The sequence below is a fragment of the Ostrinia furnacalis genome, unplaced genomic scaffold (genome assembly GCF_004193835.3).
Source record: "Ostrinia furnacalis isolate ACB-3 unplaced genomic scaffold, ASM419383v2 OfSCF4915, whole genome shotgun sequence".
Lineage (NCBI taxonomy): Eukaryota > Metazoa > Arthropoda > Insecta > Lepidoptera > Crambidae > Ostrinia > Ostrinia furnacalis.
Window position 1 is genome coordinate 2943167 of NW_021135154.1, and position 144179 is coordinate 3087345.

At 36.0% G+C, this 144179-nt stretch overlaps 1 protein-coding gene across 3 annotated transcripts; it reads left to right on the forward strand.

Annotated features, from left to right (window-relative positions):
• Positions 1 to 13153: 13153 nt before the first annotated feature.
• Positions 13154 to 119580, forward strand: LOC114360195 (lachesin). 3 transcript variants are annotated; one of them, XM_028314794.1, is made up of 10 exons: positions 47503 to 47579; positions 47671 to 47792; positions 56169 to 56251; positions 57345 to 57466; positions 65402 to 65587; positions 67018 to 67207; positions 101671 to 101802; positions 104640 to 104765; positions 105347 to 105526; positions 117951 to 119580. In XM_028314794.1, exons 3-10 carry the CDS (start codon positions 56188 to 56190, stop codon positions 118148 to 118150), a joined length of 1200 nt encoding a protein of 399 aa, XP_028170595.1. In that variant the 5' UTR covers positions 47503 to 47579; positions 47671 to 47792; positions 56169 to 56187; the 3' UTR covers positions 118151 to 119580. The 3 variants fall into 3 exon arrangements, with proteins under 3 accessions (XP_028170594.1, XP_028170595.1, XP_028170598.1); XM_028314793.1 differs by lacking the exons at positions 47503 to 47579; positions 47671 to 47792 and adding an exon at positions 13154 to 13198; XM_028314797.1 differs by lacking the exons at positions 47503 to 47579; positions 47671 to 47792; positions 56169 to 56251; positions 57345 to 57466 and adding an exon at positions 59429 to 59547.
• The last annotated feature ends 24599 nt before the right edge of the window (positions 119581 to 144179 follow it).

Genomic DNA, 144179 nt, shown 5'->3' on the forward strand with positions numbered 1-144179 from the left:
TACTTTATGGTAATACTAAACTTTGAATCAAGTTCTTGAATTTTATTTAAAGTAAAGTTTCAGTTTCTTTTCCATAATTTATAATGAATGTAAATAGAAATTACTTAATTTAAATGCAACTAAAATACTAAAGTAACAAAGTGCTACTACTGGAAAAGTCTAACGGACTGTATTTCTAAAATACTAACTTTATCTTTTTACTTCTCCAAGGCGATGTTGGTCGGAAAGTTGGTCTCGCTGATATTCTATGTTAAGTGTTTACGGGAAAAGTTTGGAGTCTGTAAAGAAAAGATAATACGGCTGTAGTAAGTTTAGGTGCATTTATTTCTTTTAAATTATAAAGTAGGCTGCAAGGAAAGCCATGAATATTTTGCAGTATTTCTGATCACAGGTCCACTTATATTTGCTATATCTTGTGGACGCCTAAAATTTTGACTTTAGTTAATCTAGGTGGTATGGTGGGTGTTTTCTGGTATTTTGTCGTTGAATATTCAATTAAAAATCATTGAAATTTATTGTTTTTAATATTTGTTTTAATTAAAAAGCTTCAAGTGCTTGCTTAAGCTCCTTCGACCTGGGCATGTATAAGCAATATGAAGACCATTGACCGTCTTCAAGTTCGATGTGGAGAAATCTATTGAATTGATATCTATAGAATCAATATGCAGAAATGGTCCTGGTGGTCAAAGGGGATCTCGGAAAATCGACGAACAAAGCCATGTCGTTTTCTAATTTCTCACTAGGCTTATGTCTTTATACGTGTATGTATAGTGAAGGAATCAATGAATATTCTATTAATTAAAATATTGATTGCTATAAGTAGAGAGAAAATTAAGACATAAAAAGTAAATTGTTTCTATTTCAGGATGTAAGTAAGTAAAGTTTGTATTGTGTTTATCAAGTTTAGTAGCTTTAGCTAGGGGCACTCCACGCAAAATCCGCCAAATTATTTAAGATGTAACGCCCTACGTGAATATCAGAAGCGCCCTGATACATATGCAGTAAAGTCATGCACTGCAGTACATTTATGTTGTTAAAGTGAGTAATGTATATTGCCTGTCAAGCTTATTTATAGAGCTAGAGGCCCAAAGCACCAGATTTTGCTTGACTATACTCGTATATAAATGTTTCTGATTTACAGCGACAAAAGTTTGATTTAAATTCTGTCAACGAGCAATAATATTTATTTTATTAAAAAAAAACGTATGCATCGCACGATTGCATTTTAACTACGCAGTATAATTTATGTAAATGTATGACACCGGTGAAAGAACAATAAATCAATTATGATGTACAGAGGTTTAATTAAAAATCAAAATTTGTTTTCCAGGAACAAAAGTGAGCTTATGCTTACATTTACCATGTTATGTTTTCTGGCAAATGTACCAACAATGAAGTAATGGATAGATATATTTTGAGAATTTATGTAACGTAAACAATCGACTTAAAACGTTTTATGTTTTACTTTAATCACCATAATATTAGTGAAATTAACTCTATTAGTTTTTGTTTGATCAAATGTTTGGTAGCTATCCAGAATTAATAAGGTCATGTTTTGTTACACTTGCCAAGTTAAACCAAATCGAAAATAGGTTATTGTGTGTGACATTTTCCTTTTAGATGTACTTCCAATACCTATTACATTTTATAGGCCTGTTAAAGGGGCTTTTGGCACCAATTAGACGTGGTTTGGGTTCTAACTCCACGAGTATACACACTTTATTAAACTGATTTTACATGTTATGTTCAACTCTTAGGTCAACAGTTGAGTTTGAGTTACACTACCTAACTTTGACCGTAACTATAACGATAACCGCTACTTTTTGTGTGGAGTTTGACAGATTTTGACGTTTAAGTTAAAGTAAGTAAGATAGTGCAACCCAGCCTTTAAATATTGTCTGTCCATCCAATTTACCAACATGTCATAAAAACTACAAACCTGTTTAAATAGTCAAGTCATGTTCAAATAAATTCTAAAATCAGTATTAAAATGGGATATAAATAATAGTGGCAACATTTTCAAAGTTGTGAATTTCTTATAACTCAACGCCTAAGCGCAAAGCTCCTTAGCACCCCAAGTTAGTTAATGAGTTATGCAAAATGCTGTTAATATTCGTTAAGCTCGACACACACAATTATTTTGATAACATGATTTAAAGTCCCCTTGCCAAAAAATCTTAAAACAAAAGTATAGGATAGGCACTTTAGGCATGTAATTATGATTTTCTGAGGGTAGATAACTTTGAACTGAATTTCTGAAAATTCGAGTAAGTAATTTTAAAATATAGATACATGCACTGCATGTAATGTGATCTCAGATCATAGAAGGGAATAGATGTGAAACGGGGGCGTGGCGCGTGTCTCCGCGATATGCCCAGAAACGAACATCGCCCGCGACGCCAGGTTAGTCGCGATTCAGTCGTACTGAGGAAATGTTCTCCGATATTGTTGGATAATGTGTCGTAACGTGCAATAACATAAGTGAAACGAAGAACTACAGGAACAATGAAGTCATTTACCACATGTAGGTATTGCAAATCCATTGGTATTTTGCTTATAAATAAAAAAAACTAAACATTTTTACGAACGAATTCAGTGCCGTGACATTTACTGCGATATCGAAATTAGTGGTGATAAAAATTCAAACACGTTGTACATTGACGATTTAGTTAGCAACCACTTTATGTCATGCGTAACTACTGCGCAATGTATTTTATTTCTTCCGATATCCACTGACGCGTGAAAATACACAGTACGGCCGCATGTGCCGGTCGTAACATNAATATCTCCGCCGATTATGAACCAATTTTTTTTGGTCTCAGTGTACTGCCTACATTCAGTGGTAACATCAAGGTAATAATTAGTTAACTAAAAAGCAAGAAATAAGTAAAATTTTATAAAAAAAAATAAAACCGACTCCAAAAAACCTACACTAAAACGTAGAAAAATAATTACTAATTACCTACTTATTTATTAGGACGAATTATTAATATTTATGTAGGTATACCATGATTGATACTTTTGGAGTCGGTGCAGGCAAACTTTACATCTAAACTAATATTATAAAGAGGAAAACTTTGTTTGTTTGTTTGGTTGTAATGAATAGGCTCAAAAACTACTGGACTGTTTTTAAAAATTCTTTCACCATTCGAAAGCTACATTATCCACGAGTAACATAGGCTAAATTTTATTTTGGAAAATAATAGGGTTCCGTAAATTATGTAGATAATGTAGTCCACGCGCGCGAAGCCGCGGGCGGAAAGCTAGTGTTTCATAATCTTGGCACCGACTCCAGAAGTATCAATCATGGTATACCTACATAAATATTAATAATTCGTCCTAATAAATAAGTAGGTAATTAGTAATTATTTTTCTACGTTTTAGTGTAGGTTTTTTGGAGTCGGTTTTATTTTTTTTTTAAATATAGATACATGCACTGCATGTAATGCGATGCATTAATTTTTTAATATTCAACGTTTCACTGACATTCAAAGTTATCTAACGCAATCCTTAGAATCATAAAATATGTAGTCTTACTTATAAAGGATTCAAACGATTCCGAGAGAATACTCTGGAACAAAACAACCAGTTAAAAAACCCTTAGACACTTATTTAAGTCGTACCGGAATTTAAACACAGCTGGAAGCCATACGATTATAAACCCGGATTTTCCGTAAAAAAATACTATCGGAAAGCAATTAATTCCGGAATTGGCCGGCTGGGCTGCGGCGTGGTAGGGCCCGTGAAACCGTCGACAAACGGTGCACGTCATTTAATTCTGCGAGCTCATGTTTGTGCCGAGCCATCATATTTAAATTGAATTTCGGAGTACGTACGTACGCAAACAAAAGCGGATTATTACGCCGCTCTCAATCCAACTGAACGAGTTTAATGCTCATCCTTAAAATTTAATTTGGACTGTCAACAGTTATTTTAATAACGTGACGTCACGGTCATTGTGGCCGCGTAATCGATTATGGTTTCATCGATTGGCAGCTTAAAAGTTGAATTAAATGGTTATTTGGGGAGACAAAGGCATGTATAAATTTTTATCATGGAAATTGTATGAAATTGAATACTTCACTGGTGCATTTCTGATTCATCCTAAGAGGGCATTAAGCTACTCATTGCAATTATCACCTTATTTCCAACTAAATAACGTCCGTATTCACAAACGATGCTTGCTTAAGTGAAGCAGCAAATGGAACGCACAGCGTTGTATAGAGCTCTGTGATTGGATCGCGTGTCACTCTGTGCGTCCACGCGCACTGAGACCTCATAGTAATGTTTGTGAATAAGGGCGCGTACCTATAGCTTGACGTGCTATCGTCTGTGCTTGGTATAAATCCCGACATTAAAACCATCCAGTGAACATTTTGATATACTCAGTTCGCCGCGGTTTCTGACTTGCGCTCTGCTCCCGCTGCGCTGCGGTACTGGCAGTCTACATAAAGTACTTAGCGTAAATGCTTAAATTTTCATGCCGATTGCCGTACATTTGATTTTGTCTACCTACTTATAGGTACTACGTCCTCCTAAGTAACTTAAACGTATTGATAAAGTTAGGATTTGCAATTTAAATAACTTATTCAATATTCAATGCTTTTAAGACTTTTGAATAGACAGTAATGATCGTCTATTAAAATCTTGAGGAATTTTTCTCTAAATTCTTTGATTGAAACCCGTCTTTGAAGTTCTTTAGCTTCTAAGGCTGAGTTGCACCATCTTACTGTAACTTTAACAAACATCAAAAATCTGACAAACTCCATAGAAATAAACATCAGTTTTTTTTTATACATAACAAGGCAGGTATTTGACCACAATCGCACCTGATGTTAAGTGGGATGCAGTCTAGGATGGTACATATCTGCCCTGTAAGTGCTTATTCACTCTCGCCTTGAAGAGGCCCGGATTATAGTTTTCGGGAAAGACAGCAGCAGGCAACAAATTCCAGTTGTTATAGTTACGGTTAAAGTTAGTTGGTGCAACTCTGTCAAAGAACCGCATCAACTAAAAAACACAAAAAATCTCTAGTTTTTCTCTCATTGTTTCAGTCAGAGAATCAAAAGAGTTATAATGGTGTTATAAGCGTGTTATAACGGTCGTATTAGCGGGTAAGTTGGCGTATCATCGCGTACAGGCCGCCGTAACGAGCTGCGAGCAAATACGAGTGTCTCTGCGGCCATACAACGCAGCGTTGGCATCCGTTTCTGTAATTAGCTATTCAAAGGCAGCTGTAATGCTTTTGTTTTTATCTGAAAAATACATTAATGCATTTGATATGAACCTCTATAATAACCTCTAGTGTTGTTCAGTTCGAAATTATCAGATTTTTAAGCTGCGTCCATCTGAGTGTGAAATGCCTGAGTATTCTGATGTGTAGGTATAGACGACATCACGTTATATTACTATGGGCTCACCAGTGGTGCTACTTTGCAGAAAAAAATCTGATATTTATTGTTTTTATTTTATTTTGTTCGGAAAACATACAGTCAAATAATAACAGACAAATAATAATATGCTGACGAACTTAATCGATATTTCAAGGAACGCAATGGAAGGCTGAGTTGCACCAACTTACTTTGATCGTAACTATAACATTAACCGGTGTAATTGTAAGGAGTTTCTGACGTTTCCTAAAGTTATAGTAAGATGGTGCAACCCAGCCTAAGTATTTAACTTGTACTGTATGATTATGTAAAAGACAATACTCACACATCCGGATTTCCTAATTCTAAATCAACAATACCTTATTAGAAGCGGTTAATTAGAAATCATAATATTAACCTTCGGCAGGCAACACTTTTTTTGTATACGTAAAAGGCAACAGGGGTGACCAGTCACCCCACAAATATAATTTTAAATAAAATAGCTTTGTAATGAAAAATCAAACTTATTAATGATTAGATCTATTACTTTGTTTCATTATAAAACTAAAAATGCTTTCATTTAACAGTTTATATATTTTTAATAAATTAAGTTTTAACATAAAGCACAGTTAAAGCAAATATCTTTTCGATTTTCAGGGCATGAGGGTAGTTGACATTTTATACCAGATGTCATAACTTTTTTGTCCAGTTTTCTTTGACACAGCACTCACCTTGCCTGCTTCTATAACTTTGCTGAAGGTGCACCCTCAGGAGGTCCCTAGTTCATNATTTTATTACTTCCGTGCGGTACCAGGTCTAAAAACCTGGTATTAAGGTAGGTACTTCATTGGATTCTATTTTAAGAATACATCATAGATATATATTCATCACTTTCCTACACCGGACCCAATTGAAGTTATGCCTTTCGCACGACAAGGAAGACTATAATTTTCTTAGCCGCACGGTAAGCGAGACGTACACAAGGTCTATAGACCTGGTTTCGCACTCAACGTGTGTGAAGCAGCAAATCGAATGCACAGCATTGAAATAGAGCTCTGTGATTCGTTCGTGTGTGACGCGTGTCCATGCGTACCTACTGTGAGACCTTATAGTAATGTTTGTGAATAAAGGCGCGTATAGCTTGACGTGCTATCGTCTGTGCTTGGTATAAATCCCGATATTAAAACCATCCAGTGTGTAACATTTTGATATACTCAGTTCGCCGCGGTTTCTGACTTGCGCTCTGATCCCGCTGCGCTGCGGTACTGGCAGTCTACATAAAGTACTTAGCGTAAATGCTTAAATTTTCATGCCCATTGCCGTACATTTGATTTTGTCTACCTACTATAGGTACGTCCTAAGTAACTTAAGCGTATTGATAAAGTTAGGATTTGCAATTTAAATAACTAATATTCAATGCTTTTCAGACGTTTGAATAGACAGTAATGATCGTCTATTAAAATCTTGAGGAATTTTTCTATAAATTGTTTGATTGAAACCCGTCTTTGAAGTTCTTTAGCTTCTAAGGCTGAGTTGCACCATCTTACTGTAACTTTAACAAACGTCAAAATCTGACAAACTTCATACAAATTAACACCGGTTATTGTTATAGTTACGGTTAAAGTAAGTTGATGCAACTCAGCCTAAGAACCGCATCAAATAAAAAAACACAAGAAATCTCTAGTTTTTCTCTCATTGTTTCAGTCCGAGAATCAAAAGAGTTATAATGGTGTTATAAGCGCGTTATAACGGTCGTATTAGCGGGTAAGTTGGCGTATCATCGCGTACAGGCCGCCGTAACGAGCTGCGAGCAAATACGAGTGTCTCTGCGGCCATACAATGCAGCGTTGGCATCCGTTCCTGTAATTAGCTATTCAAAGACAGCAGTAATGTCGCTTTGTTTTTTCCCTAGTAAATATTAATGCATTTGATATGAGCCTCTATAATAACCTCTAGTGTTGTTCAGTTCGAAAATATCAGATTTTTTTAAGCTGCGTTTATTTGGTTGTGAAATGCCTGAGTATTTTCATGTAGGTATAGATGACATCACGTTTTTACTGTGGGCTCTCCAATGGTGGTTCGTTCGTTCGTTTCAGCCGAAAGACGTCCAATGGTGGTACTTTGCAGAAAAAAAATCTGATATGCTGACGAACTTTATCGATATATCAAGGAAACGTAAAAAGCGAAAAGCAGAGTTGCACCAACTTACTTTGACCGTAACTATAACATTAACCGGTGTAATTGTATGGAGTTTCTCACGTTTCCTAAAGTTATAGTAAGATGGTGCAACCCATCCTAAGTATTTAACTTGTATTGTATGATTATGTAAAAGACAATACTCACACTTCCAGTTTTCTTAATTCTAAATCAACCAAAGCAGCAGCAGTTACTGGCAGTTAATTAGAAATCATCATATTATCCATTATCGTGATACCCTTCCCCACGCGGCTGTATGAATAATAAATATACAAGTAAGTACTAGTTATTATTAAGCTATTCGCAGAGATTGTGCGGAATTAACTCCAAAATAAACCGGAAATAAGTAGTTTTAGTTATTTGTAGGCTTATCTATACTTATGTATAATAATGTAGGAAGACGAATACAATACGTTGCGTCTCTATTCATGTCGTTAAACCTAATTAGCTTTTCAAAAGCTTTCATGATGTCGTCATACTCATAAATGTTTCTAAAGACATAAAAAAGCTCGTGATCTTTAAAAATATTTATGCATCTGTAAGTACGAGGCTTAAATGTAGTTACAGTATCTTTGAAAAGCTATTTCACTTGCACGTCGCGAAAGCTCGGGAGCGTAGAGCCGTAGACTGCGGTTGCGAGCTTATTCACTGGCAACTCGGTTTCCCTGTTTTTAATAAAGCTATCTTAAGACTGTATAAATAAATGGGATCTCTATAATAGTAGGTAATATTTATTTTGTAAACGAGAATATGATATTTATTTATTTGATTATGAAAATAGATAGGTACTTACTTCCAAGAATAAGTTTTTAGAAAAATCTATGTACTTAGTTTACTTACTTCCATAGATATTATTTCGTACTATTTATGTTTATGTACCTAAACAATTACGTCTCTGCCCTTGAGACACAATGAGTCCATCATCACTGAACCCTTCTAATTGGAAGGACTTAATTATTATGCATAACTTCACTAGAGCCATCGTTCTAGCCAATAGTGTTTTGTAAAATATTGTATAATTGATTTCAAGCGTCTCCTTACTGGATATAAATAAATTATTAACGTCAGATATTTTTATTAAATTCCAGAATCTCTTGTGTAATCCAAAATAATACTACCTACACAAACCTACAACTTTCTTGAAATAAATATACCCCCGCATCCTGTTGTCGTTTTATTATTTGACTGCAATTATGTTTCTGGAAAAATCCACAGAAATAATGGTAATCTAGACCAATTAGTACGTTGTTATTCTTGTTCCATGATACGGAACGGACCCTACAATTATAGACTATCACTGGCTCGAAATAAAAACAGAGATGCAATTATTACAAACAAAGAACCTCACAGCTAAATTGTTTGATCAATTATTTTTAATGCCATTCACAAACGAACCTTAAAACAATATAGTTAAACTAATAATTTGTTTGGTTCACAAACAACAAATATCTAGATAGTGTTTTGTTTGCTCCTCGGACCCACTGAAGAAGCAATATTTGCTATCACATAATAACTTAGTCAACACAGCGAGTCCTTTCACGAAATAATTTCCACTGAAATACAGTCAATATCAGTACCTATCGTGGTAGATTTATTTGTGTTTGCCTTGGGTACGTATCTACTTGGTTACCTAATGGAATATGCTTGTACCGAACACGAGAGAGGCATGATTACATGACTCCCAACAGAACCAAAGGAGTGAAGAAATCTTGCGATTTCCTAAATTCAATTTGTTACGCTTACAACCACTTATAAGGACCATTTATTTCAATTACGCCGCGTGTCAGAGACCGCGAACATGATATATTTCTACTTTTATCTTCGCAAAACCATAAAGTGAGGGGAAACAATTTTAAAAAGCTATGAATACGCAAACAAAGGCGAAAGAATTAGTTTCCGCTTTGTAAGTGTCCCCGCTTAGATTTTAATATTTATAAAATCCTGTTGAAGACCGAAGTTGAGGGAAGTGTCTTTTTTTGTGTGCCCCCGAAGTTGGCGTTTTCATAACTCTTTCTTTGCCGGGAAGTTTAACAAGTTTTTCGCTGACACAACAACCCCTTTACTTTCGGCCACGTCAGATAGAATGTTAACGATTTAGTACTTCCATTTAGAAATATAATTACATCAGGGTTNTTATTAGGGTTCGGGAGGCATTTCAACTCCATCATTTCAATTCCGTTTGGGAGTTAGGTTAGCGATTTAGACAAAAAGAGTTGGGAATTTTAAGTAGCTGGACTTATCCAGCATTAGCAATTTGTCTTAACAAATTGCTTTTAGAGACGGAAAGAGGAAACAAAAGAAGTGTTTATGATTTTTATTGCAATTCTTTTTGCCTTTGTTTTCATGGACCTTACACTCAACTCTCCGTTGTAATCTACCGTAAAAAATTTCAAGTTTGAGACTAGGTAATATTAAAGGTAGCTTTCTATCAATAAAAACATAGATTAGGTAGGTTTCAAATTCAGGGGTGTTGTGAAAAGGTTCGTGTTATTCACAACTATTCACTATAATTTTATAATGATTGAGCTATAAGTAGATTCCGGGCCAAAATATCTAAGACATTCTGCAAATAGGATAATAGAACACAGATCGGTGGCAGCGATCTTATCATTTAATTATTTTGTAGAGCTTATGTAGGTACATCACGTAGAGAGAAAACTGGTGTCAATGATAGCGATTCTCTTAAGGTTCTAGACAGAACCTTTTACATAACAAAAACAAATCCTCATAATCGACTGTCCTCATTTATTCTATCAATTAAGATACACCGCATCCCATAGTAACTTTGAATATGTTCTCAAGGCTACGAACTTTTGGCGTCGGTATTGTAAACTCGGCAATCTCAAGCAAAATAATATTTGGGCCTGTGCATGAAGTCGTTATCACGCTGAACTCGGAGTGTGACAAAGTGACATCTTTAAAGACGTTCCATGCAAAATACTTGAATGTGGTGGCAAGGAGCTAGGAATACACTCATGTGCTTCTTCCGTGGATCAAGAAACGATGGTATCATGATTAAATACCTATCTATATTCAATAAAAGCTACTATTTATCGTTTTTTTTGGACCTAACAAGTTTGCAAGTGATGTATTATTTCAAACGCGGAAGTGTGTAAGGATGCATGGATGTTTATTATTACATACTTGTTAAAAAATAGAATGGGTATAGGTAAGTATGCAATTTTGAAATGATATGGATTACTGAGGATTACACAATACACATTTAGAAAAGCGCTAAAACTGTATTTTGGTAAGGGTATTTTTAACCAGTCTATGTGAAAGAAATCGGGGAAAAAAGCTTATAAGAATTGAAACTGGGGTAGGTACACATAACTGAGATTCATCTTAGTAGTCAAATTATTAAATACTTATTAGTAATTTTATACATCTGAAAGAAATAACAAAAATAATTGGGTTTCAGATTGCTTCATAAAAAGAAAAACATAAAGATTTCCTTGGCTGTAACGCCAATCTATCAGCTGTATTGTGACAATGTAATTCCATAATAAATCACGTTGCAAATTCATAAGTCTGCAATAGGTAAATATTTAATTATTATACGACAGAAGTATATAAATCATCATAACGAGTAAAGCCCCGTATTGACTAGGGGAGAAATGTCCCGCAGAACGCATTACTTAAGTAGGTACTTACTTTATTTTAAGAAACGAAATACGTTTGTTTTATACTTTATTTTAAGAGACAATGTAGGTTTGTGTGCATAAAAAAATCGCTCGTTCGTTTCAGCCAAATGACGTCCACTGGTGGACAAAGGCCTCCCACAAGGATTTCTATAACGAACGCTGTTCGCATCCAGGTACTTCCAATAATCAAAAAATCACTACGCACAAAATCTGTGACAGTCCTAAGTCCTAAGTTTATAGTCTGAATAATTATGACATAGGTGTACCTACTCATAACAATTTTAGCTGAACCAACATCTGAAGCTGCTAAACATTTGGCAGATATATTTTTCTACTTATACCTAATTGATTCCCTTGTCCCGCTGGCGTGATATCCATTAAACTGTAAATTTAGTTTAATGTTCGATGGGGCTGTCGTGTCCTAATAGACAAAAGCCCCCAAATAAATAAAGGTTATAAAAACAAGTCCTAAGTTGACACTGATTTCACGATTACCTAATTGATTTTGTTTTTTCTTTTTTTTCTTTACATTTCATTCGATTTTATTGCAATTTATGGGCCTCGGCCTGAAAGAAATGATTTTTTTTATATTTTATTTAAGTCCACGCGGACAAAGCCGCGGTCAGAAGCTAGCTATAAAACTGCACAACATAGTTGTCGTAGTCCGATTTCGTCTCATCCGGCCGAGATCTTCCTAGCTCTTTGCCGCTGTATTGTTCGCGAGTTTCGGCACTTGGAAACAAACTTCCCCACTCGAGTGTTTGGCCCCGCTCGGCAAATTGTTATTCATAGCTGTACCAACCCCCTCGAAAGAGTGCTCATCTTATCTCCCGGTTAATATCGTTCCTAGTTGTAAGGACATTATTTTTCCCCTTACCCGCTTTGTTTATAAGTAGTTGAAGTTTGCCACTGGCTTTGCTTTGTTCCGCTTGTAACTCACCGTTTTTGAATCGAAGGAATTTACCGCTAAACCTTTATTTATTATTCTAATACTCCTACGGGGTCTAAGTATTAATAACCTTTTACTAACTTCCGACTTCATCAACTAAAAGGCTTTTCACTAAAAACGACTAGCAGTAATGTACGGGAATGGATCACCTTTAGGGCCCTTAGACAACAACAACAATTTTGATATAAACATTCTGCCACAATTTCCTCAAACTGAAGCAAAGTTTCAATTTGATAAAATTGAGGCAAATCGAATTCTACCACCACCGATGGTTTATTAAAGCGTTAAGCTCAGTTATTGAACAATTAGATTAATTATATTAAACCACTTCACGGCTAAAGGATAGGATATTATTTCAGTCTTCGCACAGACATGAAACATTTACATCAAAACTCAAGAAAAATAAGGACGACAATAGTTTTCGTAGTTCCACGATCGTAAGATTGATAACGGACATGCGCAATTCCGCTGTAGCGCTATCTGAATGAGGCAAGAGCGTTTCTGTTACTGTAAAATAGATCTTGGGACATTCTGTTACAGTTTATAATTATCATTATGTAGTTTTATTGTGTGCAACGCATTGGCATGCTACCATGAAGATGCGCCTTCGACGAATGACTCTCACATATGCGTTTTGTTGGCGCACACTGGCAAAAATACGAACTCGGACCAACTTGTCTTGTATGTGTGTACGTACACTTGTGTGTATATAAATTTTCGTTAAAGCAAGATAGGGCAAAAGAGGAAAAGCCCGTAGTAAAAGCGGGTAAACGCCGGCTCGGGGCAGACTTGCCAGTACATTGTGGATCGCAGGGAGGGATGGTAGTGTCCCGCCGTCCGATTTTGGCGGTAAATTTTACGATCCGCGCTACAGTGCCGACGTGTTTGATGAACAATAACTTATGCTAAACTACTATGAAAAGTTATATTATGAACTTTAGAAGCACTTGTGACAATATGCGGCCGTTCGGTTTGATGGAAAACATTTTTTCGAACTCATGATCGTGCTGTGCCACTTATGTATTCGATGGTATGAGAAAGTAAGTGAAACTTTTTATTTTATAGATATTTTATAGTTAAGGTAATTATTCTACAAAATACATTAATTAAACAAATGTTAAATAAGTTTAGAAGGTTAAAAGTTGGTAAATTTCTGAACTTTTTCGTGTAAGTTTTTGTTACTGCTTTTTATAATTATAAACTTATGCAATTTTATCTTGCACGCTATAAAAATCTGGTTCGGTATTGAGTTTTAGTGGCCCGTTGACCATAAAAAGTCATAATGAATTTAAAGTGACTTTGAAAACTATTTTGACATTACGCGGTTTTGTATTAAATTTTAATTAATCACTGACATCAAAAAGTAGTTATTGTAATATGAGGCTATGTTTATACTCTAAAAATTATTATATTTATTGAACTTCGGTCTTTCAAAATGTAACTAATAATAAGTAACAGGTATTTTGTGTTTCGAAAGATCTTTTTAACAGTATCTAATAGACTGAGGTTTGATTTTTTGACTGCAATTTACATTTTATGTGATTTAATTTTGTGTGATTTAGTTTTGAGCTATAGCTCAGCTTCACTTTGAGAAATTAGATAATTATAGGAAATACATAATTTGTTACATGGTTATTGCGCTTGCAATTAGTTCAAGATGCATACTAAAGCATTTACCGTAAAGGAAACCTTATGCAGCGACTTTGTTCGCAGACTTGCAAATATTTTTAAAAAACTTTCATTAGAATCAAGTATATTTATTATTTAAAAAAATACAAAATCATTATTTATGTATTTTGTTCGTTTATAAATTAACAAAACAGACTTACAAACCGTGTCATAACTTTCTTACTGTTTTCTGGAAACAGTTCCGTCACGCTGAATTTTATAACGCACAGCGCAGAACGGCAGGACTGAGGGCTGAGTGTAAGTTTAGTACATCAAACGTCCTTACTAGTGAGGGCGTTAAAAATATATGAAAAATTTAGTTCTTGAAAGTTTCCGCTAGGGGCGCTGTACAATCCGTCATACATTTTAATGTAATTTTTTACGCAGTCACTAGTGAAGACGTTTAATGTTAACTCACACTAAGCCCTCTGATCGTAACGCGTTACTACGGCGTAGCATTTGCTACGATAACCGTAGCAAGCATTCTACTTATGAATGTTACTGTTACTTACGGATATAAGTTTATAACATTGTCAGATGATTAATTCATTCATTGGGTTCTTCAATTTTTACTTTTTAAATGACTTCATAAAAAGAAGGAGGTTCTGAATGTATTTTTTTTGTATGTAGGTATGTTACCGCAGAACTCCGTCAATTATATGAACCGATTTTCAAAAAGTTTTTTTGTTCGATAGGTACACTCTCGAGGTGGTCCCATTATCACCAAGTCAGGGTCTGATGATGGGATCCTAGAGAAATCAAGGGCAACCCTAAAATTTATAAGCACGTATTTCGTTTTCGATACTACGGCGTAGCATTTGCTACGATAACCGTAGCAAGCATTCTACTTACGAGTATTACTGTTAATAGCAAAACTATTGTGCTGTACGCGACAACGCGGGTGCGGGCGAAATGCACAGAACGCCATACGTTCCACCCGCAACCTTACATTGTTGGGTATTTTACATTTACTTTTATGTGGATATTACATAAAATAAATCCTAAAACACTCACGGGTGTTCTTAAATTTTTTTAAGTTTATATATTGTCACATGATTATGGCTGGGTTGTACCATCTTACTATAACTATAGCAAACGTGAAAAATCTGCCAAACTCAACAGAAAAAACAGTTATCGTTAAAGTTACGGTCAAAGTTAGGTGGTGCAACTCAGCCTAATTATTATTATTCATTAACTAGCTTTTGCCCGCGGTGAATTTTAGTTTGTCACAGATCGTCATAAATTATACCCTATATGTTATTCTGGGTTATAAAAAAAATAATACTAAAGTTTCATCAAAATCCGTTCAGTAGTTTTTGCGTGAAAGAGTGACAAACATCCAGACATTCACACAAACTTTCGCATTTATAATATTAGTAAGATTGTTCAGACTATAGCACCCCAAACTAAAAATTTCTGTCTTAACTTCGCCCCTATTACAATTTTATTAGATACTAGCGGCCGCCCGCGACTTCGTACGCCGTTTTACCCCCTTCATCTATCTTACGCGGTTTAGATTTTTTCATACAAATGTTTTTTCCCGCTAAGTCCCGTTCCCGTGGGAATTTTGCAATATCCTGTTGTAACTAAGCTTTAAGTTTACTAAGGTACCTGCATGCCAAATTTCAAGCGTCTAACTTAAGTGGTTTAGATTTTTCATACAAAAGGATTTTCCCGCTAATTCCCGTTCCCGTGGGATACTCCTAAGTATACTATAACCTGCCCAGGAGTATGAAGAATGATTGTACCAAGTTTCGTTAAAATCCGTCGAGCAGTTTTTGTTTCTATAAGGAACATACAGACAGACAGACAGACAGATAGACAGACAAATATTTTACTGATTGCATTTTTGGCATCAGTATCGATCACTTATCACTGATAGTTATTTTGAAAATATATTTCATGTACAGAATTGACCTCTCTACAGATTTATTATAAGTATAGATATAGATTTGGTTCTTTAAATTGTTACTTTTTCAAACTGTAGATCACCAATCATCCATACTAACTAATTGTTATTGTAAATCTCACAATTTATAGTAAAAGCCACATCACTTGGATAAAATCACGGCAATTGAATAGGGAATAAAATGAAATGATGAAAATTGTTTGGGCAATAAAACTGGCGCATTTGATTTCGTTTTATGGCCTTTATGTGAAGCCCCATGGAGGTGGCCACTGTGTCTTTATGTACTTGTGATAGAAGCTATTTTGGAACGAATATGTGTAGTCTGATATGCTGGACTGTACCATCAACGCGGGTTGTGAGTCGTTTAATTAAATTATCACTTCGCGTTTTGAATGGATATGTGGCAATGTTTAAATTGTCCATGGTCATAGGTAGATCAATATTACCAACTAACTATTCGTGTAATTGTACCAAAGAAGACCTCTGGAATTTCTCTAAAGGTGCGTTCGGATTGCGCATCCATGTATGTACGGACCAGTCCATGTATGTATGGACTAGGCGTTCCGGATACGCGTAAACTGAGTACGCGTACCAGGGTACGCGCAAAGAGGGCACCTACATAATTATAACTTTCTTCTTGTTTCATCTTCCCACGTTCCACAAAGAACGTCAAAATCACAGTTTTCGTAAGTCAATTAATTACACTACGAAGTGTCTAAAATTATAATACAACAACACATCTGGCAAGATACATCATCAGGTGAGATACAGGCCAAGAGCTTCCTCGTTGTGGATAAAAAAAAAAAAAAAAAAGAACATAATAAATTCATAAAGTTCCTTAGATTCTATTATTAGGTTAATATCACTAAGGGATGATTTTTCAATCGTCAGATATCTATACAGAAGAAACTTGTCATTTTGACATTATTTCCCATACTAAAACTGTCAATGTGCCAAACTTATTGTTCAGTTAAAAGTGTGGTTATAAGTGCCACTTGTGGTTTAAACTGAATAAATAATTTTGATTTTTGATTTTGAAAAGTTATGCGACGATTGAAAAATCAGAGCCATATGAAACATAGAGTAACTACGCTTGATATAGAACCGTATGTAGGCATAATAATGTAATGTTTTGTATTTATTCAGTAAGATTATGAAATCTGTAACTACAATTGACTGTCTCAACGGTGATATACGAGGAGCCGGGATATTATTATGATATTTATTTGACATCTGCCGGCTGCGGTATCACGTCTTAGACAGCGAAATATGAGATTTTGCGGTGTCTATTTATTACTCCGTGCACGTAGGAGGCTTCCGGCGACTGNACTATTTATAACGCACAGCGCAGAACGGCAGGACTGAGGGCTGAGTGTAAGTTTAGTACATCAAACGTCCTTACTAGTGAGGGCGTTAAAAATATATGAAAAATTTAGTTCTTGAAAGTTTCCGCTAGGGGCGCTGTATAATCCGTCGTACATTTTAATGTCATTTTTTTACGCAGTCACTAGTGAAGACGTTTAATGTTAACTCACACTAAGCCCTCTGATCGTAACGCGTTACTGCGGCGTAGCATTTGCTACGATAACCGTAGCAAGCATTCTATTTACGAGTATAACTATTATCGTACTTAAGGGAGTTACATAAAATAAATTCCAAAACACTCACGGGTGTTTAAAAATTTATAAGTTTATAACATTGTCACATGAGGAATTTATTCATTGGGTTCTTTAATTATTACTTTTTAACCGACTTCAAAAAAATAGGAAGTTCTTAATTCGAGTGTATTTTTTTGTATGTAATGTTATGAACCGATTTTCAAAAAAATTTTTTGTTCGATAGGGTTATAGTCCTGAGGTGGTCCAATTGTCACCAGGTTAGGGTCTGATGATGGGATCCTAGGGAAATCGAGGGCAATATACGTGCCTATAAAAGGACAATGCCCATTTTACTATGGGAGTCTGTACCATGTTGCATCAACCTGAATTTACTCTCAAAAGTCTAGTTTTTATTTACCTTTTCGCTACCAACATGTTTTTTTCAATGTTTAGCCGGATTTTCAAAATATTTGAAAAAGTTAAAAAACGCCTGAATATTTTTTTTTAGCAATGTTTAATCGTCGTGTCATTGCTATTAATCTATTTATTACAGATATTTATGCGTTTTGGGTCGCATTGCTGTAAGTAAAATGCTTTGCATGTTATAGATATACTTAGTACACTTGCGCAATAAGATGAGATCCGTCCTCCTTCGTCTGCTCCCCCGCACGTGCCGTTTTCGACCTATATCTATTGATATTACGCCCTCTTTGTACTAATGTTATTTAACGCTTTATCCATGCCTATCCAGAACACGAACTTAACTGTTAAAAGACAATGATAAATAAATATTAAATTATGAATACCTAAACTTACTGCGTGTTACTTTATATTAAACTAATTGTGCCCGCGGATTTCGTACGCGTGAAAACAGTTCAGATAACATTTCCCATTTTTGCAACATTTTAAACGTAGTATAATTATCTAATGCATTGCCTCATTATCACAAAAATATTAAGTTTTAAGAAGCCAGTTATGGGCAGTGTAGTTCAATTACTATTAGTAGATCATTTAAACATTTATCAAGGTAACACAAATAAAATAACTATGTATAATCATTGATCAGATAACATTTATTTTTTAAAGTATGTTATGTGATGATTGTAATCTTTTTAACTTGTATATAGAGAGCCAGTACAGTTTATGTGCAAATAGTGATTGGCTGTGCTCGCTACTCGGATATAGAAGAGGTAATTCTTGACGGTGACTTGTCTGTTCTTTGAAGTTCTTCTTCTCTTATTGGCCTTTGAGGATCATGCTGCTGCTGTCTGTCGACTGTTCTAGTAGCTGTTCTCCAGCACACCTCTCAAGTCTGGATACCTAAAATAATTTTTAAATTGCATGAATTTCTAGATACTTAACTTACTCAATACATAGATAACTTTAAAGAAAATATTATTCAATCCAAAATCGGTACAGTACTAAAATCCATGAGTGGTCCCAGTCGCCGGAAGAAAATTATTTAATTTTTACGCATCCGGCGACTGGGACCGCGGTCCCAGTTAATTGCGGTCCCAGTTGACGGAATCCTCCACGTAGAACTTAGTTATTGCGAACTACAAAAAGGTTATAACATAATACTGCTCTAATGTGACTCTGTTTGTTTACAACTGCTGAAACTGAAAGTAAAGATTTTTCTGTGAAATTGTTTCCGTTTTAAAGCTGATATTGAAAGTAAAAGCGATACCTACTTATCTATTATTTTGAACAACAAAATAACAATTCGTAATGTTACATGTTTCGATAACACTTTCCTTTAAAAGAAAATTAATTGGTTTCTTGACAAACCTATCACTAATGTAACAACTACATACAATGAAGACAATATGGCAAAAAACTTAAAGCTAAGTTAGTTAAGTTATAGACAATAAGTATACACCATTAATTTAAAATTGAATAAAAAGTAGAATATACAAGTCGATTCAATATTTAAGTACTATTACTGGCAAACTGCTGACTAACCTCTACCGCAAACAAAGCTTATTTTACAGAGCAAATAATTAACAGTACGAAACCAAAATAAAATTTCCATTTCAAGTGGATTTGTTCTAAAAACTGTCGTATAATCCCATGCAGTTCGCTTTATAGAAGTGACACCTAACACCTGTTCTGTATCAAACGAATTTTATTTTGTACGCTACGGTTTGCGCGGTTACGATACTACTTACCTGAATATTATTACTGCGCATGTCTGAATGCAGTCGTGAAATGTGACTTTATGGCGCAGTGTCATCTTTAAATGACGAGTCTCTTCTGTCACTTATTTATTTGAGTGTGGTTATGGTTTCACATTGAAGTGATCGCGGTTTACTTACCATGATTGATCATAAAAATTAACTTTATGGCTTGGTTTAATAAATTTGACTTTAACTTTAACAAACTTCAAAAATCTGTCAAACTTCATACAAAAATACCGGTTATCGTTAAAGTTACGATTAAAATTAAGCGGTGAAACTCAGCACATGAAAGTAGCACAACATAACTCCACCAAATACACAGCCCATCCGGTTTCGATAATTATTTTTAGTTAACCTGCTTTTTTACTACTAGGGCACTATTTAAGTTGTGAGCCTCGACAACATAACGTGTTGTTAGACGACATCTGATACTTTTAATGAAAAGTTTGACTTTTTGACTACAACCTTATTCAAAACTTTTTATCATTTGAGCACGTTTTGTATTATTAACATTGAATTGAAAATTATCTTGACTACAAAAACATGGAATTGACTTGCGGAAATTTTCGCGCGAAGATTTATTATGACTTTCGACGTGGTTAATCAATACAAAACTGAAGCGGTCAGCGAAATTTCTCTTTTGGTGATAAAGATCTGTCCTTTACCATTGTAAAACGCTAGTTTAAAAAGTATAATATTGTATGTCATTAGCTCACCAGTGAACTTTGCGAAAGTCGTCCAAAATGACTAATAGTGGCGGAAAACATTGATGTTGTCAGAAAAATGGAAGAGAAACCTCGTCATGTGGTATATCGTAGGATTGAGATAATCCTAAGCATTAATTCCACTAGCAGTAATAAAATATTGTATGACCATATTATGGTTAATACGTTTTTTTCTCGCTGGATGTCCCAAAATTTTTCAAACGCTCAATAGGACGCTTGTGTCGTTTAGTCCTTGAAAATGTTTGATAAATACGTTTAAAAAACTTTAAAAGCCGTTTTTAAAATTGTGACAGTTGACGAATTAAGGATCTATGCATAATGATCCTGAAAATAAACAGCTATCGACTATGGAGGTGTTTTAAGATGAACCAATTCCAACAAAAGTCCCATGCGCTCGGAACACTTTGAAACTTACGGTCGCCTATTTTTCCGAAATATACGATTATATGACACAAACGTCACTAGAGAAATTTAGAATGGTTAATTCTTAATAGTAAACAGCCACTTTTTTCCAAAAGTCTTCAGTTTAATAAGGGAAACTGACCAGTATAGTCGAATCGCCATTCGTGACGAAAATGTGAGCTTTTACACGTCTCGTCAAACAACTGACTAATTTGAACACTCAAAATATGAAATAAACAGGTCCAACGCTACAAAATTCTTGCTTGGAATCTAAGCACTTATTTTGGTACCCATATATTAAAATTAAATGCGTGAACAGCGATTTATGTAGCCAGAAGCAACTGTCGGAGCGGTCAAAAACCATGCTTTGGAGGTGCCTCAAGCTGAGTGGAAAAAATGCTATGAAAAGTGTTTCGGACACATTAAAAAGTACATAAATCATGAAAGACAATACCAATAAAGGCAATCAATACCATTTTAATAATAAACTACTTTGTTTTCATAGTTAGGCTCACAACTTAAATAGTGTCCCACGTATCTCTAAATGTAATAATTGGTGAGGATACAAACTTACCTTACAATGCATGCTTGAATGTACCCACTGACTAATATACGACCAGAATGCGGTGTCATCCTGCCTTGTATTATGTCACCTGCATTTTCGTGCATTTGAAATGCGTTTGCACAATGAAGCCTTTGTTTTCGAACCGAACAAAGGCACAAAGAAAGGTCCTGATTACTTAAGTTTAGATTTAGTTTGCTTATTTCGAGATTTAATTAAAGCTGCGACTTTTGTTAGTTGCATTGACGCTATCTTTGTTGCTTAAATATACCTACTTAGTATGAAATATCTTTGCATGATACAAGTATAAAATATACTCGTTTTAAGGCCCGATTCGACCAAAATTTTATCAGAGAATAACTCCTGGTATAACTGAACAAAACTGACGATTTATTCTGAGCTTAATATTTACTCTTGTTTGGTCGAATCCACCCTAAATTAAATAGCCTGAAAATAAATAAAGTAAAACGTAAGCGAGGTGTCGTTCTTTCCCGGTAGCAACTATGAATTATATTCTAAACAGGAAACACTAATGGAAGAACTTATTTATTTCTACAATGAGGCGTTGAAATACTAAAAGGAAGCACATCAAAATCAAAAATGTAAGAATTTAATTTGAAAAAAATCAAGCAAGTCAAAGAATTAAAAACAAGTGAACTCGTAAAATTAAAAATGTTTGGATAAATTCAATAGATGAAAAGTACTACATAACAAACGTAAATCTTATCCATTAATTGAAACAGAATAGATTGGCGCGTACATAAAAAAAAACTAACTATATACCAACAATGAATTCAAAATTAAAATGGTAAGGTATACTAAATAGCCTAATACATTTTGCAATATGACCTAGGTTTATAAAAACCACGTTCATTGAAAGTAATTATTTTTTGCAATCAAAAACCCACTCATTATTTTGAATTAAAATTGTAATACGATAAAATTTTCAGCTTGGTTTGAGTTATATTTTCTAAGAAATAACTTTAAGCAGTCAAGAGTAGTAGAGAAAAGGTCTCGGCGATACTTTCTTAGAAAGACTCGCAATCAGCTGTTAGACGAAGTTAGAGTTGGCGGAGCGGAGAATCTAGAATTGCTTGGAACAGTTTTAAAACTGTAGCCACCTGTTTTACGGAGAAGTGGAACTTTAAAAATATTCACGTATCTCCCTCTATTAAGAGGACTGACATTCGAACTAAATCCAATTCGAATTCTCATTTCTTGAGGCAAACTTTTCGAAGGTGACGATTTGTAGGTTTACTTGGTCCCATTACTTTGAAATACCATAGTCAAAGACACAAAAATATTAACTTTATGTACCTCATATTAGAACTAAAGTACACATATTTTATAAAAAAAAGGCCCAATTAAGTTATTAATTGGCTAAAGATTTAAAAAGCATTATGTCACCTCAATTTGCACTATCTCGTAGGTATACGCTAAGTTTAAAATCCTCTAATAGCATTTATAAAGATTTGATTTGATTCTATTTTGATAACTAAGTTTGAGTTATGGCCTCAAAGTGGCTAACTTCTTAACTGGCAGGCTAATTTGAAACATCTTTTGAATTTCAAATCGGGACACAAAAGTCCTGTAATCCTCAGGGATATATCAACATGTTTACAGCTTGATCTTCGCGGTATTCATGAATTTGATCCACTTTAGTTGGTAAGAAAAAGTGATTACATAAAACTTATTTCTCTACCTTGAAAAATTCTTGTGAAGTCATATTTTGCATTTTAAAAATTTTAAATGCTAATTGTATTGATTTTATCACATTTAAAGGAATGACTCCATAAAGCTGATCCTAAATCACACTCAATACTCTCAAAGTAAGTACCACATCAGTCATATCATGAAACCAATTTCAATTCGGAGAGGACACCGATTTGAATTTAAAATGAGGCGAGTTCTATTCGCGACAATCAACAGTTGCAGTGTCGCAGACAGTATTTCGACTCGTTTTATTTGACTTCAAAATTATACGACGGAAACATACTTCTCCAATATTTGGTAGCCGCGCTATGCATAAATTAGAGTTAGAATCAGTAGATTTAGCCAAACTTAATCAGATTCACGGTCTATTTTGGTAACTAGCCTTTGTAGCGAAGAAAGGTAAATATAAACTCTAATCAAAGTCAAATAAGGTAACTTCTATCCAGTAAACAACCAGCAGACCAAAACGATGCTTCTTTTACACGATAATGATAAATCAATATCAGTAATGGTGTTCCGTTCCTGGATTAAAGATAAAATGTTTGTGTGTGCATTTATTTACGTGGCTTTTGAAACGTAATCTTTGCATGTGTGTGAACGTGGCGTGCGATTCGTTACTAAAACAGACGAGAAGTGACCGCTGCGCAAAATTATTCACCACACACAATAGCTTTTCGAACGATTTTCGATCTAAACGGTCCATTGGAAGACCGTCCGTAATCACTCCTGAATGTGAAACGTCGCGTATTCTAAAAATAAATTTGGTATTTCATGAATCTATAAAATAGTTCAATGAGTAATTTAGAATTTTCCGTAACTTTAACAATTTATTCGCGTGGAAAATAAGTTCAAAGATGGATAAAAAAGATAAGACAGAATTACTCTCCTATTATTTCAACATGAAAAAACTCATATACCTTAATGAGTTTTTCCTCAAAACTGATAATATTATTTTTGCCAATTACGTTGGAATGTATTTCTAATTTTATCATGCCTTGAAGTATTGGAATTCCAAGAAAACACTTTATATTTTCCCGCGACATTGTGCATGTGGAATTCAATTACAAAAAAAAAAACATACAACTTTTGAAGTGGTGTGGGGGAAATATTATTCAACAACAAATTAGAGTGCAATGAAGAAGTACTGAATATGACAACAAAACTTATAATGATCAGTGTAATTGCTGCCGAAGTTGGAAACTACCATATCTATAAAGGCCGCAATTTAAATCACATATAGGACATTATGTCCAATTTAATCCCTCTGCGAATTCGGTCCAGTAGTGGTTGAGACCGACAATGCTAACTCTGAAGTTTGTAACTTACCCCCTTCTCTCGGGACACAAACGTCCAGCCAGCGTGTGGTAGAATTTGGGGATTGCAATTTAGCCCTATTTATGCAACACCTTTGCTCTTAAACTCACAAGTCTGGAAGCTTATCTTTGGAGCGTCCTATGTTTAGCGCAGAGTCGCTTTATCCGCACTGTAAATATAGAGGCGTCACTATTTACGAGATTGAACTAATTGAATAACGTTCATTTAAGGCTATTGTTGAATTGAAACGTAGATTACGCCAACGCCTTCGACTGAAGTTAATTGAATATTTTAAAAAACTTTGAACTGCTTCTTTAGTGTCGATTGTCGATTGTAACAGCTATCTGATTTTATGAGCCGCTATAGGTCTCCGACTTGCTTCAATTGGAACAAGGGCTCGTTTAAGATGTTCTCGTAAAAGTAATCATATTTCTCTTATAACAATCCAGTTACTAACCTTTCTTGGATTCAGCCCGCTCTCAGGTGACCGATTTTATTTCTTTAAAACCCTACTGCAAATTGTCTGGATCTAAAACTGAAGCTGAATAAAAACCGTAGTTCCAACTATTTCACAACTTCGTTATTGGCTTCAGACGAGTGTCAGTAAAATCTTTTATTTCTTAAAATTCGTAGAATATTGTTTTTGAGTCGTTTAATATGATAAATTAACCTTTGAAGTGGCAATATTTCAGTCAAGTAGCTTTAAAAGAACACTTCAATTATATTTTACCGTTGAAAAAACATTGTGATTAATGGAGCTGTTCAGAATTTTGAACCCTCTGATATGTCTTTATTTTCGTCGCCTGACGTGTCATTCTCAAAAAAATAATGCAGTTGTACCTAATTAATTTAATTTGATTAAAAAACAAAAGACGGCGCTTTAAATAGAACTACAAATTTTCGAACTTTACCATGAAAGCCCTTCAAATAATGACAAAAGACAATCGTCGAAATGTGAATAATGTTAATAAATATGAAAAACAAAAGACGGTGCTTAGAAAGAAACTCTAAAATATCTTCAATCGTCCTAGTGACGGGCTGCGGCATGCGCATTGCATCTGTTTTTTTTATTTTTTTTATTAAATGCCCATGATGGTCATCTGCGGCATAAAATAATGCCTTAACGAATTTAATTTGAAAAACAAAAGACGGTGCTTAAAATAGAACTCCAAATCTTCAATCGTCCTACTGACGGGCTGCGACAATCGCGGCGCATTGTACCGCCGCGCTGCATTGTCCGTCGCACCTGCGACGCTCCTCTTGTTCGCAACTAGAACACACGCCCGCTCCGCGCGTCTTTTCACTGCAATTGTATTGCACCCTATTGTCTAGTTTCATTTATTTTCCACTACACAGCGCGACAGCTTTCCCTTTCTAGCGCATTCTTAACCGAATATTAGTCTCCTTTTGTTGAACCTACTCTGTGATGTATTCGAGTTTTGTCTGCGGTTATTATTAGGCATAATGCTAGCATTCAAGCAGGGNAGGCAGGAATAATACTAATGTGCCCATTAGCATCATTCTGCTTAAATTGTACCTTCATTCACGTAATACATGAAACATTATTGTTTTGTCTTTATGTTGTATAATGCTGGTTCGTCTAATTTAAAGTAAAACGCCTGTGCTTAGATGTCGTAAGTAGAATGTTTTATTTTAATACGTGAAGAGTAAGTTATTTTATCTTTGATCTTAGTCCCTTAGCAACAGAAGAGATTGTCGTCAAACGCTGACTCAGTCTCGTCTTGTAACACGTCTATCAAACGTAGTTTCTTGGAAAAGCCTTAGACAGATTAGCTGAAAATTGAAGTTCACGAATCATTGGTTTAACACATTGAACACCCTGGGGTAAAAAAATAACCCCAAGCGGAAATTGAAAAATTATAAGTAAATATTTAAAATCAATTCAATTTGTGATTTAAATGTATTAGCGGGCTCACTAAATTATACGATTGCTTTAAAAAATCGTTTATCGAGCATAAAGAAACATCTTAAATTAATCATAACAAAAAACAAAGAATTTTTCATTTGCAACTAATAGTCTCCACAATGGTCTTCTAGAAAAATCTTGGAAAGTTATTATGGGGATCAAAAACTAACACTAATCGGACATTGAATAGATGTTTTATACACATTTTAAACTCAAAGTTAAATAAAATGAAAATTTCTGGACTTATAACAAAGCAAAATAAAAAAAACTTGTTTTTTATAAAATTATCAGAAAATATTTTTTATTTTATTTTATTCCTAATTATTATTTTCAAAACAATAAAAACACACTGAATTATTACGTAATTATCACTTTCGAGCTCTATTTCTGTGTCGAATTTATGAACGCTCTGTTCTGAGGGGATGTCTTCAAAGTTCGAAAAGTTTCATGTAAATCAGGCTCTATTTATCTCTCTGCATTCTCGAGACAACTGGCTACTTGATATTCATATAAATATTTACTCATTTCGTTTAAATATTATAAAAACTTATTAATAACATGTTAGGTGATGATAAATTAAAGCATGCGTAACTAACACCCTGGGGTAAATTTCTACCCCACCTACCTGTAAAAGCCAAAACGGATGATTTTTATCACATTCCGCGTCTACGAGCTTAAAGCGCACGCTCTGCATTGAGAATACATAAAACGACATTACACTAGATTCGCTAGAAAAAAAGATATGTACATTTTTATGCGCCTGGGGTAAAAAATTACCCCACGGTGTTACTTAAGGGTTAAAAGCTTAGATGTAATTTTATATTTGAATGTCGTTAGAAAAACGGGCCTAAGTCTCAGGCATTGAATAATCAATTTGCATTGGGATAGGTCATGTTTTATTATCAAGAGAACGCTTTGCCATTGTATTTTTTTAGTCTAGAATTGTAACCACAATTTTCAAAAATTTGCTTCTGTCTACTTATAAAATAAAGCACAGACTACACAGCACTGTGTCGGCTATAAATTCCAAACTTAGCCAGTGTAGTCCCTGCTTTAGAGAAAAAAATCGAGCTCTCTGTGTCATCGAAACACTATTGATAAATTCAGGCGTGTCCGCCGCCCATCTATCATGCCGATACTGGATGACAGATCAAACCATCGGTTTTTACAATGTAGCACTGTATGCTGTTGCTCTTTGCTTTGAACTCTGGCTTTTTTGTACAAATATTGAATGAGCGGTATTTTAATGGAGCCACTATCGGTATTCGGTATTTCGATTCCGCGAAAAGTTGATTAAATTAGAAGACTAGTCGATACGTTTCGATTGCTTTCAATGAAATCCATCTAATGGGTATTCTTGAAATTGAATAGAACAATAGCTCAATGTTCATGTGCTCCTTTATTTTTTTACTCTAGCAAAAATTGTCAAATCACTGTTTCAGAGTAATTTCATGTAAACACAGATATTAATTACCTTCATTTAGTATGCAAAATACACTGTTACGTTAACATTTGAATCGCAAGCTTTGCGATGCAATTAATTGATGCTGCATTCTATAAATTCTGAGCTCCATTTACTTTTAAGTTTCTCATTCCGGGCTCGAACAATTACTTTGCTCTACTTTAAATGAAGCATCTGAAATACTCATTTGAACATGAACCTAATACTTTTTTCGATCAAATTAATTTTTAAAAACATAATAGATGATGAAAACTGTGAATCTCGATCTACAGCTGATTTTTTTCTTATTGTACCTTAGTTATTTTGCAAGTAACTACAAACTGGTCAGTGGTCACAAAGTAGCGTAGCAGATGACATCATCAAATCTTATACAGTTGTAATTTGCAATAAACTTAAACATGTTGAGTTCTTATAGATAATTTTGATTCTGAAACTTTTGCTGGCACACATGTCAAACATAAATTTGCAACTGCCATACAATAATTATTTGAATTANGCGTGTTAACTGAAAAATAAATAGACGTTTCGCTCCACTGCTCTTCTAAACCCGACCCGGGCAAAGTAGAGACCCATTACGGACTTTGCCCATTGCGTATCGTGCGACGTCCGTTCCGACTGCTCGCACAAAGCCGCGGCCACCCGGGACTGGTCGCTCGTCATCAATCACTGTGATATTGCACGATGACGCATCAACTTGTGACCGGACTTTGACCGGAACTCTTGTATCCACGTTTGTGCTAAGACTCGACGGCTCATTTAAATTACTAATGGGCGATTTGTTGATCTTTCATAGCGCTGACATAATTACTTACTATGGCGAAGGATGACATGTTTCTTTATGCGCGGGTTGTGTACAATTTTAAAGGGTTAGAGCATGAAAGACTCGGACTACAAACATAGACTATGTTAATAATACATTTATTGGTTAGAGAGAAGATACAGCATATCATACTGTTTTTGTTGTTTATTTAAAATTAATTTTAACAAAAAAATAAAACCACCTCCAAAAATAAGATAATAAAATAACTAGATGACTAAGGCTGAAGAATAAGTTTGGCATATTGACAGTTTCAGTATGGAAAATATGTCAAGATGACAAGTTTATTCTTCAATGAAAAGATATCTGACGATTGAAAAATCAGCCCTAAGATCAAAAGTATGTCTATGTTTTATCTAAGCTTTATCTTAGAGGCGTAAGTTCATAGATTAGCGAATAAAACGTCTTGGCATTATAAATTATGTAAAACTGAGCGCTTAGGTAGATTATTTTGTAGATATATTTTAAAATTATACGAAAACATCAAGGGTCACTAAGATAAAAGTGTTAACATTTTATGAATAGGGGATTTTTATTTTATTTTCCATAGCATATGATAACAAATCACCGCGCAATATCAGTGATTGATGAAGGCTAGCAGCCTTCCCCTGTGGCCGCGGTTGTGTGAATGTGATCCGTGGGAAGTCCACTTTGCCCGCCCTTTGTGCAGAGTTGTGAAACTAAACAGTTTACGTTCGAAAGCGTAGTTGGCATGTTTTGTTATCAGGGGAGAAAGTTAGAGTTATTGTGTTAAAAATAATGCAAAACTGTTTGAATTTTAGGATAATAACTTGTGATGAAAGTTTGGGCTCAAAATTGGCAAACAGTTTTTGTGTAGAAAACGTTATAAATTTGCGAGAGGGTCAAATTGAAGGGCTTCTTGAAGCATGTCGTTATGTTAACATAGTATTTAAAATCTAGTGGTCCTAAAGTCCAAAAATATTGAAATTGGGTTTCTTTTTAAATGAGTTACCTACTTATCCTAATCCTTTAGCCGTCGTAAAATGTTTTCTTTTACTTAACTGGTAATAAAAAAAGTCCTAGGTATATAAACTTCACGCAAACAAGTCCCGGGCTAGTAAATAATAAAAATTTTCACGGGAAAATATATAGAATAAAATAGAAAAGCACTAAGAATTCGGCATAACCGTAACATGAAAGGCTGGAAGTGAAGAGTGGGTCAATATTTGATTCTCGTCAGAGCCTCGAAAGAACGAGTACCGTCGGTGCCACTGGTCCGAATAGATCGTGTATTCTGTCAGAACGGATTACTATTTTTTACATAAAAATCACACAAAAGTTGTTCATTTTTAGTTTCTTGAGTAATACCCAGCATAGACGGATTATTTTTTGAGTTACTTAATTATTTTTAATTCTTGTATGGACAATACCTAAAAGAAAAAAATCATCGATTCTCCAGATGTTCCAATGGGAATATGATTCTCACATTATTATGAACCTAAATGACTATTTTGTACTACGTTAGGCGCACTGGGTGTCTAAAGAGTGCAAAAAAGCATCATAGTTTTTCAACTGCCATGTCATACAGCTTTCAGTTTCAGTAACCGACTTTAAGTTGTGAACACAGACACAAACAACTTCAATAAATAAGTAGGTACTCATTGATTCTTTTGTGTTTATAATGTGAATGTTCGATTTCGAAAATAAACCAAAAAAATAATCCTATAAAAAATCTTATTAACGTCTACAAATAAAAGGCGAAGTATAAACATCGACTCCTATAACAACGTAGGTATAGCAAATATGGGCAACTGTCCTCTATCGGACACATAATATTGACACAATTACCAAAAGATTGCCTTTATGCGGGCACAGTCCTGCCCTAGCTTATATAAAAACGTCAGCTCACATAGAGTAGGCGCACACCGTTGATTTTTTGTCGGCCGATAGTTTAGTCGGGCAGTTGATCAGTATGGGCTGTATGGGAGTGCGCACACTACGCCGATTCTTCATACAATTTAAAATCGGGCACAACTATCGGCCAACTAAAAATCAACGGTGTGCGCCTACTCTTATAATTATTAGTTTCAAACTGAGGCCATACTTTTTTAGAAATAAAATATCTAAATAAATCGATTTCCTCGAATTTTTGCTGCATTAAAATAAATCTTCATGTTTGTTTGTCATAATTATACACATGAAAAATTTTACACGTTTATTAAAAAAGCACAAGTAAAACAGTTTTTATGGATGGTTGGAATCTGGTAGTGTTCCTACATTAAGAAAACCACTGAGCAGATTTTTATTTAAGTTGTGTTAGGTAAGGTATAATCTTATTACTTACATCAGAATATACATTATAGACTTTATCGAAATGTATATGGATTATTTATTTCATATTTTTTTACTCATACATTTCGTGTAAGTATGGAATGGCGTTTTTCCATGAACTGTGCCCACCATGATACAATGGACGCTCAGAACACGAGAGCACAATTGCAAATATGGCATTACGATTCATTATTCACGTCGCCTATACCGATGTGTTAATGTATTGGGAGCAATTTCAGCTAACATTAGTATCAGTTCAGGGTGATCAATTAATTGGGGGGTTTCGGCAACACTTAGCGAAGGATAATTATTATAAGATTTTTAGACTATCTAGACACGCGGTAGCGTATCCAGCCAAGTTCGAGTAACGGAACTAGCGAGTAGCAACTATATTACTTGAGGGAATGGGTAAGAGTAGCACCAACAATGCGCTCATATTATCGACACATCTAATATAATTTAATCGGTTTTTTTTCGACTGTTGACCGCTAGACTCATGTAAACACCAGATCATAGAAAAACTTCACCTCTGTCTGGTCAAACAATCTATAAAAATAAATATCAGTTGCTATATGTTTGACGGAGCATCGTTCAGAGTGAAAGTTTGTATTAGAAAAAAATCTGGACGCGCTACAGAAAAGACTCTTTTACCCGTATTCAGAAACGATGCTTGCTTAAGTGAAGCAGCAAATCGAACGGACAGCGTTGAATACAGTTCTATGATTGGTTCGTGTGTGACCCTGTGCGTCCATAATGTTTGTGAATACGGGCGTTTGTTCTGCAAAATCCATACGAGTGAGGCCACGGCCTTAAGGTAATATTAAAAACAATGTCTTAAAAAACAAATTAATCGCAAACGTATACTTATTATTTAACAATTTTATTGAAGCGTGAAATATTTCAGTTATTGCTTCACTCAGTAATTCCTGAACGTATTTTTCCTTATTTAACGACGGTAAAGTTTAAAAGTGTTAAAAATTATTGAATCTGTCCTACCCTTGTAATTTGGGTTCCAGGGAGGGTCCCGAACGACCCCCGTATAACTGTTTAGGGAATTATACCGCAGTAAAATGTTTACGTAATTATTGCCTTTGTTAACATATGTTTGGACATAAAGTAAATCATCTCGTAACGAGTTAGATTATTATCAAGGTAACCTGTAAATGGTCAGAGTTATCCATAGGTGAGTGTATTATGTGTAGTTCATATTTAGGGAGTCTATATTATTATAGGTATATGATAAGTTTCTTAAGTTTAAAGATTTACTAAAATGGATAAATGAACAATTTATTCTAAAAGTTTTCTTTCTATATTTTGTTGCAAAATTACAACTACATAGGTATGAGATGAAAATAACTGTATGTGCCATCGAATAAAAACATAACGTTATACTTACTTATTTTTGCCGTCAATAAGCTATGGAAATACCGAGATAGAATAGCAAACAAAGCCAGTTTAGTTTTCATAACATAAAATAACGTTGCGGAAAATCAACTTTACCTCCGCGAATATTTTTTGCCTTAAAATACATTTTTGTCAGCCTTAATGGTCTGATTTTGGCGGGATTTATAAAAAGAAGTTCCCAATTAGAGAAACTGCGGTCCGGCGTAGAGCATTATTATTGTCACGTTTATTTCAGTTCTAAAAATAAGTACATTTCATATTGTAATCTCCTTATTTCGGTTTGGGGCTTAATAATTTTCCATCAACTAAGTCTGAGGTGACGTCACGTATGCGTATTGCTAAATCCCCCGCGATCCAAGATGTGTCGACCTGGGAAATTCAAATAAACGTCAACGAGCGAATAGAACGGATTCGAATTTCGAATTTTGTTTTGTGGCATGGGAACAAAAGTTGTTTTTTCTTGTTTAATGGCTTCGTGCGGCTAGCACATTCAGCCAGTGTCAAGTTTATGAATAGTTTAGTTAGTTTCCGAAAATGTTTAAATAAAGCAAAACTGCGGCGGAGTTCCTAAAAAAATTATTAAAAAAAAAACAACATTATTTTGCTTTTGTAATGAAATGTAGTTACTGCTAGATTTATTAATCGAAAGCATTGCGTTATTTATTGCTAAAGCCGACGAACTGATTACGCCATTTGTAACTTTAAAGCATTACCTATGCAAATAGTTGATGTTAAAAATTACAACCGTCCGTTTATGTCGGCGGGCGTTTAGGACGAATAATTAAGATTTTATCAAACGATTTACCTTTGGTAATAACATTCACTTAATTATGCTAAGGAGAATAAATTCGACTAATTTAAATTGCTGGTTTATATGATTAATGTTTGAATGTTTAAATTGTTGTCGTCGGGGCGAGTGTACCTATTTTTAAATTCTTTATCATTGTAATAAATAAAGGTATGTACATACATTGTAATAAAAAACTCTAGATTTTTTATGGACTTATTATTATCCAGTTATTGACAAAAATATGACAAATACGAAACTGACTTGGATACTAAAATACGGTGTAAAACTAAACTTCGGAACTAATTCGTGAAATAGTTTAGCATAGCTTTTATATTTATGTCTTTCTAATCAACAACAAACTTATATCCATCATACTAAAACTACGTTAGGACACTGTTTTCAACATGCAACTTCTAGCAAAAACTTTTTCATTCCATGCACACGGGAATGAAAGTGTCTGCATACTTTTCATAACAGTGAAAACATTTTCATAAGTTTTAATAAGGCACAATATTCCTATTCTTCTGCTTCTGAAGTCGGTGTGCGACACAACATAAAATAATTCGGTAGGCCCGTTTTCGAAAAAAGTGCATATTGCTTACATTTGTGCAACGTTTCCTCCTACAAGAGATTCCCCAGCTTACAGATCCCATTAGTTGAAGTATAAGGTTTGAAATGAGCAAATTCTAACCAAAAACCGCGGAGATGAGACCAATGATCTTTCTAAACAAGCGATTTTTTAGTTAAATTATAATTTCATATTATATCCGTTTTTGTTACAAAGATGAAACTGCATTTAATATTGCCTACTGCTTCTACTTAAATTACATTGAGGGAATTGTATAAAGATATGTGGAGCCAAGTAGGCTTACTACCTACTTAACTAACTACAAATGAGAGGCAATATCAGCCCGTTATTTTTAAAGTTCATAAGCTCTTCTTTCAGGTTTGAGTTTGGAAAACACACAAAAATACAGATAACAATAAAAACTTAGATAAAACCTAAAAATTATTTTTGATAGAGTAGACAACATATTATTATGTTTGATAGTTTTTAGACAGAAAGTATCAAAATGTTGCTGGCAAATGTTGGCATATTCGCTCGCGGCTACGGCCATTGCAACATAATCCATTCACCACATTACATTGTTAACGATCTTTCCCAAACAATGCGTAGGCATTGCTGGCATTGCTAAATAAAAATAAATGTGATATGTTTTCAGTCAGCGTTAAAATATACAATTTATTTAATTCATACAAGTAACTAGTTAAAAAAAAATCTATTAAAATTAATTATTTTTGGTATGTTAAGCATTCGTTGCATTGATTTATTACGAATTTAACCCTTCAAGTGCCAACGAATTGAGACAATAGAAATCAATTGTTACCGCGGTCTCATGCGACTACTTTTTTATGCGAGATGCAGTCTAGGATGGTACATGTACGTAGGTACATTATTGTACATAATATCTGCCCTGTGAGTGTATAAATATTCACTCTCGCCTTGAAAAGGATTCCACGAGCAAAACAGTTGGTGAATTCATTAAAAACTTGCACTTAGCCTGCTGCTGTGTTTGTAAAATACTGACCATTTATTTACTTTGTTTTAGTTTTTTTTATTTCAGCCAAAAACTTAAAAAAAAGACCAATATTTTTTATTAGATATCACTGGCTAGTTACGGCAAAAGTGAACACCGACCTACAACAATGTATCGTTAGTAGATAGGTAGTTATTACGGCGATGTAAAATCGCTTTACCTTGCGGCGATATTTGACCGCAGTCGACACATTGCATGATATCATGGACTTATCGATGTGTCAGTTTAATACGTGTTTTATTGCACAATACGATTAATAACACTGCACAACAAAATTGCAACTTTTGGCTGATGATTGACTTTCATTACATGATGTTTACTAATTTGACGTCGCTGATTCTGAATCTGCCGTCCATTTTTTCGTAACAGCTCTTGTTTACGTGTTATAGCTTTCACTCAAAAATTGCTAAATTTCAGTCTTAATTCGCCGACAGTTCAAAAAATACTATGTTTTCTTTGTATAATTTAATATGGTAGCATTAAGAAGTGTTTGTGTGAATGATCTAAATCAATTTTGTTTCATTTGCGGAGAGGATATGTTTAAATAATCCGTTTAAATGTGACAAAGTTCGTAAAATTGGCTTAAAAAAATTAGTTTGGGGACCCAGTGGAAATTAAAGATAAGCCTTGAATTCCGCAAAAGGCGTGAAAAAGATGCGTTGGGTTTTTACGTTTATAAACAAATAAGAAGATGTGTAGATTTAGGTACGAAACCGCTATGATCTGAAAGGAACCCTTGAACCATCGCGACGACTGTTATTTTTATTTTTGAACAAAAATGGTATTAACCAAAAAATATTGAACTAAATGGTAATTCCTTGCATACGTTTGGCATGTAGACGTCTTTTCAACCCTAAGAAGTCACCTGAACCTCATGTTGATACTTCACATGAGGATTTTGAGGTGAAAACTGTCAGTGTGGTAGAGACTTTGAATGTGACCCGAAATTTTCAAAACCATGTAGCTAAGATGGTTTAAACGATCGTTTTAGAGATTTAGAATCTTCAAGTCTTCCGAAAAGACATGGAATAAGTTATTTTGCCATTTTAATTTTTTTTTTTGGAAAGTCCGAAAAAATCTTACCATTCTTACACATCGAACAACGTATGAGTCACTTACAAACATGTTTTTTTGGTTGGATGTAATATAAACATCGAATTACACTCTCTTCGCAATCACCTGAACAATTTTATCACAACTCTTAAGGATCTAAGTGAAGAACATGGCGAGCAAATCCACCAGAGCCTTCGTACGATAGAGAGACGCTATCAGGGCCACTGGAATGCACACATGATGGCTGACTGCTGTTGAATCATTCAGAAGAGCTGTCTGCCTTCAGCATCAGCAAGGAAGTCAAATAAAAGAAAGTTTTTTCAACTTAACTACTTCATAATATAGGATCATCTCTAAAAAAAGAGTGTTTTTTTACAAAAAGACCCAAGTGTCATATTTTTTCAACCAGAGCTGATACAGATATTTCAATCACAGATTTGAAATCGTCATTAAAAATTGGACTAATATCATGTAACATAACCCAATCATCAGAAATGCTGTTGTGCAGTGTAATTGTTGTTGTTTGTTTTCTCTATTTTATTTCATAGCGTCGTTTAAGTTCTATCACCACGTAAGTCATTTTCAACAACTTTTGATTTCCTAAGATTGGACGAAACGACGCGTCTTTCGATTCTCTAGCGAATGGCATGTCAAAACCGCCAAAAATGAGTTACGTGGTGATAGAACTTAGCCGAAGATAGGATACGTTTAGCTACCTAGGCAATTTTCTGTGCACAGTTTTTTTAGTTTTTAATCCCAACTAATATTATAAATGCGAAAGTAACTCTGTCTGTCTGTCTGTCTGTCTGTTACGCTTTCCCGCTTAAACCTCGCAACCGATTTTGATGAAATTTGGCATAGAGATAGTTTGAGTCCCGGGAAAGAACATAGGATAGTTTTTATCCCGGTTTTTGAAACAGGGACGCGCGCGATAAAGTTTTTCTGTGACAGACAAAATTCCACGCGGGCGAAGCCGTGGGCGGAAAGCTAGTGTTTATTAAAACAGTTTTGTACGTTTTTTACGTGTACCTACAGATTTATTGAAAACTAGCTTTCCGCCCGCGGCTTGCCCGCGTGGAATTCTGTCTGTCACAAAAAAACAATATCGCGCGCGTATTTGCTCACCGTTTAGACCTACCCTGGACTACGACAAACATTTTAAAACCAAAATCAACTCAATCGGCCCAGCCGTTCTCGAGTTTTAATCACACTAACGAACATCAATTCATTTTTATTTATATAGATAAATGTAGGTAATATAAGACTTGTATCTCCGATTTAACGTATTGAGTATAGGTAAATATAGGTCGAGATTTCATTTAGCCCAATCATCATCATCATCATTTCAGCCATAGGACGCCCACTGCTGAATATAGCCCAATACCTATGTTTTGTATTTTCGAATTTGTCCCCTTTATTGAAATATCTGCTTTGAATAAATTATGTTCTTAAACACAAAGAAAAAAACTTGTTTGGTAGTATTCAAAGTTGAAAAGACAGGGATTCGTACTGAAACGTATCGTTTGCAGTTGAAACAGCAAATGCGATAGCATAAAGCAGAGTGACTTACATCACAATTTGCCTAAGTCCTGCCTAGGCCAATAACGCTTCTTTATGGATGCGGACTGTACTGAACAAACTAGTTTGCAGTAAGTGTATTCCAGTTATTTGTTTCGATACGAATTTAATTAGTGGCTATTGATCGTGAAACCAATTACTTTAAACTAGTGGAAAAGTTTTTAGAGAGTCAGAGGAAAGTACGAGTATTCAATCACTAAATACTTATCTATGTAGTAATAATGGAGTGTATCTAATTTATAATACTTGACATTAATTTGCTTTTTCAGTGATTTTTTTTTGCTGTGAGTAGGTATCTGCGCCACAACAAATAACAAAATATACACAATAAGTATTAATTTTATTTCATAATTATTATTATTAATCAAAATCTTTGCATCTGGATTTTAAAAATCTTAATTGTCCTATTAGGTATTATTACGACATTGAATCGAATGTATTTCATAAATCTAAATAATTTTCAACATCCAAAATGCGATATCTTTTAAATTTTGATGCACACCTAGCTATTATTCCAGGCGGTTAATACAAAAAGAGCGTCAATAGTGACGAAGAAGCGATGGCGACGTGCGAACAAGCGGGAAAGTGGAAAACGCAGCGCCATTCGCGTCACCTGCCACATTCGGAATCGCAACGTATTCGGAAAGATTCCCCGCAGCAAGCAAAACGGTCGCCAAGCTATCTTGAACCTTAAATCAGCCAAAACTGAAGAATACATTCAGGGATTTAAATCACACAGGTAGCAGTGTGCGTTGTGTTTGCCATACTTTTTTTTACAATGGCTTCGTGCATATTTAGCCAGTGTCAAGTGAAATGATAATTATTTAATTGGATAAAATTCAAAATTTAATAATGATACAATCATCATCATCATCATTTCAGCCACAGGACGTCCACTGCTGAACATAGGCCTCCCCCAATGCTTTCCATGTTGATCGATTGGTAGCGGCCTGCGTCCAGCGCTTCCCTGCTACCTTTACGATGTCGTCGGTCCACCTTGTAGGTGGACGTCCCACGCTGCGTTTTCCGGTACGCGGCCTCCATTTTATGATACAATCAATATTATGAAAATTAATAGTTTCAGTAAATACTTGGCACTTTACTGAAGACTCTCCACTGTTTTCTTTAATTCGCTTACACTCATGCACGTTCACAGACACTTATTTAAATAATAATGAAAAAAAAAAACTAATGTGCCTGAAAATGGTAGGTAGCTTCAATTTCCCGCCAAGAAGAAAAACATAGTTTTGTTTACCCCTAAATAGGAAAAGTGAGTTAACATTCCATATTTTTTGGTAAATACGTTGAAATTATGTTATAGGATGGGCGATAATGTCAGCTTTGGCAACTCTCCAGAACGTGATCAAATGCAAACGTAATGGTTCCTGAATTCTGTTCACTGGTTAAAAGATGTTGAAAATTATTTTAGACGGTCCACATTTCGACTGAACGTTTTCTGTGATTTTATATGTACATAGTTTAAATTTTTATCGAGACTTCTATTGAATTTGGCTACAGTAAGAATGCATTATAGTGCAACGTTTAGATTCTAAGGTAAAATGAGTTCGAAATTTTATCAAAATTAAATTCTTATAAATTAAACTTAGTTTCAAGATACTACTGTTATTATTGATCTCATGATTTGATTTATCGACAGAAAGAAACAAAATGTAGAAAGTCCCTAAAAGTTATTGTCAGCCAAATTGTACTTAGTTCAACATTCGTCATCATCAAGTCACGTGACTAACACTAGGCGGAGGATACACGGCCGAGGCGAAAAGGAATCTTTTACTACGTTATTGGTTCAGTGAATGGATTGAGTATTTCCTCATTCCGTCCATGAGACGCGTTTATCTCCTGTGAAATCACTGAGGATTTAGCCAAATCTCGGCTTTTTCTATTTTATTGTTGGGCTGAGCACTAGAGCCGTGTACGTTAAAGAAATCATAGGGAGATGTAACTTCTAGATACATTTGATATTACACCTGGGGTTGATTGGAACTTGCTGTACATTACTTATCTTCTATTTTTGTATCAATTGCCTACAGCCAGTGATTACGAGCCCTGGACAATTGGATATAAGCGTTGTTGTCACAGTTGCCATCCAAAATGAAATATTAAGTTTTGATGACCAAACTTATAAGTGCAGCGGGCGGGCGGGATATATAGCTCTTAGATAGAATTGATTGCCATTGGAAAAAGAGAAAAGTTCTCGAATGGTGAACACAGACTAGGCGTAGTGTAGGCACAAGCCTACTCAGTGGACCGATGATCTGGTGAATTTCCTGGAGGCGGACAGCGTGGGTCCGGTCGCGTTAGAAGTCCTTGGGGGCCTTTGTCCAACAGTAGACGTCTTTTAGTTCAAGCGAATGAACGAACATTCGAATGCATTATTCACATTTTCTTTTATTTATTTTTAAAGTTACATACTTTAGTCATTTAATTAAGCCGTCTAAGTAAGTTGTTTTAGTTCACTATTTGCTGTGGACTATTGTATCCAGAAGTCAAACTAGCGTTCCCGATTCTGGAATCGGGAGTCTAATGCCGTCACCACAATTAGCAAATTGCTAACTTTATGTAAATGCTGAATGGTTACATAAGCAGCACAAATCAGCCACGCCGCCCATCCGTGTCTGTCCGGCCGGACGCATTAGCGACTCTGACAGTTCATTTATCTTATTTGCTGCTCGGTTAATTAAGTCCCCCCACTGAGGTGTCGTAATTTCGTTGTTGATTTGTTCATTTTCGACAAATTAACAAATCTTGTTTTAACAAATTTGTTTTCGTTGTTGTAAATGAATTATGCAAACGACTTAATTGCGTTAACAGCTCACAAATTTGCGGTTAACAGTTGGTTTTAATTAGGAGAACTAAATTCAGCGAGAAAAGCATTTGCTTCTTTTTAAGAAATAATTGTTCTTGCCCAGACACTTAATCCTAATAAACAGTTATTGCAAAACGAAGCATTTATGTTGAATGCACGGGTATAGCGACTTTTGTATAATTTAGTTGCTACCACTAAATATTAATAGGTATGCTACGAGTAATTTCATAGTATTTTTTTTTCGACAGTAAATACGTCTAATTCATGACAAATCTTACTTTAAACTTTCAAGAAGTTATAAGATTTGTCATGAATAAAAAAGTAAGTACTACCGGCAACAGTGTTAACTGCCCATTGTCAGTCATGTCATCTCGTTCTATCACAAAGAATCACCATTTGATTAGAGCGAGAGCAAAAACGGAAATGGATAGTTAACAGTGTGGCCGTTTGTACCTAAGAAAAAAACATAACAATATTTAGCTTGTTATTTTGATACTTATGACAATTGGCCTTAAGCACGATATACGAGGCAATAATATCCTACATCAACTTCAAGCTTTCGCCTCCACTCAAGCGCGTCAACGGACGAGGTACAAAGCGGAATAATAAATATATTTCTTTCACGCAAATTCGAAAAATTGGACAAAACGCAAAGTAAGTCACATCGTGCTCAGAAAGAATGAAGTTTAAATTCGTTTCAGGGCTTCCTTACAGAGTATTAAAAGTTGTTAAGTAATCTCGATCCATGTCGAAACTTCGTAATAAAGTAACAAAGCTTTCAATGAACGAATTCTTGTTCTTGAAATGATACAAACAATTTTAGTTGTCGCCAACTAACTTTGCAAGAGCGACGGGGGATCAACTCGAATAGGGGTAATTTTATCAAAATTTAAGACAAGTGTCAAGAGATTTAAGTGTCACTTAGTTCCTTTTGTCCGAAAGCTTTGGCTTTCAGTTATTTTGTTTCATTGCTTTGAGTTCGGTTAAATGAATTAAATTTTCAAAGCACCACCAAAATTAAACACACATATCAAAAAGTTCATGCAACATCCATAAATTGAAACTTTGTAAGCTGCTTTTGTTCCATAGTATTTTATTTGTCTGTCTACCTACCATAATATTAAAGGTAGGTACGGTACACATTGTACACGAATGTGATTTTTCTTTGTTCCATAGTCTTAACATTATAAATAAGTATTTATTTAAATAGAGTCATCTCACCTCCAACTACCTATAAGCAAAGTTCCTCTACAGTGTCTACAGGTTTCAGGATGACAACTAAAAATAGCCAATCAATACAAACAGATATGCCCAGGCACACAAGTGTTTTGATCCAACACGTGCCTTCTGTCTGGTATACAATCTATGCCTTCATCCTTTTTTCCCATCCAGTTTTAACCACAGTTATTTCAGTTATCCTTTCAAAAAAGTGAAAATATAGTTGCAACTATCACAACTATCTCTGTACTCATGTTCTACGCTTTGAGGCCTTCCGCAATCCGACGCGTAATAGCACCATGCTCTGGCTTTTAATACACAAGTTTGAGCCACCTGATGCAAACTGGGTTGTTGTTCAGCCGCAACATAATAGTTGCTGAAAATATTGATCCAACAGGCTGTATAGTAAATAATGGACTATAGTCGTGTCATGCGATTATTAGCCTGTCGAGTAGTCTCAGTACAAGCTTTTTCTAAGCTGAGATTTATTCGTAGTAATTGTGATAATCTATATATAAAAATGAAACCCGTTTCGCGTTGTCACGGCATCACGTGTGAACGGCTGAACCGATTTCGATAATTCTTTTTTTTAAATGTTTGTGGAAGTCCAAGGATGGTTCTTACGGAAAAAAATATTAAGAAAATCTCTACGCTAAGGCGGTACGAAGTTCGCCGGGTCAGCTAGTTCTAAATAAAATTTATTAATGAACTAGATTATATCTCCTTCTTACCTAAAATCCCAATATACGCTCCTCAGTTCAACTCACTCTCGTCAACTCCGTTCCTCTAATACGCTTCTTCTTTCCACTCCTTCTCACCGTACTGGTTTTCTTTCCAACTCTTTTCTTCTACATTCCATTCGTCTTTGGAACGGTCTCCCTGAAAACGTCAGACAGGCTCCCAGCAAGTCCACCTTTAAATTTCATGTGCGCAAACATTTTCTCGATAGTGTTTCATCTTCATGATTTCTGTTCAACCTCCTTTTTTTCCCCATTTTTTTCCTTCTCTTTTTTTTTCTCTCCCTTTGTCATCCATCCTATTATTATATATGTATGTGTCTATGAATGTATTCATATGTTATTTAATTATTTTTTTTTCTAAATTCGTATTAATTCTATACCGCCTACTTTATTCTCAGTTTGGCCCTAAGGTTGACTGGCAGAAAATGCCCAAAGGCATTAAGTCCGCCTTATGTACACCGTTCTATGTGCATATAAGTTTTAAATAAATAAATAAATTATACATAGATACTGGTTTGAAATATGTACATCATTGTCGAAACTTCAATGAAAGTATAAAAAGTTTTTATTTGAAGCTCAATTTTAAACACATTTAAGTATTATGAATCAAATCTAAAACATTTTCCGCCACCTTTTCCAAAGATTTTAATCTCCACAATTAACATTATTTACGATTATTATGTAAATCCCAAATCTCCAGGCGATCCCGAGATAATGTGAGACAAAAATTTAAATTCCGATTTGGTTCGTAGGAGTCATATGTCATACCCTCTTCATACAGCCTCGCAGATCTTACTAACGCGATAAAATTGTTAGAGGGTCGAGTGGAGACCTCAGTAAGGATATTTTTCGTGTAAATTCTTCTTATGTCAGCTCTTAGTGTGTCAATGTAATTTCCTTTTTCTGAAAGTCTGCATTATTTATGGGACTTCCTATTTTTAAAACCCAACTAAATCTGTAGCTTTATTTTTTCGGAGGAAATATAAAGGTGTGGATGCCTTTTCAGAGATTTGGTATTTAAAGTCACGTTAAGAATCGAGAGTTACAATGCTCAATAAATAAAGGTTAGTGATCATACTAAATTTTAGTTCTTTGAATATTATACTTAACGTTGTTTTAGGTGATCGTGTGATGTGACTAGCTACCTATTTATGGCAAGTTAGACCGAGGTTTGTGATATTACCGAACTTTTTTCCCCATCTTAATGCGTTAACAACTACGTAGCATGTTCGCCGCATAAATTCCACCATTAACTGGCCACCAGTTAGCCATTGTCATTACTCACTGTGATAATTTACCATATGTCACTCACAGCCAGCCGTAAATGACAAATACCTGTTTTACGGTAAAATCTAAAGCCATATTTTCACAATATAACACGCATTAACACTACAATAAACGCGTCGTATTGTGTGCGTATGGCTTAATGATTGCTCATTCACACTCAGTCTAGAGCATTTTTGTTTCTTTCAATGGGTCATAAGTTCAAATGAGTCGAAAGATGTTGTGTTGAGTGTGCTTTATACATTTTGATATAGCGAATTGCTTTTAATTTTATCGAGAATATAGATTTAAACTTCGTTTTGGGTTATTATTTACCTACAAGTTCCTCAAGACAATCTATTCAAATTGTTTCAGACTAAAAAAGTTATTTTCCAACCATGAAATCTCTACACCGTCCTCAACTTTTTACGTAACCGGTTTAAATCATACTTCCGATCGTTTTTTGTCGATTGTTAAAACTTCGAATAATCGTTTCGTCGATAATCATTTCGGTGAGCATTCGTTTGTCAATTAATTATACGATTGATTTATAAGTGCTAGTTGAATTAACGAATTCATGTTATGGAAGCAATAAAGGTTTAGCGCTGAACTCGTCAGTGCTTGAGGTATGGGAGTGGCGTTGGACAGACGCAGTGACAGAGTATACAAAAGTTTGAAATACATCTGTGTACCTACCATGAGTTTACGTTAGGTGTGCTCGCTAGCGAGTACGTCAAAAATCTCTATGAAGATTTTGTTTCTTGAAAGTAGCCACTAGGGGCGCTGCACAATATGTCATACAATTAATGTCATTTTTTTACGCAGTCGCTAGCGAGCACACCTAACGTAAACTCATGGTAAGCGCACTGAAGTCTCGCTGACGTATGACGTCACAAAAACACCCTCCGTAGTGCTGACACAGAATAAGTAATAGTAGCGAACATCAGCGACTGAAGATTCGGGGATTAGGTTGTGCTTAGGGCGAGTTTACATCTTACCTTAGATTAATAAAACCTAGATAGATAGTCAGTGCACGAAAGGTGAGGCAGTTTTTAGGGAGCCGGCACGGCTCACCCGTAAACGTCACATGAACTGTCAAAGTGAAAAATTGGTAAACACGTCCGACGAATTTTAATTAATTAAAACGGTTTGTGCTGTGAAAGGGTGTCTAAAATACATCAGAAAAACGAAAGAAAGTGACCAGTGATACATTTCATAAGTGAGTACTACAATTCGACGCGTATTTTGCTTGAATTTGGCTTTCAAAAATTAAATACGGGAATGATACCAGTAACAAGAAAATTTATTTCCCAATTGTTCGCCGTACAAATACACTTCCTTTTTTTATGAAATCGAGACTTTTAAGTCGATTTATCTTATTGTTACTATGTAGGTACTTTGAATTCAATAAATAAGTAAGTACATGATGCGTTTTGTTTTTGTTAATTATAAAATAATTAAAAACGTATTAAAAATTTCCCTACTTTCGGGAAAATCGCCTTCACTGTCTACACTCCCCAACAAAATTGACACTAATGACATAAAATTTTTGCCTCACTCTTGACGAAGCGTTTGTATGAAGACTATCCATCTAGGTTTTATTAATCTAAGGACAGAGTATACAAAAGTTTGAAATACATCTGAAGTCTCGCTGACGTATGACGTCACAAAAACACCCTCCGTAGTGCTGACGCGAACATCAGCGACTGAAGATTCGGGGATTAGGTTGTGCTTAGGGCGAGTTTACATCTTACGTATTCGATATCGAGTGCGTAAAAAATTACATTTAAATGTATGACGGATTACATAATTGTCATAATTGACTCTACACTCGAAGTTGTTGACAATTATGTATACCTGGGACAAACAGTCCAGTTAGGTAGGTCCAACTTCGAGAAAGAGGTCAATCGTCGAATCCAACTCGGATGGGCAGCGTTCGGGAAGCTTCGCCATATACTCACGTCCGAAATACCGCAGTGTCTTAAGTCGAAAGTATTTGACCAATGCGTGTTGCCAGTGATGGTATACGGATCTGAGACGTGGTCGCTTACATAGCTCGCAGAATTGCTAAAATCAAGTGGCAGTGGGCGGGGCACATAGCTCGTAGAGACGATGGCCGTTGGGGCAGGAAAGTTCTCGAGTGGCGACCACGGGCTGGAAGACGTAGCGTGGGCAGGCCTCCTACTAGGTGGACCGACGATCTGGTAAAGGTCGCGGGAAGAGCCTGGATGCGGGCAGCGCAGGACCGTTCATTGTGGAAAACCTTGGGGGAGGCCTTTGTCCAGCAGTGGACGTCATTTGGCTGAAAAGAAAGAAGAGAAGAAGAAGTATGACGGATTGTACAGCGTATAGCGGATACTTCCAAGAACTAAAATCTTCGTAGATTTTTTTAACGCACTCCATATCGAATACTTTGGATGTAAACTCGTATTGTATTGCAAGGTCGCACCTTTTACAATGAAGATGCCACAATGGTTACACAGCATATCAAATGTATTTGAGATGTGTATGATGTTTACACCCGTATTCACAAACAATACTTGCTTAAGTCAAGCAGCAAATCGAACGCACAGCATTAAATAGAGCTCTGTGATTGGTTCGTGTGTAACCCTGTGCGTCCACGCGTACTGTGAGACCTCATAGTAATGTTTGTGAATACGGGCGTCTGTAAAGGCAGCAGCACATCATACTATATCTACATTTGTATTGCAAGGTCGCACCTTTTATAATGACTTAAGATGTGACTAATGGTTTCACAGCATATCACACTGTCGTCTTTATTTATTAACACTTACGAAAATATATTTGATACCTATGTGTATGATATTAAACAGGCAAACCCATACCAAACCATAATATATTATGTTAAATACATGTAAGTATATACGAAACACTCGATACATTTTCTTCGGTACAATGAAGTAACGTTTATGGATATTTAATCACCGTATTGCGTTTCATGCCTCATGATTGCTTAAAGGCTGTAACTAATTAATGCTTTTCAGAAATTAATAATGAACCATCAATTGAACATCAAAAATTCATAGGTAAAAGATGCTCAATTATAAAATGAAACGATATTTTCGGATAATGTAAAGATTTCAATAAATCGAACTCATTCGTTTTAATATGTGATGCTTAATATTCGTTCCCGTTAACCATAATCTTGCAAATAATTTTATTTAATTAATGTTAATTTACAGCTAATGCAAAATTTAAATGAGCCAGATGAATTAGAGAAGACGTTTATTCAGCTTAGGTAGTAAAAGATTGAACAGATTTACTAAAATAGAGCTTTTGATAAAACTATTTTTTACTTTCACACTTTGATAGACAGTAACGCTGATCGTAGTCGGGCAAAAAGTGTCAATTTTGTTAGATCACCGAATTGCGTCCTATTTTTCAAGCTTAGTGCTGTAACTTAAGCACACCATTTTTTGGGGATTTGCATTAATACGATAATTTTTTGCTGTCCTTTCCTAGATAACGGATGATACTATGAAATCGTCAGTATGTACTGTGTTATTTCTATGGGAAATTGTTCTCACAATGATATGATACTTGTTTCAATTATACAGTGTTATCAATGCTCATGAAAAATAAAAAACAACCTTACTGTACATATGTGATGCAATAAATAAATGAATATGAATATGAAACAACTGTAGGTCAATAATGAGGTTAAAGTGCTAGAATTAAAAATCTCTATACTCTACTATCTTTATTATTTTGTCTGCAAGAGACCGGTACTTACCGATAAGAACACAAATTGTGTCATTCTAGTCTGTTCGCCGAGAGTTGATAAATATTATGAAATGTCTTGCAATAGCGACTGTCGCTTAATTATCGCATTCTGTATGGCGGGCGTCGTTTGTCACAACGCGCACTGAGTACCATGGTACGAGCCACGCAGCGCCCCGTCAAGCGCCCCGGCCGGCGGGCCGAAATGTGTGAAACGAAATGTGTGAAACGGAATAGATTTATTTTACATAAGACCGAAATGAATGGTATGACAGTGGGTAGGGCTTTGCCCAACATTGGGATACACTATAAGCCACTTGATAATAATGAAATACTTTTTATCCAACACATGGACGCCACGTCTTTGATCCGTATCCCCACGTATGCCCTAACCGGAATAATTCCTGTAAATTTAAAAGAGATAATAATGATAACCTACCAACTTTTTCATTATATCGACAAAAATAATTAGCGGGCCGCAATTTATAATGAGTTTAGAACCTCTGATATTTAATTTTTTTTATCAACTCTCGGCGAACAGACTTTAAACATTGTAGTGTTGACTTAAATAGGAAATCGACTCGTATATTGTAGTGTTGCACAGAAAGAGTTAAATTTCGTATAAGTGATATAAACGAACGTGCAGGTGTGTACCTACTGGTTTCAATGTTTGTGTGGGAGTAATTCTGGATTTAAGCAACAAATTGAGTTGCCATTAAAATTTTCTATGAATTTAGACGCAGCTTCCTTCAAATTATAACTGGACGGCATCCACAAGAGATACGCCCGATGTTGTTCGAACGATTTATTTAACAATTTATGGAGGCTCGAGAATCTGACTCGAACTGGATTTATTAAGGTAAGCTTCACAAGAATTTATTATACCGTTATACTCTAAACATCGAGTGAAAGAAAGCGAACAATAAATTTAATGGACTTGTTAGCACGCTTCGATGCTCGCTGAAAATTGTTTCATAACAATTTTCCAAAAGATATTTGACAATCTCGGGAAATTTAAAATACACAGAGTTTCGGTGCGGAATTGCGTATTTGAATGTAAAAGGAAATCTCCCAATGTTTGTATTCGATAGAAGGATTTGCAACGAGCACTAACTGTGAAACCGAGAATATATTAATGTATGCAGATCTTACAATCCCTCAGTATGTTCTTCAAATACTTTGTACGTCATACTTTATTTTAATTCTAAGAAGAATAGGTTCATGTTTGAAATATTTTATTTATTAAACAAACGAATTTCCTACTTTTAATCCGAACTAAAACTTCGACAAGTGCAGCATTGTCCAAAACTGACTGTATGCATTTTCAAACTATTAAAAATACTTCTTAAATCGAAAACTATTTTATTTTTTCAATTCACTGCCAAAAGGGAATGAAAATAAAACAAAAATATGAATACCCTTGCAAGCAAGAGATATAGCAATATTGATTCACAGAGGGTCAACGCTTGCGAAGTGAAAGTTTAAAAAATTCATAAGTTGTATGACAGTTCCCTCTGTCCGAGTTTTTAATCGTAGTTTATGGAAGAAAGTTTTAATTACAGCCTGGCTGGCTGTGATCATTTCCAAGGTTTTATACTTTGGAATTGAGAAGATCTAGCAATTTTTTTCTCAATATTTGCTCAGCTAGATAACTTTATGGGTGGGCGTAGACAGAGTTTGACGCACACAAGTTATGAAATGTCTGTTTATTTTTGTAATTATAATTTTATGAAATAAAATGCTACCTATCTACTTAAGAATTATTTGAAGTTAGGTATATCTTAGCCATCCAATTCCAGTAAAATCGTTTTATGTTCTTAGTATTCGTAGGTATGGACCGGTAGTTGTGGAATTTAGACAGTATTTTTTTATTTTTTTAAATTACTTATTTGAAACCTAACTTAAATGACTCGTAACAAATAAAACTTGCGTGATTTACGATAATCGTGCCGTGCGGACGGTGGGCAGATAATTTACATTGATCCCAGCGCTGGCCATCAATACGGATAGGTCAGCAATTAGTTCAGGAGCCACCGGGATATTTATTCCTTGGCCCCTGTTTACTGATTGCTGTTCACATCGAATGAAACTATCGGATGCGACGGAATTAATCTGCGGCTGTCTTGTAGGTAGTTGGAGGTNTAGGTACTTGAGGTGTTAACGGTTCGCAATCTCATAGAGGGATAGCGATGGAAATGGTTTATAAAAACATCTGGGTTCATTCATACATAATGGTGCTGAAGCCGTTTGGTAGGGTAGTCTATCTTATCATGATAAGAAATCTATCAGTGTTCATGATGTTGAAAGAGGCTTTAGCAGTTGGAAGAAAGAAAAAAATAGTAGAATTCCTTGGCCCATGTTTACTGATTGCTGTTCACATCGAATGAAACTATCGGCTGCGACGGAATTAATCTGCGGCTGTCTTGTAGGTACTTGAAGTGTTAACGGCTCGCAATCTCATCGAGTGTGCTGAAGCCGTTTGGCAGAGTAGTCTATCTTATCATGATAAGAAATCTATCACTGTTCATGATGTTGAAAGAGGCTTTATCAGTTGGAAGAAAGAAAAAAATTGTAGAATTCCTTGGCCCATGTTTACTGATTGCTGTTCACAATGGGTCAGAGTTGCAATGGGTCATTGCACTAAATAGACGAAGAAAAAATTATGACGCACCCACCCTAGTTTTCCGTAATGACTGAAAATCAGGTCAAAATCCTGTCCTGAAGTTATTGAAAGTATTCATTCCTTAAAAACATGGCATTTACAAACGCTTTGTTGGAAGGATTGTTTATTACACTATATTTGTTCACAAGAGCTTTCTATACGAACTCTTATTGTTCTCTATTATAAGGAAATCTTAGAATAAACAACAAAAATCTCGCAGAATAAAATATTATTGCGTGGGTATAGAAATAATAATTTTCACTAATGAGTTTATGTAAGTACTTCAGGCGCTATCAGTTTCTCTCTTTTGTCTACTCAAGATACAATAACCTATAAATGTATTATCAAGATACGAGTATACATAATTATACAGGGCTTCGTACGCGTGTTTGTAAGTGAAAATTGATATTTACTTAAAGAGACATTAGTGTGCCTACCATGAGTTTACGTTAGGTGTGCTCGCTAGCGACTGCGTAAAAAAATGACATTTAAATGTATGACATATTGTGCAGCGCCCCTAGCGGCTACTTTCAAGAAATAAAATCTTTATATAATTTTTTGACGTATTCGCTAGCGAGCTCACCTAACGTAAACTCATGGTAGGCACATAGGTAATTTGCTTAATTCGATACCTACTCCATATGGTTAATTATCAGAAAACTGGGTAAATTTTATCATAATTATGAATTAAGCATAGACGTGCCTATAGATTGCTATGATATTAATACTACGAAATAAAATATACATAGAGATACAATTATGCATGCATTTCCCTCTGAAGGTATTTGCTACACTACTACTTCGTACACGTGGACCCCGTTTAACCCCATAAGGGTGGAGTTTCGTAAAATCTGTTCTTAACGGGTGTGTACACCCTAGGCACCTACCTGCTTTTCAAGTTAGTAGAAGTTATAGTGTTTTTATTATAAGTCGAAAATCCTCTGGCGCAATCTACGAACAAAAGCTAGTAGCGACATAAAATCGTTAATAACAAATTAAATAAAGCTTCCATTCCCGTAATGACTTCTAAGGACTCATTAATCATCTATTTTTAGCGGAAACATGTGAAACTTCGGATATAGACACATTTACATTAATGGATGTAACTCGTATTAATGGTGTAAATGCATCATTAACGCTAGGTTCTTGGTAATCCTCTGTATTATAAATGTAAGTATACGAACAGATAATTCCACGTATTTGTCTTTTGTAGCACAATTATGATAACTTTAGAACAAGTCTTGGATTACATGTACGGTACATGAAATCGGATTTAAAATTTTCGTCGTTATCTAAGGTGTTACTTTGCATTCTTGCCACATTTATAGAGGTAGGTAACTATACATACAGACACTGAACAGAAATCAGTACAAAAAACAATATCCTAAAATTATTATATATTAATCTTGCGTATTTTATTTTATAGACAACAACCTGTATAGCACACACACTATATCAACTACATAAGGTCTCACAGTATAAAGTTTGATGTGCCATCGTCTATTTCTACTCAGATCTATACGGAAAAGGAAAAACTTACACGAAAAAAATCTGTCCTTTATTAGGTGTCCTTAAAGTCAGAGTCAAAGTCAAAATTTCTTTATTTGTTTAGACTAATAAATAGTTCTTACAAATCGTCATTTTGCTCTTAAGGAGCCTCTACATGTCTCATAATCTTTTTACCCTACCAGCGCTACGAGACCAACATTTGGCAAGTGCTGAGAAGAAGCGCCGCAACAAACTCAGTCACCACTGTCTGCCGGTTAATATAAATAAATAGAAATAGCAGTAGTAGGTAGGTACATTCTGACTTACTTGCGTAGGTATTCCTTTGCCTTAAAAATATTGCAAATAATAAAACCTAAAAGCTGATTCTGTTTGGCCCACTGGTTTGGTTAACTGGTAGATAATGCCATAACAAAATTAAGTTCACCTTTTGTATAGCAATTTTTGTAAGCAATAAAGCTTTAAATAAATAAATAAAAGCAATAGATTTGTAAAAGTAATAGCATCGTTGTTTCTAACGACATTACTTTCACACCGTGAGTCTAACAAGACTTAAATTAATTTCCAGGGAAGGTCTGTGGTTTCGGAACACTCGGCCCTACATCAATTTAATTAAATAGGTATTTTCTAAAGAAATAATTGGAAAGACGCAAAAAGTTTTTTACCTGTAAAACTTAAATTACAGTCTTCATTTTCATTATAATAACATAATTAACTTATACTTACTTCTAAGAAGCCATAGGATCTTAATTATATTAGTAACATCAACCAATATTAATTGTATACTTCTCTGAAATGGTTTTATTTCGGCCTGATTGACTTACAAATACAATAAAATTCTCAACGCAAAGATCTACTTATTATACCAAATCTAGACTATTTTGATAAAAGTACTATTTTGAGCAAATAAGTTTTTATTGTCCATTCAGAAATGATTTTTTTTATTTAAGTTACTTAAATGTAATTATATTAACAAATGTATACCAAAAAAATTAATTTATATTTTTAGATTACTACATAGATTTAGTATTTATTACTCCTTTACGCAAGCAATTTGCGTGATTGATTGCCATTTTATTTAAAACTCTATTCAAAATCAAAATCAAAATCAAAAATATTTATTCAGTTTGGACCACAAGTGGCACTTATGAACGTCAATAGAAAATAATAAAAAAAGAAAAAGGTAGCCCTTATGGGGCACTTTACATGTCTCCTTATCTTTTGGGCCCTACCAGCGCTTCGAGACAAACATATGGCAAGTGCTGAGAAGAAACGCCGGAACAAACTCAGTCACCACTTATTGCCAGGAATTATCTTCTATCTTATTATCGGCGCTAGAGTCGATATTCAACAAAAACCTCCGTACACAGTCATACTGTTAATATAATAGCAGAAAATATGCAATATTGAGGAGACCGAGGAGAGTTGTGACATAAGTAGTCGATTTTTGGAATCCTATTACCTACCAGCTCGCAACCGCGCGTAATTTGTTAGCTCGAGTCTTGAACTGAAAACGTAGACTGTTACGAGCTCGCTAGTGGTTAATAAGTCCAAAAAAAATTACAATGTCACAACTCTTCTCGGTCTCCCCTAACGTTCCTTATAAGATTACAGTTGACTGTTGGTATTTGCACTGTTACAAAAATAACATAGTAATCACGAAACACCTTATCCAGGTGGCAGGCAGTGGCCACGCTTAATATTTTGTGAAAGATCTGTCGGCCATTGGTTAAACTTGTGACGCCATGTCAGCCACAGTAATTGAATCTTGTGGGTCCAGCTTAGGGTTCTCACATACAAGTAACAACTAGTGTTTATTTGCTTTTCCAATTTTTCACGTAAGAGGAAGATTGGTAAATTATTTGTCCAAAAACATGGACGGAAACACATTAAACATGGATCAAAACGTTCCATAGCATTTTTAAGCAATTATGAAAATATTTGATTCTACAAATATCACCTAACCATAATATATCTTAAGGCTNGGTAATAACATTTTTTCACGAAATATTCCTTTAGTGCTTCCGTTCTCTATATTTGAAAGATTATTGTAGAAAGATTAAGATTATCAGATAACGCCCTAAAATCCGATTAGTTTTCATTAATCAAAGGATAAATATTAAATTGATTTGGTAAACAATTGACGGAAGGGTTTCTATTGCTATCCTATCCTACTAATATTATAAATGCGAAAGTTTGTATGGATGTCTGGATTTTTGTTACTCTTTCACTCAGAAACTGCTGAAAGGATTTTGATGAAACTTTACAGTATTATTGTTTATAACCAAGAATAACATATAAGCTATAATTTATGACGATCTGTGACAAACTGAATTTCACACGGGTGAAGCCGCGGGCAAAAGTTAGTCTTCTATAAATATAAGAGGAATCGCATTTCGACAGCTCTTAAACTCTGTGTAGGTACTCCAATAAATCGGTAGTGACTATTACCCAATAATGATATTTTTCTTTTTAGGAATCTTTCCAAAGAATCGTCAAATAAAATAACGTTCAAAAAGCCTAAATGAGGGCATTAATTACGGGCAAATTGAAGAGATACACAATCATATTAGCGAAACAAAGGCCACATTATGAGTGCGGAACCCTTTTGCGTGTGGCACGCACTTGACGGGTATTCCTTCATTAATTGCGCTTGCTTATTTATTACTGTATCCTTATCGCTATTTATTTATCCAGTCCATATTAATTACGATTTTATCAGCCCCTTCTATGGGTCTTCAAATATCAACATATCTAAGTAGTCGTGAATTTATTTTCTGTTCGTATTTGATACTTTTGCTCGTGAAAGTTTTATCGTAAAAAAATTTAAAACTTTTAGTGATTTTGTCGTACGAACTGTCTATTTTAAGAATCTTAATATTAATAATTTTCTGGGAAGAATTTATAAACGCAAAACTGAAACTTTGAATCATTTTGCATGTTTATTTAACCCTTTAACTGGTATAGAGAAAAATATTTTTCATTAATTTTGTACCTTATGTTTTCTCCATAAGGTTCAAAATATGGTGGCAACAATTCTGCCACTACCAGGTGAAGGTTTAAAGGAATTGAATCGGATGTAAACTTGTAATGTGACTTGCATCGAAAATGCCCATGACAATGATATCTTTGGGAACTAATTTTAAGCATTTGACCAGGCAAAAAACGCATGTTTGTGACCATTTAGCTCCACAAGCTGGCCACTTTGACAGTGACAGCGGACAGCGAGCGGGAGCCGCAAACTTAAAGCAGCGACCCAGTTAAGTAGGGGCCACCCGCTATTAAATTCGCTCGTAGCTCTTCCCAAAACGAGGAGTTGTGGGTTCCTATTTAGCCCCGTCGCTGCTCTGGAAACTTAAATATTTTAGGCAATAATAGCTTTGTGCTAATGCCTAATCCTTAAAAACTTTAATGCCCGACAGGGTCCATAATTGTACCTATCTTTCCTTACCAATAGCACCTTTTCTAAACATTATGGAAGCAATAAACTATTGAGTATTGAGTATCCACTTTCACGACAACGTACGTACAGACGAAGGCAAATACTGTGCCTTTTCAGTGACCATAATCGTCCGTGATTTTTCGTGTATTTATTACTACGAATTCTCAACACCATAAAAATTGCCCTAGCGGGATTCGAACCGCAAAAGCAAGCAAAAGAAGCTCCAAGTTCCAGCTTTACCATCATCTTACCAGAAATCCACTGCTGGACATAATATGCAATGGTCCAATTGACTTTCAATAAATTGGTCTTTGCTTTGCGCTTGCTCGTGCGCCGTTTCCTAAATTATCAGCTGTTTGTTCTTGTTCTCCCTCAGAAAACATATGTTCAGTTCCTAAAACACCCGACTGATAACAAGTCTCGACATGAACAGCTATTTACTTCAAACAAAATAACATAAATTACAAATGTACAAGTTGATTGTATCAGCGTTTAGTTGCTGAACATCCTTATTGGTTTGCGCAACAAAGTTTGCGGAAACGTGATCAGTATGTTGATCTATTCTCTAATTTCTTGTAACTAAGTGGAACTACAAGTTGGACAAGATTGTTCCCGTAAACTTTTGCCCGAGATAGTTTGGTCCGGTTGAGATTTTTACTGATATTTTCTGATGGAAATAATGTATCTGTCGGTACTCCCTTGATTACAAAGCATTTATAAAGATTGATTTTTACATAAGGATACATTTGAAGATTTGTGGTGAGGTAATTCAGTGAGAATAATGCTTCTTCTCATTCAAGTGAAATGCACTCTTATAGTCAATCTGAGCTACTTCAGTTTCACAGTGTCACAAGGACACTGCTCAATAGGTTAATGAAATTAAAATCGACAAAGAGTAAAATCACTTTAACTAAAAGGTATTGAAAAATCAATGGTAAAACTCTTGGGATTTTTGCTCGTCATATTCATCTCGTATGAAAACTTTCGTGTCAAAAGTATCCCAACGATTTGATTCGAGTTTGTGTATGGCAACAATTGACTCCGCCATCCAGACGTGGTCAACGTTCAATGCAAAAAGGATATCGCTAAGTGAATACGCCCATATTGTTATAGAAGTTTGAGTTTTATTCCTCCAGCGTTTTCTATAAAATTCGAATTATCCACGTCGCGATCAGTCCTCATTTCCTTTGAGGAAACCTCTTTTGTTGATCTGTTTCTTGTTATCCCCAAGCAGATATTATTGTGGCTGACGGTTTAGAAGCTTTGCCAAGTTATTTATAATGAGCCTCCATTTCTTTAACTTTATGATATCTTTCCTTTGCTTACCTACATTTACCGTTCTAATGAATAAAAATGTTGGAAAAACCTTTACGCTGATTCATTTAGACGTAACCTTACGTTCCGGCTCAAAGGACCATTTTTTGGTTTGGTGATCATTTTTCGTTTGAAATACGAATAAAGCTTGTTAGATCAAAAAGAATATAATGATATTCCTAGGATTATCAGTGGCTCTTATACAGTGTGTCCGGGCTTNGTGACGATAAAATTATTTAGAAGTTATTTTACTATTTTTGATTCTAGATTATTCGTTAAAAGTAAATAACCATTGGTACTCTTTGTTTCAGAGAACTCATCCAAAAACACATGTTTTCGTCACCTACGAAAGCAGCCTGGTGGCTGGCTACGTTTTTCAGTGTTTTTGTCACAGGTGAGTTTTTATAAAATTAACAATCATCATACCGAAAACATATTATGGAAATACATTTCACAAACAACACTTCGTCTCCTCTTTTATTAATGGATGTTTGTTAATTGAGTGCGGTTGATTCGAATGTATTAATGATTTTCTTCACTAACGTACTATTGTCACACCATATTGATTACCAATGAATTATAATACATTTTGATATACAAAACTTGTCTAACGTGTCTATAGCACCAAGCTTTTAACAAAATATTTAAAAAAAGAATTAAGTAACTAGGTAGTTAAATATCCATTTAATGTATTTGACACAGATTATAAAGCTTCACTTTATATAGGTACTTTTAGCCAAATACTTACCTAATCGCACTTCGCTTAACGACACCGACAAGTTAATACCCGTCCGCGGTGGAAAATGGAATATTAATTTATTAGAAAATTCTGGAGAGTGGAGTTAAGAGCCTGTTCTTGGGCAAGCCTATAAAACCGACCAATAATAATACGGGCCCAGACGGTTATTAACTGGAAATTCGTTTAATAACACGCAATTGTTAAAGGTAATTTTACAAGGAATAAAGATCTAAAAAAATTGATAATACCAAAATTTTAAGATTTCTCGTTACATTTTACGAAAAAATTATACATTAGCGTCTATTGTTCTTTATTTGTGAAAGAAGTAGTGAATAGGGATTTTAACTTTTACATAAAGCTAAAGGTCGTTTAATTACAGACTAAACACCTGTCAGGTTTTATTCGACCTTAGAAGTTCAAAATTAATTAAGTAGGTAGTTTATACATACTTAGGTAGAAAAGTTTTGCTAAGATATTTTGACAAGGCCAAATAAAAGCAAGTTTTTAATCACAAAGACTCTTAAATATCTGTATTTTGCTTACTTATAAATAAATAACAAGACGCATATTTCTGTATATTTCAAAACCCCCTCTCAATAGTCAATTTCCATACTAAATTAAACTTTTAAATCCAGAATCATCGCCCCAATACCCCTAGTTCTATCTATGTAATACGCATTCCAATTTATTTTATGCTCTATAAAGATCCGGCTATAAATTCGGCGGTAAAGTTAATTTACTCCGGCAGGTGAGATGCCGATCCAGGCCGAGACGGAGCCGGAGTTCCTGCAGGCTCTAGAAAACCACACTGTGACGCAGGGCCGGGACGTGCACTTCACTTGTGTTGTCAACCACCTATCTAACTATAGGGTGAGAACAAAAGGACAACCTTTTGTTTATTTATTGTAATTTATTGCACACGTACCTAGTAAGTAAGTAGGTAGGTACTAGGTAAGTGTGCCGATTCAGGCCGAGACGGAGCCGGAGTTCCTGCAGGCTCTTGAAAACCACACCGTGACGCAGGGCCGGGACGTGCACTTCACTTGTGTTGTCAACCACTTGTCTAATTATAGGGTGAGTTTTGTTCTTTTGTTTATTAGTTGTAAGTTGTAATTTATTGCACACATACCTAGTAAGCAAGTAGGTACTGGGTTAGTGTGCCGTGCCGATCCAGGCCGAGACGGAGCCGGAGTTCCTGCAGGCTCTTGAAAACCACACCGTGACGCAGGGCCGGGACGTGCACTTCACTTGTGTTGTCAACCACTTGTCTAATTATAGGGTGAGTTTTGTTCTTTTGTTTATTAGTTGTAAGTTGTAATTTATTGCACACATACCTAGTAAGCAAGTAGGTACTGGGTTAGTGTGCCGTGCCGATCCAGGCCGAGACGAAGCCGGAGTTCCTGCAGGCTCTAGAAAACCACACTGTGACGCAGGGCCGGGACGTGCACTTCACTTGTGTTGTCAACCACTTGTCCAATTATAGGGTGAGTGTTCTTTTGTTTATTAGTTGTAAGTTGTAATTTATTGGCTGAGTAGGTGTTAAGAGTGCCGATCCATGTGGAGAAGAACCACACCGTAACGCAGTGCCGGGACGTGCACTTCACTTGTGTTGTCAACCACCTATCTAACTATTGGGTGAGCATTGTTTTTTATTTCTAAGTTGATACAACTATTGCCAGCTTTATTGATCGGCGTGAGAGTTAGTGTTAGGCAAAAGGTATTAGATTTAAGAACGATACCATGTCTCTCATAGTTTGTGACATACGTAAATGAGATCGCTACGAGGCAATCCCCGTCATCTCCACGTAGGTGCCTAGTAATGTGAACACATCGTAATGTGTCTCGAGTTGGATTTCCGGACTATTTGTAACATTTTTATACCTACAGATTGGCAATATAGTCCAGTCATTTAAGCTTAAATTAGGTAAGAATCTCGGAATTCGAGATACCCAGCTGTAAGTCTGTAAATACTTGATATTGATACCCTAAAAGTTGTCTCAAAACCTACATATGGTAGGGTGTAAGCACCTATTAAATTTTAAGGTCAAAGGTCACAAAAATCGGTTTTTTGCGCTTTTTTTTGGAAATATCTCATTTCCTATGGGTTTTTTGCTATTTGTATTTATTATCAATATTGTAGAATACTAAATTCTCTACAAAATTTGTTTAAAAAAAATTTTTATACGGTGAACCGTTTTCGAGATAGAGGGCGGAGAGCGCGCGGTCACTGCATCACTTCAGGTCAACTTAAGTGGTAACATACAGACGGACAGAAAAATTTTACTGATTGCATTTTTGGCATCAGTATCGATCACTAATCACCCCCTGATAGTTATTTTGAAAATATATTTCATGTATAGAATTCTGTCCGTCTGTATGTTCCTTATAGAAACAAAAACTACTCGACGGATTTTAACGAAACTTGGTACAATTATTCTTCATACACCTGGGCAGGTTATAGTATACTTAGGAATTCCCACGGGAACAGGAATTAGCGGGAAAATCCTTTTGTATGAAAAATCTAAACGCTTAACGGAAGTTAGACGCTTGAAATTTGGCATGTAGGTACCTTAGTAAACTNGTTTTTAATCACAAAGACTCTTAAATATCTGTATTTTGCTTACTTATAAATAAATAACAAGACGCATATTTCTGTATATTTCAAAAACCCCTCTCAATAGTCAATTTCCATACTAAATTAAACTTTTAAATCCAGAATCATCGCCCCAATACCCCTAGTTCTATCTATGAAATACGCATTCCAATTTATTTTATGCTCTATAAAGATTCGGCTATAAATTCGGCGGTAAAGTTAATTTACTCCGGCAGGTGAGATGCCGATCCAGGCCGAGACGGAGCCGGAGTTCCTGCAGGCTCTAGAAAACCACACTGTGACGCAGGGCCGGGACGTGCACTTCACTTGTGTTGTCAACCACCTATCTAACTATAGGGTGAGAACAAAAGGACAACCTTTTGTTTATTTATTGTAATTTATTGCACACGTACCTAGTAAGTAAGTAGGTAGGTACTAGGTAAGTGTGCCGATTCAGGCCGAGACGGAGCCGGAGTTTCTGCAGGCTCTTGAAAACCACACCGTGTCGCAGGGCCGGGACGTGCACTTCACTTGTGTTGTCAACCACTATCTAATTATAGGGTGAGTTTTGTTCTTTTGTTTATTAGTTGTAAGTTGTAATTTATTGCACACATACCTAGTAAGCAAGTAGGTACTAGGTTAGTGTGCCGTGCCGATCCAGGCCGAGACGGAGCCGGAGTTCCTGCAGGCTCTAGTAAACCACACTGTGACGCAGGGCCGGGACGTGCACTTCACTTGTGTTGTCAACCATTGTCCAATTATAGGGTGAGTTTTGTTTTTTAAATATATTTTGTAAATTACTGGGTGAGCACTATGGGTCGAGAACTCGAGAACTACACCGTGAGGCAGGTCTGGGACGTGCACTTCACTTGTGTGGCCAACCACCTATCTAACTATAGGGTGAGCATTGTTTTTTATTTGTAAGTTCTAAGTTGATACAACTATTGCCAGCTTTATTGATCGGCGTGAGAGTTAGTGTTAGGCAAAAGGTATTAGATTTAAGAACGATACCATATCTCTCATAGTTTGTGACGTACGTAAATGAGATCGCTAAGAGGCATTCCCGGCATCGCCCGTAAACACACCGTAATATTATGTATCTCGACTTGGATTTTCGAACTAATCGTGTCTTACTATTTTAGTTGAAATGGAAGGCGAAAGTTTAACATCTTAAATATTTTGTAAGATTTTTGTACAGATTGGCATTATTGTTTATGGGATCAATAATATTTGGTTTTGGGTACTAGGACAAAACCTTATTGGAAAACCGGTCGTTTGGTTTAACATCCTTAAATTCATTTAGAAGCATTATACTGCATTTATAATGCGTCTGGCTTAAAAGCTTAAACCTTTTGTAGCTTTTTGAGGTAATAAAATAGTTGTGCTTTTTTATTTCAGGTCACAAATATTCGGTGAAAACTCTTTATCACTTTCTTATGTAATTCAGCGGTTTTAAACTTTGTTGTCCTGGAATAACCACACGAGAATTTTGTCTTTTAAAATACGTTAGAAATTCTTGTGATGTTTGAGCTACCACCTTGTTACATAACTTAGTTGGGTCGACCCAGAAGCCGACCATTTTCAAGTTTGTCCTAAACTAGCTACACCCACGCAACAACTAGCTAATCTTAGTGTAGTTATAAATACACTCGGTTCTGTATGAATGGTTGAAGTTCAAAGTGTTTCTGATACTTATCAGAGGGTCTATATTTATAAATCAGCGTTTCCTAATGTATTTGAGGTTATTTAAAGCTCGGTAAACGCTCACTGTCTGACCTTTGAAGAATCAGAAACTTTCAGTGAATAATAGAAGAAAATGATACGTTTTAAAACTATTTCGTAGTAGGTAATGTTAAGTACCTATATTTGTACAACCTAATTTTACACAGCAATCTTGCAGGGTTTGCTATAAATACACAATATGCTGACAGAGCGATGAAATTATGTTCCATGGCCCTATTACATGAGTGACCAAATGTCACGTGCTAAAAACAAATAATGTTTTTTACAATAGCAAAGAGCATAGCACTAAAAACAGCACAGCTTCATAACAAGCTTGAAGCTATTGTTCTCCGTTTAACTTTCCAAAACCGTATCAACCCTAACTGAATCTTAAACCATTCAGATCACGTACAGTTTTAAGTGGTGACTACTCGTGTGCTACATTGGCTGCTAATTCCTATTTCACCCAGTGTACTGCAATAATCATTTTCCAAGCCATTTTAGATAGTGGTTAAACTGTTGCTTACTTTTGAAGGTTAAAAAACTGCCTCAAGATTATTTAAGTAGGCTATTTACATGACTAACATGAAAAGGCCTTGCTTCTCAAAGTTTAAATCTCTTTAGGATTTTTACCTTTTATCATGAAGAAGATGAAGAGATTTACGATGTAAATATTCTTATAAACGAACGATAATGCCCGTCGGACTACAAAATATGAATCAGGTTGTTATCACAATACTTTGTTATTATAGGGGCCATCTATAAGTATCCCTTGTTGATTACCCCTTTCTAAAGCACCACCATTTCCGATTGCTTAATTGAACTCTACCAAATTTGACATACCTAACTACCACATTGGGAACCAATTCTGCCAAATTTCGCATACCGCATCAGGAGCCATAACCCCTAAACAGTCCCACAAAATGTTAGGTGAATCAATTAAGCCTTTGATTGGCCTAATTCACAATGTCTATTTACCGGACCTTCCGTAGACGGTCACGCCAATTTGGGCCCATTCAGAATATTCACCCGCTTTGTTAAGTAAGATTGCATGTAAGGGAACCCAATCACGTTTTTCAGTGAAAGAACTGATTTTTCTCTTTGAATCTCGTCGAATTTTATTCTGCAGCCGACGTTCGGAACAAAATATTCAATCAGAACAAACGGTTTTGCATAATGACTTCAGTAGAGGTTACTGTTATACTAAGTCTATTAACGATAAAATGATGAGTTTTTCAAAGTAGAAAGTGAACCAAAAAGCTCACAAATTTTTACAAAAAAGATCTCCAAAATGTTTTTACGAAATTATAAAGCAGTTTTAGAATCTTCGATAAAGTTCTAGGATTCGCGTCCGTTCGAAAAGCAATAAAACATTTTAATAAAAGTCCATGACAAGTGCGCTCGTTGCGGCCGCTAGCTGCAGAACAGAGGCGGAAATAATTCTCGCAAACAATGAAATTGTTACTAATTTATTTTCCGACCGCAACAAAGCGGAATGTCACGTGAAAAATGCTCAGCGGCGTGGATGGGGCCTGCATTCCTCAGGTATAGGGCCATTCGCACAGGCAACAGTTTCACTAACGTTTAGTTTAATGTTGTCGGTGAAAGAAGTTGAACAGTTTTGTACATTCGCTGCAGGAATTGTTTCATTTTAGTCACTGAAATTTGGGTTGCACAATTTCTGAAGCTGGTAATTTCCAACTATAAATCATCACATCTTTGGTCAAATATTTTTGTGAGGTTGGCAGATAAGTAGTACCTAAAACACACATACTGTATGCCTCTGAGTTGAAGACTTGTTTTATCACTCTTGTTGGTGTGATATCTATCTGTGAATGATTTAAGAGATAGAACTTACCTAAAACTTCTCTGGGAAGAAAATATCTTATTTGGAACTGTTTTGTCTGTAAAGGATACTTTTAGAACTATTATTCTCTAAATTACATTTTATCAAACATTAAAAGTGCCAGTATAATAAACAAAACAGAAAAGTTAAACCTGCATGCCGACGTAATTCGAGTTACGACATTAATCTTAGATGTGAAATGAAATTTGCCCCCGTATGCAGCGGCTACAAACGCTTTGTTGTGAAGACACTCGCTCTAATTGCATTGTTAAATTTAACCCCCACGTTTTGCTGCCAAATTGTTGAAATTCAACCACGAGCCGAGCAGCTATTAAGAACAATAACATCGTTGTGTCTGTCCTTTTGAATATTGAAAATGGTACTTACATGGTACATCGCATTCCTTGAATAAAGTTGTACGATTTAAAACTTTACCATACAAACTTTAAAACACATTTTTTGCGTAGTCTTGTATTCATCCGACGTTATAAGACGAAAATGTCTGCGGTTAAACTGGACCATGCATAAAATACTACCTCACATGTTGAGTTTCTTTGCTGTTCATATATTTTGGCTGAAAAATGTCCGGACAACTCTTTTACGATTTTTGTTCCATTCTAAACTGGTCTAAAACGCTGTAAATTCAGCTTATGAATAGTATATGAACGCTCAGAAAAGTGGCTCCAGCGTATGTAGATTTAGCCCAAAGCAACCGAAACGCTCCCAGACTGTTAGCCACTTTAAGCTGAATTTTACTTTAATTACAAAAAAGGGAAGAAGACTTTTTGACGCGGATGCTTATTACATTCAGAAATAAGCATAGAGTTCCGATTCCATTACGAATTCAGATGAACAATGAGTAGGGTTTCTGCTCGAGCTTTCTCGAACTCGAGAAAACTCGAGAAATTTGGAGAAAAGAAAATTACCGGAGCTCGAGAATTCTCGAGTTTCGATTTTGAAGCTTTAATATTCTTGAAAGCCTTTTTTCTTAGACAAAAGTTAGTTTTTAATTATTTAATAGGTTAACGTTGCTTTTAGACTGGCCTAGTCTTTCCTTCCTTCCTTTAACTGATTTGATTTGCAAGTAATGATCTCAATCGAAACTAAGTAATAATGTTCACCAACGAGTATGCTATATTTATTATGTATGTTTTAACTCTGACTGATATAAAGACTGAAAAATTTGTTAACTGTCTGTTAGGTTAGGTACTCGTGCCTCCCTCCGTCCTGGGGGACCTTTAGGGCTCGCCGTGTAGGCAATCGCCGGGAGGGACTGTGGTAGTGTAGGCTTTGTCCGGAATCCCACAGTTCCTTCCCACTTAAGGCGAATGACGGAGCACCGGGGTCTTTTAGTGGGTATGCCTTGTCCTTCTGACTTGGTGAGCCCCACATAACCTACCCTGTCCCCGTAGGGTAGGTATGCAATCCAATGCATTTTTCCCCAAAAAAAAAAGTACTCGTGCCTCCTCGTAAAGTTTATTCAAATCGTTATCTTTAAGAAATTTAAACATTTATTAAAAGTTTTTTTTGGTTTATAAAAAAACTATTTAACGTAATTTTGCTATTTGGACTTGTGTTCTTTGGAAAACAAGTGATTTAATTGTAGCTCCAGATTTTTATTGTTAACTAGCTGACCCGGCGAACTTCGTACCGCCTTAGCGTAGAGATTTTCTTAATATTTTTTTCCGTAAGAACCATCCTTGGACTTCCACAAACATTTAAAAAAAAGAATTATCGAAATCGGTTCAGCCGTTCACACGTGATGCCGTGACAACGCGAAACGGGTTTCATTTTTATATATATAGATTATCCTTAAAGTGCACGTGACTTTATGACTTTTGTTACGATTATTAGTTAATATTAATTATGAAAGAAGATTTTATTTTTTGTTACTTTCCTTACAAAAATAATTGGTACTAAATTCTAATATTGATTGTTGTGTAATAAAAGTAGGTATATTAGATTAAAAAAACCTGCGTTTTTATTAAATTTCGACCGATTTTAACAGTTTTCATTAAAAGACTCGAGATCCGAGAAAACTCGAGACTTTGGCCTCGAGAATTCTCGAAACTCGAGAAAAAAAAATAGGTCGAGAAATCAGAAACCCTAACAATGAGTAATTTCTTGAAGGGATTGATTAGATAGGTAATGCTTTGTAGTTGTGTGTCTTTTGGTATGTAGTATGTGACAAGATTTATCTATTAATTTTCTTCAGTTTCTGTCTTGTTTATTATTTAATCAGCGGCCACAATCCAAGTGAAAAACTAAAATAGCTATTAAGCTATTTACATGACTCAATCGAAACACAGCCTTTAGTACCACAAAATACGGTATCACATATATTTTTATAGTCTATATCCCACTTATAAATCGGATTTATAGCTCTGAGTTGAGAGAACTCCAACAAAGTAGTTCATCATAATGAATGTAATGGATGCAGATTATTCAAAGTCTTCAAAAGCGGATGAGAGCTGATAAATATTTTTTTTCGTTAAAGAATATTCACCATAACAGTCTTGCATCGGCGGGGTTCGACGGATTTCGATCTGGCCATTCCGGCACCTTCATCATTGGGCTATTAAAGTGTCGCTCCTTATTAATTTGTTCGGCAAACAGAATTTTTAACAATTATTGTTGTTTTTAGGTGGCATGGATCAAGTCAGACTCAAAGGCGATTCTGGCGATCCACACCAACATGGTGGCGCTGAACCCGCGGCTGTCCGTCACGTACAACAACCACAATACGTGGAAGCTGCACGTCAGCAACGTGCAGGCCAACGACTCTGGCACCTACATGTGCCAGGTCAATACCGACCCTATGAAAAGTCAGGTAAGTTTAAATTCTATCATCAATCAATTGCTACAATAATCTGGGGGCACGGCAGTGCCCCCACCAAGTCGAGCAAGAANAAAATTCGCCACGAAGGTGACGATGAGAACCGTGGCGATGAGAAATACCCATAAATATATTGACTTGCCCATCGCATGAAAACACGTGTAAATTAAATTATTTAGTGCGATGGCCAAGTCAATAATTTATGTAAAACGTTAAAGATTTCCTGGCCTGGACTTGGTATTACATGGATCTCACAACTTTTTACCGTAGAACAACTGAGTTGCGAGACTTGGTTTTTTTGACAAGTATTGTTTTTGATGGGTCTATACTGTCTCGGTCACGTACAACAACCACAACACGTGGAAGCTGCACTTCAGCAACGTGCAGGCCAACGACTCTGGCACCTACATGTGCCAGGTCAATACGGACCCTATGAAAAGTCAGGTAAATTCAAATTCGTCAACATCAATCGCTGCAGGAATCTTGACTAACTTTTATATGTGAAAGTCTCTGTAGGAACGAGACACGAGTACGCAGTTTGTTTTTTACCTACAAGTTTTAAAACACTGAACTTTTTTTGAACATAAGTAAGCAAAGATCCTCCAGTTCAGCTAAATATGTTCGTGTAATAGGAGTGAGTTAGGAAACCCATCATATACGAGTATCTACAAAATTCATTAAGTAGGCATCTAAAAATATTAGAACTTTTGAATTTAACTTTTAAATCCTACTTATTATGGACACGACTAAATAGAAATTAAAATAACTAAAGCAAGCGATTCCAGTCCGCAATTTACGTACCGCATGAAATTAAGTAAAACGTGATGATACTAAAGCAAAAACAGGAAACAAGTCCGACCACGCGCTGGACTCAAAAACCACCAGTCGGATTTTAATGAAACGGGACAGTTCTAAATGAAAACGCTTGGTCAACATCTGCAATAGAAATACTAGTTTGGACTAGTTATTGCTCGTTGGAGTTAATAACGTGTCGTATAAATCTGCACATGAACTGAAGCTTAGGTTTCTAGTTTATGAATGAGGATTTTAATTTGGCTTCGAAAAAGGCGAGTTGAAAATGCTTTTTGGAGAATTTACCATCATATGCGGCTGTAGAAGTTAACGACAAATAGGATATTTCGAATTCGTCCAGTTGATCAACTCACTTTTTGGGGCCGATAAAAAAGTGAATCACTTTTGAAAATCACTATTATTCAATGCCAGTCTTTAAAACCTGTAATTGCAAATTACCAAAATTACTTACTTAAAAACTGGGTGCAGATATTGACCCATCTTTTTACTTTGTGAGCGATTGCAAAAAACTTTAGTGTCTCTGTTAGTTAAACTTGTTGTTCTCTCTCTAGCCTATGCATGGCATTCTATTTCACTAGTAGATTATTCATAATCAACTGCTTTTCCTCTAGATGGGGTACCTATCAGTGGTGATACCACCAGACATCGTGGACACGGTGGCAGAGGGTAGCACTGCGCAAGAAGGCGGCAGCGTCCGCCTGACCTGTATAGCGACGGGAGAGCCGCCACCAACTGTGCTGTGGCGACGGGAGCACAACAAACCCATCGTCTTCAGGCATGAAGGTGGAAGGGAGAGGAAAGGTAAGTTATAGTTACTTAAGCTGGTACAGACCGACGACTTCATAAAGGTGGCAGGAAGGCGCTGGATGCAAGCCGCTACCAACCAGGCGATGTGAAAAACATTGAGGCCTAGTATGTTCAGTAGGTAGTGGATGTCCTGTGGCTGAAGTGATGATGATGATTATAAAACTGGTACAGAAGGGCAGTAACTGTCTAATTCAGCGGCAGCGTTTAGTCAAAAAGAGCAGCACTGAGAAAATCGGCAGCGTTTGGTTACAAAGATTGTTATGGGAGAACTGCCGGTGACTGTAATGTGAATAAGTAGATAAGATAAGTCTTTATTCTCTTTTTTGATCTAGGTACCTAAAAAAACCTTTGCCTACCTACATATCAATGTGCAAAATGCATGTAATACGTTGATGATATGTTATGATTTCTGTATAAACAGTTAGTAATACCTCTAATATGTGATAATTTACCGCAACACCTAATTAGATGCTTAATTAAACCACCGGTCATTATAATTAGGTATCGATAAATCGATTTAGCAAAAACACACAAACATGGCAATTAAGTACGGTATTTACAGAAATACATGATATAGTCATGTTTCGCAAAATGTAAGTGTTTCATCGAATCTAGTACTTCCAGGAATTTAATGATAGCTCCATCTTGATAAATTTAGTTACACAAGCCTTATAATTTAATAATTGTATCATAATTGAATCAATTTAGAGCCTTCGCTTTGTGGTCTAATATCTTTAGCTAAGTTTGTGACGTAATTGTCAAAGACCAATAATATGATTTACCTGACAGTGACGCAGAAAATCTTATCAGGATGTTAGAATTCATGTTAGTTGCGGTAAATGTTCAATGTTACCACGGTAGGCGGAAGAAATATATCCAAGACAACTAACTATATTTCCTGATTGTTTATAGTGAATATAAATATTAAGTACGAGTAAACATTTTAATTATTTTAATATCCATGTAGGTAGTGATGGAAACTATCAAAAAGAGAGTAATCCAAATGAGGTTATCCTAACCTTTGAAGAGTTAATTGTCGAATAGACAAGTCGTAGACTTACTTTATCTTACCTCACACCTTTCACAAAATCCGCACCGATCTTATATCGTACCTATAGCAGACCCAAAGGACTCCATAATTGGGAACGCTCACACATTTTATAAAGGTGAACAAAACGCTGCTCTTTACTACCTAAATTCCCATTCTGTGCCTACTTATCCTTATTATCGTAACGTCCTGTTAAGTTAAACAATTACGAGTTTACGAGTGAAATGGACAAAAATTTAAACAACTTTTCCCCGCTCAAAATTGAATAAGCCGAGGTAATAGGGCTGGAAGAACCATTTTTCTTCAAACAATTTTTGATTGTGCGAGCGGTTAACGTCCCGTTTGTGTTAAAGCCTGGCGAAACCCTGTTAAAATAGACCGAGCCCAAATGTAGACCCAAAGTAAGGTAAGTAATCAACTTAACTCGCTTGCTGAATCTCTGTGCCTGATATTAGGCTCTTTGACTACATTTAGCCCATACTGGGTGGCGAAGTCTCATAAGCAAGATTTATAAGTTAGTTCTTATATATGACCGGCGTAAAACACATAGGTTTTCGTAGTGCAGTGGTTTTGTCTAGAAAATTGTTTATTTTACATCTTACATTAAAATATTTAAAATAAAGTATTAAGTCTCACAAATCTTATAGGTAAATTTATTATTCTGTAGTATTCTATCTTTATCTACAACATTATTCAGTCCTGAAAGGGGGAGAAAGAAAACTTTTTAACAATTTAAATGAGTAATTGATTTCATTTTCACAACAAGAAAAGATACTCTATTTCTGATCATGCCCAAAAGATGGTGAATCAAGGAACATCTAGCAAAATCTCATAAATGGTTTCTCAGTGTGGCAGTTACCCTAGGCATATAGTCTTATTAATATAGTTAGGTACATGCAGCGAACGCTGAAGCAGCGGTAATAGGTCGGAAAAATCGTGAATTGAACGCTTCCCGGGAGCAGGAAGAAGGTTAACTCGGGCTGCCGCTAAACGCTCATTGTTCACTATACACAGTGTATAACTGTATACTGTATACAGTGTGTAACAGTATACGGAGTGTTCTAGCTGCATTTTAATTCACTTCATTAATTCTGCTGCGGTATCGGCTGTGTTTATGTAACAAACCTAAATGTAAAGTTGCGGTCTTTTAACCTTTTGTGCAGTCAGTTTTTTAGGGAGAGCACTTTAGAATTAATGAAAAACGGGTATTGGAGATACATTTAGGAACTAGGTATAAGTCTAACACATAATATTATTCGATAAGTACGCAGAAAGTAGTCGAATACCGAGAATTTAGAGGTTGTCTTGCAAACATATGATGTAAATCGACTTCTGTGGAACAGGGGTGAAGATTGTTCCCAGAAAATCATTATTTTATGTTTTTATATTTCGTTAACATGATGTGTTCAAAGAAAATGTACTTACTAAATCGTAATAAAGTTCTTTGAGTTAAGTTAGATTACTACACCTAACTTTGTTTTTATAAGATTACACCGAGTAATATTCCACTTAACACGTCATTATATTAATTCATTTTGAAATCTGTGTATTAGCACAGTAGGTACTTAGATTAGCTCATAAGTATACTGTGGTATTAGCCAACAAAAATCTGTTTCCTAAGTAAATTATTTTCTACAGTATTTTGCAGTGAATTTTTCAAACGTAGCGCAGTATCCGTCCACTATTCTAACTATTCGCGCGAAAGAATTTCTCATTTCACTCGTTTCTAAGGTTTTTAAAGGTGTTTAATGTGAACAGAGGGAGTGTTCGTTCATAAAAAGTATTTGATGCGAACAATAAAACAGAAACTGAACGGATCGGATTTTTATTCCTCGTAGTTTCGTTATCATCACTTGTTCGAAGTCTCTAATGAAGCTCTAGTAAGGAATTTCGTGTAAAAAATCGAATTGACTGTACCTACTACTGTTGGTCAGAATTTTCTTATAAATCCAGTATTGAACTTGAGTTCTTAGATTTCTATTGTTCTTTATAGTTCTTTAAGAATAATCTTGCTTTTTGTACCTATCCTTATAACGAATTATAAGTAAGTAGGCATTACAAACAATCTAACCTACCTACTTGATAATGGTAAATTTAATAAATTAGTTCGTTCGTTCGTTCGTTTCAGCCAAATGACGTCCACTGCTGGACAAAGGCCTCCTCCAAGGCTTTCCACAATAAATTAGTAAAATATGATTATTGTATTTTCACACTTTTTAAAAAAAAATACTAAAAATATGGCTACTTATAAGTTACCAAATACTAACACGCGTTTTAATTTTATGAACTCCTGATAGGTATGTATAAGTACCTACCAAAACGAAGATTTCAGCTTGCCATTAAACTGATTACAGTAACAACTTCGAAAGAAAACTTGATAATGCAATGAAAACAAAACTGCGTGAAACGCAAATTGACTTTCCAGGGACGATATGATTCGTCGACGAAGTTTATCCAGTTAAGAGGCGCGATGGCGCGGAAAATATCGAGCGCACCATGCAACTTGTTTTCTTCCACTTATAAGAAAACCACAGGGAAAATAGAACAGACACTATTCGAATAACTTCTAATATGCATAGATATCGTATCAGAAAAAACACTAATGGTGCGTCCTCATTGGCCCAACGGTCATCCTGCTCACCCTGCTCTTGAGTGAGCAGGATGTCGAGTTTGCCGCGCGAGCCCGGTCGCCCAGTGTGGACGCACCATAACAATTTACGTGTACTTGGCGCTATGTGACACCCACGTGCCCACTGTGGACAATCGAATAAGAATTCATGTTTTAGAATGCAACGCGCCGCGCCCGCCCCGTGCACTCGCGTGCAGTCTAGCAAAGCTTATGTTACGCTTATGCCCCTGTTTACGAAAACCAACCGTCTGTGAACCAAGGGCAGCTTGACTGGCGAGATGAAGTCTAAAGTATCTACTTAACTCAAAGCCTGCCTCTCGAGGTTTATCATCACCATTATCATCATTTCAGCCATAGGACGTCCACTGCTAAACAAAGGCCGCCCCCAATGCTTTCCATGTTGATAGATTGGCAGCGGCCTGCGTCTCTCACGAGGTTGGCAGTTACTTATTTTAGTTTTAACATGACGACTTAAGTAACTATAATGTAACTAATGTGCTCATGACCATACTCCTTTATCCATGTCTCAAAACACACGTTTTGTTGCTGTGGCGTGAAGCTCATGTGTGGTGACCCTAGTAACGTCACCTAAGTACGTTAAATTAAGCTTTCATAGAAATAATTTCGATAAGCCTAGTAGTTTCTATATTACGTCGTATAGAGAAATCGCTCGAAAAATGAGTGTCTGCTCTCTTTGTGCTACAATTTTTAAAATAACTTTCATCTTCTAGTTGAGATGATGTGCTTAAATAAAATCATACCTTTATTACTCTCACTTTTAAGGGTCTTTACTTTTTATTCCGTAAATATACTCGTAAGATTCTGCTATCATCATTAAATATCCTGTACAATGCTCTTCAATCCTAATCTAAACCAATTTACGAGTAAGAATGAGTTGTCGAAACTCTTGAAAGTCCAAATCATTTTTTGTAACTAGTTAGTGTGTCTGTCTATATCACTAAACTATCTACAAGTGCCTACATCAAAATACTTTTCCATAATGCAGCTTTCAGTCTTGTTTACAAAATTATCAGCAGTCGCATAGCATTTCAAAGTATTTTATAGATAGAAAAGCCAAAACTGTTAGAGCCAAAGCACACGATGCGTTACGGCGCCGCACCGCTCGTGTGCCCGCCACAAATATTTCTATGTGACGACGCAGCGACACCGCTCCGGCGTCGCACCGCACCGCAACGCATCGTGCGCTTTCGCTCTTATTGTCAATGATTTGAAATGTGCAAAGTTCTCGAATAAACATCGGGGCGGCACGAATAAAACCGCGCCGCATCTGGCTAAGCCTGGCTCTATACTTACTCACATGGATTTCATTATACTACTGTGCATAACTTCTCTGGATTTTTCCAGGACTCGTTCGGTTGGGACAACGATTATGTGGAATTGACTGAAACTTTTTGAACAAAATACTCTTACTAAAATTTTCTAAGTACACAAATTGTAGGTAATAATTTCATAATAAGGTTTAGTTGTAAATAGGTTACTTAGTTAGGTTCGCGTGCAGAAGTTATCGCAACATAATATGATTTCTAAATTATGGAGTAGTTAAATAAACTTCATATTGATAAGTACACAGAAGTTAGACATTTCATTTTACCGAATTTGTCTTATAGGCTTATTAAATTGTTATTATTGTCAAAAAATTTAGTATTCTATCCATACACCTTCGCCGACAAAAATGCATGATTGCAGTAACTCCTCCATATCTTTTACTGAGCACTAACTGGAAAATAAAATTCTATTCTATCTCTTCGAATAATAAGACAAACGATCCCTCCTTTAAAATATAGATGGCATCATAAAAGAGTTGCAAATACTCCAGTAGATAGGAGTATCTGAATTTATACGCTATGAATATGAGAATAACCGCCCAATTACTACGAATGTTTTATTGAAAGTTATTTAAATAACGAGAAAGAATAGAAATTCTAACAGATTACTCTCTTTTATACCGTTCACGTCTCATTTACCTTAATAGCTCTTTATTTCAAAATGCAAAAGTGTACCCTGCAACGTTAGTGATTTAGGTATCAAATACTTAGGTAGCTAAGTGGCTACTTAGTCACAATGTTTTATGGATGGCTCGGCGAGGTGGTTAATAAAGGATTACCGCTATAAAATCGCTCGCCGAAAATCCGAAATAAAAGTGGCACCATCAAAACGAAAGCCGAGTTTTACAATGCGACCGTGGACACTTCTCATTGTTAACCCTTTAGAGCAGTACCCTTTCCCCGGGGTGCCGAAAGCCGCTATTCCACTCAGTCTTTTTTCCAATTCAATCTACTTTGCATTGTCCTCGACACTCGCATGAGGCATTACACCTAGACCCCTCCCCCCTTGCACTTGCTTCCAAGCACTTCTCTTTCCATTGGATTTTATTTACGCAAGAGAAAGCAAGCTCTAATACATATACCGCCGAAGACAATAAGGCGCGTCCCGACGAGATATAAAAGCTTTGAGTTAGTCTCGCGTTCCTTTTAGTAGGATTCCTTTGAAATGAATCGAATAATTTGCAGAGTTTATGCCTATAAACGGCTTTTTGTGTATGCGAATGGTTTGTTAAGGGTGTGTAAATAATGATCAGCGTTCCGGACGGCAGCATTTGTTGTTCCGATAACGAGGTCTCAAGTTACGGGTTCTGTTTGTGTGCATGGTAGCGTCTTGAATATTCCTTTGATAATATTGGGTATCTCAGATAACCGCATTGCTTTGCGGAATCCTCGGAATGTTTTTGAGCTTACATCGCTGTGTAGTGACGTCTGTAAAATATAATATGATCGTAATTGCAACAATAAAGCAAGATACCTCAACAGACTTTTATTAGAAATGATAGAACGCTTACAATAAAACGATTCTAGTTTTTCATTTGAATGAACTCATTTATTTATATTTTATTAATATTTTACTCTAGTTTTTATATTTAGAATAGAATTACACCTAATAGAATACCTATCTTGGTACGAAAAAGAAAGGCAAGAAGATAACGAAATATTTTATCGACTTTTCGTCAAAGAATACTTTGATGTTTCTTTTAAAAATTGCGGCTTTGTGTCGAATTTATTACAAAATCATTTGCATAGTAAAATGTAAATCATGGTGATCTGAACATTTACATTGTTTACGAAATTGTCGTTGGATGTAATTTTTGGTGCTTTCCGTAACTTAAATCGACTTGCTCGAACAAGTTTGTATCCGACTCTTACGCGAGCCTTTAGAGCGACCAAAAAAGGACAAGCGACTCTGGACTGAATTTTCATAAACTTTTTTGTTTGCCTTTAAAAGCGAAATATAAAGTTACTACTCAGCAGGCGCTGGGTCCTAAAAGGGCGTTGCAACTTTAAGAAAACTGCGAATGAAATTCCTTTTGAAAGTGCATATTTGGAATTTTCTTTTGAACGATGCGATGTCATGGCGTCAGGCGACTATTTCACATTTCGTAATTAAGTAAGTAAAAAAACTGAATGTTTTACAAGCTTCCTCGGACAAAGAACTAAACTTCACAAGATGCCATCAAATTACACAGGTAACTTTTTGTATGTTTGTTTATTAGTAAAATGGACTACCTACTGATCTTGCAAGATAGTACATGATGCATCTTAGTTGAATTTTCCATTTTGTAGTATGTTGAGTGGTAAGATTCCTTAACTCGCCTTTAAAGATTCTTATTATAAAACGAAGCTGAAATTAAGATGAAGATATTCAATAATTATTATGGTCCAATCAATGGGGTCACTAAATCTATTCTAAAGAATACAGTAAAGTGTAAATTTGTACTTGAGTTCGTTCCAATCCCAAGTACGGACCTAAATCAATTTTATCACTTACCTCTTTGATTGTACATTCAATTAACTATCACATAAACAACTAAACCCCACTTCAGTTCAGACCACTAATATCATTGCGGCTTAATATCAATAAGCACCAGCAATTGAAGAAAACAATCCTACAATCCTTGTTTGCTTACAGATGAGCGCTCTCAATTTACTGATAAGTCTGATTTATTTAGGAAAAACAGATCTGTTAGTGTTGTTACAGTCTCCTTCCACAAAAGTGGTTATCTTGTCATTGCACACACTGTATTGTTTATCCCATAGCGAATGTAAACAATCGACTAATAATTTCGCTCCGCAAACTGCTTCAGTTTCAAATGGAAATTTCGCGTAACACCACTATTGGTAATGTAAATGCGATGTACGATGATGGTAAACCCATAGACCGGGCTGGTGATATTATTTTGTATAAGATGCTTAGCGTTGTTTCCTTTTGTACGTGACTATACCTGTTCTTTGATAGAGTTAGATTTCTAGGTATAATTTAACTATAAGTGTTAAGTCAAAGCCACACTAGGTATACATATTTTTATATGGCGTTGATTTTCTTTATGTTTTTATGTATGCCTATTCCTTGATGGAGTTCGATAGGTATAATTTAAGCGTAAGTGTGATGTTTGCTTCGCGCTCGACTTGGCGGGGGCACTGCCGTGCCCCCCAATATCTAATCTATTTTTATATCAAACCTTTTGAATTAGATTAGAGTTTAATTATTTCGTATGATGCAAAATCGCATATATCATTACTGCATAGAATACTATATGTATCATCTTTTTTCAATGTCGTTGACATTTATTACCGTTCAATTCTGAATAAACTTTTCGAATACTCGATAATTACATCGTTATATCGAGTTTTATTTTTATATCCATTTCAGTAAAGTTTTCATCGAATGATTTCAACGTTTTCCCATTAAAATTAAAGAAAAATAATAACAATGATGATATCGGTCTTGTTACTTTCCAGTTCGATAGCTAAAATAAACAGGTAATTGTTTTAATTAACATTGAATTAACAAATAATCACAGATCATATTTTTGCATTAAATTAATCTTTTGTATAAATTAATGATATTTGGATAACATTTTTGGCAGTTTCAAAAGTCAAAAGTAGTCTTACATTATTGCAATAAGGGCTATCGTTTTAGCGCTCACCAGTTTGCGCCACTGTAGAGTAAGGTCCTGTCACTTGCTAGTAGCGAAGACAATGGCACCATCTGGTGAGTGCTAAAGTGGTAGGAGGACTATCGCATTTGCACTCATCAAGATGGCGCCACTGTAGAGTAAGGTCCTGTCAATCGCCAGGGGTGCCAACTGTTAAGTATAAAAACGATAGCCCTCATTAGACTTTAACTTTTTTCGCGTCTCAATATAACAATTGAGGTTTACTCCTACGGGGCAATATTTTTTTGAAGCCAGTGCTAAAAAAAAAATAATCAGCTCAAGAAACTCAGTCGCTATTGTTAAACTATTTTACAAATGTTTGTACAACGTTTGGTGCAAGAAAGACAGCACCTGATGTCTGCTGCTTTGTAACCTTACAAAGGTTTTCGTAATATAACATTTCTAACTTCATCATCATCATCATCACCAACATAATTTCAGCCATAGGATGTCCATCGCTGCATAGGCCTCCCCCTATGATACTTGTGTGTGACAAACTCAGATACTTTGATCTGAGGTGACAAAAGATGTGTATCCGTAGGTTCTCCAAAAAATTATGGAGACATTTTCTCAAAATCGTCTATCAGTGATCCATTAAACGTATTTACTACAACGACAGTTAAACAGAAACAAGAACTTACGATTGAATAACGAAATCTTGATACACATATAAGTTACAAAGTAAGTGGGAGTACAATGCGAAAACTTGAGAAGAGAGTCGTGTTTCCGCGTGAGTAAATTCCGCCGTGACCGAAATTTGTATGAGCAAAAGTTTATCGTTAAAACAAGTTGGGCCGCAACGCTCCCACGTTCCAAATGTTTTTACGTGCTTGACTCGGGATCTTAAACATTGTCAAACAAGAAAATAGCAACTTTCACGCGGTTTAAGTGCGTACTCGCTCTTACAAATTTGCTGGTGGAAAAGGGCGGTTTGTATTATTATACATTTTATTCATTCGCAACTTGTTCGCTATGTTAATGAAAGTTATTTCGGTCACACTGTTAGAATCAAAAATAATTTCAAGAACAGAAACTTTGCTTTCTCCGAATAACATTTCACCTGCCAGTATTTACAAACGCGATAATGTTACGAGTAAAAAGATAACCTTTGCATTAGTTTTTTATTTATCTTATTGTTTAAAGTTAAAAATACATTATTTCATCACAGGCCTGCATCTCACCTGATGGAAAGTGATGATCAGGCCGAAGGAAAAAACGAGCTTCACCCAGGATCCTCAATTATAGAGGAACTTTAGGCTTTATATGTTTATAAATAAAATTGACTTTGACGTATACTTACCAACATCCATAGTACCAACCAAAACTAAGCCATGTAAATAAAGCGCACGATTATCGCACAACGTTGTAACCCAGTCAACTGTGCCGCGTCCGCCAGAAAAATACAACAAAGGAAATCTGTAAACGAAATGGTACAACGCTAAACAATATCGTCGAGGGCCAAAATAATCCTTAATTCGTTCGCAGGCAATACTTTATCGGGCACCCGAGAAGGGCAGCCATCGAGGGGATTACCAATTTTATAAGTTAGGTATTCTCGAATGTCACCGCAATAACCATAACATTTTAGTGGCCGTTTGCCCCTCGTTGGAACACTAGTATTTTTAATAAAAAACGCAATATTGTTTTTCACTGGCGCGGAAGTACGAGTAGCTATGACCTAGGAATTTCTAATTTTATACTACTCAACAGATGCTGGAAGATGTAAGATGTTTAAGCTTAATAAGACTACACGGAAGGTTCATCTTCAAAATTTGTTTTGAGAATGCTGAACGTTTTTTGAAATGTAAATGAAACTGAGATCTTTGATGCAGAAATTTTTAAGACCATTAAATTAAATACAATTTGTAAATGAGTTGTGGAGTTGAAAGGGTTAAGAAAATGTATTTGAGCGTCTATAAAACTTTTAAAAGTCAGATGAATAAAATGTTTGCTTGTTACTAAAACAATTTTTTATTTTAGTCTTTTGTGCTTAAATTGTGTAGGTTTTATTTGCCACCACTACGTAAATAAATAGGGATCCTATCTAGGGATTCTAATTTGTTCAGTATCTTTAAAATCATTTCTGTTATTTACGAATTTTAAATTAAAGTTATTATTTTCACCGCAATTTAAACTTTCCTACTCAAATGTTAAACGAATATGATGTCACAAATAACCCAACTTTCATAGGTAATTTAATTTAAATACCTCCACGATTTATTTTTCCTTAAAGAAACTAGGTAAAGGTTATTGGGTACCTTAAAGTGAAAATTGTGGTGCATTACGTGAAAATTTAAATTTTTAATGTAGAACATTACACGATCTCTACCACTTCGTAGTGATGTTCAAAATTTTATCGACATTTTAACAAACAAAAAGTTTAATGCAGGTAGATAAAAATATTATTGATTATACCTAAGTTTCTTCTAATATCATTTTGAACAGTAAAAGTGTAAATTCCATTCAATGATTCCTTTGAATACTTTGTTCTAACTAAACTTTATTACAAAAGGGAATAATATACTTACGCACAAACCCACCTGTTCGTATATGAATCTGACTAGAATACTGGTTGAATACAGCCTCACAAAATCCAGGAAGCTCGAACGAATCGGATGTCACTATGAATTGCTTTATCGACAAAATGTGTCAATATTGACAGCACTATTGCGAGGCGTTGCGGAGGGTAGCGAGTCCAAATTACAGCAATAACGGTAATAGCAATTTGCCGAGGAAACTACAGACTGTCTTCATTCTCCATTCTAATGTTGATATACTACAACGCTTCTCTGTTGAACCTATTCTTTTTGTTGTAATAGACCATGAATACTGTCGCGGTAATGATGACAAATAGACTTTTGTTGCTTGAGAAATGACGGCTGGGTGAAACCTCCTAACATTGCAGAGATTGATAATGTTTGCTTCTTAACACCTGATTTAGCGTATGATTTTCGGTGATTTTGGAAACTGTTTTTCTAGATGATGAATAAAAAAGTGAAGTAAGTAATAGGTTAAAATGTCCGGTCTGGTCTGGTTAAAAATAAAAATAAAAATAAAGATGGTCCTTCGAACTGTAGTTATAATTTCATTGTTATTTCCATACGTGATGAAACGGAAAACGTTTACTACGATTAGAGTAAGAGATTAAATAGCTTAAGATTTATTTATATTTACCATTAATTTGACATTTCCCTCATTTGTATTCTAAGAACAGAATAATACAATCTACCTAGGTAGAACATTAAAACTAAAGCACAAAGAATCAAAACAAAACACAACCGGCAAACTTGTTAACAAATCGGTCGACAATATTCCGTGAAATCTGCGCGCTTCATTTACCTAATAAATGCAAATCAGAGATAACGACTCGGTATTACTCAAGTAAAGACTCAGCGAGCAGCGAGTAGATAACAAGCCCAAGTTTTTCTTGAGTGTATAATGGTGATTCACATTATGCAGGAACATTTTCACGTCGGACCAGACCTTTGGGGGTGGCTATAAATATTTTTGAAAGGCTCAAAGTTATGGCTGTTCTGTATTGAGATTTAGATATATTTCGAGTTATATTTATGAAACTTAAGCAGGTAAATTCATTAATTAAGCAGGTATTATCCAATTAGGGTAATTAACAATGGACAATGAAGGATCTGTGAATTTTAGAGGGTTAATATTAAGATTGCCTTTAAAAATCTCACTCTCTTTATTACCGATTGTTGAAGTAGATCATTATCTAGTTTCATACTTATAATTAACAAATTTATAACTTCAAATATTACAGTGGCCCATTACTAGTGTTCTAAATCTAGTCCTTTTTTTTGTCCATAGTTTTATTTTAAAACAACAAAAGATGCAGATAAAACACTGTAATTTTAAATTATCCGCAATGTTACAGTGGTTTCTATTGCGTCCAGCAGAAAAATATTACTATTTATTAAAGACAGCTCAAGCGCTTAAAGGGAGTCGAGAGAGGGGAAAGTATCGATGATGCTTATGATATTTTGCAAACCAAAAAGTAAATAAGTAGGTACCTACCTAGTATCATTCTTCGTACTATTAAAATGTACTTATGTGCGATTACAAGAGAGCAAAAGTACCGAAGTAGCACATAAATTAAAACAAACGATTGCAATTTGCATCGGAGTAATTTTGTTAATGTTTGAAATAATTTTAAAGTCAAAAACGCAACGAACCGTAGAGGGAAGGTATTTTTTAAAATACTTTTATTGAAAAAGCTCGCGATCGGGTTTAAAGCTCGCTAGCACAGCATTTGGGCTTAGATAGGGAGATAGGTATGTGAAAGTGTTTGATTGTAATCGTATTATTAAAATATATGTAGAGCTCAGCATCTTCTAAGCTTTACGCGAGAAAATTCTCCATAAAAAAAACATTGATAAGGTTATAGTTTTATCTACAAAATATTCTACTTCTTTTTTATCGATAACTGAAAAGTGCAGCCTTTACTTGACCGGCGCTGTAAGCCCCAACGACTACAAATAGAGAATAGTCGTTACAGTACTAATAACGGCAGCGTTGCCTTCAGGGTAGCGTTAAATTTATATTAAAAACGGCACGTGTGGTTATTATGTACTTGATTATCGCTTCGTTTATCTGTACCATTCATCATTCATGGTGCAGCGCTGGCGGCAATTTATCTAACGTTAGCGCTGCTTTCATTACGTGAACTGAGAATTTGATTTAGTGGTGTTCGAAATAATGCACCGTGGATTTGTATTGTCTGTTTTAAGTTACGAGTAATATGGACAATATCTATGAGTCTAAAAGCAAAATTGGTGAATCATTAAGGGAACAAAATGATTTTTTTTTGTTCATTCTTTTCAGCAAAATGACGTCCACTGCTGGACAAAGACTTTTGCCCAGCTTTAGACTGCCTTTACTGGCTCTACCATTTTTCGTCGCTTAGGGCCAAAGGCTTTTATCCTCTCTACTAAGCTTTAACTTTTAAATTGAATGCATTTTCAAATACTTCATAAAATATTTTATATTAAGAAGCTACTACAAATACGTTGCAATCATTTTGCTCTCTTTAACTTAAGAACAAAATTAATTACTTACCGTTCACCGCCCGAGATATTGATTCAAAAACAATCGAATACTTAAAACTGTCGAACCAATTGAAAGCATCTGGCATCAATAAACTGGCACAATTATATATTTATTGTGATAGGGTTGTTTTGATCTTTGATTGAGCCATTAACTTGATTGCTGTACTTTAGAAATTCAGTACTAAAAGTTGGGCAAAGTGTTTTAATTAACGTCTTAACTCGGCGCCAGCGAGCGGGGTAGTATGAAGTTTACGAATTAACTGAAATATCCGTTCCGAGCCCTAAGCTGTTGACTCAAAAATGTTTTGTGCGATTTTTTAATGCAACGAAGTTGCTGTCAAATGTATAATTACGCTTATTTACTTTGAAACTCGAGTAGTGCAGAACTTTCGCGTGTTTTTAATATTCAGTTGGCAGTTTTTAATATTTTCATTTCAGAATTTCCATTTCAGCTTGCATTGTGTATTCAGCGGCAATCAAAAACTTGATTACCAAGTCAAACAATTTTTGTTTAGTTGTTCAAATTGCATTGTACTTTATATTGATCCAATTACAATTCACGTTTTGTTTTTAAATTATTGTCAGAATTGTCACAAAATGCTACATAAATAGCAGTAAAATTAATTAATGTTTTTTTATTGTAAGTCAGATCCTACTATCTAAATATAACGACTTACTCAACAATTAGCTCGAAGCAGCCATTAGGCATTATCGCTCTAATATAGATATAATTAATCTAGAGATAGATAAATAGACGTTAATTGGAACTGAGATAAATGACATTCCCATCTATGTAGTTTCATGGTAACTGGAAGTTTCCAAACACATAATAATATAGCCGTTTCAAATAAAGTTATTATTAGATAACTTTTTTTTATTAACCAGGATACGCAATTCCCAGACAATCTAAACAAGACCTTGTCAGAGCCAAATTGGACGAATCAAGCGACAGTTACGAATGTATCGCGCACATATTATTTGATAAAAGCCCGCGGGACACGACAGGAATGTAATAATGTATTATGTACGTCAATCACCCACGTTTAATATTTGTTCAGAGTGAAGTGTCTGCCTGTCTGTCACGTGTACCGCATTAACGTACGTCATAACTAATGATAACGTTGACTTTGTGTCCTACTTTTTGCATAATAAAATTTGCTTCAAATTGCTTGCACACGATGTAACATTGGAAAAAATATAGTTTTTTCACATCAGCTTGAGTACCCTAATACCTTCGCAACTCTGTCCAGTTGAAAGTAGAAAGCTCTCTAGCAGTAAGCGTCCAGTTGGTACAAAAAATACTTTTTAGGTACCTACTCAGATTGAAGTCGTGTAAAACTCCTTAACCTACAATTTACTAGTACCCTCAGCTCTATTTTAGTAGTAATATACTTAGGTACAAGTTGGAAAGGTCTCAGGAGTTCCCAACATTGCCGCTCTAGTATACAAGTCCTCTTGTAGCGTCGTCTGGAACAGAATAAATGCGTGTGGAAAAGTTTCCCACTCAGCAAGCTAGTTATGATAGCTTGGAAAGTGTTTCGAACATTATTTTGATATACATACAGTGAGCGTTCTCTCGTTGCTCTGTACAAAATTGTTTTGTTCGATTCTACTTCTTGCTTCAAGTATAGGTATTGTTACAATTATTTCACAACTCTGGTGTATCTTTACCAAGAATTACGCTCAAAATATGATTCAAACTCAAGCATAACATACGTGTGATTTATGCCCGTTTTCATTATCAATCCCTAATTTTTAAGTGACCCCTATGGTAACACATAACATGAATTTTCTTCTCAAAGGGGTCACTTAAAAATTAGTGATTGATGGTGAAAACGGGCATTAGTCTATTAATTGCTTACTTTGGGGCTAGATAGCGCTGTGTGAAATTGTCCAAAGAAAAGAAAGGAAGAAGAAAAAAAGTCTAAATACCACTATTTAAAAATGAGCTATACCACCATCCGAATGCCTTGAATGCCTGAGATTGAATTTAATTTCAGCTTCATTTCGTTACCAGGCAAAAATCCGGAACCATCTTTATGACAACCAATACCTACAACAACTAATCTAGAATGGTATTAAATACTAGCCCACACGAGAATACAGGACCAAAATTATGTACTAGTACATATAGATAGATACAGAATGTTCAAATGTCTGCAAGCTAGATCAAGGAAGAGTCAGTTTAAGATCACTATGACTGGATTACCCGGTAGCTCAAATATACACTCCAGATCCAAGAAACCGCGAAACTGCATCCAGCGCATCAACATTTTGATTAATATGATCCACGGAACACGCCTTTGATTAAATGTATTCATAAGCTACGCTTCTCCACAACAGTGGAACATTTTCATGTACTTGTTTGATGAAATGTAGGTTACGTTAGTAAAGGAAAATCTGTATCTTGATATGCTTCTAGCTGACAGATACCTACAAAGCGTACCTAACAGATAATATTTTTGACACAGATCCTAGAATTAATCTCTTCACTTTGACCATTGTATGATTGTATTATGTATGATACAACTAACTTATGATTGTATTGTTTCAACGGAAATGTAGGGTTTCCATAGTTTATCAAATGATCATAATGTAGGCAGCGGATATTTTCATAAAAGTATAAACAACGTACATACCTAACAGCTTTTAGGAATTAAGTTCGTTTCAGCCAAATCACGTCCACTGCTGACAAAGGCCTCCTCCAAGGTTTTCCACAATGAACGGTCCTGCGCTGCCCGCATCCAGCGTAGCTCGTAGAGACGATGGCCGTTGGGGCAGAAAAGTTCTCGAGTGGCGACCACGGGCTGGAAGACGTAGCGTGGGCAGGCCTCCTACTAGGTGGACCGACGATCTGGTGAAGGTCGCGGGAAGGAATTAAGTGCTTATTCATAATCGCAGCTGGCGTTGTAAACCAGTAAGTTACCACAAGTTCAGGCAGTCATCAAATCATTATCTAAACAAAGCGGCCTATACCATTCCCGGTCATGCACAGATCATTACTGATGTCCAATCCGCAAACTATCCCAATTACCGTGCCCTAAGTATGCTCAACTGTATTCCCTAATAGGATTAAGTGACGTCATTTGATAGTTTGAAACTCACGTTCCAATTCTACGTTATGTTGAAGGAATAATGATAGATATTATTGTAAAGTGACAATAATAATGTACTCATAACTCAACTTATGAAGACAAAAGTAAGAGCGCTAAGTACGCTGTTTTCCTATGAAGTGCTTCATAGTGAGTAAAAATTCATGATATTATGCAGTTTCCTATCGGGTGATAGGTGGTAGATTTCCTAGGTTTTCCGGGGAGACCGTAACCGTTTTCAAGAAATCAAGCGTTGTTAGTTTTCAAAAACTTTTGGCCCAGCCTGTACCTAGATAAGAGTAGGTAATATTTTTATCCAGATATTCATAGTGCATATCCCCACTAAGCCATGCAGCGTCGTACAATGCCTCTACAGCCTGATTTATTTTCTTAACACACTTCACTTAACAAATAAACTTGTGTTTTCATAACGCCCCCTGTGTATGAACTATACGCCTAATGGATTTAACGTGTAAGTGCATTTGGGGGAATATTTTTATGCAGAATTACCGCAGTGAAGGCACATTTTCACACCCATAGAATAATAAGCAGTGTGAACAATACATGTGCGGTTCAGACTGTATCTTCAGTAACGAATGATATTAAAATTATTTATTTATTCAAGGGTAACCAACATAGCTACTTCTTACGAATAGTCTCTTCAAGGCGTTGCCTTAAATAAATTCTGCAACAGTATGCACAAAAAAATAATCTAAATATACAGTGTGAGTCACGATAAAGCGCACATATGATAATAGGTGAAACTAGACCTATTTTTATCGACAAAAAAGAGGTCAAAAATTATTTGAGACTTTTTTTAAATTTTTTTAGATTTTTTTTTATTCCAATTTCTTCTTGTAAAGAAAACGTATTAACTTTTAATTTAAGAGGTATATCCTGATTAAATAAAAACAGTAATTATGCTAAATAACAGGCAATACTAATAAAATACATAAAATACCCAGAAAATGCCAACAAATAATAAATAATTATACTTTTTGAAAAAAAATTGCTTTTAAATTCGTGTTTTTTGCTTATTTGATAAATTTCTCCAAAAAATGCCCCTATAACAGGTGGTTTTTATTACTTTGTATTATTCTCTATCGTATTACTTTTGTAAAACCAAAAATCGCATGTCTCTATCTCTATCACAACATTTGCTATTTGTTCTTTTAATTTTGTAAGAAGACCTAAGTGATATGAACAAATAGGTTTAACAGTTCCTGAACAAAATAGGTTAGATGACAAAGGACAATGACCAAAAATTTATGGAGTGTGGTCCAAATGTCCACCACTAACGAGACCTATGTAGTAAAATAGTCTACTAAATACTGATTCATTATAACCAAACCGCAATCAAAAATATGCTGTCAGTAAAAAGTTATGACTGAATGAAAAGTCATGTTTTTTACCTTTTCATCCGAAAATGTATAATTCTTGATATCATTCTATCCATCGCACATTTTGGACTAATCTATGCCTGTTATGTCATGTCGCTTAGTGTGCCGTGTTAGGTTCCATGTAATTCGGGGACTTTCTCGTCCGCGGGGCTTAGTTTGGATGTCTAGTACCTTTGGTCGGGTGGTCGCTGCTCCGCCCCTATTGGTTGTAGGGTGATGTTATATAACCTAAAACCATCTTTGATAAATGGGCTATCCATATATCAAAAATGATTTTTCAAATCGGACCAGTAGTTCCCGAGATTAGCGCGTAAACTACTACAATTTTTCATACAGTCATAACTTTTTACTGACAGCTTATTTTTTTTTTTCGTCCCATACTGAAAGTTAGATCTATTTAATGTAATGACTATAGGTCTCATTAGTGGTAGACATTTGGACCACTTTTGGTCATTGTCTGTTGTATTTATGTTCTTTCATAATTAAATAATAACAGTTGCTACATCGAGTTGAAATGGTGGGTTACGTCACGCCTATACGCCTGAACTCGATATCTTCTAAATATATAAAAGGAGAAACTGACTGACTGACTGACAGATCAACGCACAGCCTAAACGGCTAAACGTAGGCACTTGAAATTTGGAAGGGACGTAGCTTAGGTACCGTAGAGGTGCACTAAGAAAGGAATTCCCGAAATTCCCACGGGGACGGGAATTAGCGGGAAAAACGGGATTCACGCGTACGAAGTCGCGGGCGGCCGTAATATTATAATTGTTCGGTTAATAAAAGAATACGTGTCCAATATTTTTTTATTTATCTATCTGACGGACTAAATGGAATTTTGATTTCATTACCCAGTCTTCATCCCAATACATACGTATTCCACAGATGTTCTGTGTATTTTGGTAATCATACAATTGCATTCATGGCATTTCGGGAACGAACGCGTCACAAAGGCTCATACAAACAAGTGAAACGTCAGCATTCCGCGTTCGACGGTTTTACGTAATCATATCCACTGGATTGTCTGCCGAATAATTTCATACCGCTCGTGTGTTACGGTAAATAAACTTGAATTGGTCAGTTCTACAATTTCCTACTATTTTTATTCATGTTGAATACTCAATTTTTTTTCCGAGCTTAGTGCTCATGAAATGCAAATAATGAAATTAATGCAATTACCGGAGTACAATTTTTGAAAGGTGAGTTTTTGGATACTCAGACAACAAGTGTATTTTTAGAATGTGCTGGCAGTTAGTCTCTAATTTAAACGAGCAAACTAATCTTAAATTCTTCTGATTTATAAGTTTTACCAGAACAACAAACGAGTAAATTTACAATTGTGTAGTCACTAGTTCTTATTTTATTACGATGACAATTAATCAATGTTAGTCTGGGAAGCCAATATAAGCTGAATGTCGTTTGCGATTTATCAGAACAGCAGGACACAAGTCTATCTAATATAACGTAATTTCGTTCTTGAACCGCAACACAAACGAATCACAATCGCCCGTTTCGACCCCGCGCGTATTGCTTGCAAAGTTGCAACTGCACCGAGTGGTTATTATGTAAATGAAAGAAAACCTGCCCAATCGGCGAATGAACCGATGCGTTCCAAAGTGTTCGTTAGCATAATTTATTCGCGGCTGTCAGTACCGCTCTTAAATTTGTGGCGGGCTGTTTTTCAACGTTGAAACATTTTGGAAGCCGGTCACGTATTTTTTAACGTCAGTGGATCTGTGCGGTCTAGTTAACTCGAAACGGTGACGTCATGTGATAGTTTTCTGACACTCGAGTCGTGTTTGACATTAGTGTGGTAGATCAGAAACTTTTGTATTAAATTTAAAAATATATGACGTCTTCCAGGCCCGTAGCGCTATCACGGTCAAAACTCGATTCAATTTGTAGCATATGCTCAAGCACTATCATGAGAGTAGAAATCCAACATCTAAATCTTTCTTTCTTTTCTAAACTAATTATAAAATTGAATCTACATTTGAATTTGAATCAACGAGCCTCAGTGAGGATGGTTTATGCAGTAACGCCGAATGCGAAAATTCTATTTGAATGATTGAACAGTGAATGTGCGAGTGTGCGACGGCTTGAAACTTTTACGGCCCGTTCCAGATTTGCCAGTAAACATTTATAAGCATCGATATGTTTTATTCAGAGTGAAGAGAGAGGATTCAGTTTAAAATTCTTTATTCAAACTCTATTTATAAACATCGACACGTAGAGATGGCTGAAGATTTCGCTGAATATTAAGAATGGTTAAATTTTTAATTTTATTGTGGATAAGATAGAAGTCAAGTGACTTTATTGTCGCATCTAAACTCTCTTTTATAAAGGTAATCCAATGCCAATAAACAAAGAAAAATACCAATTTATCAACTCAAATACTCAAGTTACGATTTAAATTACTATCAAAATATTTCACCGAATTCACCTCAATCTTACTTGTCTGGGACCCTATATAAGTCAAGCGAAGGTAAACCTACTCAAAGATAAAATCGATTAAACTCTCTACGAAACAGAATCCAAGCAATTACTTCACTGAAACTTATATTTATTAACATTTTAATGTTAAAGTTTCGCACAGTTTGCCGTATTTGATTTGCATAATCTATTTAAGTTGCTGAAATTTTTAAAATATGATAATTTTATTGAAGTGGCGAAGTGTTTAATACTTTGCACCGTAAACTAGTTGTCATTTTAATTGGTATTATCTTTCAAAGCTTTTAAAAGTACTAAGTAATAAGAGATAAATACTTACATTATTATAATTTGTTTCACTTGATTATTAAAAGTGCTTTTTTTAAGCCTATTTACAGAAATAAATGAGTTTTATGAGTTTTTATGAGTTTTTTTAATTGTTTAGTGAAATTAGACTATTTTTATGGATAATTTTATTTTATAAGAGAAAAAGTTAGTCTGGCACAAGAATTTATTGGTACGAATAAATATTCCTTTTCGGTTAATCTTTTTTCTTTTTACAATAAAAAAACATAAACAATAACAGCGAGCGTGGTTAACATCTCATCGAACAAAAAGCACACGTCATCAATTACCTTTACACATCTGCTAGCAATTGTTCACATACTTTACGAGTACGTGTAATTCATCTATTGTCATTGCAATGATACAGCCAATTTATTTAAAGTGCTCAAACATTCGTTCGTTATACCGTAGGGATCGAAGGGCTATTTATATGCTGAGAACGGATCGACGAAAGAAGTGGGCCGATAGTGCCTCATGTAAGTAATTTAATTTTCAAGGAAACCTTTTTACGTTTCAACTTACCGCCATTCAGGAGATGCGAGGTATTCAAATTGAATGGAAAGCTGTGTAATGCGATTCGTTTAAGGATTTAAACATACTTTTATGCAATCAATAGTAAATCCGATTATTTTAGCGAAATAAAATAATACCTTTTACAACTACATAATACGGATTCGCTTATTTATTGCTGAAGCTAGGTAATCTTTAAGATCTCAGGTACTTGATTTTTGCTTACCTACTGCCTCATTTGCGATACATGTCTGTCTAAAATAATGCATAATGCAGAGCTTTTAAAATGGTTTCGGGACAATAATATCGATAAGTTCTGAGAAGTAGCAGCGCCAGAAAATTGTTCACTATCAGTATCTTTTACAAAAAAGTGTACAATATTAATTATTTATTTATTTTGTACGAAACAGTGACAACAATTTTTTAATGTGTAAGCAAGCATGGCGAGTCTTTTTCGTACATAAGATAATTATTGAACTCTCAGAAATATTTTCTTCACAAATTAACTACATGTTATACATACTTCTTTAATAATTATTTTTGTGCCTGCATTAATTGACCATCAGATATTTTTTGATTAAAGAAAGAATCATCAATTATTTTTATTTTGCATGGTGGTATGGCATGGCAGCCATTCCATGTTTTAAAGCTTAACTTAGTTTAGTGTGAAATGGAAAGGAATCAAGAAATTTCCCTGTGATAGAGAGCTTAGTTTGTAAGCTAGAATGGTAATTAATAGTATTTGTTTGATCTTAAAAGGCAGTAAGTGATGTTTAAAACTCTTCTCTCGTAAGTATTTTTATTCATATTTCTGTTTGTTTATAATTTACTTTCATAATCCAAAGTAGGTATATTATTTTCCCTATCGTTTCACATTCCACGATTAAACCAACTTAAAACAAATTAACATAAACTTTCAAGATCGGCAATCCGAAACTTAGAACACAAAGTGAAAGCACTCCAAATATTTCGCCCAAACAAAGTAGAGAAACAAAATTATCGATGTAAACTTAAAAGCAGTAAACAATATTCCTTTTCTTTTTCCGTTTCTGGACGATTAAGCAATTCCGTCTGGCGGACTAGACAACTTAACTACCTATGGGTAGGTTTTCATTGTTCGCTCGTTTCGATTTATTTAATGTCGCAGTAGGAGCGGAGGTTAATTACTTTTTTGTTTGAACTTTGGCGGAGTAAGTCTTATTAAGCGCGGCTGGGAGAGTAAATTAAAACAGTGCCCCCAGTTTGTCAAATAGAAACAGTTTAGGGTCTACTTGAACTTGTAAACAACACGAAACAAACAATCCTTTTATAGACCACTAGCGCTTTTTTTTAACTTAGTTACCGATTGTTTGCGATGAGATCTAAGATTAATCACGCTTACTGCTGCTACGGGCATATTTATAAATAAACTTAGAAGCTTATTGAACAGGTTTATTTAAGCTCTATTAATTATAGTATTAACTCATATAAACCTACTTTATTCTCAAAGATATCAAGGATTATAGGAAAGTGGCAAAACTAGGGTTTCTGCTCGAGCTTTCTCGAACTCGAGAAAACTCGAGAAATTTGGCTTCATTCGAGACGAGAAAAAAATTACCGGAGCTCGAGAATTCTCGAGTTTCGATTTTGAAGCTTTAATATTCTTGAAAGCCTATTTTCTTAGACAAAAGTTTTTAATTATTTAATAGGTCAACGTTGCTTTTAGACTAGCCTAGTCTTTCCTTTTTTAACTGATTTGATTTGCAAGTAGTGATCTGAATCGAAACTAAGTAATAATGTTCACCAAAGAGTATGATATTTCTTATGTATGTTTAACTTTGACTGATTTAAAGACTGAAAAATTTGTTAACTAGACACCTAACAGACGTTAGGTTAGGTACTCGTGCCTCCTCCTAAAGTTTATTCAAGTCGTTATCTGTAAGAAATTTAAAAATTTATTAAAAAGGTTTTTTTGTTCATAAAAAAAACTATTTATCGTAATTTTGCTATTTGGACTTGTGTTCTTTAGAAAATACTAGCTGACCCGGCGAACTTTGTAACGCCTTAATGGCAATAAATAAGCAGACTTTTTTTTTATTTCGAACGGGATAAAAAGTATCCTATGTCCTTCTCCTGGCTCTAAACTATCTCCCTGATAATTTTCAGCTAAATCGGTTCAGCCGTTCTTGAGTTATAAGTGGAGTAACTAACACGACTTTCTTTTATATACAGGGTGTAAGGTAAATGGGTATATGTGCCGACACTAGCCTATGTTAAGAAGGTCATATAAATGGTATGGTGAAGTCAGAAATTTGATATCATCATTTTAATTTTTTTAATTTTCATACAAAATAAATTTTATAAAATCCGATTTGTATGAAAATTAAAATAATTAAAATGCAGATATCAATTTTCTGACTTCACCATACCATTTATATGACCATGTTAACATGGGCTAGTGTCGGCTCATATACCCATTTACCTAACACCCTGTATATAGAAGTGATTTAATTGTAGTTCCATATTTTTATTGTTATTTACCCTTAAAGTACACGAGACTTTATGACTTTTGTTATGATTATTAGTAAATATTAATTATGAAAGAAGATTTTATTTTTTGTTTCTTTCCTTACCAAAATAAGTGGTACTTAATTCTAATATTGATTTTTGTGCATATAAGTAGGTATATTCGATTAAAAAAACCTGTTTTGATTAAATTTCAACTGATTTCAGCAGTTTTCATTAAAAGACTCGAGACCCGAGAAAACTCGAGACTTTGGCCTCGAGAATTCTCGAAACTCGAGAAAAAAAATAAGTCGAGAAATCAGAAACCCTAGGCAAAACTGACGTCAGTACATAGCTCGACACTCTTTTAGACCCCTTACTTATTTCTACATTTATATTTAAAGAACACTACAATAAATTGGTAAAGAACATCACTTCCTGCTTTTACCGAATTACATCTCTGTACCAAATTTAATTTATGTGAAAGACAGGCACGTAAGTAATCTTATAAGTGTTCCCTTTTTTTCGTTGAGTTGTACGGAAGCCTCAGTACTAAGACCAGTGAATCGGTCTATCTATAAACACATCTAAATCTCACAATAAGTACCTACCTCAGTTTAGAAAAATCGACAATACATCAGTTGAGATTTAAACTTTACAACTCACAGCGTACATATCGACAATTTCGTAAAGTTTCATCAATATGTAATGGTCATACATGTCGCTTGAGGCAGTCGACAGTGGCAAGTGTAAAATCATGTCCTTTTGGAAAGTTGTATATAATTATCGTATGCAATTATCGGGAACAACTGTAACATTAAAACGGCCTAATTAAAATTTCTATATCTCTTTATTAAACTCAAACCCTTTCCTCAAAATCATGAATAGAATTATAACTCAGAAGTAATTAAATATACGTAGACAACAAGGAAAAATGTCGGTTACAGCAAAATTAAAGTCATCACGCCCCCACTTAGCATTGCAACGTTGATCGCTTAAAAAATTAAAAGGCATAATTTCATGTAATATTTTTATTTCGGTCACGTACGAATTTATAGTCGGTAGACGCGGCCTTTTGATTAAAATGTCTGCTACAGATGAATTTGAACAAAGGCGAAATGAAGATGTTTTGGAGAAAACAAGTTATAAAATGACCCGAATAAATAAGAGGCTTTATACCAAGTTGTTGTGAGTCAAATAAGTTTACTGACTTTATGACATTAACGTTACTTATTCTAAGAAAAGTTTGGAGTTCGTAATCAGAAACAAATAAATTGTGTTTGTGCTAACAATCTCTAAGTGTACATTGGTTTTGGTCTCTTTTTGGAGTCTTTTCGTAGATAAACTTTATGTCTTCAGCTTGAAAGTACATTTATGTTTTATTAATATCATCTTTTCAGTGTGTAGCTAATAGGTGTAGGCCTCTTCCAAAGCATGATTTCTCCTTCTTCATTCAGCTTGTATAACAAATACCTGTTATAACTTCTGATTGAAAATGAAAAAAACTTCGCTCCACGCTCAAGTCACCATTCGGAATAGTTGCGGGACCGCTATACCTAAATTGTGTTAAATTGAATGGAAGCCATAAAACTTCCAATGTACTGGAGGTACAAGAACCGNACTTGTCGACAATCTCGAGAATTGAGCTCCCAACTGAAACTGGGTAGGGCGCATCGTTTTGTCCATGTTCATCCTCAGGCCTACCTGTTGGGAAAATCGATTAAGGTCTTCGAGCATTGTGCCAAGATCTTCCAACGATTCCACCGATGACCACAATATCGTCGGCAAACCGATGTGTACACAGTACCACAGTGTACCGAACAGTATATGTACCTACACCTCCACAATATGTAGAGATCTTAGTGAGCATACATTTTAACTTTCAAGTCTCTTACTTTAAAAACCGAGGACTGCAATACAGACTTCCAACCCCCTTTTTAACTCCCATAAGGGTTGAATTTTGCAAAATTTCGTCTTAGTGACTACCTACGTTCTAAAAGGAGGTGTATTCCACTTTGATCACCTGGCTTTGATCAGCCAGGTGATCAAAGTGGACTTACAGCGACAATTTAGTGTCCTTTGAATTTATTCTGTGCCTTTGATCACCCACGGATACGATGTCCTGGGTGAGCCAAGTGGACTCTAGTTAAATTATTATTTTAGTGTCCTTTGATCATGTACAAACAAAAATACACCTCCTCTGAATAGTCACATGTCCAATTGTTGTACTACATATTTTGATTTGTAACATTTTTGATATTTTCTAAAAACCGCAATAAACAAATTGGACATGTATGTGACAATTCAAAGCCAGGTGGAATAGACCATTAACCCTTATGAGAACTCTTTTGAGACTTGTAGTTTCTGAGACTTCATGATGAGTGAGTGAGTCACTTAGTCATTCAATGACCTTTCTTTCTACTAAAATTATACGTACCTATAGTAATTATCATTAAAATCAAATAAGTAAGTACCTACCAACCTAAGTAATTAAAATAAACACCCTGCCAGAAAATTTACAAATTACATACAGAAAATAAAAACGAAGTAATTCTTATCCTATTTTACTACAATCGCCCACGCGCCCATCCCATTTGTCCGCCGCTGAACCGTACCCTAATATTAATCTCGGTAGATGGCGGCACATAGTAAGAATTTGCAAGGAAGTTTGTAAAAAGTCACTAATTAACACTTTGACTTGCCCGTTTAAACACAGTNTTTTTTATATTTAATAGATGAAATACAATGCTGTCACAACTCACCTCGGTACCTGTCACAACTTACCTCGGTGCTAGGAGAGTTGTGACAGAGGGAGTGGTCTAAGATTTTGGTGATTTTCTTAGAAACCCTATAACTTTAGTTTACTTTGGTGATTGTTTTGAAAACAGAAGGAACGGCGCTACAATAATTTGTATGATTCATAGCTGTGGAATGTTTTTTGAGCGAGATATGGCCCCTAAAGTAAAAATTGTCACAACTCTCCTAGGTCTCCCCTAGCAGCGCTAGAAAATTGTTCACTATCAGTATCTTTTACAAAAAGTGTACAATATTTATTATTTATTTATTTATTTTGTACGAAACAGTGACAACACTTTTTTAATGTGTAAGCAAGCATGACGAGTCTTTTTCGTACATCAGATAATTATTGAACTGTCAGAAATATTTTCTTCACAAATTAACTACATGTTATACATACTTCTTTAATAATGATTTTTGTGCCTGCATTAATTTGACCATCAGATATTTTTTGATTAAAGAAAGAATCATCAATTATTTTTATTTTGCATGGTGGTATGGCATGGTAGCCATTCCATGTTTTAAAGCTTAACGTAGTTTAGTGTGAAATGGAAAGCAATCAAGAAATTTCCCTGTGATAGACAGCTCAGTTTGTAAGCTAGAATGGTAATTAATAGTATTTGTTTGATCTTAAAAGGCAGTAAGTGATGTTTAAAACTCTTCTCTCGTAAGTATTTTTATTCATATTTCTGTTTGTTTATAATTTACTTTCATAATCCAAAGTATATTATTTTCCCTATCGTTTCACATTCCACGATTAAACCAACTTAAAACAAATTAACATAAACTTTTAAGATCGGCAATCCGAAACTTAGAACACAAAGTGAAAGCACTCCAAATATTTCGCCCAAACAAAGTAGAGAAACAAAATTATCGATGTAAACTTAAAAGCAGTAAACAATATTCCTTTTCTTTTTGCCGTTTCTGGACGATTAAGCAATTCCGTCTGGCGGACTAGACAACTTAACTACCTATGGGTAGGTTCTCATTGTTCGCTCGTTTCGATTTATTTAATGTCGCAGTAGGAGCGGAGGTTAATTACTTTTTTGTTTGAACTTTGGCGGAGTAAGTCTTATTAAGCGCGGCTCGGAGAGTAAATTAAAAGAGTGCCCCCAGTTTGTCAAATAGAAACAGTTTAGGGTCTACTTGAACTTGTAAACAACACGAAACAAACAATCCTTTTATAGACCACTAGCGATCTACCTTGGCTTTTTTTAACTGAGTTACCTAAAATGTAATCTAAGATGAATGACGTTTACTGCTGCTTCGGACATGTTTCGAAATAAACTTAGAAAGAAGGCTTTATTCTTGAACAGGTTTATTTAAGCTCTATTAATTACATTATTAACTCATATAAAAGGCAAAAGTGACGTCAGGACAGAGTTCAATTCTCTGTTAGCCTGCTGACTTCTAGAGGTATATTTAAAAAACACTAGAATAAATTGGTAAAGAACATCATTTCCTGCTTTTACCGAATTACACCTCTGTACCAAATTTAATTTATGTGAAAGACAGGCACGTAAGTAATCTTATAAGTGTTCCCTTTTTTCGTTGAGTTGTACGGAAGCTTCAGTACTAAGACTATCTGCACGAATCGTTCTTTTTATAAATACATCAAAATCCCTACGATATAAGTGTTCATGACCTCATGATACCTTCCCAAAAGTCAACAACTAAATTAGTTGAGATTTAATCGTAAGTCCAAAGCGTAAAAATCGATAATTTCGAAAATTTTCGTAAATATAATGTTCATTCATGTCGCTTGAAGCAGTCGACATTTTCGAGTAAAAAATCATGTCTTTTTGGAAAGCTTTATTTTGCGTATGCAATTATCGGGAACAACTGTAAAATTTCTGAAATATGTATCTCTTTATTAAACTCAAAAACCCTTTCCTCTAAAAATCATGAATAGAATTATAACTCAGAAGTAATTAAATATACGTAGACAACAAGGAAAAATGTCGGTTACAGCAAAATTAAAGTCATTACGCGCCCACTTAGCATTGCAACGTTGATCGCTTAAAAAATTAAAAGGCATAATTTCATGTAATATTTTTATTTCGGTCACGTACGAATTTATAGTCGGTAGACGCGGCCTTTTGATTAAAATGTCTGCTACAGATGAATTTGAACAAAGGCGAAATGAAGATGTTTCGGAGAAAACAAGTTATAAAATGACCCGAATAAATAAGAGGCTTTATACCAAGTTGTTGTGAGTCAAATAAGTTTACTGACTTTATGACATTAACGTTACTTATTCTAAGAAAAGTTTGGAGTTCGTAATCAGAAACAAATAAATTGTGTTTGTGCTAACAATCTCTAAGTGTACATTGGTTTTGGTCTCTTTTTGAAGTCTTTTCGTAGATAAACTTTATGTCTTCAGCTTGAAAGTACATTTATGTTTTATTAATATCATATTTTTAGTGTGTAGCTAATAGGTGTAGGCCTCTTCCAAAGCATGATTTCTCCTTCTTCATTCAGCTTGTATACCTAACATAAAAATACCTGTATAACTTCTGATTGAAAATGAAAATTTTAATACACACTTTATACTTAAGATTATTATCATCTATTTAAATTCCATAACAAACATTGGTTCCGTTCCAATACTCATTCACAAACTTAAGCCGAACATTCGCCGCAAGTTCCGAAGCGAGTCTGAACTTCGCTCCACGCTCAAGTCACCATTCGGAATAGTTGCGGGACCGCTGTACCTAAATTGTGTTAAATTGAATGGAAGCCATAAAACTTCCAACGTACTGGAGGTACAAGAACCGATAAATTTTATTAAATACTCAACTACTAAAACCTTCTAACATCTGAACACCCACTAGTTTTACATAACTGTTCAGTGAAAATTGTATAATCGGATTTTCTACTTGAACTAACTACGATTATACGTACAAATACAAAAATTATAGGCTCAATAATAATTGGTAATCGAACTTTATTTTTCTTCCTAATTCCTAATATTATCTAAATATATAAAAGGAGAAACTGACTGACTGACTGACATATCAACGCACAGCCTAAACGGCTAAACTTGGAAGGGACGTAGGCACTTGATATTTGGAAGGGACGTAGCTTAGGTACCGTAGAGGTGCACTAAGAAAGGAATTCCCGAAATTCCCGCGGGAACGGGCCCCTAAGGGGGTAAAACGGGATCCACGCGTACGAATTCGCGGGCGGCCGCTAGTGTAAAATACATTTTGTTAACGTCCCCCACCACAAAAACTTAAGATCGAGACTAGAACACCTAAAATCACATTAGGTTATTAATTACGCTATTTCTATATGCTTTTTTATACTCGTACAATGTTTTTTATGTAAATTTTCTGTTTATAAAAATTATTGGTATATTATAGTATCTATATAAAGTATCGAAACCAATAATCAATGTTACAATCTACTACATTCTATTTAGAAAAAGTCAAACAAAATCCGGCAATTTCTAACAAAATGGCCGCTCTATTCCATGCGACGAGCACGCCGCTAATGTAAATGTGATCAGCGGACCTAATAATGTGGGACTAGTTAACATCAATTGCCGCTTTTCAAATATCTTAATGGCTCCAATGAGGCTTGGCTAATTTGTCGCGTTCATTTTACAATTTGTGATTTCGGTTTTTGTTTATTTATAGAAATGGAATTGCTAATTGATGGGTTATTGTATTCACTTGAGCATGTAAACTGATTGATTATTAGCTTTGATTATATTATTCTAGTGACTAGTCAATCGTCCCATAGTTGGTAAATAAAATAACAAAATGTTTTTTTATTCACATACGCAGAAATATCGAGACAGATTCTTAAAAATGTACGGACCTGACTGGTTGTGGTGGCGAAGAGATCCAAAAGCTGATAGATGTATTATTTCAGCAGTCTTATAACTAAGAAGAAGAAAAATCCAGAAGAACATTTTTTTTTAAATTAAATTACGAGTAGTATTATTATGCTAGTAATGTTTTCGGTTTTTATCTTACTAAAATAGATATGTATGTAAAGATATTTGTAAAAATCTCATCGGAACATTTTATAAACACCGAGAGAAATAGACTACAGTCAATCTACTCGTAGCCGCGTAGTCGCAAACGTCACTAACTATATTCCCCTAATTTGAATCGGTGATCAGCCACCCAACGTGTTGGTAGTTAACATCAATTGCCGGTTTTCAGATATCGTCAGTTGCAGGTTCACTTGGGGTAACTGACAAAATACGGTTTTTGAGTTAAATATACAGTTTTTCTTAGTTTTTTCTGCTCTTTCGAATGGTATACGTAAAAAAATTCTAGCTTTAAAAAAAATACAATTACACGGACATTTTCAGGTGTGAACTTTTCAGATTTCCTTCACAATTTTGGTGTAACTGACATTGTAATAATTTTACCAGGTTGAATTGGTGTATCTGTAATAATGTAAAAATTTTGCTACAAAACTTTGCAATTACACTGATTTGCTAAGGTTTATAACATGAAATAAAATAGGAATTTAGAAAGTTTTAAGGCATATTACATTATTATTATACCAGCAGAATCAGTTAAAGAAGTTAAAGTTAGCTCAACAAAAAAAAATATTGAAATTGAGCAAACTATCCAGCCAACTAGGCGTCACTGCGCGTTGCTAACATTAACCTGTTGTTACTCTGTTACTTTTACTGTTGTAGTACGCATGACCTTAATTCAACATTGCTATAAAGAGGTGGAAAATTAAATCCATTTTGTTTTCAGTTTAAGTTGCCCCGTAGAGCTAAATACGGTATTGGTAAGTCAAAGCTTAAAAAAATATTGAAATTACTTAGTTTCACAGTAATACTTTAGTTATTTCAATATTTCTGTCTTAAATACACATATTTTCTTGATTTTCGTAGCTTTATTAACATTTTTTAATGAATAAAATAAACATTACTTCAAATAAAATTTAAAAAAAATAAAGAAAACGACAAAATGTTATTTTTTTCATGAATTCTATTATTTTTTAATACTTTTACATAAATTATACAGCAAATAAGTAAACAAAACCCAGCAAATACATCAAATTATTTTAATTTGGGCAGTACTTACACCAATTTGACCTATGTTTTTTCCAAAAGTATGGTGTAAAATTAGTGTAACTGTCAAAAGTACAAAAATACATTGGTGTAACTGCAATTTATTTCCTTAACTAAGACATATTCGATTTTTCTTTTTATTTAATCTAAAACCGCGTAGAATTCTAAGCATTTCTGTAAAAACAGATCTAAAAAAGGTTAAATAGGAAAAAAGTTATGTCCGATTTAAGACGAAAAAAAACTTTAAACGGCTCTACTGAATAACTGTATTTTGTCAGTTACCCCAAGTGAACCTGCAACTGACGATATATTCATTGCGCTAATGTGTCTGTTTGTCGCACATAACACTGTAATTTGTTGACTTGCTCTATGATTTTGAACTCTATTGTTTGGTGTAAACAGACACAAAGTAAGTTACTAAGTTAGGAACACCTCCATTAGGTGATTTAGATGACGAAAATTAATGGCTGATTATGAAGCCCTAATAAAAGCTTATCAAAGAATAGCTTCTTTTGGGACGTCTATTAGCCATTGCTTTTTTCATATTATGTTCAGATTAGGCTTTATTCATATTAATAATATTTTTCGGAGTCAAAAACATTTTAACATGCATTGTAAATCTTTATTACGGATTTTGTACATATTGTTGCATACATATTGCTTCCTTAATTCATTTCAAAATGACATTACGCCGTTAAAGAGTTATTATAATAATCACCATTAAAAAGTACTCGCACAATACAGTCCGTTTCCATCCCGTCATATTTCACAGCTCTTTTACCCGTTCATTTTTAAAATACGATGTTCGACAAATTCACTTAATGCCGCGTTAAATGAACCGTGCTCGCATAATAAAAGATTTTATACTCAAAAGTGATTTTAGAACGAGCGATATTTCCGCGGGGCGGTCTACGAGGTGGGCCGTCGCGAGATCTTTCGCGCCTCGTCGGTTGCAGATTTTTTTTGGGCCGAGTTATGGAAACACACAAACAAACGTTGAGATTTGGGATTTTATGGCGGGAAAGTGAAGCGTATGTTCAGCAGTTTTGTATACTTTAATCGAGTATGAGTGTGTGATAATTGTCGATTATTAATCAAAGAGTTCGTGAAGGTACGTGCATGAATAGGCTAATGAAACAAAATGGTGCAATTCAATTTTAAACTCTCAAGAAGTCCGCGTGAGGTCTCAATAAAGTGTCACATCCTTACTGAAACTAAAGGAGGATCCCTCCCTCTATCATATTATAGCATTCATTATCAAATCATTAAAATATTAATGCTTATTTTTATTACTGAAAAACTGTGATTTTACTAGACATTGTGTAAACCTCACTAAGGCTGAGTGATCGTGATAGTTACGGTCAAAGTTTGGTGGTGCACACCAAACTTTGACCGTAACTATCACGATAACCTGTGGTTTTTGTATGCAGTTTGACAGATTTTTGACGTTTGTTACAGTCAAAGTAAGATGGTGCGAGCCAGCCGAAGTAATTTTTTAAAGCTAAGATTACTTAAACACTGAGCACGAGCCACTTTTCCGAGTAATTTATTCACGGTGCTCTTATTACGCGGCATTTCCTATTTATTGACGCGTAAACTCACCTACGCGGTACTTCATATTCATGACTTATTTTAAATTAATAATGCCGGTAGACTGCATTTTCGTGCACGGCATTTTCAGGGTGGTTACGCACTGGTTGTCGCGGTGTAAATTACTACATTTTTCAATGGAAGCATTTTGTAAAGTACTTTTCTGACATGTTTGGAATACACGGTGGTTTTAAATGAGAAAAAGAAAAGAAAATGAAATGTTTTATTGCAAATACAAACAAGCGTGACGTTTATTAATATATGAATTGAAAGAACGTTAAACTGTTTCGATTTCGATGTTTATTACCTTTTTAAACAAGTAGGATTATTTTTATATCTGATATTGTTTTTAAACTCCCGATAATTAATAATTGAATACACTGTTGATTTTATGAGTGCAAAGAGTATTTTAATACATAGTCGCTTGCAAAAATTATTTTATACGCCAGATAAAAATATAATTGAAAACGGGACAAGTTATGTTCTGGGAAAATTTCCGTTGATTTTAAATTAACTTTTGAACTCACTGTAACGTAATATTTAGCTCAACATTAGCAGCACAAGGGTAGTAATTTTGTACTAAAACTGAACTACACTAACAAAACTTTTTCATGGCTTTGTGAATGAAGCAGTACCTTAAGTAGTATGACTGTACCTTCTTATTTAAATAAAAATATAGCGATAGTTACCATCACTTATAGCCTATTTTATACTAAGCGTTACTGATATAAAAATATTTGAAATTAATTTAGCAATAATCTTATCATCATTTTTAAAGAATCATTCACCTTCCATCAGTTTACGCCCTTACAGTTGAAATGCAAATAATTTCAGATACCCACTTTCAAAGTGTAAAGTGTAACATGATTAAGTTAAACGTGGCAAGGGAAAATATAAAAATAACAAATCACAAATAACAAGCTCTACCGTAGAGTTTCATTCAGCTTCGCAGTAGAAGTATCCCAGCTATCTTTGAACACGCTCAGTTCTTTAACACCTGTCTTTGTTGCAGTGGTGGACAGCCATAAGGGCGAGACTTTGGAGCTGCAGCACGTTCAGCGAACAGACATGGGCGCGTATTACTGCATCGCTAGCAACGGGATCCCGCCCACCGTCAGCCGCCGGTACCACGTCGAGGTGCACTGTGAGTATCTGTTCTTTGAAAGCCACTACAATGTGCTAATACTCTTGTAAGCCACTACAAACTTTGGAGCTGCAGCACGCGCAGCGAACTGACATGGGCGCGAAGTACTGCATCGCTAGCAACGGCATCCCGCCCACCGTCAGCCGCCGGTACCACGTCGAGGTGCACTGTGAGTGTCTATTCTTTATAAGCCACTACAATTTGCTAACACTCTTGTAAGCCACTACAAACCTTGAAGCTGCAGCACGTGCAGCGAACAGACATGGGCGCGTACTACTGCATCGCTAGCAACGGCATCCCCCCCACCGTCAGCCGCCGGTACCACGTCGAGGTGCACAGTGAGTGTCTGTTCTTTAAAAGCAACTACAAATTGCTAACACTCTCATAAACCACTACAAACCTTGGAGCTGCAGCACGTTCAGCGAACAGATATGGGCGCGTACTACTGCATCGCTAGCAACGGCATCCCCCCCACCGTCAGCCGCCGATACCACGTCGAGGTGCACTGTGAGTGTCTACTCCTTTGCTACTACAAACCTTAGAGCTTCAGCATATGCAGCGACCATGAGCTCACGGCATAAGCGCGTACTACTGCATCGCTAGCAACGGCATCCCGCTCACCGTCAGCCGCCAGTACCACGTTGAGGTGCACTGTGAGTGTCGTTCTATACAATATAAAACAATAATATTCAAAAGAGGAACGTAAACGATTGCATTCGAAGTTTTTTTATTGTCTACGGCACTTTTTCGATTTTGGTTAAAGTACCTAATAATGTGCTCACAGTTTTTATTGAACTTCGAAAGTTCTGAGCTCCAAGGGCGTTTAGTTGCAGTCTGCTAATGGATACAGTCTGCTGCCAAACGTGAAAAGAGAGAGAGAGATCCAACAATACGTAGCTTTCAAGCTATGTTTTGTTGATCCCCTTGAGTTGATGGACTATTGAGTTAATGAGGGCTATGAACGTGACGATTGGTTGGTATTTTGTTTTGATTTGTTGTGGTTTATAGGGGTCAATCCGTAAATTGTTGCATGTCATCTCGTTGCATTCGAAGTTATAGTAGTAAATTGATGTAAATTCTTATTGTATTTAAACAAAATTGATCTATGTGTAAAAATGATAGAAAACATAAGTTTATTAGACGTATAAATTTGCTACTACTTTGAAATTATACGTACCTATAAACGTATGATTTGCTATCGATTGTCATTAAGAGACAATACAAAAAAAAATCATCAAAAGTAATCATCTACAAATCTTCCGGCAATCATTTCCTTACAAGGAAATCTATTTCAGGGTATTGATTTGATTGACTGTTAAAGGTTCCGCCAAACTGTATGATTAATACATACGTTAGATGTTTACAATTAATATTATTATCCAATCACTGCGAATACACGCGTACTCTCAATCAATACAACCTTACATGTACAGAGTTCCAGATAAGTTTGCTTGACACCGACAGAACAGATTGCGTCGTAGTTAGATCGCGCTAAGTAGAGCCAAAGCACACGATCCGTTATGGCAGCGTTGCGACGCCGGATCGTCGTCGCTGCGTCGTCTTACATAGAAATATCAGTAGCGGTCACACTGGTGCGGCGCGCCGCGCCGCGCGATACTACCAAAATAAATACAAATGAGTAGGTCACCTTAATAGAAACGCACCGAGCACGGTTTGTATGTGAGCGCGCCAATACGTATGCGGCGCGCATGCACACACTGACAAAATTTAGCGTGGATTAGCGGGGTGTTGCGCCGAATTTTGTCAGTGTGTGCGTTTCTATGAAGATGACCTACTCATTTGTATTTCCTCTGATACTACGAAATCTATGCGGTGCGGAGCCGCGACGCATCGTGTGCTTTGGCTCTAACTTTACAGTGAACGATGCGGCGTAATCTATGCAAATCCAATGGACGGGAACACAAACACCATGCCTGCAGTGAATTAAATACTTCCCTCCTTTATGGGACTATATGTGTCATGGTTATCTCATATACAGGGTGATTTTGTTATCAGTATCCAAATGTTTTTAATAAGCTCTATAGAACAATTTAAAAATATAAATTAATTATTCTTATTCGCGGTATTTTCCGCGAAAATAATTATTGAAAATCTTATTTGCAGTTGTCCATATTATCTTAATTTTTATAGGTTAAGGCTTATTTTTGCGTACCATTATGTCTATTAAGCTTTGTAGTAAACTGTGTGTACGTATTTTTCTATTAACGAAGCAAATTAACCACGTGAGCCAATTATTAAAAAAAAAATGTTGTTTTACAAATTTTTACGTAAATTGATTAAGTTACTGATTCTGAGTCGCTCCTAAAAATTTGGATACTGATAACAAAATCACCCTGTATTGTTCATATTTAAATTATTTATTCATACTAACAAACATTAATATTTTATAATCAGTTTGGAAATACGATCCTGAAATTAATTATAAGTTCTTGTTAATTACTCAAAAGATTTGAACTAGTGGTAGCTTTGATTAACCACTCTGAGAAACCACAATCGAATATAATACATAATTACAATTCCCAACTCACTCGTAGTCGTATTCGTGATTTCGTAGTCTCGTAGTCGTTCATGATTTGTAGCAATCCTCGTAGCATCGTAGCATAGGTACTACGAAAACTTTGTGTATTATTCTCCAAATAACCGTACTTAATTTCAATGTGTTAATTTTAATTATGAAGAAAATTGCCTGTAGGCACGAGTACCACTTGTAAAAGTAGTTTCCTCATGAAAAATTCATTTTCAAAATCAAAAATTTTTCTAGTACTACAAAAATATGCTGTATAAGGTTATATTATTTATTTACTTCTTGTTACCAGTTATCCCTCAAGTGAAGGTGACGAATCAGCTGGTTGGGGCTCCGCTTGGTAGCGACGTCGAACTGCAGTGCTACATCGAAGCCTCTCCTAAAGCCATGAACTCCTGGTACCGAGAAGACGGTAAATGTTAGTAAATCTGCCTCTTCATAGGCATTAATTTTATATGTTTTTTGTATGTAGATCATAATAATTAAGTTATATTGCTGTCGCGACTGTGCGACGGGCGCCCGCCGTGAGTGTGCAACATAATTACGCGCGAGCGATAAGGATGGGTAGCTTGGGGTCATTGGACAAAATTCTACGTGCTCGCAGACCAGACTATACATTATCTTGAATATCGAATTTGAGATTATACACGGGTCACGGAACTTAACGCAGAACAGAGCACTTGGTCACAAGGTGTCATAAAATATTCCGAATTAAAGATTTCTTATCAATTTCTTTTCAAAATCTTTTATCTAACTGAATAATATTTAACAGGATTTAGAAATGTTTTTGCAAAAAAAAACCTACTTAACATCAAATTATTGAAAAACAGAGTTGAATCATAGAGAAAAATCAGTTTTTTTTTACCTTTCTATCTTAAAATATCGATAAAATAGAGTCAGTGAGTTTTAGAACTAAACTATCCATACTTAATTTTATTGTTCTTCTTTGCGTTGTAATATTGTGCATGCAGTCAAATTAAGGATTTCAATCTCCCACAGCACTTGTCAGCGACAAGATCCTAGAGAACCCCAAGCTCCGCATCAACGAGGTGATTCTGAACGAGTACTCCCGATGGATGAACCTCACCATCAAGTCTCTTGCGCAGGGCGACTATGGGACTTACGTCTGTGCGTCCGTCAACGCACTGGGAAAGATGGAGAGTCAAGTCAGCTTACATAGTAAGTTTTAGCAACGATTATAGAGACGCCATAAAATTGATTATTACAAGAAATACAAGAGTTTCAATGTTAATTTATATGTAGTACAAATCATACCTAAGGTAGGTACTTTTTGATCACTCCTTTCAACGCTGTAATTAGTAAAACAATAGTCGTAATTTACACGTGCTGCTGTATACTAATTATGGTTGCTAAGTGGCTGTTATATTTTCTTATTCAAAGAACTTATTACCACCTAAATTCTAACAACAGATCGTAACATGATAGTCTTTTCATCCACTAAAAATATTTGACTGATTACTACTGTTTCAAATCTAGCACAAGGCTATGAGAATAATCTATATTCAAATACACAAATGGATAAAAATTCGCCAGCGCTTTATACATGTAAGAATTGAAATGCGGTTCTAATTCCCACGTATTTATTTGCCCAAGATAGAAAATAATAAAAATAGTAATAGAAAGAAAATAATAACAATTGTCGTTCGTCTACACGTCGTCGTACGTCACACTCACACACTTTTCCTTCTCTTTCACACATCCTTACGTTCCGTTTTGCACTCATATCCTACATACATAATCATAAATCTTTCTTACTAAAATGTCTCGTATTTGTGAATTCCTTCTNTAGATGTATTTAAACTCCCGTTAAACTGAATACACTGTTGATTTTATGATACATAGTCTCTTGAAATATTATTTTATACGCCAGATAAAAATGTATAATTGAAAACGGGAAAAAGTTATGAATGTTCTGGGAAAATTGTCGTTGCTTTTAAATTAACTTTTGAACTCACTGTAACGTAATATTTAGCTCAACATTAGCAGCACAAGGGTAGTGATTTTATACTAAAACTAAACACGTTTATAAAACTTTATCATTGCTTTGTGAATGAAGCAGCTGCTCAACATTTTTAACAGACCTTAGTATTACTGTACCTTTTCATTTAAATAAAAATATAGCGATAGTTACCATCACTTATAGCTTATTTTATAATAAAGGTTACTGATATAAAAACGATTTTAAATTAATAATAAGATAAGATTTAATCACAACATCATTTTTTAAAGAATCATTTATCTACATCAGTTTACGCCCTTACAGTTAAAATGCAAATAATTTCAGATGTAAAACTTTCAAAGTGTAAAGTGTAACATGATTAAGTTAAACGTGGCAAGAGAAAATATAAAAATAACAAATCACAAGTAACAAGCTCTGCCGTAGAGTTTCATTCAGCTTCGCAGTAGAAGTATCCCAGCTATCTTTGAACACGCTCAGTTCTTTAACGCCTCTCTTTGTTGCAGTGGTGGACAGCCACAAGGGCGAGACCTTGGAGCTGCAGCACGTTCAGCGAACAGACATGGGCGCGTACTACTGCATCGCTAGCAACGGCATCCCGCCCACCGTCAGCCGCCGGTACCACGTCGAGGTGCACTGTGAGTGTCTACTCCTTTAAGCCACTACAAACCTCAGAGCTGCAGCATATGCAATGACCATGAGCTCACGGCATAAGCGCGTACTAACTACTGCATCGCTAGCAACGCCATCCCGCCCACCGTCAGCCGCCGGTACCACGTCGAGGTGCACTGTGAGTGTCTACTCCTTTGCCACTACAAACCTTAGAGCTTCAGCATATGCAGCGACCATGAGCTCACGGCATGAGCACGTACTACTGCATCGCTAGCAACGGCATCCCGCCCACCGTCAGCCGCTGGTACCACGTCGAGGTGCACTGTGAGTGTCTATTCCTTTGCCACTACAAACCTTAGAGCTGCAGCATATGCAGCGACCATGAGTTCACGGCATGAGCGCGTATTACTGCATCGCTAGCAACGGCATAAAGCCCACCGATAGCCGCCGGTNGCATCGCTAGCAACGCCATCCCGCCCACCGTCAGCCGCCGGTACCACGTCGAGGTGCACTGTGAGTGTCTACTCCTTTGCCACTACAAACCTTAGAGCTTCAGCATATGCAGCGACCATGAGCTCACGGCATGAGCACGTACTACTGCATCGCTAGCAACGGCATCCCGCCCACCGTCAGCCGCTGGTACCACGTCGAGGTGCACTGTGAGTGTCTATTCCTTTGCCACTACAAACCTTAGAGCTGCAGCATATGCAGCGACCATGAGTTCACGGCATGAGCGCGTATTACTGCATCGCTAGCAACGGCATAAAGCCCACCGATAGCCGCCGGTACCACGTCGAGGTGCACTGTGAGTGTCCTCTACTCCTTTAAGCCGCTACAAACCTTGGAACTTCAGCACGTGCAGCTAACAGACATGGGCGTGTACTACTGCATCGCTAGCAATGGGATTCCGCCCACCGTCAGCCGCCGGTACCACGTCGAGGTACACTGTAAGTGTCGTTCTTTATTTATTTTTTTTTTTTTTTTTTTATGTGATAGGAGGCAAACGAGCAAACGGATCACCTGATGGTAAGTGATTACCGTCGCCCATAGACACCCGCAGACCCAGGGGCGTTACAGGTGCGTTGCCGGCCTTTAAGGTAAAGATACGCTCTCCTCTTGAAAGCTTGCAGGTCGTATCCGTCCGGAAACACCGCAGACGACAGTCCATTCCACAGTTTGGTTGTACGGGGCAGAAAGTCTTTATAATAATAATATTCAAAAGGGGAACGTAAGTATATGATTGCATCTGAAGTTAACGTAGTAATATATTAATTGTAAATTCTATTTAAACAAAATTGATCTACTCGTATGTGTAAAAATTATAGAAAACATAAGTTAGTTTGTTTTTACACATATGTAGATCAATTCAGACGTATAACTTTGGTATTACTTTGAAATTATACGTATAAACATAATATGATTAGCTATCGATTGTCAATATGAGACAATACAAAAAATACATATGCAAGTAAGTACCCATCTACAAATCCTCCGACAATCATTTCCGTACAAGGAAATCTATTTCAGGGTATTGATTTGATTGACTGTTAAAGGTTCCGCCAAACTGTATGATTAATACATACGTTAGATGTTCACAATTAATATTATTATCCAATCACTGCGAATATACACGCGTACTCTCAATCAATACAACCTTACATGTACAGAGTTCCAGATAAGTTTGCTTGACACCGACAGAACAGATTGCGTCGTAGTTAGATCGCGCTAAGTAGAGCCAAAGCACACGATCCGTTATGGCAGCGTTGCGACGCCGGAGCGTTGTCGCTGCGTCGTCTTACATAGAAATATCAGTAGCGGACACACTGGTGCGGCGCCGCGCCGCGCGATACTACCAGAGTAAATACAAATGAGTAGGTCACCTTCATAGAAACGCACCGAGCACGGTTTGTATGTGAGCGCGCCAATACGTATGCGGCGCGCATGCAAACACTGACAAAATTTTGCGTGGATTAGCGGTGTGTTGCGCCGAATTTTGTCAGTGTGTGCGTTTCTTTGAAGATGACCTACTCATTTGTATTTCCTCTGATACTACGAAATCTTTGCGGTGCGGAGCCGCGACGCATCGTGTGCTTTGGCTCTAACTTTACAGTGAACGATGCGGCGTAATCTATGCAAATCCAATGGACGGGAACACAAACACCATGCCTGCAGTGAATTAAATACTTCCCTCCTTTATGGGACTGTATGTGTCATGGTTATCGCATAATTGTAATGTTGATATTTAAATTAATTAATTATTCATACATAAATATTGTATAGTCAATTTGGAAATACGATCCTGAAATTAATTATAAGTTCTGGTTAATTACTCAAAAGATTTGAACTAGTGGTAGCTTTGATTAACCACTCTGAGAAACCACAATCGAATATAATACATAATTACAATTCCCAGCTCTCTCGTAGTCGTATTCGTGATTTCGTAGTCTCGTAGTCGTTCTTGATTTGTAGCAATCCTCGTAGTATTGTAGCATACTACGAAAACTTTGTGTTAATTATTCTCCAAATGACCGTACTTAATTTCAATGTATTAATTTTAATTATGAAGAAAATTGCCTGTAGGCACGAGTACCACTTGTAAATATAGTAGTTTCCTCATGAAAAATTTGCTTATTCTAGAACTACAAAAATATGCTGTATTATATTAGGTAATATTATTTGTTTACTTCTTGTTACCAGTTATCCCTCAAGTGAAGGTGACGAATCAGCTGGTCGGGGCTCCGCTCGGTAGCGACGTCGAACTGCAGTGCTACATCGAAGCCTCCCCTAAGGCCATGAACTCCTGGTACCGAGAAGACGGTAAATGTTAGTAAATCTGCCTCTTCATAGGCATTAATTTCATATGTTTTTCGTATGTAGATCATAATAATTAGGTGCTCTACACCAGTGTTTTTCAACCTGTGGGTCGCGACCCCCTGGGGTGTCGCGAAGCCTCTATAGGGGGGTCGCGAGAGATCGTAAAAACTGCCTCAGTAAAAAAACATTAGTTATAAAGACAGATTTATCCGAAATCTAAGTATGCAAATGTATTAAAATGTTCTACACTATCGTGAATATCTAATTTGTTTGGTCACGAGACTTAATGCAGAACAGAGCACTTGGTCACAAGGTGTCATAAAATATGCCGAATTAAAGATTTCTTGTCAATATCTTTTCAAAATCTTTTATCTAACTGAATAATATTTAACAGGATTTAGAAATGTTTTGTCAAAAACCTACTTAGCGTCATTTAATTGAAAAACGGAGTTTGTCAATTCATAGAGAAAAATCAGATATTTTTTTGACCTAGCAATCTAAATATGGATAAAAATAGACTTTTAAAATTAAGCCACCCATATTGGGACGTGAACAGTGCTTAAGACTCTTCGATTATTGCTGTTCTTTGCGTTATAATATTATGCATGCAGACAAATTAAGGATTTCAATCTCCCACAGCACTAGTCAGCGACAAGATCCTAGAGAACCCCAAGCTCCGCATCAACGAGGTGATCCTGAACGAGTACTCCCGATGGATGAACCTCACCATCAAGTCTCTAGCGCAGGGAGACTATGGGACTTACGTCTGTGCGTCCGTCAACGCACTGGGCAAGATGGAGAGTCAAGTCAGCTTACATAGTAAGTTTTAGCAACGATTATAGAGCCGCCATAAAATTGATAATTACAAGAAAACGAGAGTTTCAATGTTAATTTATTGTAGTACAAATCATACCTAAGGTAGGTACTTTTTGATCACTCCTTTCAACGCTGTAATTAGTAAAAAAATAGTCGTAATTTACACGTGCTGCTGTATACTAATTATGGTTGCTAAGTGGCTGGTATGTTTTCTTATTCAAAGAACCTATTACCATCTTAATTCTAACAACAGATCGTAACATGATAGTCTTTTCATCCACTAAAAATATTTGACTGATTACTACTGTTTCAAAATCTAGCACAAGGCTATGAGAATAATCTATACTCAAATACACAAATGAATAAAAATTCGCCAGCGATTTATACATGTAGGAATTGGAATGCGGTTCTAATTCCCACGTTTTTATTTGCCCAAGATAGAAAATAATAAAAATAGTAATTCAAAACAATCATCGTTCGTTTACACGTCGTCGTACGTCACACTCACACACTCTTCCTTCTCTTTCACACATTCTTACGTTCCGTTTCGCACTCATATCCTACATACATAATCAAAAATCGTTCTTACTAAACTATCTCGAATGTGAATACTCTCCCGTCCTTCTGNGGACCAGCTGAAGACTACGGGATACTGATTTAAACACGTTCACACGCTCTAAAGTCTTTATTTCGGAAACCACGCCTTTAGAGTGAAATACAAAGCGACATGCGCTCGCGCCCGGTGATGCTCACAGACTGGTAGCGGGCTCGCGACGCGTCGCGCTCTTTAACATTTTGCACAATGTAGGTAGTATGCATACTAGTACATTTTAAACACACCCTCAAAAACAAAATAAAAATTAAAACCATAAACCGTCATCAACACTCCCCACCCCAGTGCTGAGTCAGCACTCCATACCTAAGGGCACCGGAGCGAATCGCGCCGCGGACCTGCGCAGCACACCGCCCGACGTCCGCACCTCAACGACACGAACTCGGCCGTCCTTTCCTGGAAATACCTTTGCTATAATACCTCGAGGCCACACGTTCCTAGGAGAATCAGAGTCTGCAATAAATACCAAATCACCTTCTTTCAAGGGCTTTCGTTCCTGATGCCACTTAGACCTGGGGATTAAAGTTGGTAAGTATTCCTTAACCCATCGCTGCCAGTACATGTCGGCTAACCTTTGCGCCTGCCGCCACTGCTTTCTGAGAAACAAGTCCGAGTCGTCAAAGGCTCCTGCGATCGGTAGGTTGGTTAACGAACCAATGAGGAAATGGTTGGGAGTTAAAGACTCAGGAGCACCCGGTTCTACTGAGACATGGGTTAACGGTCGCCCATTGACTATATTTTCCACTTCTATCAAGAGCGTTCTCAGCACCTCGTCTTTAGGGGCTCGTTCCTTTAGAATTACTCGAAGAGACGACTTAACACTACGTATCAAGCGTTCCCATGCCCCACCCCAATGGGGACTGCCCGGGGGTATAAAGGTCCACTGAGCGCCGCTGTTCAATGCTTCCGTACCTAATGCCTCTTCATCAAGTTCCTGCATAGCCTTGCGGAGTTCAACGTCAGCACCTCGCAAGTTGGTCCCGTTATCTGAGTATATGTGTCGTGGCCAACCTCTTCGACATGCCATACGGCGAAGGGCCATTATCAGGGAGTCAGTTGTGAGGAAATGCACAATCTCAATGTGAATAGCGCGAACCGTAAGGCAAGTAAATAAAACGCCGTATCTCTTCTCGCGTCGCCTGCCTACTACGACCTCCATAGGACCGAAGAGATCTATACCGCAGAAGGTAAACGGTCGCTGATGATGAGCCATCCGCGCTTCAGGCAAATCTCCCATCCTAGGTATGCAAGGTTTGGCCTTTCTCAGTCGGCAGAAGAAACACTTTGACGCGACGTCCTTTACCGTTGGGCGTATTCTAATTATCCAGTACACCTGTTTCAAGTGGTTGACAACCGCCTCTTGGTTTCCATGTGCCGCTTTCACGTGGTAGTGCCGGACTATGAGTTTAGCAGTCGGGTGCCGCCCATCGAGGATGTAAGGCCTTTTGGTTTCCAAGGCAACATCGGAAACAGCATCGATGCGGCCGCCTACACGAAGAAGCCCTTGCTCATCTAAGTATGGCGACAAATTGCGAAGTCTACTATCGCGCGGTATGCACTTACCATTTTTAAGATGATTTATTTCAGTGCCAAATGAATCCACTTGAGCCTTTCGTAGTAACAGGCACTCCGCTCGCTTCATCAAAGCGCTGTCATCGACATTGGTAAGTTTTCTACATCTACTAATGAATTTCAGGACAGCAGCAGCAGACCTCACCAGCCGGAGCCAAGAAGAGAACAGCCTGGAGTCCGGAACGGGTAAGTCAAATTCATTGTGTACAATTCCTATATAATCTGTGGTAGGCTTACCAAAATTTTCATTTTCAGGTTCTACAACATCGCGCGGCCAGTTTTCCATATCCTCGTACAAGAACTGAGGTCCGCGGAACCATTGATTTATAAACAAATCATAATTGAAATCATCTCGTGTCGCTATATCCGCTATGTTTAGTTTCGTAAGTACATACCTCCATTCTGACACACTTGTGAGATCATCAATCTCTCCGAGTCGGTTTACTTCAAACGTTTTATACGTGCGCGTGTTGTTACGTAGCCAGTGCAATACGGTAGTAGAATCGCACCAAAAGAAGCGTCGCTCGGGCGATAGCTGATGCTCTGTAATAATAGTGTGAGCGAGTCTCGCTGCCAACAACGCCGCCTGCAGCTCAAGACGCGGCATAGTTACTGGTTTAACGGGCGCAACCCTGGATTTGCTAGCGATTAAACAAACGCATATCTTATTATCCGCAGAAATCCAACGCCAGTATGCGACAGCGGACAGCGCCTTTTGCCCGGCGTCACTAAATAAATGCAACTGTAGGTTTCTATAACATTGCATTGATACTAAGTCTTTCGTAGCACAGGCTCGCGTATCGTAGCACATTTCGCCGTAGTCAGCCGCTTGCGTAAGCGCATCCGTAGTCACATTCGTAGCGCTAGAGGATAATGCTACGGAGCCAGCTGTGAAAGGTTCGTTTGTTGTCTCGCTCGCACTTGCGGCGCGGTGATAACATCTCGGTTAGTGATGGGCCAACTCGGGAAAAACAAAACTCGATTTAGCTCGAGTTAAAATCCACGTAACTCGGGTTGAACTCGAGTTACGTAACTCGAGTTAACTAGATGGACAAGTGAGTTTTTTAACTTATTTTTACCAGTTTATTCCCTCAGATTCGCATTAACATTTTAACAAATATCATTTATAATGTATTGGGAGAATCATACTAACTAAAGTTAGAAAGAAAATTATTGTTTGAAATATAATAATTTATTCATGGATTTTTGGCTTGAATTTTAATTTTAAAAAATATTTATATTTATATGATCGGCAATCTTCGGTCCATGTCGGTTCCATTCGGTTTACGATACGAACTCGAGTCGGAGAGAATTCAACTCGAGTGGGTTCGAGTTACGCCCAACTCGAATTAACTCGAGTTACTTACTCGAGTTGACCATCACTAATCTCGGTACACGAATCTTATCAATTAATTGTATAGCAGTTTCATCCATTTAAGCCATCTATTAAATAAATCGGATGGAATGGAGTCATCCCAGCCAACCCTTAAACGCCAAGTATCCTGCAGCATTATCTTACCTTGAATAGTAAAAGGAGAAAGGAATCCATATACGTCAAAAATTGACATAACAACACGAAGCATAATCCTTTTGGTTGGCCTTTCTTTACCTTGCACGATACTATCAGGAATACGTTTAAATGAAACGTCAAACGCTAATTCGTCCGTACTTGGATACCATAAAAGTCCAAGTGTGCGTTCGCCGTCACATTGCTGATCAATTTTAAATTTTACGGCCTCAGTTCCTAAAGTTTCTTTTGGTACGGAGTTTAGTACTGCCCCGCTGTTACTGGTCCAATTTCGCATGACAAAACCACCTTGTTTGTGAATGTTTGAAATGTTTCTTACCATCTCAATCGCCGTTTCCTCGTCCGGCAAACTTTGTATATAATCATCCATATAATGAGAACCAATAATAGCATCGACGGCTGCCGGCATCGAGGACTCAAATCGTTGCGCGTTTTTATTTTTAACGAATTGAGCGATGAAGGGCGAACACTTCGCACCAAACAAAAGTGACGTCATCGCGTAGGTACGTACGTTATCCGTGGGGTTGTCTCTCCATGGAAACCTAANAAAAACCTAAAGGCGTTCTGGTCACGTGATAAAATCTTGATTCTAAGGAACATATCCTGAATATCACCTGTGACTGCCACTTGGTTCTCTCTAAATCTGAGCATTATACCGAAAAGTGAGGTGAGTAGGTCCGGTCCCTTTAATAAATAATCATTTAAACACAAACCATCAACCACGTTGGCGGCATCGAACACCAAACGCATTTTCCTTTTGTTAGGGTTGTCAACCCCGAAATGTGGCAGGTGCCACGTCCTTTGTGTGCGTTGACTGTCCTCTAGTTCCCTGGCAAAATGATTGTCTAATAAATGATCTATCCTTTCGGTATACCTTTGAGCGTATCCTGTGTCCTTTTTCATTTTACGTTCCACTCCTTCTAACCTCTTAAGTGCACTATGGTATGTATCCGGCATGGTACAATTGGGATCGTTCCAGGGCAGGCCCACGTGCCACCTCCCGTCAATCAGCTGAGCGGTCCGCTCCAGCTGCTCGACGGCGCGAGCGTCATCTGCATTTACTCTAGGCTTACCTGTCACTCCCATCGCCTCCAAAGTAAAAGCTCGACGTACCTCCTCATGCAGGGCTCGCAGCTCCCGCTCCTCAGAGAGCAGCTCGGGCTCGGCGACGTGCAGGACAGCGCCGACGTCGGACGGCGCGCCAGCGCAGGCCGTGCGACGCGCCCCCCTCGGTATGTTTACACAACCATGAATGCTCCAGCCCAAAGGTGTGAGTGTTGCTGACGGCTCATGTGATTTACCTGACATCACTTTTAAAGGTAACAATAGATCATAATTATCTTGCCCTATTAAAATCTCAGGTTTACTATCAATATTACACAATTTATCTTTAATATTTCTTAAATGACCAAACCTATCACAATCTACAATAGAACACATTTGCATAGGCAAGTTTAATTCATTAACACTGCGTGTTTTAATACTATGTATCTTATTGTCCATACCAGAAAGCTGCAAGTTCAATACGGTCGTATCGTAAACCAGTTCGTTATCGCTCCACGGCCCGCACACACGCATAGATTCGCGGCGCCCGCGCAGCCCGGCCCGATCGGCGAGCCTGGCGCTTATCATAGTCACAGTCGAACCGTCGTCGAGTAACGCACTAGTGTCGATGTAATCACCGTTATTCGTATGCACACGTACCGGTAACACTTTTAATAGTACTTTACGTACACTCGCGTTAACATGCGTCACTGTCTCGGCCGTGTCTTGCGATTCTTCGTGTTCTTGTGTTGCGCTTTCGCCGCGCAGTTTATTATTCGAGTAATGAAGCAAGTTGTGATGCGCGCGCGGCCACAGTCGTCCTTATCGCAGGCTGGCGCGGGGCAGGTGTCTCGCAGGTGTTTCGCCTCCAAACATTTGAAACAAATACCGTAGCGTTTAACATGTTGCCATCTCACTTTGCATAACGACTTCTTGAACTTTTTGCAATCAGTGAGTTTGTGTTTCGATGCACGACAAAACTGACACTGCGTATCATCGCTTTGCTTGTCAGTTTGTAATAAAACAGTATGTGATCTAGTGTTACTGTTGTCGTTTTGCTTATATTTATAGCTTTCTGTGCGTGCATTCAGAGCGTAAATATTTGCAGTCGCAGATACTTTTATTGCCTCTGCGTTCAAAAATTCAGACAACATTTCTAATCGTGACTTATTAGTTTTGGCTTGTATTAGTGGAAAGCTGTAATCTGACCACTTTGAAAGGAGTACCGTCGGCAACTTAGATAGTATGATAGACACTGTACTCATACCTTGAATGTACTCCTCTCTGCCGACTGCACGTACAGCTTCCACAAAATTCTGTACTTTGATAGAAAATATCACTATATCCTTCGGGTAATCATTTGACACAGATTGAAGTTTCTTGAGGTCTTGTATCAAACGGGTCAGGATGTGATCGGGATCGCCAAAACGTAGCTCCAATGTCGCCATTATACGGTCAGGTGAAGTAGCACTGATTAGCAGGGCTGAAACGGTTTCTTTAGCTTGCCCACGCAAACATTTTCTTAATCTCCATAAGTTTTCCTTCGCACTGAAGTTACACACCGCTGTAGATTCTTCGAATGCTTGCTTAAAATGAAGCCAGTCTAACGGGTCGCCTGAAAAGTCTGGTAACTCTTTAGGCGTACAAATACGGCTTAGCAATTTCGATTCCGAAGTATTGTGGGTAGGAACAGCACTCAAATTTTTCACTGCAGCAGCCAGCATCTGAATTGTACCCTCTGAAGTGCCAGCAGCGTTCACCGGCGGGTGCAGAAAGCCCGTTTCAGGGCCAACATTGGGGGCTTCCTGCTTGTTCAATTCCAGCTGACTTTTTTCCATCCAATTTTCAAATTCACGGTGTGCATTGCCTTCGCTACCATCGTGTGGACTGTACATTTCTTCTTCTAAGTTGGCTAGGTCTGCATCTAGCTGCTTATCTATAAGTTGCATCCTGATTTCAGCTTTTCTTTTTTCAGCTTCCAGCAACAAACTCTTCCGCCGTGCTTCGAAAGAGGCACTCGACCTTCTGGAACAGGATGACGGTGCTATCGACGGAGCTTTAGGTGGCGGACGTGATTCCGCCTTGATGCTGCTGGATGGGCCTGCCGCCATTTCACTTGTGACTTCCGTGGCGGTTTCTTTTTCGCGTCGGGTGGTGCTCCGCGTGTTAACCATTTTTAACAACTGCTGTGGCGAGTGAAACATGAAGATCCGTGCTCGAAGACCAGCTGAAGACTACGGGATACTGATTTAAACACGTTCACACGCTCTAAAGTCTTTATTTCGGAAACCACGCCTTTAGAGTGAAATACAAAGCGACATGCGCTCGCGCCCGATGATGCTCACAGACTGGTAGCGGGCTCGCGACGCGTCGCGCTCTTTGACATTTTGCACAATGTAGGTAGTATGCATACTAGTACATTTTAAACACACCCTCAAAAACAAAATAAAAATTAAAACCATAAACCGTCATCAACAGTTAGGTTTTTCGAAATTTGAAAATGAAATGCAATAGAATGGAAAGAAATTTAGTAATTGAATGGAATTAATGGAATAGATTATAGTTTAATAGAAAAGAAATTGNTCCTTCTGTATTGTTTTGTAAACCAGCTTTTTTTCTCAAATAGGACTAGAGCTAAGCATGAACGGCTTCGGCGCTGAAGAGCCGATGGTCTCCGGCGCGGCGTGGCAGCGCGCGCGCAGCCTACCTTCGGCACGTGCGCGTCCCGCCGCCTCCCACGCGCACCAGTACTCGCTCACCGATCAACTACCCCCGCAACTGTATGCGTTATTGCTAACCGCTATCCGATATTTGAACACGTTCTAATTTGAATCTGAATTCCAAAATTGGCGACAAAGGTTGAACTACGGACAAAACAAATTAAAATTTTCTAAATAACATCAGTGGTTAATGTGTCACAGCTGCCAGTACTCACAGATCAACTCTCTCCGCAACTATATGCGCTACTGCTAACCGCTATCCGATATTTGAACACGTTCTAATTTTGAATGTGAATTCCTTATTTTAACTTACAGAAACAGAACACATTTTCTTTAAAGAACATCAGTGGATAATTTTTCATACCTGCCAGTTTGCGCTACTGCTAAATACTATTTACTATACACACGTTCTAATTTTAAATCTTAATTGCTCATTTGAACTTACAGAACTCTAAAGAATATCAGTGGTTAATCTCGCATGGCAATACTCGCTCACGGATCTACGACTATTTATTATTAAAACAACTATCATATTATAATCGTACAACCTAAAATTATCAAAGTTTTTTAAAATCTGTATTTAACCCACTCATGCTAGAACCCGCTCGTGCGTGGATCAACTTCCCCCGCAATAACTGTCAATCAATATTTGAATACGTTTAAATCAAAAGCCCGATTTTCCCACATTGGATACAAAGTAAACTTCTCTTTTTTTTTAAAGCTGTAGTTAATCTGCCATTCCCAATATTGTCCGTTTGCCCACGCTGTATGCACTTACCGGACTTTGACGTCAAAAATATTTTTAATTACTTTCTATGAATCTATGTCATTGACAATGTTGCACCAAAGATGTGTTAATGTTCTGGCAATAGCCAAATGTTACACAGATTTTGTTATTATTTAAACCAGCTCTTAGTTTGAACGCATTTGTTGTTTCATCAAACGTCAGACATCAAAACTGTTTTTGATGTCTGACGTTTTTGTCTGATGTTGATGTTTTGACGCGTATTTCCAGGACTGTTCCAGGAAATACGCGTCAAAACGTGCTTTGCTGAAATCTGTTCTACACCGTTTTGTTCAAATTGAAAATTGAAATACAATAACGGATTATAATCGTGAAAATTCTCAGTAAAGTAAACAACAAGTTAAATGCAATGTTTTTACAGGTACTGTACTGTGAATTGTCAATTTGTAGCGTTACGAAAATACCGTGTCCATGATTTCCAATAATGGTCAGTTTTCAATCAGTTTCATAATCATTTGAAACAAAAACCTATAGGAATTTCAACTATCACTGTAGATAATTATGACGTATATTTGAAGGAATGAAAATTATAGGTCTTTCTTCAAACCATTTTAAAGATAAATAAATTCACTTTCTTGACTTTCCTTAAAAGGATTTAAATAAAAAAAATATAATTTAAAATACTCTCGGTTGTACCGGCGCCGCGGCGCCGTCAACAGAAAAACAAAGGATTTATTTAAAATCGGTTTAGGTTATCCATTCAGTTGAATTTGTAATACGTTTTATATGAAGTTTAATTTCTATTTCTTTTAATATTTATTGTTAATATCTTGTTAATTTATTTACATAATAAGTATTTTATCAATTAATATTTAAAGCAGAGATTTCCATGTACAATGTGATATTTTTTGTATATTTAATGTTAATGTATATTAATTGTAATGTTCACGGATTGTAATTATATTATTAAACGATAAATTAAAAGTTGTATCTATAAAGTAAACAGTTAACATACCTAGGTAATTATTAAAAATACAATTGAATTCCATTTTAAAATTCATACTTTACGAAAAAAAAACATAGTGTTAAAATAATAGATTTAAAATATTTAACTGACTAGAGTAAGGTATGTTAAGTATAGTATACATAGAAGGAACGTTTCACATAGTGCATATACTCATTATTGTTTTATTACAATCAAGTGCAAATAAATTGGGCATGGAATAGCATCTGTGTAGACATAACGCGAATTGTTTGCACTTAGGTGTATACTCATCTCGGAATCTTGTGCTAATATTACGTTGACTTTGACAATAAATGTGTAATTTACGAATACTGAAATATAATATTGAATAAATGTCCTTGAAAATGTGAGTTTGATTTTCAGCTTAGACCGTTTCATCTACGAAGACGCGCCCCACCAATTTTTGTCGAGGGAAGCGCGGGGTGCGGAGAGTTTGATCCGAGCAATTCGAGCGTCATTATTGTAGTAGGGGTGTGTACTCATAGATAATTTAGCGTGTACCGATAACACTCAAACATTAACGGAAGAAAGGTGGGGCGCGTCTTCGTGGATTAAACGATCTATACCTTGTCCTTGAAACAACTATCCGCTCTTTGAGCAGTCTGAAAGAGATCCAATTGGTCCGTTAATACTCGCTCATTTTATGTGGCGATTTTAAAAGTAATCAACTTACCATTTATAATTACATGAATAAAAAATGTCTGATAACTTCTTCCAACTAATTTGAAGTTACAAAAAGCCTAGTTTTTTCAGTTACAAACTTTCCACGATCAATTAAAGTAGGTATAGATTCCCGTCTGCTGAGTCACCTGATTAAATTTCAATTTCATATGCCCAAATTAATATTAGAAGCAAGCAAATATTATAACACCTTGATGAGATGAATTCTTATAAATGCTATTGTTAAATTAACTCAAAATTAAGTTAACTGTGTGTATCGATTTTGTAAACAAGAAGAAAATATTCATGCCGGTTTTGAGCTGTTTTGGTAGTCAAAGTAAGTTCATACATAAGGAAATTACTAAGTGCCTTCAAATGGAACCTCAAACTAGTGCACTTAATAACATTAATGAAACATGAAAGACAATTTATGTCAATGTTAATAACTTTTTTCTCAAGATTACGCGGCCTATTACGAATCTCAGTGTCAGCATTAATTTGCTTCAAATTCAAGTCGGTTTCAATATTTGGACAATCAATCACAGACCAGAATCCTTTTTGATTCTTAATATAAATCAGAATAAGGGAAAACTTCTATTAGCTTGCAAAAACTCCTACTAATACGCTACAATTAAGTATTAAGTCGTACTAAGTCTTAGAAAAATCCATCTAGGCTATGATTTGCAGGACAATGACGAATGACCAAACCCGAGCTAATGCATTTTTCGTGTTGCACTTGAATTAATGCGTCTCCAACCATTCCGCGGCCGCCCGGCCCTGGTTTAATAACCGTGAAACGTTTAAGTTGTAGACATCCATTTGGAAATGCTCCCTTTTATTGCAGAATATTTTTAAAATGGCGACGTTAAAACGTAAAATAATGGGCGCGACACTTTTTCTCAGTTATGGCACATGGAAATATTGATAACGCACCTTATTTTAAAGCAAAATGCATTTTTTTTACAACGATGCTTTGCTAAAACTTATACTAGAGTAAAGACAAGTACTTTTAATTTTAGCGATTAATGCGCAGCCTATTTAAGTGGGACAAGCTTTTAAAATATAGGTATTTTGAAAAGTTAGAAACAGACTTTTCAGTTTTCTTTTGCCCCATTTAATAATAATTCCTTGACATTAAAGTGAAGTTTTTTCTTGTTCAACATTATTTCGTAACAAGACTAGTTCGTACCGCGACTTTGCAGTTCGCGTTGACAGCGCACTATGCCATAAACTTTCATAAAAGCGCGCTCTCATTTTCTGTTCTTTTTGTATTTGAAACGGCAACAGTTGTAAGGATTTCAGATCTTATTTGTTGCATAAGCCATAAAGTTTCTTGGTTAAAACATTCTAAACTATAAGAAGGGAAACTGGGCTAGGTTTTTTAGATTCGATTATAATAATATCAAAAGACAAAAACGGTCAAGTATGTGTATTAAGTAACCCCTCACGATACTAAATTCCCAAATAATGTGACACTGACACAGTCGAGCAGGATTCCAGCCATATCAAATCATCATTAAAGGAATAGCGCGTCCCATAACACTCTGACTAAAAGTTTTATCAGCATAATTTATTCGGGACACTGCGGAGTGCCCATGCGATGGCGACCGTTATTTTTTCCTTTATTCGTTCAGGATCCGCTCCAAATTTTGGGCCCGAGCGATTTTTCAGAGGGGAAACTTCAATTGTGCAACGCGGTCACGTAGTTTTTTAGCGTCACTCGAGCAGAGATGCGCCTGAGTTTTAATAATGTCATAGGCAGCCCGCGGCCTTACGTATGGTCACAGGTTAGAGGTGAACAGTAAGGATTTTTTATTTACACAAATCCGCGGCAGCAAAGGGGTTAGAGGTTATCATAATACAAGTTAGTATTTTCTGAAGATTCTAAGGACTTGGACAACCTTCCGTAGATACAATTACCATTGCTATGCAACATAATAGTTTTTTTTAATCGCATCTTAAGTAGAGCTTAAAGGATGTAACTAAGTACTTGAACGTAAATGAAATCAACCGACTTATACTTAGTTACTAAATAAATATTTGTAGAGAACTCAATACGGCCATGTATACCAGTTTGAAGTATTTTCAAAGAAATTTTCTTTTAAAACTAACTTTTTTACGCTGTGGTGTGATGCAGGCAATAACAACCACGTGACCTGATAGACGGTTCACTTTGTCCCATGAATAATAGAAGATGTCGGTCGAAATTCTACTAAGACCTTAGACTAACTTAGTGCCCGAATAATGGAGTCGGTATTGATTTGCAAAGTTGCACTTTGAAATACATATTTTATTAGGGTTGCTTTATTCGCCGTCCCTATTTCATGGAGTTAGTTAATGCTTGAACGCAATAATATTAATCCTACTAATAATATAAACGGGAAAGTGTGCATGGATGTTTGTTACTCTTTCACGTAAAAACTGCTGAACAGATTTTGGAGAACTTTCAGTATTAGGTACTTATTGATTTTCATCAGAATACCAAAAACGTTATTAAATTAATAACGATCTCCGACAAACTGAATCTCACACTGGTGCAGCTGTGGGCAAAAGCTAGTCGAACCGTCGCTTGCCTCTCTAACTGACGTAACTGACATTTTGGAAAATGTTCAGGCGAGTAGACAGATCGATTCGTCTTGCGAAATTGATTAATATGGTGTAGATAACTCAGTTTCGAAAAAAATGTCGAAATGAAGTAAAGTAATCGGTGAAAATATTTATCTTTATCTTTAGTCGGCGTTGAAGACTTAAATATTGTAGCGTTTTTATATTAACCATTATTCCTTAATATTATTCTGGGCGAGCATTTCATTATAATACTTCCGGCCGACGCGGCCGCATTACTAAACTATCTATGCATTCCGCGCGAAGAATGAATAAATATCGTGAAACTGCACACAGTCACGAGTGTCATGACCGGTCGCACACAAACCAATAAATCGCGGTAACACAAACGCCATGTGATTTGCAGCATTTCGTTACATTCGTCTGTTGTTCCGTGTAGGATTGCCAAACGGCTTTTTTTCCGGAACCAAACACAGGCGTTTCAAATTCCATACGCGTTGAGTGGAAACAAAGGGAAATGGGATAGCTCATCTTGTATTATGATCTAACGTTGCCGTTCCAGGTAAAGGACTGTAAAGGACACACGATCCGTGCACGGAGCGTATTGTTTAGGGTTCCTCCTTTTTTAGCTCGATGGCCACCCTATGCGGCGGTAAATTCTTTTTGAAAACGCCACTGACAGCCGCCGCTGGCGACGCCTGTGCACTAGAATGGGATTTACTGTGTCATAGGAAATGTCAGTGGGGAGAATTTTTCACGAAAGCCATTTTGTGGAGAATGTTGACTGACGAATGTTCTTTTTTCGCTGTGATGAAGGTTTATCAGCATCGACTAATAACTATCTTCAGATGCATGGAAGATGGCACATCTGTTAAATACTGTAGCGTCTTAATGTTACCTGTAATACTTACATAGATGCGATCTTACATCAAAAAAGTATACCTATTCTGATTTTGGCGACTGTACCTCAGAAACGGGTTGCATTTTTCTCGCCAAGCTCAAAATATTGACACTGAAACAGAGCTATCTTAACATGTTAAAAATGCAATAAGAGATTATAGAAAAATATTAGAGCAACAAAAAGAAATGAAATTACAAATGTTCAGCTTCCTTTTCCTTTAATCTTTCAACTCATTGCTGGCACGGAAAGCTCTTTGTCAACCGCAATTTGTAAATCTAACAATAAACATTTAAAATAATCTGCAAATCCGGATGGATGGCGGCGGGGGCGTTACGCCGAGATAAAAACTTGAGGTAAGATTTATCTTACATAAAACTGATCTCGTTTATTTTGGACGATGATCATTTTTGGGAACCATTACTTACTTAATGCAGGGAGTTTATTTCGCAAGCACAGAGAATAAAGAATTTGTTGTGTGATTATTTTTTCATCAATCGTTGAGATCCAACCAAATTAGGTACTCGTACTTCTATGAACAGAAAATGTTACGTCTATGAACACAAAATGTTACGTTTTAATTCTTTTTTGTGAAAAATGTATTATTTCAAAAGCTACCTACTTTCAAAAGCTATACTTTCAAAACGTTTTCTTACTGCAACTAAGTTAAATTATATTGTAACTGTATGTTTCCCAAAAAATAAATTAACAAAACTATAAGGAAAAAAATGATATAAATTTATTTTAGCATAAATTATATTAGTCATCATTTAAGATCCATAGGTCACTCCATCACCTTACCTATCAGAAACTTTACATAAACTAGGGTAAACCAGAGAGTGATTGCCCACTGGTAGTGATTGCCCGCTTTAAGAATAATATTGTCAGGTGCTGACTTTGAATCACTCTAGTTAGATTTGAATTTACTGAGTAGAGGGCTCCGAGATCAATGTACAAGTAGATTTAAAATTTAAAATAGGAAACANCCCTATCCACGAAAAATGTTTATGTTGCTTCTATGTTTTATCACAAAAAATCGCTACAGAATTCTAAACCGACCGTTACAATATGGAAAAAATCTGTGCTTGATTACTTATGGCCCCAATATTCGCGTATAAAATAAAAAGGCCCTATATCCGAGGGCACAGTGGGTCGAAATGAGGACGTCATTCAGTGCGGTGATCAATCTACCGCTCTGACCGAGGTGACGCATCGATGGACAGAAAATATCGATAGCCTGCCGAGCAGAGCTCGACGTGACCCCCGGAAAAAATATCTCACTGGAAATGTAATTTATTATGATTTACTTGAGTAAATTGCCACATATGTAATCTACGGTGAAACACAACAGTCGGTCGGTATTTTTCGATACAGTCCAAACATAATCGACGTATTCTTTCAATCAGTCAATATTGGTAATGTGAACATTTATTTGCAAATAAATGTTTAGTTCTTAAATATTGACAAATCCATCTACTTATTGTTTTGTAATAGTTTGGGTATAGTAATGTAAAGATCAAAATAACATTTTTTAAAAATCTCAATCTTCTCAAGATTGTAGTGATCGTTTTAGAATGATTGGGATAATTTTATTGTTTCTGAATACATACAAGCTTTTTTTTTGTGTCTCAAAGATTTTGGAAAAAGATACGCACTAATAATATTGCAATAACTAGTATCGCCTACAAATTAACCGCATGCAGACACAGTGTGTCACATACGAGTAGGTACAACACACTTGTAACATTAAAGATAATAAAGATCGCGACATTTATGTGGCTTCAAAATTTAAGCTATGAACAATAAACACAGGTTTAAGATGAAATACTTTCTCACTGTAGGTAAGTATAATCCTAGGTACTAATATTATAAATGCGAAAGTTTGGATGTCTGGTTTGTTACTTTTTCACGTACGCAATTTTGATAAAACTTTACAATATTATTGTTTATAACCCAGAATAACATATAGGCTATAATTTATGACGATCTATGACAAACAAAATTTCACGCGGGTGAAGCCGCGGGCAAAAGCTAGTAACATTATAAAGCCAAAGGCAAAAGTTTGCGACTCAAGTCACGTAAAGTGTCTCAGTGTTTCACTTAATACTGAGATGTAGCGTGTGCAGATTTTCTCATACGTACGTTATTACGTTACCTTGCGTTTAAATTTGTTTTTTCTTGCTCTGAATTCTAATATTTATGATTGCTCTGACGGCAGCGTGTGTTGGTAGTCATTTTTCACAAAAAAAATTGCATGTTGTAGAAAAAATTTGAATAGACAAAAGATTTTCCTTTGTTATTCATCAAAACATTCGAAGTATAATAAACTACTATACCTAAACGAATATTATACACTATAAATTAGTATACTTTTAGATATTTTAATTCCATCATAATTGAATTAATTAAATATTGTGTTAAATAATAATGATACCTACAGTTTTTCCATTTGATCTACAAAATCATCATTTTGTAACTTGATGACCTAAAAATTGACAGTTAAAATAGCAAAACCAAAACCGTGTTAGTGCATCAATTTGTTTGACCGGTTAACCAATTATTGTGATTGTAAAGTTATTTGCATAAAAAGTTGTTTATTATGTATGTTGACCGAGTATTAACATAACATTGGCAAATATGCACGGCCTGTTATCATCATAATTTGGTTTGATAAACCAAATATTTGATATTTATTATTATTATGTAGATTTTCATGAATTGGTTAGTTGTACAAAGTGAATCAATTGCAATAACTATTATTTTATCTCTAAAATTAATTAGTAGCAATTAAACTTTTTATTAAATTAAGTTATGCGATAGAAGATGCCTGACTTAAAAGCCAGCATAGTAAGATAGCCTCCTGGCTATCTTACTATCTTATTAGCCAGTTCCTTGGCTATGGTTGAGGATTCCGGGTGAAGCTCGCTTCCACCTTTCGGCCTGATCATCTTACCATCAGGTGAGATACAAGCCAAGGGCTTCCTCGTTATGGGTAAAAAAAATCTAGAATCTCTCGAATACAATTTTCACGCGTTCAAAGTTGCAAGCAGAACAAGTACGAGTACTTATACAACTGAAACAGTAAGTAGTAAGTATAAATCCGCCTCAGCGTGGTAACAGTACATTTTATAATATGTTTTCGGTCCCTCAAAGTGTTTCTCGCGTCATTCGTCTATGTCGAACACTCATGTCTCGTAGGAAAGGTGTTGATGAACTTACGCGGGAGCCGGGAATCCCGGGATTTTTCCGGGAAAACACAAAAATAAGAGCGAAGACTTTTAAAAGCAGTTTGCTTTATCAATTTTAGCATTGAAAGAGTAAAATTATCGATGAGAAAGGAATTTAGAGCTTAATCTATTTTTAGTTTTTTCCTTTTTTATTTATTTATCGTAGCAACAAATGATACTCACTTAACCCTTTAAAACTGGAAAATACCATGACTTTAGATCCTTATTCATTACGTGGCTTTATCGTAGGACACAGAATTCCATTGTGGAACGAGGGTGACCGGGGTGATAAATGTTTAGTTCTACTACGAATTCAAATTCGTGCCTTGTAAAGTAAAAACATTATTTAAGTGTGAAATATCCTTTAAATAATAATGTGTATTTTTAATAATATTGTCTTTGACGATTATTTATTAGCCTTCATTTTAACAAAAATTCTAAAAGGCAAACTTTTATCAATGTGTTTTATTCATTTTGAGTTAAATGACACGACAAGAAAAAATATACAAGAATATAAGTTATTAGATTCTAAAAATATAAAAATACGACTTTAGTTAAGCTTTAAATACACTCGAATTGCATGCAAACAGTGGCGGCCAAAAAATGTCCCAAAAAAAAAAGAAAAAAAATCGAACCAACTGCAACTTTTAAGTATAAAACCGTTACAAAGTTTCGGGTCTGAACGCAAACGGCTCAATAAAGGCGGCTTGTCCCGTCGGTAAACAGAAATGCCAGTCATTAGAGTGCTCGGACGTACCATTCGGTCCAATTATCCGGAGCCCGCCCCGGGAAAAAGTCCGTCGCGGGATCTAATGACGACATCAGAGCATATCAATCTATCGGGAGCGTAATAGACTTTAGTGGCTGGAAGGGTTTGCATCTGATTACTGGAACAGGCTAACGGCAGTGAAAAGCAATCTTTGTTCAAATTGCTGCGGACTTAGGAATTTTATTCTGGACATATACAGAATGACGCTTTTTTTGCCATTCCGCTCAGACTTATCTTACTAATTTTTAGTAAAAATATACAGAGGTCTGTTTACAATGCAATGAAGTGTACATGTCTTTTTTATTCACCGAATTAAATTAATCATAGATTTTCTTAAAGGTATTGGACTCAGTGATCACAGTTTAGTAAATAAATTTTACGCAGAATAAAAATGTTAGCAAATCAACATAATCGTCTGAGGCATCAAAGAAAAATCAATTACTAAGCAATAGCTGAGAGAATCCATAAATTCAAATAGAAGTCGTTTATTTGATTGAATCGCAAATAAAATGATCTAGAATAGGCTTCATGCATCAACAAGATGGAATAAATCTTGAAATATTATTGGAAATGAATTTAAAACAGAGACAGAAACTCTTAAAGAGAAATTCACATTTTTTGGTTGAATTGAACAAGTTTATTAGCTGAAAATTTTTGTAAGTACAATAACATTATTTACGGTATTGTATGTTATGTTATGGTATGGTACGGATATGTGGTATAGTACGAATAAGTATAGTAAAACGTTCATATGACATTTTCCACTTCAAGCCGATAATAGCCAAACTCGTCAAAAACCATAAAAAAGAGAAGTAGTTAATTTTAAAAATATGCACTCTAAAATAAAACAAAATTCCTAGCTGCATTATTACGTTGATGTGCCCTTGTAGTATCTTTTGAACAATCAAGCAGTGAATATGAAAAGCAGACTAGCCCGACTGTGGTATCTAAATAACACTTATAGAGACAAGATATTATTGTTGTGTAATGAGAGAATTTCTCAGAATATTTAGTAATGAGAGAAATTGAAATTCGTGGAATGAATCCTTAAATCGATTCAATAGAGTTAGGTAGGTACTCGTATTTGTTTTTTTAATATTTGCTTCATCTTACGAGAATTCCTTTTTTTCGATATGTCAATAAACCTCTTTAATATTTTAAGCTAGAGAGCAAATAGGGCAAAATATTTTCAACGTCTTCAATCACTTTTTTATTTGACTAGCGAAAGGCATTAAATTCAAATAAGTGTGTACAGCTATAGATTGTCGTCACCGATCATCTGTACGATTATGATGCACATACGAGTAACTGTGCTAATGTATTACATATAATATCTGTCCTACACATTTATAAATCAAGGTTAATAGGTACTTGACAACTGTTACAAAAAGCTTAGCCTTTATACCCAGTTATTCTAGGTAAGCAACCATTTTTATTCCACTCGCTTGAAATTAATCCTTTAGCAGGCACCTGCCTATATGCGCCGTCTTATGTTTATCAAAACTAAGTGCCTCCCAAATTGAAGGGCCGAGTAAGAGTTCCGTACACAACCCGGCTACATTTCACTCACCTCCGAATGAAACGTGGACTGATTGAACAAGTGAGACAAAGGGCCAGCATTACCCTTTAAAGTGGAGCGATCCAGCAAAGGCCTATCTGAATCTCTATATCGCTATATTATCGCGACGAGACGATTTTTCACGATCCGAACCACGATCGTATAAAAGAGTCACGTATTTTTTAGTGTCAGTGGCTTTCTGAGGCCAGCTCTTAACAATATCATAACCAGCTCACACGGCGCGGGTCGTCACAAGGTCGATAGTTGCTTATTGAATTTCGCTGTGAAAAGGGTTTGGTGACTGTAAATTCCTAGTTTCCGCCCGTTTCGTCTTATGCAGCTTTCGCCTGTAATAGTTTCATCTGTGTGCCAAGAATGATCGATTTGTAGAGAAATGTATGTAATGTTACTTACCTGCTTCTTTATTTTTGATTGTTTTTTATTAAGTTTACATAAAAAGATAAAATAATTCATACAGTTGCGAGCGCGGGTATATAAGGTATATAGGTATAAGTTATAATTATTTTTAGTTTGTGTGTAACGTAAGTCAGGAACATACTACAGAATACTATTTTATACGAATACAAACTGTCACCCCATCCAATAAATACCCCGTATTGCATAGAGATTTTAATAAAGTTATCTAAGCTAAGCACTAAGTTAGCCCATCGGTTTCCCATAATCAATAAGCCATTCCGACTCCACGATCCACCGACAACTAAACACGTCCGACTATTTACTGTATTGAGATTCGACGGGAATTCCCACAAGTTTGTATTACTAGCAGTAATTGATTTTAATTCCTTAGCAGTTGGACGCTGTGGAGCGTTTAAGGTTATACACATGCCAGTAACTGGCACACTTGCATACCAGTTCCATGCACGTACCAGAACTGTCATTGTGTAACGCTAACTGGCATGACGTGTATCTAACAAGCGAGAAATCACACAATTAATTTATGTAAAATTCTATCACATAATGCTTAATAGGCATTGCTCATTCGCCCATAAGGATGCGATACATATGCCAGTAAAACGGAACAGTAGCTTGCCTGGTTGTTAACTGGCTTATGGGCATAAACACATCACAGTGTTCCGATAGTTGGAGGTACTCCGGTAGTTCCTCTGTAGTTGAATATTCCGGGTGAAGTTCGCTTCGCCTTCGGCCTGATCGTCACTTTCTATCAGGTGAGATACAGGCCAAGAGCTACCTGTTGCCTAACTTGTTTTTATTACACACTGTAAAACCCTGGTTTTCCTAAATAAATAAATACACATGACAGTTAGTGGCACGTGCAAGGACCTGGTACGCAAGTGTACTAGTTACTGGCGTGTGTATCCCCGCCCTTACGAGTACTAACAGTAATTGATTTTAATTCCACCAGCAGTTGGACGCAGTGGAGCGTTAATGAAAAATAATTTTCCCAGAAGTTGTAAGTTAAAATGAGTGCGGACCGAAGAAGTAATGTCTATTAAAAACCGGTTTTCGAGAACTGTTTTAAAAAGCATTAAAACTTTTTCTGTTTTTGTTTGTACTGCAGATTAAAAAAAATGAAATAAAATTATTTATTCAGCTACACAGAACAACATCAAGAAAATATAACAATTAGGTAACACTTTATTATGAATATTTAATCCAAAATGACCATTATTATCCTCGAGAAGATATGTTTATTTTTGAGGAATTTTCCTTTTAGATGTTTTTACGTCGGTAAAGTTCTTTATTTAACCCCTATTCATATGCATAAGTATGATTAATCAAATCAAATCAAATCAAAATCAAAAAATATTTATTACCCTTCACAATTTAGGTACACAATACAATAGAAACTAAGCCAAGGATTAATTAGCGCTTTAGAACTAGTATTCTGTTAGCTTTTAAGATGTTTGGAATAATAAATAAATAAATAATAAAGTTAATAGGATAATTTATTTTGCTAGTATTGAATATGATTAATTAATAATTATTTCAATAACAATAATAGTTATTTAAAATTATTATAAATATTAGATATTGAGTGACGTCAGATCCGGCAACTAGCTTCGAGGCGAGGACTCACTCACTCAGTCGTTCACTTTACAGTCAGTCGCTATCCAACCTCTGCTGTGAACAGACGTCTCGAGGAAAGTTTGTGAAGTGTTTTAAAGTGTTTAGTGGTGGAAATACTGCTCGAGCAAACCCAGGTTAGTTTTTTATGTACATTAAATGAAATAAGGAATATAAGTGATTGTTTGATTCTTAGTTCCTTTTTATGTTTTCATTGTGAAAATATATACATTAAATAATCGATTTGCTAATATTCTTGTATTTGTTAAATAAGTACCTACTTATTATTAACAGCGTAGTCGTTTTACTCGTAATGTTATTCCTGAACTCCTTTTCTAGTGGTTTTATATCAGATTAATACTTTGCAGTCTCTACTGTGTATACAAAAAAAACACATATTCTTTGAAATTATGCTCTTCAGCCTTAAAAAGACGATTCGTTATAAGTTCCAAAAATAACACTAAGCTATTTATTCGACCTATTTTGAGCAACCGTAGGTAGGTATTAATATTTATCTCAGTTGTAAATAAATCTTACAGATTTGAAAATTCAGTTGCTTTTTTTCACATGACTTCATGTAATTACCAAATAAAACTTGATGTTAAAACGTAGTAGAGTAGAACATACAGTCGAACTGAGAACCTCCTCCTTTTTTGAAGTCGGTTAATAACACAATATTCACGAACCCTTGATTCGACTAATGGCTTTCCCATGGGGTTTACAAGCATTACCATTCGCGATGGCGCCACGTTACTTCACCAACACTCCGTAAGATGTCGTTAATAGTCTTGCAGCGACAAAATACAATTTGGTATTGTGTTTTTGCAAGTTGGAGGATTTTTTTGTAAGATGCAGATTTCCTCATTTTGTTTGATGGTAAGTTTTAGTATATTTGAAAACGTTATTTATAAACTTCAGTTTTCCATTAATTTGTTGTCGAAGAGAACTTTGCAAATGGTTATTATTTGCAGATTCTACCATTAATAATTTTGATCCTAAAGTGTTATCATAATATGAACTTTTTAATGTTTCAATGAGGAGATATCGAGGAAAATCAATTAGGTAAGTTACAAAGATGCACCTATGCAACTTTATTAAATTGAAATCGACAACGAGTTGTCCTTAGCTAACAGTCATAGATTTCCTTGCGTAGGTAAAAGTAAAAGAAAAAAACATGGCACCTATTTTTTCGCGCCAATTTGTCTGTCAAATCAACGTCATGCCAATGACCAATACTTTTTTATATTAACTTGGCTCTGCAATGACGCAGTTATGCCATAAACAACTTGAAACACTTTTGGTCAGTTAATCGCATAGTTTTATAAAGGTACGTTATCACCGATCTATACAGTGTCCTATTAGCAGGTGTTGAGCGTACGCCACAACTGCTGTTATCGCCTGCTGTCATTTCAAGCGATTTATTGCCCGTTCCGTTTGACCCCGACAATACAGGTTTGTCGAAAATATTCCCTGAATTCAGGAAAAGCGTGGAAACGAACGCAAATGACCGCAATGTTATAAAGCTTCTGTCAATATACTGGCGTTTCCAATACCCGGCAAATCTGTAAGTAAACAACAAAATCCAATGGTCGATAGGTAGAGTGGTGGCACGGTGGATTTCCATAAGGGGTTTTTATTTCGATTCATGCTCGTGTCACTTGTTTTGTAGGTCATAAATTATCTACTATCATATTTTGTACGGAAAACGACTCATCATTACTCATCAAGCTAAATGCTGTAGCCGTTTACGTATTCACAAGAGACTGCAATAAAAATGTCTGAAGTACGAGTACTTACTATAGACTGTACGTACAGTAATTCTTATTATTGTTCATCACACTAAGATTTGACGAAGAGACCGTGCGATGTGGAAGTCATTGGGGGAGGCCTATGTTCAGCAGTGGACATCCTATGGCTGAAATGATGAAGATGATGATGATGACACTAAGATTTAAGTCATTTATCTTTTTAATTTGCATTTAAACAAATAAATGAAAATTCACAACCATAACAATTGGTAGATACCTACTGTCAGTTGCGTAAAAATACTATGTGGTGCCTACATGAGAACTCGCATTACAATATATCACCGATCGGCCAACAAAAAAGCAAGAGAATATTAAAATAATAAATTCAAATTTCCATCGAAAAAATCAGGTGTTGACTGTACAATCAAGCGCAGCTATCTCGGCTCACGCCCGCTGTCATTTGACACGATTTATCGGCCATTCCGATGACCCGAGAGTCGAGACACTTGTGCCGAAAAGTATTTTCGGCCTCCAACATGTATTAGCAAAAGCTTTTACGTGGCAAGATATTTTTGTATCCTAATATTGACGTAGGCAGATTATATGTATTTTCGAAGACGTTTCAATTGGGTATTGAGACGAGTGTCATTGCCTTTTTGTGTTTGGTGACCACGTATAAAACTTTACGGTTTAAGTTACAATTTATGTTCTATGTCTTATAGACCGTAACCTTCTGTTGGTAATCAAAGATATGAAAAAAAAACAAAAATCTTCATCAAAATGCAACTAATCTGTACATATAATAAATCTGTAGAAAGGTCAATTCTGTACATGAAATATATTTTCAAAATAACTATCAGGGGGTGATTAGTTATCGATACTGATGCCAAAAATGCAATCAGTAAAATTTTTGTCTGTCTGTCTGTCTGTATGTTCCTTATAGAAACAAAAACTACTCGACGGATTTTGACAAAACTTGGTACAATTATTCTTCATACTCCTGGGCAGGTTATAGTATACTTAGGAATTCCCACGGGTACGGGAATTAGCGGGAAAATCCTTTTGTGTGAAAAATCTAAACCGCATAAGTTAGACGCTTAAAATTTGGCATGCAGGTATCTTAGTAAACTTAAAGTTTAGTTACAACAGAATATTGCAAAATTCCCACGGAAACGGGAGTTAGCGGGAAAAAACATTTGTATGAAAAAATCTAAACCGCTTAAGTTAGACGCTTGAAATTTGGCATGCAGGTATCTTAGTAAACTTAAAGCTTAGTTACAACAGTATATTGCAAAATTCCCACGGGAACGGGAGTTAGCAGGAAAAAACATTTGTATGAAAAAATCTAAACCGCTTAAGTTAGAGGCTTGTAATTTGGCATGCAGGTATCTTAGTAAATTTAACGCTTAGTTACAACAGGATATTGCAAAATTCCCACGGGAACGGGAGTTAGCGGGAAAAAACATTTGTATAAAAAAATCTAAACTGCGTAAGATAGATGAAGGGGGTAAAACGGGATCCACGCGTACGAAATCGCGGGCGGCCGCTAGTCGTAAATAAAATAACATTTTGTATGGTTGAAAAATATTATTCGATTCCACCTAGCCTCATGTTATATCCAATATTTATTTTTAAATGTTTGTTATTGTCTAGTAACACTGCAAATTGATTTTCGCGAAAACACTACAGGCAATAATGATAGCAGTTTTATTTTCCTATCGCTGTATTTTCTGCCCACACTGTTTTGGCATTGGTAGTTGTATTTTTCGTTATTTACAAGGGTGCTAGCTCACTCGCCAGCGCCCTCGAGCACTAAAAAATAAGCGTCGAAAATTATTGGAATTTTATTTAAATAACAACTATTTGAACATCCAGAATATAAAGGCGTTGAAACGCGTTTCGCTAAACGGCAAGCGTGTATGTGTTCTGTATGCGATGTTATTAAATTCTTTCCCTCGTAGATAGCAATCGTCTTATTCAATTACATGCCAAAGCGGCATGCGTACTCTGACGATGGCTCTAGGGAGGAATCGTTTGAAAACTCGATGCTTATATTTCATTTAATCCCGCTCTCTGGTGTGACAAGCGAACGGTTTGATGCATGTAAAGGGCACAAAGAAATTACAGACTGCTTTTGAATGAGTTCGGAAAGAAATAATGCCGATTCATTCACTGTGCCCTAATGTGCTAGTAGGTTAACTTTTTTGGAACCGACGACTGGAAAATCGTTGAGAATATTTTGTAAAATGGTTTTAAAAAGATCATTGTCATCGTTGTAAAGACTTATGCATTACATTCTACAACATCCGAAGAGAGTTTAGAATATTATCAACATTTTGAGTTTTTTATTATTGTTAAATTATTATTATTGTTTTAAATTAATGATCACGAGGCAGTTGTGTTATTATTCTGTTCTGTTGTTATGTTATTCTGCTAACAAAAAGCTAGTAATATTAAACTATAACTATCATTACAGCTATAAATAATACAGACCGCGTAATTTCATAATTTCGTCCGTTCAATCCGCGGCCACATAATATAGTATTTCGCGGTTAGTAACGGATATTGCCCGGCTGTCTAACTCCTTTCCAAAAGCAATCTGCATTTGACAGAGCGTGCAGTTTTTGATAGTTAGTTTTAGTAGTAAAGAGTACTGTAATCATCATCATCATCATCATCATTTCAGCCATAGGACGTCCACTGCTGAACATAGGCCTCCTCCAATGAGTTCCACAATGGCCGGTTGGTGGCGGCCTGCATCCAGCGCCTTCCTGCTACCTTTAGGTATGAGGTATTCGGTCCACCTTGTTGGTGTACGTCTTACGCTGCTCTTTCTGGTACATGGCCTCCACTCCAGAACCTTGCTGCCCCATCGTTGGTCAGGTTACTGTACTAATGAAAGCAAATAAGTACTAAAAGTCTGTAAAACTTATTTTAAGGACACACATATTATATGTAACTAAAGGCTGTATAATTTCATCATTTCGTCCGTTCAATCCGCGGCCACATAATATAGTATTTCGCGGTTAGTAACGGATATTGCCCGGTTGTCTAACTCCTTTCCAAAAGCAATCTGCATTTGACAGAGTGTGCAGTTTTTGATAGTTAGTTTTAGTAGTAAAGAACACTATAATCATCATAATCATCATCATCATTTCAGCCATAGGACGTCCATTGCTGAATATAGGCCTTCTCCAACGATTTCTACAATGGCCGGTTGGTGACGGCCTGCCTGCATCCAGCGCCTTCCTGCTACCTTTATGAGGTCGTCGGTCCACCTTGTTGGTGGGCATCCTACACTGCACTTTCCGGAACGTGGCCTTCACTCCAGAACCTTGCTGCCCCATCATTGTTAAGTTTACTGTAATAATGAAAGCAAATAAGTGCTGAAAGTCTGTAAAACTTATTTTAAGGACACACATATTATATGTAACTAAAGGCTGTATAATTTCATCATTTCGTCCGTTCAATCCGCGGCCACATTATAGTATTTCGCGGTTAGTAACGGATATTGCCCGGCTGTCTAACTCCTTTCCAAAAGCAATCTGCGTTTGACAGAGCGCGCAGTTTTGATCAGTCGAGCGCACGGAGCCCAGATCTTTCGCTCACCAATGCCTTTTATTTTGCCACACGTTATTTACTTTCTTGATACTTGGAACATGCCGACCGAATTGCCGATACTCTATACTTATTTATAATTTATTTAAGTTATTCAGTTTCTGATTCAAAGAATTTTCTTTTCAGATAGTAAAATAATTCATTTAGTTATCGAATCATGCAAAATTAGAGACTGAAACACCTTTGACTGTTAGAGAAAAATTTTCTCTGAATAATTTTAGTATAAATTTACAATCGCCGGCACATCAAACTAAAATATTTTTAGTAAAATCATTTTTATTTCAACTAAATTACGATAACCAAATTACAAAGAGGAAAGATTATTATTTTTGAATGTTTGTAATGAATAAACTCAAAAACTACTGGACCGATATGAAAAAATGTTCACTAGAAAAACCCTATTTTCTTTCTAGTAAACACAGGCAAGATTTTTTATACTTATAATATTTAAATACCGATATAATGTATAATGTATAGCTTGATAGGCCACTGACCGTGCCTCATTATCGCTTTTGTGTTTACGAAACCTCTCGTTACTAAACAAAACTTTTTTATCTCATTAAAAACAGAATTTCACTGGAGGTCAAGTAAAGGTGTTCCTTTGACTTTGCGAATAAACATTTCAAAGACTTCGAGTTTCGATATTTACTTCTTATTCGATATTTAATTGCCTTTATGATTGTTGCGAGTGGGATAATATTATAAGTTTTTATACGAGTGCGCAGTTAAAGAGAATTTGAAGGCAATATTTTATAAGGGTTCGCTCTAGATTCGAATACATTACTAAACTGAAACTTTTATATAATTTAGGGACCCTTTGGCTGTCTGTGTAAAAAAATAGATCTTAACTTAAGTAATACATTTACTTTTAATTAAGTATTGATTACATATTTTATTAGCCCTAAAATAGTTGTACATAACAAACGAATAAGATCTATAATAACCAACTACGGAAGGTGTTATGGACATCCGTAACCTTAACCTAACTTTTGGATATCCGAAATAAAAAAATATCCGAAACCGTAACCATAACCAATTCAAGTTTCGGATACTTTAGGATGTAGGCAGTTTAAAATTGTTTTTTTTTAATGGCATTTCAAAGGCATAATAGCCTGATTTATCTTTATAAGCCATCTAGTATCAATTTTTTTTTAACTTTTTATTCGATGTAAAGTGTGCGGCCATGAATGAACCGTGTTGGACCACTATTGAAAATTGTATTCTAAAGCACAGATATCCGTAGTCGTAACCGAAACTCTCGGATATCCGAAATAAAAAAATATCCGTAACTGTAACCGAAACCGGTATATATTCCTATATCCGTGACCGTATCCATAACCGAAACTACATATCCATAACATCCCTTACTTAGTTATTGAAAACAAAAACAGCTTTATCGTCTTACTTATCATAAGTATACCTAACTTGTAGTAAGTAAAATAGTAGGCATATTCTAGTAAACTAGCAAGAAAAAAGTAGGCAGTATTGAAAGTTTTCTTCACGTCATAATAATATGATAATTCGATTGGCCATTGTGTATAATATGCGGTCGGTCTTACCCGAGGGGAATATAAATTTTCCAAAGGTAAATACACGGAAGCGCAACCGTGAATCTCTTTATGATGCCTTTGTATGGAAAAATAATATCAGTTTTTCGTATTTAAATAAAGATATTGTCGATTTTGAATGAAACAATGCAACGCTGACGGTTTAAAAATGTTTTAAATTGGGATGAGCGCCTGAAATTTATGATAAATCCCACTATAATACATCTGTGAATCTCTTTGACAAGCAAAAATTCACAAAATGTTACCTATTCCTCTGACGAAAATAGTAATGTTTCTGTTCAAAGCGTAATGCTGCGCAGTTTTCGATAGGTAACTTTTTACAAAATAATAAAAAGAAAAGATATCGACGCTGAAAAAAGTTTAGCGTATTGGCGTGTAACGTCCATCTACATACGTTGTTAAAATAATAAAGCTTCTAAGAGCTTTTAGTTACAATTTCAGTGGTATCGGGTTGTCGGTTTTGACAGGTATATGTACAGCTGTATGAATTCGATCCGGATAATACCTAGAAGCAGTTTTTCGATTGATAGACACATGATACACGCTAGAATGAAATGTTTTTAAATACGAATCAGGAAATTGAGAATAGTTATGGTGTATTATTTTACATTGCAATACGTCGGATTGGTCTTAATGATACAAGTAGTAGGTACGAGGTATTTATTAAGAGGAAAGATTTGGTTGTTTGTTTCTACTGGACCTATTGGAAAAAAACTTTCATCATTAAAATTCTACATTATATTTTAAGAACATAAGCGACAATAAGTTCGCCGGGTCAGCTAGTACAATAATATCCTCAATGATACCATTTAATTAATTTGAATATGGAAATGACGTTAATGAAAAAGATATAGCTTAATACTGTGAAATATTTGGACAGTTATGTAATAAAATTGTACCTATAACAAAATAAACAATGGCAGCTGCATACTCTACCGCGCTACTAATTCCTACTAATGAATGGATGCTTTAACGGACGCATAACTAATTAGAAATTTCAATACTGTATTGAATACACAAAACGTATTACGCGGTAAATCGGATTAGTGCATTATTGCAATGCTAACAACAAATGAGGTTGATCCAAATTGCGGAATATAATAATAGCAACGAAATAACGTCATTTGGTTAAACGAGTAACTACATCAAACCACATTAGTACATATAATTTTGGATTACATTATTATAATGCATTTGTATGATTTGATATTGACTAGTAGTCATGCGTATGTTTGCCTCAAAATATATATAATTTAAAATTACGAGTAAACAATGATGGTAACTTCGTGTAAATTTTGCATTGTAATTTTTTCAATGAACTAAGCCGTCCTAAAGTATACGGTAACCACGCTCACATGAGGCATTACGGCCAGTTTTTTAAGTTTTATTAAGCAGTAAGTAATCCTTAGACCCTTTGGCTTAACTGACAACACGGTTGGGTAATGAAGATCCATCCCTTGTGAGCCGCCCATCACTTTTTGGAACGAAGCGTTTTTGCTAAAGAGGGATTAGTGTACCCTTCCCGAGCTCGATTTTCCTGAGATGCTTTATCATTGGGGTTCCCGACTAACATGAGGTTAACTTGTAATCTTAGCTTTATTTGGCCGTTGTACTGACTTAATACCTCCAAGCTCAGTAATGAAGCGTTTTTATGAAGACCTTTTCTCATTCGATGTCCATTGTACTCATAGTGGACGTTTCCCGATGACCCATTATACCGTTTCAAATACTTGTGAGGAAATAAGACGTCTTATGAGACCTTTTTAAATTTAATCCCAGATAAAAAGCTCGTTTTGTTCCGTCGATGAAAAGATTTTACATGAACTGGAAATGTAATGAACGTTAATGATGTTGATAGCACAAAAGCGAGACGTGTCTAATTAGCCCGCTTCCAGCTAATAAAACAGGTTAGTTGCGCCCCTAATTGTGACGTCTCGGCAAACAGGCCATGCCTTGCCTGAAACATATGGTGTACAGTGAAAAACGTTGAGTCAATTTGCGAGCATTTGTCTGGTGGCCTTTATTTGCCGGTCCAGCGGGCACGAGAGGCCTCTGGCCAGCCACGGTAAATCAGCTTACATTTTTTCAAAGGTTTTCTGTGTTTGGCGTACCTCGCGTCAGTAGCGTAAAACCTTTTTATTTCTGCCTTAACTTGCTCACCAATTCATGCCACGAAACGACGTATCTTCACAGTTAAATAAGTGTAAACAATTCAATTTGACTTCAATAGCTCTTATCGTTAGTTTCGACAATTGCCCACAAGGTCTACAGTCTACACCCAGAATCGGTACCGCAACCCAGTTATAGAATATTAGTCGAGAAATCGATTATGATTCCGATTGTGTTCATTTGGTTGCCGTTCGATTAGGCCCAGTTGACTGGTCGTTTAATCGCGTTAACGCCGATAAGCAGACGCCAATCTAATTGCATTGTAACACGACTACGCAAGATGAAGTGTGCCGAACGTGACTACAATCCAACATGGGCCAAACTTACGCCACTTCAGCTACATTCCTAATATAATACCTATAAAGCCTGTGCACCTATTTCTAAATGGGAAACTAATATAAGATTCGAAGCACGTCGGGGCCGACTCTATCGCAGTTTTCAATCCCAACTCGAAACTAGAAGATTTGTCACGTACATTACAACTTTTACAAAGGGACCGTATCATTTCGTCACCTTTTGTTAAAAGTTTTTTCTCTAAAATTACATCCTAGCTGAATATTCACTGGGTGACTTTTAGCAGTCTGGATTTTTGCGTTTTAAATTTTCTCGTGAGCGGTTGGGTTTTCCTTTTAGTGTTGAATGTGATAGAGTTTTCGATAACGTGACCGCAGCAATATACCGAGCACTGAATGACCAGACGGAAGCACGCGTGTATGATCTACGAGGCATTCGATCACAATCCATCAACTCGAGTTCCTATTCGATATCGCCTAGGTTTTCCTATTTCAATAGAAAGTATTGCTGCGATGGTCTGAATTTTAAATAGCCTTTTCCTTGACAATAGAAGGGAACTTGATGAAAAAAATAAGAAGGTCAGAGCACGGATCCAGACAAAGGTTCTTTCAGTGTAAGCTACTCGAGGTGACACTTTACCCGGATTAAAGTTATCGTAGTCAGCCAAACTGAATACAAATGCAGCGTTCGGGCTTGACGCCGCCTTGTGTGCCTTGTTATATGATTAGAAACTCAATGCTCATACCTGACTTCGAAGGCAGGTAGGTAACTGAAGTGCATACTAATAATTTTGCAGACGTCAAAGTAAAATAAAAGAAATAAAAACATTTCAATACAATTTTATTTAAAGTTAATTGTAAAAGCAAGTACCTACACCATAATATTTCAAACGAAAAGTAAGCAACGTCCGAGTTAATTACTGTCAAAAGGTGAAGTCGTGAAATCCGCTTCTCGTTGGAAAATGAAACGCACAAAAACGAATGTCTTCCGCCGAGAGCGCCCCTTGGGATCCGGCTTCCAGACAATTCGCAAACTCACGTAAAGGTGACCGACTCATTCCCTTATCCAGTTTTAGTGGGTCTGTCGCTAAAACGTCATCGCCTTTTTGCGGCTCGTTATAAACAAGCGGGGGCCGAATATAACGAACTCACTCATTCGATATTTCTTCATCGTCTGTCAAATAAACGAGCACAATAAATGTTTATTGTCCTCGAATTACTCGAGTGAGAAAATGTATAAAGAGAAAAGAATGGCGCGCGCGGAAGGGACCACGACAATAGCTATCCTTCTTCGGACCACCAGCCGTGACGCCGCTTACATTAAGGTTATCGTCATCCGCCAAACTGAATACAAAGACTCGCCTGGGAAGAGCCCTGTGATTCATGTGACCGACTCGCTCTATTATCGCACCGCAATTTTATATTGAGAGAAATACGACTTGGGTTTTCTATTGACGCAGATTATGACGCTGACCAGCTCCGATCTGCCATTCAACCCGTTTGGCGGTTAAATCGGTCATTGTTGACGATAGGTGCTCTAAAAACCGTATTCAAAGTAAAATCGTACACTGATTGTTGTTATGTTAAGTTTCATTGATTAATTCAATTGAATAAAATTGTATGCTCTCTGTCCACCAATTGTATGAAGCCCCAACAAAGCAGAACTGTATGTAAGTACTTATATGAGTAATAATATGTTTGTTCCTCTCAGCTCAGCCAAATGACGTCCACTGCTGGAGCTTTGTCCAAGGATCCTTGAGTAATAATTATTTTCTTAAAATTTAACACAAAAAAAAATTAAATGTTGTTTTACCTATTCCACTAAAACTTGTAATGCAAAACTAAGTAATTCCAAGAGTTTAGAACAGTTAAGTAACTCATTGTAAAATCTTTAAATATTAAGGCTGAGTTGCACCAGATAACTATAACGATAACCGGTGCTTTTGGATGGAGTTTGACAGACTTTTGACATTAATTTGTCAAAGTTAAAGTAAGATGGTGCAACCCAGCCTTAAACTTATAAGAGCCGCAGATAACAGCAGTTAAGTACACGAATACAAAACAATTATCAATCGCGATACCCCTATTCTAATACGTTAGCCTGAGCCTACAGGCTACAGCCTACAGCCTGCTTACAGCCTGGGGACTTGCGGTAAACAGTAATAAAAAGTCGGGAACGATGTGAACACCCTTCCGCATAACTAAATGCAACACGCGGTCAATAAAACATCGTATCCCTGTAAACCTTTGGGTCCGAACGAGTGTAATATTATTACAACGCGTTACAACCGGGACAAATCCGAGGTCACGGGCGTTATCGCGGTTCTTGGGACGGTGTCCCAGGGCACACATTATCTTCGGTCGCACAGCTAGTTGTAAAATATAAATACATTTCAGTTGACGATTATCTGAATGTCTTAGGGCAACCGTAAACGCCTAGCAGTTCGGTGCGAAAGCTGTCAAAATATACAGAATCATCACGCTGCATCTGTTTTCCAAATCTAGTTCAACTTGGAAGTGATGGTAGTCAACAAATACACAGATTTGAACCTAGGCAATGGCACAACTTACGGTTCAAATATATGACACCAGATGACACTGTTTTTGGTTAATTGAACAAATATCTTGCTTTTACTATCTTATTTTTATAGTTGTTATTTTAATTATGTATTAAAGAACAATTTTAGTGATTTAGAACTTAGCAAACTGTGTCAAATAAAAAATACTCTAACGATGAGTTGCACCATCTTACTTTAACTTTAACAAACGCCAAAAATCTCTCAAACTCTATGCAAAAATCACCAGATAAGGTTATAGTCACGCTTAAAATAAGTTGTTGCAACTCAGACTGAGAAAATGGAATTAGGTAACATAAAAGAAAATAATACTTTTTACAAATTAAACAGAAAATAACCTAATAACCAAGAATAATAAAGGACCAGTCAAATAATATCCCCAGAACCCCTTATCACACGCTTTGGTCCCCGAGGATACTTCGTTACATTCTGGCGGTCTATCTGATCGCCTAACACCCAATGTTCGAATGGGACCACAACAAATGTTTATAGAAGCAGTTTCAGTCTTGATAATACGAGAGTAGGTGCCTACTTTCGTCGGATAACCTATTTCAACGGAATATAACGGCACGGCTCCTTGACTTGTAAAATAATAAAAACTAAAAATAACAGCTTTTACTTGTACGAGTAGAAGCTGCACTTTGCTTCTACACAGATTCTTGGAAGTTTAG

Coding starts and splice junctions, on each gene's coding strand:
- LOC114360195 (XM_028314793.1), top strand. Junction 101,803..104,639: donor GTACCACGTCGAGGTGCACT/GTGAGTATCTGT, acceptor TCTTGTTACCAG/TTATCCCTCAAGTGAAGGTG. Junction 104,766..105,346: donor GTACCGAGAAGACGGTAAAT/GTTAGTAAATCT, acceptor AATCTCCCACAG/CACTTGTCAGCGACAAGATC.